At 38.9% G+C, this 144,179-nt stretch overlaps 1 protein-coding gene across 5 annotated transcripts; it reads left to right on the forward strand.

Moving 5' to 3' along the window:
• The first annotated feature begins 40,117 nt into the window (after positions 1-40,117).
• Positions 40,118-89,403, forward strand: RAB3IP (RAB3A interacting protein). 5 transcript variants are annotated; one of them, XM_047787186.1, is made up of 13 exons: positions 40,118-40,291; positions 40,993-41,130; positions 55,663-55,938; positions 56,630-56,888; positions 70,483-70,578; positions 76,752-76,829; positions 77,411-77,614; positions 77,768-77,824; positions 81,101-81,229; positions 82,461-82,573; positions 86,288-86,387; positions 86,473-86,542; positions 89,050-89,403. In XM_047787186.1, exons 2-13 carry the CDS (start codon positions 41,120-41,122, stop codon positions 89,130-89,132), a joined length of 1,476 nt encoding a protein of 491 aa, XP_047643142.1. In that variant the 5' UTR covers positions 40,118-40,291; positions 40,993-41,119; the 3' UTR covers positions 89,133-89,403. The 5 variants fall into 5 exon arrangements, with proteins under 5 accessions (XP_047643142.1, XP_047643146.1, XP_047643147.1 ...); XM_047787189.1 differs by lacking the exon at positions 40,118-40,291 and adding an exon at positions 40,368-40,389; XM_047787187.1 differs by lacking the exon at positions 40,118-40,291 and adding an exon at positions 40,375-40,395.
• The last annotated feature ends 54,776 nt before the right edge of the window (positions 89,404-144,179 follow it).

Consider the following 144,179-nt stretch of genomic DNA (forward strand, 5'->3'; position numbering starts at 1 on the left):
CTGAAGACAGTTTTAGTTTTAGTTTTTTATTTTAGGGCTGCACCTGTGGCATTTGGAGGTTCCCAGGCCAGGGGTCAAATAGGAGCTACAGCTGTCGGCCTACACCACAGCCACAGCAACTCCAGATCCGAGCCGTGTCTGCGACCTACACCACAGCTCACGGCAATGGCGGATTCTTAACCCACTGAGTGAGGCCAGAGATCGAACCCGCAACCTCATGGTTCCTAGTCAAATTCGCTTCCACTTCACCACGACAGGAACTCCAGTTTTAGTTTCTTAACACACACTAGCTCCTTAATAATATTACCTTTGGAGAGGGTAGTGGGTTTGGAGTAAGAGAGTGATGGAGAAACTCAGCTTTTGCTCCATATGATTTTGTATTTTTAGAACAGCAACCATATATTTCATATTTAATAGTATGCAATAGCATATCTTATGTGATGCCACTTCCAAATTTATACCTCCAGCCCACATCTTCCCGCAGCTCCAGACCTATCCCTGATGGTTTTCTAAACATCTCAAGCACAGCATGCCCCAAACTGAACTCCTGATCTTTTCCCTAAAACAATCTCCCTCTGCCACCTTGCGTCTCAGCTGATGAAAATTCCTTCCCTCCAAAAGGTCAAAAACCTCGGAGTTGTCCTTAGCTCCTCACTTGCACTCATACCAGAGTCCGGTCTTTCAGCAAAGCCTGCTGGCTCCACCTCCACATCTGCTCACGACCTGTCACTTCACTCTCTCATCTCACGTCCCTGTCTCCACTCCCCCCACCTCCTCAGAACCTCGGTCATCCTTTCCCCAGCTGATTCTAGCAGCTTCCAAGGCGGTCTCTAGACACAAAGGTGGAGTGGAAGGCAAGTCAGATGAGTCAGGTCTCTCCTCTGCTAAGACTCCTCCCTGGCTCCCTGCTTCGATCAGAGTAAAAGCCCAAGTTCTTAAATGGTCCAAAATCTGTCACAACTCGCTCCCATTTCCTCTCAGATCTCATCTCCTATCACTCCCGCCTCTCCTGTGGACTCTCTCCAGCCACACTTGTCTCCTCTTAAAGCCCTAGGAATGGCTAGTCTTCTGCCAGGTATCTGAGGGGCTGCCTCCCTCGCCTCTTTCAAGTCATTGCTCAAATATCTTCTCAACGAGTGGATCGTTTTCATATTCACCCTGCACACCCTCCGCCCCATGCACTCCCGATCCCCCTTCTTACCCTGCTCTGCTTTTGCTTTTTAACCACACCATTGATGTCCTCTGGGTATACCATATAATTCCCACGTTTATTGTGTTTATTGTCTGTATATCCCTACTAAACCGGAGGTTTTATGAGGGCATGAAACTGTCTGTTTTGTTCCTAATGGAGGCAAAGTGCTGCCAATAGTCCTAGTTCAATTAACATTTATTGAATGAGTACATTTTAAAGGAGGCTGGAGAGGATTCCACTTTTTCTCATAATTGTGAATATCATGAGGACAGTTTCCATGACTAATTAAATTTTTTTTTAACTTGAAGTATAGTGGATGTACAATGTTGTGTTAGTTTCTGGTGTATAGAAAAGAGATTCAGTTATACATGCATATGTATATGTATATCCCTTGTCATATTCCTTTCCATTATGGTTTATTACAAGATATTGAATCTATTTCCCTGTGTTATATAGTGGGACCTTGTTGTTTATCTATTATATATATATAGTAATGTGTATCTGCTAATCCCAAACTTCTAATGTATCTCTCCTCCACCCCCTTTCCCCTTTGGTAACCATAAATTTGTTTTCTATGTCTATGAGTCTCTTTATGTTTTGTAAATAAGTTCGTTTGTATTATACTTTAGATTTAGATATGTGATATTATATTGTATTTGTCTTTGTCTGACTTACTTTTCTTAGTATGATAATCTTTAGTTCCATCTACATTGCTGCAAATGGTATTATTTCATTCTTTTTTATGGCCGAGTAATATTCCATTATATATATGTACCACTCCTCTTTATCCATTCATCTGTCAGTGGACATTTAGATTGCGTCTATGTCTTGGCTGTTGCAAATAACACTGCTATAAACACAGAAGTGCATGTGTCTTTTTGAATTATAGTTTTGTCCTGATATATCACCAGGAATTGAATTTATAGATCATATGGGAACTCACTTTTTAGTTTTTTAAGGTATCTCCATCCTGTTCTTCATAGTGGTTGCACCAATGTACATTCCCACCAATAGCATAGGAGGGTTCCCTTTTCCCCATACCTTCTCCAGCATTTGCTATTTGTAGACTTTTTTTTTTTCTTTTTAGGGCCACACCCATGGCATATGGAGGTTCCCAGGCTAGGGGTCAAATCAAAGCTGCAGCTGCCAGCCTACACTGAAGCCACAGCAATGTGGGATCTGAGCCACGTCTGCTACCTACACCACAGTTCACAGATCCTTAACCCACTGAGAAAGGCCAGGGATCAAACCTGAGTTCTCATGGACACTAGTTGGGTTCATTACAGCTGAGCCGCAATGGGAACTCCTGTTATTTTTGATGATGGCCATTCTGACTAGTGTGAGGTGATACCTCATTGTAGTTTTGAGTTGCATTTCTCTAATGTTAAGCATCTTTTCATGTGCCTATTCATACGTCCTCTTTGGAGAAATATCTATTTATGTCTTCTGCCCGTTTTTGGGTTGGGTTGGTTTTTGTTGTTGTTATTGAGTTGTATGATATACATGTTTGTATATTTTGGAACGTAAGCCCTTGTCGGTTGCATTGTTTGCAAATATTTTCTCCCAGTCCGTAGGTTGCCATGATTATTTGGTTAATTGTTTTCTATCCAATGCCTAGAAAATTGTCTGGCATCTAGTAAGCACTCACTAACTATCTGCAAATGAATAAGTGAACATATATTTTTATTCAGATGTTTAGCCCATATTTTTCATATGCATTGTTTTCATAGAATTAAAAGAAGACCATATTTTTCCTTCAGAGCTATAGGTTTTAAATTACTCAACAGCTAAAGACAGATATCGTTGAGGGACCTCTGAGTGCTGACTTTGCATTCTCTCTGTACGGTGGAATGCTACCTCTGTACTCCATGTGGTCACCTCTCTTCTGAGTTTCCATATCCTTAGCTAACTCATCAGAACTTAGAGATGTGAGTAGCATCTTCCAGGCAACCCATCCGGAACACTGACTCTCACCTTTTTTTTTAAACTGACCTCAAGGAGATTCAGTTGCACATTATGTAACAGCAAGTATAGAGACAACAATACATTCATTCCTTCTACTTCCCGTTGATCACTTCAGAGCAGCATTTGGTCCCAGGCATGAAAAGAATGCTCACTTGGCTAGTGACAAATGCATTGAACACCCCTCAAGAGGAGAGTGTAAGGAAAGGATGAGTACAGTAAATATTCTTTGATGATGAGATAGGTGGTGGTGATATCATTCTTATGGCTCATAAGGTACCTTGGGTTCTTGACCTTGAATGCCCTTCTGGACTAGGAGATATGATTCTTGGTGATGATGAAATTATAGGAGTCCTTCAGTGGAACTTTAAGGACTAAATCTCAATGGCAGCGTTAGAGTGTATGAGACATGGGGATATTCAGCACCACGGTTAAAATGGTATCTCAGAGCACATTCAGATAAATTTCAATATTTCTATGACATGAAGAGTGAAGAAAACTGAGAATTAAGTATATTTTCTCTCTTCTCTCCTTACCACCCTCTAGATACCCTGATAGTTTGGGGATGAATCATAAGCCTTCTCATGCTGTTTTTCACACAGAGTCAAAATTAGATTAAATTAAAACAACAAAAATGAGTTGCATAAAAGCACCCTCAAGACTCAACTTCTACTAGTCTTCATGGAAGCCTATAAAAATATAAATCCTGCCTTTAGGAAAAGGAGGTATGTTTGTGTGCTGTCACAGTATAGCATTATCTTGTTATAAGAAGATTTTTAAAAAGATATCTTTTATGTGAGTTTCCTTTCCCTCAATCTAAAAAAAATAAGTGGTCGTTTCTTCCTCTTGGGCTTTAGCACTTTTAGAAAGAATTTAATATTTTTTTGTACTTATCATTGGACTATTTAAGAGAACCAACATTGTTCCTTGCTAGCTTCATTCATATCTAACAAAAATACCTATGAACTTACCTTTGACTTGGAAATCTCATTTCCATCTGAAGTATGCCCCCAATAATACAAAAATACATATGTACCCAGATATTAAATGCAGGATTATTTTTAATTGCAAAATGTTGGAGAGAACCTAAATGCCCATACTTAGGCAAGTGTGCAGGTGCAAAAAAAAAAAAAAAAATAGGAACAATCTTTATGAAGTGATATGGAGTGATTTCCAGGATGCATTGGGTGAAAAAAATAAAATGTAGAAGCATATCTATAGCAAATAAGCATGTGAAATGACACTCCATTAATAACTAGGAAAATGCAAATCAAAGCCACAATGAATTATCACTTTATACTCATTAGGATGGCTATAATTTAAAAAACAAACAAACAAACATGGAGTTCCTCTTGTGGCTCAGCAGGTTACAAACCGTACTAGTATCCATGAGGATGCGGGTTCAATCCCTGGCCTTGCTCAGTGGGTTAAGGATCTGGCATTGCCATGCACTGTGGTGTAGGTCGCAGACAAGGCTTGCATCCTGCATTGCTATAGCTGTGGCGTAAGCCAGCAGCCACAGCTTCCATTCGACTGCTAGCTTGGGAACATCCATATGCCACAGGTGCAGCCCTAAAAAAGAGAAACACATACACAAAACACAAAACAAACATGGACAATAACAAGTGCTGGTGAGGATGTGGAGAACTTGGAACTCTCACATATTATTGGTGGGAATGTAAATTGTTGCAGCTACTGTGGAGATTAGTTGGTAGTTCCTCAAAATCAAAAATACCATATGACTCAGCAACTCTACTCCTAAGTATACATCCCAACGTATTAAAACATATATTCAAACAAGCACTTGTACATGAATATTCACAGTGCACTATTCACAATAGCCTAAAGATTGAAACAACCCAAACATCTGCCAACTGATGGATAGGGGAACAAAATGTGATATAACCCACACGAAAGAATATTATTCAGCCATAAAAAGGAATAGAGTACTTATACATTCTACACTGTGGAAGAACCTCAAAAACATTATGTTAAATGAAAGAAGCCAAATACAAAAGGGTACACATTGTATGTCTCCAATTATATTAAATATTCAGAATAGGTAAATCCATAGAGACAGAAAGCAGATTAGTCATTACGGGGCTGTAGGGAGGAGGAAACTGGAAGTACCTTCTCAGTGGTATGGGGATGGTGGAAATATTGTGAAACTAGAGATGGTGGCTGTACAAGTGAATATATTAAATAGCAGCAAGTAAACATGATTTCTTTTATGTTATGAGAATTGTACCTCAGTAATAAAAAAACGAGTAGCTATAGGGTGCCTCCTCTCATGAAAGAAAAAAGAGGAGATAGCAGAACATACATGTATCTATTCATTTGTGCAAAAGAAACACAGGAAGGATTAAACCTAATGAGATTGGTTACCGAGGGATGGGGTGGGAGTGTGGTGGAAAGAGGGAGGAAGTGGGAATCGGGTAGTAAGGATTTCTTTTTGTGTGTGGCTCTCACTCTTAGAACCAAAATATCCCCACATAAATAATTAAAACCAACCAGGATGGGGGAGGGGGGAGCCCAAATTAGAATAGGAAGCATAGCAAATGGATACAATTGTATTACCAATGATGACACTAGAGAAGTTGGGGAAGAACCAACGAACTTTGGAAAACATTATTTTGACTGTGTAATATAAGGCTAAAGACAGAACTGTATGCAAATATTATACTCTAGTTAATCATTTTTTTCCCTCAGGGGTATGAGTCAGAAATTCTGAATCTATGTGAATATATGTGTCAGGATTCAGCAATTAAGTAATGGACTTCTTGCAGAAATGGTTAATTCCAAAGAAAATATGAGTCTGGAACATCTCCTGGTGTCAGAAGGTCAGGAAGTACTAAAAAAATTGTAGAGTAGGGGACTTCTCGTTGTGGCTCAGCAGAAACGAATCCCACTAGCATCCATGAAGATGTGGGTTCAAGCCCTGGCCTCAGTCAGTGGGTGGGGGATCTGGCATTGCTGTAGGTCACAGACTCGGCTTGGATCTCATGTTGCCATGGCTGTGGTGTAGCCCCACAACTGTAGCTCCTATTTGACCCTAGCCTGGGAACTTCCATATGCCATGGGTACAGCCCTAAATTGAAAATAAATAAATAAATAAACAATAAAAAAACTATAGGGTAGATAAAAATGATACAGGAGCCAATTTGAAGGGACTCCCAATAATAGGATTTATGGCCTTCAGGGGCAGGATACAAGCAACCCATGGCAACCAAGCTGGAGAGCCAGGTGAATGAGTGGCCTGATTTTACTCGCTTCTGCCTTCCAAGCTCATGCAAGGGCCTGCCATTGGCTGCAGCCAACCAGAAACCAGAGGTCCAGAAGGCATGGTGATGCAGTTTAAACATATCCATCTCTGGGCCCAGAGCAGAGTGGAGAAGTTTGGAGAGTGCAAGGAAAAAAGGAAAGGTATCTAGCTTTGAGATCTACTCATCTGTCCCTTTCATTTTGCAGATGAGAAATGTAAGCCTCAAAGAGGGAAAAATATTTATCTAGGGTCTCAGGACAGAGCAGTGTGGTAGAGCTGAAACCCCTTTGAAGACCTAGGTTCTAGCCTTGGTTTGGCTACCGCACTGAGCTTCAGTTTCCATATCTACGGATACATGAGGTGGACTAAAGCAATGGCCTTCAAACTGGGGTACACGTCTCTGCGTACACATGAGAGTTTCCAAGAGGTAAAGGGACATGGATGGTTTTAAGTGAATCATTTTTCTAGATTCACAGTTTCCTGATATATATTCTCTCCTAAAACTATCTGCTTTCCCTTTTGTAATTGTCCTCCTGCTTGACAAAAGAAAAGTATTCCTGTTACCCATCTCACATATTACTAGGGTATGTTACTCCAGGATGTAAAATTGGGGGGCACCAAACATAGGGACATTTTGGAAATGCATCGCTTCTGAGGCTATTCCTGTGATAGCAAACCCAAGAGTTTCAATGAAGAAATACTGAAGGGGCAGCCCTTACTCTTGGCAAATAGGCATCTGTACATAGTCTTTCTGAGAAGGGCTTGAAACTCACAAAGGAATGTTTCCCATTTTAAACATAAGGTTGAAACTGGGTCTTTGTCCATCAAAGAGGAAAGAAGATTCTAATCTGACTCAGATGTGAGTAATTTGAGCCCTTCCAGGAACTGGTCGTGCCACATACCAGGCTGACTGGCTCCACCACATGTGATAATATGCAATTACCTCTACCTCTTACACACATCATCTCATTCTTGCATGGAGCTCTTGTGTCTTCACAGAAAAAAAAGTTTACAGTGAGCTAGATGGAGCCAGGAGCTTCCAACACCAGTTGTCACTTCCTTTGAACACGCCTAAACTTGGACATAGGAGTTGCCACACTGGGTCCGTCTTAGGATCGTCTATCTCTGTTGCCTACTAGGAGAGCATCAGTGATCTCTTTGTACCAATTTTAGGGTCAAGAATCTCTGACTTTCTATTAGTTGACAGTGGTGATTCTGCCTTCCTTACACATCTCTAAATAACCCCTCCAATTCCTTAAAATACTATTATTGTTTTGTTGACAACATGCTCAGTATAAAAGTTCAAACGATTCAGAGTGTATAAAAAGGAAGGATAAGAACATCCCAAATTCCACTGATTAACAGTAATTATTAACATTTTGTCTCTCTAGGAGTTCCCGTCGTAACACAGCAGAAACGAATCCGACTAGGAACCATGAGGTTGTGGGTTCGATCCCTGGCTTCGCTCAGTGGGTTAAGGATCTGCCGTTGCCATGAGCTGTGGTGTAGGTCGCAGACACGGCTCAGATCTGGCGTTGCTGTGGCTCTGGTGTAGGCTGGCAGCTACAGCTCCCATTAGATCCCTAGCCTGGGAACCTCCATATGCCACAGGTGCAGCCCTAAAAAGACAAAAAGACAAAAAAATAAAATAAATTAACATTTTGTCTTTCCAGAAACATTCCATGTTTAAGATAAACATGCATATTATTTTTCGAAAGTAATGCCATAGTATATGCGCTGCATGGTAATCAGCTCTTTCACTGAACAACATACTGTGATATGTGTGTTGTCTATCACGTATGTGCTTGGCATTCCTTTATTGAAGGCAATTGAGATTGTGTCCATTTTTCACTTTCAAACCATGCTGTGATGAACATCCTTGTGCATATTTCTTTCCATGTTTCTACAAGTTGTCCTTTGTACTAGTGGACTGTATTATTTTTTGTTTTTTGTTTTGGTTTGGTTTGGCTTTGGTTTTCGGCCATACCCAAAGCTCGTGAAAGTTCCTGGGCCAGGGATCGAACTTGTGCCACAGGAGTGATCCATGCCACAGTGACAATTCCAGATCCTTAACCCACTGTGCCACAGGAAAACTCCTGGACTGTATTATTTTTGGATCAAAACACCTTTGAGAATCTAGTAAGAGCTATGCATCACCTCCCTTGCAAAATTCACATGTGCATATACCTCATTTTGACTGATTTTTTTGGTGTGGTTCATAGATACGCCCCCCTGAAGTTCATCCTTGGCCTCACTAAGGCTCCATGCATCCCAAATTAAGAATACCTGTTTTAGGGTTGATTCTGAGATGTGGATTTTTTTTTCTTGTCTTTCGTCTTTTTAGGGCTGCACCTGCAGCATATGGAGGTTCCCAGGCTAGGTCTAATCAGGGCTATAGCTGCTGACCTATGCCAGAGCCACAGCAACTCGGGATCCGAACTGTGTCTGCAACCTACACCACAGCTCACGGCAACACCGGATCCTTAACCCACTGAGCGAGGCCAGGGATCGAACCTGCAACCTCATGGTTCCAAGTCAGATTTGTTTCTGCTGCGCCACGATGGGAACTCCCAAGATGTGGATTTTTAATAGCCTTTAAACTTATTTATACTAATGTATTACTTGCTGTGCAAAGTACTCAGATGTCCCTCTGTCTCTTTTTATTGGACTCACTCACCAGCCTATGTCCAATTCTGGAGGCTTGATGATGTTGTAAATAATCAGATCACATACAACTCCAGTGACTGCCGTAAGGGCTGAGGAAATCTGGAGCACAAAACTGCATATTCCACCTTATTTTATAGACTTCAGGAAATTTTCATAAGTAAAAAACGTTTTATAGATAAAAAGGGGAAAATGTATCTGAGCATTTGATTCTTTTCAACAAATAGCTATTTAGTAGCAACCAAGCACCAAGCTCCGTGCTAGGAGCAAGAGATACAAAGATGAATATGACTCCTTCTTTGCCTTCAAGGAATTCAGTCTAGAGGGGGGAGACAGACATATAGACAAACTATTGTCAGGCAGGGAGAGATTACATTCTATATAAAGAAATTTATGAAATAGCACAGACTTTGGGGGTCTGTGTTCAGAGGGTCTCTGTCAGGAGAAAAGATCCATCCTCTCTGAAGTGTATTAGCAAACCTGCCCCTTTCCCACAGTCCATTCTCCATCCCTATCCCTCTGAATCTTCGCCCCTCCTCTCCGCACAATATTTATTTTACTTCTCAGGGAGACCCAATACTAACTTGAAACTCAGGGAGCTCTAGGATGGTGGAGATGAATCTAGAAGGCCAAATGGTACCAGAAATACTCAGGTCACATCCCGAATGTTTGATGACGGCCTTCACGTCTGCAAATTTGCAAATACAGATGTCCTAGCTATTAAATCACTCCAGCAGATGAAAAGCAGGGGGAAACCACAGGTCAGGTTTACATATATAGATAAATCAATGTCTGGCTGTCCAGTGGAGTGTGTACTTATTTTAAACACAAAGCAATAAGTTACCTAAGAAGCTTTTTTTTTTATTTTTGTTTTTAATTGTTTTAAATGATTTTTATTTTTCCATCATAGCTGGTTTATAGCTGTCAGTTTTCTACTGTACAGCAAGGTGACCCAGTCACACATACATATATACATTCTTTTTCTCACATTATCATGCTCCATCATAAGTGACTATATATAGTTTCCAGTGGTTTTTTGTGGTTTTTTTTTTTTTTGTATTTTTTGCTGTACTTTATACCTCTCAGCTCAGACATAATAGTTCAGTACCCTTAGAAACAAACTATTTCATTTGTCTCTACCACAGCCCGGGGATCTCGTCAGCCCCTAGATTTCCTTTTGAAATGGGTGAACTTATCCATCTGCTGGCTTTCAGGCCATGTTTCTCCACCTACAGCCAGTTCTCTCATTTCCCCATGTGTGTGACGCTGACCGTCTCCTCTTTTTTTTTTTTTAAATTTTATTTTATTTTTCGATTATAGATGGTTTACAATGTTCTGTCAATTTTCTACTGTACAGCAAGGTGACCCAGCCACACATACATATATACATTCTTTTTTCTCACATTATCATGCTCCATCTTAGGTGACTAGATATAGTCCCCAGTGCTATACAGCAGGATCTTATTGCTTATCCATTCCAAAGGCAATAGTTTGCATCTATTGACCCCAGATTCCCAGTCCATCCCACTCCCTCTCCCTCCCCCTTGGCAACCACAAGTCTATTCTCCAAGTCCATGATTTTCCTTTCTGTGGAAAGGTTCATTTGTGCCGTATGTTAGATTCCAGATATAAGTGATGTCATATGGTATTTTGCTTTCTCTTTCTGACTTACTTCACTTGGTATGAGAGTCTCTAGTTCCATCCATGTTGCTGCAAATGGCATTTTGTCGCTCTTTTTTATGGCTGAGTAGTATTCCATTGTGGATAAATACATGTTTTTAATCCATTCATCTGTCAATGGACATTTGGGTTGTTTCCATGTCTTGGCTATTGTGAATAGTGCTGCATGAACATGCGGGTGCATGTATCTTTTTCAAAGAAAGTTGTGTCTGGATATATGCCCAACAGTGGGGTTGCTGGGTCATATGGTAGCTCTATGTATAGTTTTCTAAGGTACCTTCATACTGTTCTCCACACTGTTTGTATCAGCTTACATTCTCACAAACAGTGCAGGAGGGTTCCCTTTTCTCCACAACCCCTCCAGCACCTGTTATTTATGGACTTATTAATGACGGCCATTCTTACTAGTGTGAGGTGGTACCTCATAGTAGTTTTGATTTGCATTTCTCTAATAATCAGTGATGTTGAGCATTTTTTCATGTGCTTGTTTGATCATCTCCTCTTCGTCTAGGCTTCTCATGTGTGGATTGCCACTCCCTGGCAAATTCTTCTAAGTCTCTGCATTTACAGGCCATCTCCAATCCCTGCTTATTGGGCTCCCTGAGTGGGGCTGGGGTTCCTAGGACCTGGCAGGGACCATCCCTCAGCTAAGGTCTCCCCTACATTTGGGAAAGAGGAGGAAGGAAGATGAGTGTGTCTGTTCCCCACCCCACATCTCCACATCGTATTTCTTAAGGACAGTGCTCACACAAATATTGAAGTTATATCAGCTTTCCCTAGGATTTTGATGTATTGTTGTTCCCAGGATAACGATTGATTATTTTAGAGAAGTGTTTGTGTGCGTGTGTGCTTTTCGTTCAAAATGAAAGTGTTATGTTGATGCACAAACTATGTGTTTCATACATTTATTATTTACAAGTATGAGTCACAGGCATCTGAAACCAAGCATTTGGGCCTATAAGAGTAGGGATAAGTGGTGATTAAATAGCACGAAGAAAAATGGCTGCAACCTCTGTCAGCAGCCCTGTTAATCCTCTAGGTTAGTAATAATCTTTTCCCCAAGACTTCCTGGTAAAAAGAAAACTATTTCAAAATCTCTGCATTTCGTGGAGTTCCCATTGTGGCTCAGCGGTAACAAACCCCACTAGTATCCATATGGACTTGGATTTGATCCCTGGCCCTGCTCAGTGTGTTAGGATCTGGCGTTGCTGTGAGCTGTGGTGTAGATCTCAGATATGACTCAGATCCTGGCAGCTGCAGCTCCAATTCGACCCCTATCCTGGGACCTTCCATATGCCATGGGTGCAGCCCTCAATAAATAAATAAATAAATACATAAATCTACATTTCTTGCCCATTCAATATTAATAAAAAACCTTTATATTAGTGTCTAATGTTACTTAATTGTGTTTGCAATGCAAAGAGTAACTTATTTCCTTCAACTTTTTGTACTTGACTGATGTGAAAATACCTTGTATTGTGTTTTTCAAATCTGGTTCACACCTACAGCCAGGGATCCTTTTTGCTTTGAACGTCATTTTATGCTTTCATCATTTGTTAATGTCTCTGTTTTCTGAGCAGTAAAAGGGAATCACCGTAGGATTGTCATGGGGTCATGAGTTTAAAAGAATTAATACCAATAATGACAGCAACAGCCATCATTACTTGACTATTTTCCACGTGCGAGGCGCTACTTTAAGTGCTTTTATTACCTCATTTATTTTCCCCACAACTGCGTGGTACGTACTGTCATCATCACCTCCTTGGTTTTTTGTTTTGTTTTGTTTTGTTTTGAAACACATGAGGAAACTGAAAGCACGGAGTATTTGAGTGATGTTCCCAGGCTACAAGGTGGCAAATGGCAAAGCTGGGATTAAAATGTAAGCAGATGGATTTCAAAGCCTGCACTTATTAAAAAAAAATTATTGCACTGTAGTTGATTTACAATGTTGTCTTACTTTCAGGTGTACAGCAAACTGAATCAGTTATACATATGCATATATCCATTCTTTTTTCCCATATGGATCATAACAGAACATTGAGTAGACTTCCCTGTGCTACACAGTAGGCCCTTGTTAGTTATCTATTTTATATATAGTAATGTGTATATATTAATCCCATCCCCTCAATTTATCCCTCTCCTCGTGGCTACCCCTTTGGTAACCATAAGTTTGTTCTCTTTTCTCTCTCTCTCTCTCTCTTTTTTTTTTTTTTGTCTTTTTCTAGGCATGTGGAGGTTCCCAGGCCAGGGGTCTAATTGGAGCTGTAGCTGCCGGCCTACACCAGAGACACAGCAATGCTGAATCCGAGCCGCATCTGTGACCTACACCACAGCTCATGGCAATGCCAGATCCTTAACCCACTGAGCAAGGCCAGGGATTGAACCCTGAAACCTTGTGATTCCTAGTCAATTCGTTAACCACTGAGCCACGGACGGGAACTCCTGTTTTCTACGTGTGTGAGTCTATTTCTTGTTTGTAAACAAGTTAATTTGTATCATTCTTTTAGATTCCATATATTATGATATATGTGATATCATATGATATTAGTCTTTCTCTGTCTGAGTTACTTCACTTAATATGATAATCTCTAGGTTCATCCATGTTGCTGCAAATAGCATATCATTCTTTTTTATGGCTGAGTAATAGCCTATTGTATGTAAGCACCACATCTTCTTTGTCCATTCCTCTGTTGATGGACATTTACATCGCTTCCATGTCTTGGCTATTGTAAACAGTGCTGCAGTGAACATTGGGGTACATGTATCTTTTTGAATTGGGTTTTCTCAGATATATGCTCAGGAGTGGGATTGCTGAATCATATTGTAACTCTATTTTTAGTTTATAAAGAACTTTTAAGGTATGCTGTACATATTTGTAATTTGTGATTTTAGTGAAAATTCTAGCGAGCAATTAATGTGAGTGAACAATTCATAGAACAGAGAATATACAATTAATTAGACAGTATATGGGAAAGAGCTAAGCCTCTCTAGAAATCAAAGAAATGCAAAACAAAACAAAACAAAACGTACCACATTCTACATATGACAATATTCTGTGCTGCTAGGGGTCATATTCATTGTTGATGGGTATATAATCTAGATAAAATCCCTATAGACAGCATTTTGTAGTATGTAACATGAATCAAATATATTTTAAGATAATTTCAGTTTCTGGAATCTAGTGTCAAGATAACATGAAGTACAGAAAAATCTTTTAGTATAAAGTGTTCAGGGAGTTCCCATTGTGGCATAGCAGAAACGAATCTGACTAGTATCCATGAGGATGCAGGTTCGATCCCTGGCCTCACTCAGTGGGTCGGGGATCTGGCGTTGCCGTGAGCTGTGGTATAGGTTGCAGACACAGCTCGGACCCTATGTTGCGTAGGTGGTGTAGGCTGGCTGCTGTAGCTCTGATTCTACCCCTAGCCTGGGAATAGCCAGCATAGCCATATGCTGCAGGTATGGCCCTAAAAAGCCAAAAAAAAAAAAAAAGTTCATTGTGACATTATTTGTAAGAAGAAGTTGGAAACAATCTAAATGCCCTCAAGCTGGGAATAGTTGACAAAACAAGGCACTTTCCACATAACAGATTACTGGGCAGTTACTTGAAGTTATGCTTGTAAGTAATATAGAAGATATGGAAAATACATGTCATATAATTTAAGAGAAAAACGAGACATGTTTTATATGTAGTATGACTGTGGCTAAAATAAATTGTATAGATATATATATATATTTGGAAATAAATATGCCAGACTGCTAATAATAGTTACTTCAGAGGTAGTACCGATGGGTGATTTGCTTTCCTGCTTTTAACTTTTCCATATTTTCAACTTTCTCACAATGGGTGTAAGTTGTTTTACACTATTTAAACACAGAGCACACCCTGTAGGAGTAAGGATGTTGTTGCTCAGGGGGGCAGCAGTATCTGATCCAGCTCCATTGCCTTGGCAAGGCAGAGTCTTGTCTGATGTTCTCCGCATTATGCTGCTTCACACGGTTTGTGTGGGATTTTAAATATTCTACTACACATAATAGGCCAGTATAGATTACTATCTAGTAAGAAAATGTTAGAGAAATTTTTATTTATTTATTTATTTTTGCTTTTTATGGCCACACCTTTGCCATATGGAAGTTCCCAGGCTAGGGGTTGAATTGGAGCTACAGCCTCTGGTCTGTGCCAGATCCCAGCCACATCTGCTACCTATACCACAGCTCAGCACAACGCCAGATCCTTAACCCATCGAGCAGGCCAGGGATCGAACCCGCTTCCTCATGGCTCCCAGTTGGGTTTGTTAACTGCTGAGCCCCGAAGGGAACGCATGTTAGAGAAAATTTAAATTTTACAATCTTACATAAGAAATGGGAAAGTGCACTGTGAGAGGATTTTTTTTTTCAACCTGTCTAAAGAATTCACAATTTCCTTCACTCTCTAGCTTTCCTATGCATTCTACAGCAGGCAGTTTCTCAAGACTATTTTCTTTGTGTGTGACATAAGGATACTTTTGTAGATACTGGCCCCTTTTTCAGAAGCAGGCCAGGAAGGAGAAACAAACTTAAATTCCATCAATTGCTTTTTTAAAAGATTTCATCGTTCTTGGTCGTGGTAAGCAGAGTCCTGGTTGACACCTGCTGTCCTGGCATAATTATTAATGCATAGTGCCCCTTTTCTCTCCAAATTGCTCAGGTTCAGATAAGAGGTTGTATGGTGGCCCTCCAATATCAGATGTGGGGAGCGGGGAGGAAAGAGTGGTAGTGTCTGAATGCTGACTCTGAGAGTGGAGGGCTGGGTGTGGGTGTGGGTGTGGGTGTGGGAGGCTGGGGGGCAACTGGCTCCCAACAGCCAGCATGAAGGAGAAGGGGCCAGAGGCAGTACTCAGAAAGTAGCCCAGTTGCCAATAAACACCAGTCCACCAGATGTATTAGTCTAATTAGTCACATATCTCTTACTTGATAGTGATTCTGTCAGCATTGGCTCTATCTAAAGATGGAAGAGAAAATCTATCCAGTTGGTTTGAGACAGCAAAGACACCTGCCTCAGGATTTTTTTTTTTTTTTTCCATCAGCTCACTCTGGTGCCTGGCATTTCCACCATTAGGGCTGTAATGAAATACTGTCAAAATAATTCAAATTTTTACCTGGAGAGAGGAGCACAAAAGACAGGGGCAGCGGCAGGGGTGAGAGGTTGGAAGGATTCCCACGCTGACTCTGCTCTTCCCAGCTGAAGGACCCGAGGCAAACAATGCAACTTTTCTGAGGTTTGGTCTCTTCAGAGTAAAAAGAGGGAACTAAAACCTGCCCTGCCTATCTCGCAGGTTAGTAGTCTGAACAAAATAGTTACTGTGTGTGAAACATGCCCCGTTAATACAAAAGCACTCTGCAAACATCAGAGACCCTTAGGATCATGAAGTTATGAAAATAAGGTAACCCATTGGTTTGAGCTAAGAGTACTACCTTGGAATGCAGTGAGAATATTTTAGGGGAAAAGACAAATTGGGTGATTTTTGATGGAGAAGGAGAGAAGGAACTGAAACAGGCTGGTGGATCATCTGAACCATCTGGAGAGCTTTTTAGCAACAAAACAGCAACGGATTAGCGGCCTGCATCTCAAGACCTTGAAATCCAGTTGACCAGACACACAGCCCCGTGTAAACAGTTTTTGGGTTGGAGTGGGGAAGCTGCAAAGCCTGGTGCACAGGGACCAGACAGAGCTAGAAAGAGAGTGATTTTTGTTTTTTTCAGAGCTAGCTTTGCTATGAAACTAAGGGCTAAAGTGAATATCTGAAATTTTGGGTTACTCTCCTTCCCAACCCACTCCCCTCAATTCTAGAACGTAAACTCCATGTGGGTGGCGTTTTTCATCCTTGTTGCTTCACTGCTGAATCTCAAGTACTTAGAACATTTCCTGGCACGTTGTACCAGGATAATAAAAAATGCATAAATGAATATCATTTGCCTGTCAACTGTTTTTCCCACTCATGCCTGTAATTTAAAGTTGGCTAAGTTTTGCTATTGCAGTTCTGGAGCTACTAAAGGGAAGTGTTGTCAGACCAGCTTTCGGATGAAGGCCTTGATCTAGGTCAGGAAATGACAGCTCTCACTCTAGGTACCTTAACTCTGTTGGTGACTCGTCAGGTTCTGTTGTCTGAAGATCTTATTTTTACTCTTCCTTTGAAGTACTGTGATGACCCTACCAAGAACAGAATTGTTTTATTCATTTTATTTGATGTTTTGGCTGTGCCCATGGCGTGCAGAAATTCTCAGGCCAGGGATCACACCCATGCCCCAGCAGTGACGATACTGAATTCTTAAGGGCTAGGTCAGCAGGGAACTCCCCAGAATTCTTTTAAAAGTTGTTTTTAATTGGTAACATCTAGAACCAATATGGAAACGAGCATCTGATCTTTTAATTCTCACTGCAGTTGGCTGCTATCCTTTGGACAGTGCAATATGATATGACTTAAACAGTGCAGTTTGGTGATTATTAGCTTAATCGATAGCCTTAAGCTTTTTGGAGGAGAAGTGATGTGGGTTTTATTTCGTGTACCTTACCTTCTCTGTTATTTTATAACCTCCCACTGGATGCATAATATGTCAATTACAGATTAAGATGAATGGAATTTATCTTATGTTTGTTGATCTACAATGTGTGGGTGCCAAATTAGGAGCTGAGGATATGAAAATACATAAGACAAATATTACCTCTTAGTCTCTAGTGATATATATGACACTATGTGTCTCACGGAAATGTATATATATGATATATTATTATATAATATAAAATCAGATAAATACACATATAGACATATACAAATAAATAGTCACCCCAGGATGCTTTGGAAGGCAACTAACAGAATTCCATATTTAAAGTGTCTTAGGAAGTTCCCTTCTTGGCTCACCAGTTAACGAACCCAACTAGGATCCATGAGGATGCAGGTTCGATCCCTGGCCTCACTCGGTGGGTTAAGGATCTGGTGTTGCCATGAGTTGTGGTGTAGGTCACAGGTGTGGCTCGGGATCCAGTGTTGCTGTGGCTGTGGTATAGGCCAGCAGCTGTAGCTCCAATTTGACCCCTACCTGGGAACTTCTGTATGCCACTGGTGTGGCCCAAAACAAACAAACAAACAAAAAATGTCTTAGACAGTGAGCACATTTATTATCTCACGAACCAAGAATTTTGGGGGTAGGAGTCTCTTTACTGTTGCCCAATACACAGCCTTAATGACATCATGACTCTGGTCTGCTTTTCTGGACTTTTTTGGCCTCATGCTCCCAAGGCAACAAGAAGAACAATTAGAAGGGGAAAAGACCAGAAATGGAGTCTGCCAGCAAGGAGGAAGTGTGTGTATTTGTGTGTCAGAGGTGGCTATGTGTGAATGTGCGAGTGGGGGTAGTGATCAATTGTCACACTCAGATTCAAAATTTTAAGAATATTATAGGCTGATTTTGCCTGAGGAATACAATGACTTATTGCTTGCAAAGGAGTAAAGCAGGGAAAAATACGATAGGCTTGTTAATACGGCATGACTTTATGATATTAACTTCCTATTAAAAGTGACACATCTTTATTAAAAAATGTAAACAGCAAGGGCCAACCACTGTTTAAGGTCTGAGATGTATCCTTCCTACATTTCTATGCATTTACAAAGGAAGGGTTAGGTCTACGCATGTGTAATACATCCACTACAAATTTATACATAGCTTCAATATCTAGTTTGCTCATGGTTTTGGCCTGGGTCCTCTAGACTGAAGAAGCAGAGGCAAGGATTAACATGTGGCCACTTTACTTGGCAAATGCAAGCTGAAGGTGGTGAGGGTGAGGCAACAATGGAAGTGAGGTAAGAAAGATGCAAACCAATGTGATGTGATGTGTCACCACTCTGGCCACATTTCACAACAGACCTGGCAAAGACATAGCAGGTGAGGGCACAACTCCCCTGGAAAGGCTGCAACAAGAAACAACACTTCAGACTCATCCACTGCAAGGAGGAAGGGGAGGGAATTTTTCTGCTCAAGTTCCTTCTGTCTCCCATTTCCCATTGACCAAGTTCCACCTCCTAGTGGGGTAACTCTCCATAGTTTCAGAACTTGGTAGCCATTCAGAAGGCAATTCCCATGCCTCACAGTGTGGCATTTCAAGAAATGACTTGATGTCAATAGGACTCGGTGTGTGGGACGCAAGGGCCATACAGGCTCAAGGTTCCAACTTGAACTCCAGCCATCTCAGAGAGCTCGGCAAAGGCAATAGTTGGGGTCAGGGTGCAGCAGGGGTCTTGGGGTTATCTTCAGAAAAAAGAAGCAGTAAAGGAAATCTGAGAAGGTGCACAAAGATTGCATCTAATACCCTTGTTTTGCAAGATGACACTGTTGCAAAAATGGAAAATTTGCAAAAATGGAATTGTGTACACAATGTTCTGATATTTGTTTTGTTAAAAGGAAAAGCCATTATTGCCTGCCAGGATTTTGAGATCAAATTCATTCTTTTTAACAAATGCCTAAGATTCCAGAGAATGGATATGGGGTCATTTCTTTGGCCATTTCCTTTTTGGCCATTTCCAACATTCAGGTTGGCCCCAGCTTTCCACATTATAGTAATTATCCTCTATACAATCTTTCTGGAGGACAAATCTAAAGTGCTAAAAATAATTTGAAAAGAAAGATCTTATAAGCAGTCTCCACACTTGTCTGGAGCTTTACTGATCTGATCCTTTCGGCTGCATTAATTATGTCTCATTGCATTTTTCACAGGGTCTGGCAGTTCTGGGTTTACGCCCCTAACTGGGGTCTGCTGGCTTTCCAAATGGAGGTTTGCAACGCTGATAAGGCATGCTGCCCTGCAGGAGGCTCCCAGCCCTGAGAGGAGATTACTTTCCATTTCTGCATATGTCTAAAGCTTTTCCATTTCGGTATCTTGTCAGTGACTAAGTGTCTTGAATAAATACAGAAATGAAATTCTATACATTCTGGCTGTGTCCAGCCTGGGTTTCCCTAGCTCTATTATTTAGGCAGATATAACTAGTCAGGCAATAGCCTAGGGGTGAGAACTTGAGGAGAACACTGTACATTTCCTGACATGAGGCTTGAAATGCCCTTTGATAAGGAAAACACTACCTCATGGGAAATTGTACACATCTCCTACATCAAAATACACTTTGGGTTTCACGTGTGTTTTAGAGGAAAACTCTTACCTTATGTTTTTTTTTTTAAATCTGGTTAATGCTCTGACATGTTGACGGTTTGAAGTTAATGACCCCTTAAGGGAAGCAACAGGAACTCCATCTGCTTTTTTCTTTTCTAGGGCAGCTCTTCCCCTCACTCTCCAGCAGACTGCTGCAGCCTCTGATCACCAAGGCACCCTTCCACCACATTCCCTAAAATGGCATTTCCGAAATCTGCAATTTTATTAACGTTAATAAACCCATCCCTTTAAGAGTCAACTAACCCCTTAAAGCAGTAGATTTTATTGTATTATAGAATGTGAAGTGTTCTTTATTCTTGAACCTTTTTGATTGCTTTCTCAGAGAAGCTTAATAACACAGACATGCTGTAAAATCAAAATCAGCATGAAACTGTGTAAAATATTGCTCAGACCAAATGAGAAAGACACAATTATTGTTATTCTTAAAGTATTTATTTACTTGATATATAGTTGATTTTACAATATTATATTAGTTTCAGGTATGCAGCACACCGATTCAGTATTTTTATAAATTATGCTCCATTAAAGGTTATTATAAAATAATGGCTATAATTCCCTGTGTTGTATATTATATCTTTGTTGCTTATCTATTTTATAAAGAGTAGTTTGTATCTCTTAATTCCATGCCTCCATATTACCCATAGACCCTTCTCTCCCCCAACTGGTAACCACTAGTTTGTTTTCTATGTCTGTGGGTCTGTTTCTGTCTTGCTATATACATTCATTTGCATTATTTTTTAGATTCCACATGCAAGTGATAGCATATGGTATTTGTCTTTCTCTGCCTGACTTATTTCACTAAGCATAATATTCTCTAGGTCCATCCACTTTGCTGCAAATGGCAAGATAATATCATTCTTCCTTATGGCTAAGTAATATTCCATCGTATATATAACCCGTCTTTATCCATTCATCTGTGGATGGAAACTCGGGTTGCTTCCATATTTTGACTATAATAAATAGTGCTGCTATGAACACTGAAGTGCTTACATCTTTCTGAATTAGTGTTTTCATTTTTTTTTTCTAGGTGTGTACTCCGGAGTGAAGTTGCTGGATCACATGGTTGTTCTGTTTTTAGTTTTTTGAGGAATATCCATCCTGTTTTCCATAGTGGCTGCACCAATTTCCATTCCTACCAACAGTGTACAAGGGTTACCTTTTCTTAACATCCTTGCCAATTTTTGTTGTTTGTAGACTTTTTTTTCTTTTTATGGCCACACCTGTGGCACATGGGAGTTCCCAGGCTAGACGTCGAATCAAAGCTGCAGCTCCTGTCCTTCACCACAGCCACAGCAATGTCAGATCCAAGCTGTGTTTGTGACCTACACCACAGCTCATGGCAATGTTGGATACTTAACCCACTGAGTGAGGCCAGGGATCAAACCCGCATCCTCATGGATACTAGTCAGATTCCTAACCCACTGAACCACAACAGGACCTCCCTATTTGTAGACTTTTTGATGATAGCCATTTTTACAGGTGTAAGATTACAGCTCATTGTTGTTTTAATTGATATTTCTCTAACAATTAGTGATGTTGAGCTTCTTTCCATGCGCCTACTGGCTATCTGTATGTCCTCTTTGGAAAAGTGTCTATTCAGGTCTTTTTCCCAGACCTGACTTTTTTGACTTTTGACTTTTGATATTGAGTTGTGTGAACTGTTTGTATATTTTGGGTATTAACCCCTTGCTGGTCAAATATTTGTAAATACTTTCTCTCATTCAGTAGGTTGTCTATGATTTCATTTTGATGATGGTTTCCTTTGCTGAGCAAAAGCTTTTAATTTTAATTAGACCCCATTTGTTGGAGTTCCCATTGTGGCTCAGTGGGTCATGAACCCAACTAGTATCCATGAGGATGTAGGTTTGATCCCTGGTCTTGCTCAGTGGGTTGAGGATCTGGCATTGCCGTGAGCTGTGGTGTAGTTTGCAGACATGGCTTGGTTCCAGCACTGCTGTGCCTGTGGCATAGGCCAGCAGCTGCAGCTCTGATTTGACCCCTAGCCTGGGAACTTCCATGTGCTCCAGGTTCAGCCCCATTTATGTCAAAGAGTATTCTGCCTATGTTTCCTTCTAGGAGTTTTATAGTTTGGGGTCTTACATTTAGGTCTTTAATCCATTTCTAGTTTATTTTTATTATGTGAGGAAATGTTCTAATCTCATTCTTCTACATGTAGCTGCCTAATTCTCCCAGCATCACTTACTGAAGAGACGGTCTTTTTCCCATCGTATATTCTCGCCTCCTTTGTAATAGATAATTGACTGTAGGTGTGTGGGTTTATTTCTGGACTCTCTATTCTGTTCCATTGATCTATGTGTCTGTTTTTGTGCCAGTACCACACCGTTAGGATTACTGTGGCCTTAGAGTGTATATAGTCTGGCGTCAGGAAGGGTGTCAGCGTTGTTCTTTTTTTTTTTTTTTTTTTTCCCCTCAAGATTTCTTTGGCAATTCAGGGTCTTTTGTGGTTCCATATAAACTTCCGGATCACTTGTTCTAGTTATGTGAATAATGACATGGTTATCTTGATAGGGATGCACTAAATCTGTAGATTACTTTGGGTAGCATGACTATTTTAATGATATTAATTTTTCCAAGAGCATGGGATAGTTTTCCATCTCTGCATGTTCTCTTTGGTTTCCTTCATCAATAATTTATAGTTTCCAGAGTATAGGTCTTACATCTCTTTTGTTGTTTATTCCTAGGCATTTTATTCTTTTTGATGCAATTTTAAATGGCATTCTGGGGGGGCTTTATCTTTCTGATAGTTCATTTTTAGTATATATGAAACCAACAGATTTCTGCATATTAATCTTATATCCTGAAATTTAATGAATTCATTTATTAATTCTAATAATTTTTTGGTGTAAACTTTAGGGTTTTCTTTATATTGTATTGTGTCATATGCAAATAGTGACAGTTTTCTTCTTCTCTTCCAATTTGGATATTTTTATTTCTTTTTCTTGTCTGATTGCTGTGGCAAGGACTTGCAGTGCTATGTTAAATATAAGTGGCAGGAGTGGGCATCCTTGTCTTGTTCCCAAATTTAGAGAAAGACTGTCAGCTTTTCACCACTGAGTATTAAATTGTAGGCTTGTCATCAATGGCCTTTATTTGTTTGTTTAGGGTTTTTTGGCCATTCCTGGAGTATGTGGAAGTTCCTGGACCAGGAATTGAACCAGTATCTTAGCAGTGACCTGAGCCACTGCAGTGACAATGCCAGATCCTTAACCTGCTGTGCCACAAGGGAATTCCATAAATGGTCTTTATGTTCTCTCTACAGCAACTTTGATGAGAGTTTTTATTGTGAATGGATGTTGAATTTTTTCAAATGCTTTTTCTGCATCTATTAAGGTGATCATGCAATCTTTCCTTTAGTTAATGTGGTGTGTCACATTGATTGACTTGTAATTACTGAACCATCCTTGTATCCCTGGAATAATTCCTACTTGATCTATGGTGTATGATCCTTTTCATACATAAATACATAAATTGGATTCAATTTGCTAATATTTTGTTGAGAATTTTTGCATCTATATTCATTAAAGATACTGGCATATAATTTTTTTTTCTAGTGTCTTTGTTTGATTTTGGTATCAGGTATTGGTGATCTCATAGAATGAATTTGGGAGTGTTCAATATTCTTCAAGTTTTTGAAGTAGTTTGAGAAGCATGGCTATTAGCTCTTTACATGTTTTGTAGAATTCCCCCATGAAATTATCTAGTCCTGGACTTTTGTCTGCTGGGAGTTTTTTTGTTTTTATTACAAATTCAATTTTACCATTAGCAATTGGTCTGTTAAAATTATGTATTTATTCTTGATTCAGTCTTGGCAGTTGTATGTTTCTAGAGGTTTGTCCATTTCTTCTAGGTTGCCCAGTTTTTAACTGTTCAAAGAGTTCTCATTATTTTTTTGTATCTCTGTGGTATTGGTTATTACTTCTCCTCTTTCATTTCTTATTCTGTTTATTTGGACCCTTTCTCTCTCTCTCTTTTTTTTTTTTTTTGATGAGCCTGGCTAAAAGTTTATCAGTTTTGTTTATCTCTTAAAAAAAACAACAACAAAAAATAGCTCTCATGGTCATTGATCTTTTCTGTTGTTTTTTGTCTCTATTTTATCTATCTCCTCAAAGTTCTTTATAATTTTCTTACTTCTGGAGACTTTGGGCTTTGCTCTTCTCTTTCTAATTCCTTTAGATGTTAGGTTGTTTATTCAAGATTTTTCTTGTTTTTTGAGGAAGACTTATCACTATAAACTTCCTTCTTAGAACTGATCTTGATGCATTCCATAGATTTTGGAAAATTGTGTTTCCATTTTCATTTGTCTCAGGGTATTTTCTGATTTCCTCTGATTTTTTTTAATTGATCCATTGAGTTTTAGTAGCATATTGTTTAGTTTTCATGTGTTTGTGCTTTCCTCATTTTTATTTCTGTAACTGATTTAGTTTCATACTTTTGTGGTTTGTAAAAAATGCTTGCTGTAATTTCTATCCTCTTAAATTTACTGAGACTTGTTTTGTGGCCTAGCATGTGATCTATCCTGGGGAATGTTCTATGGGCATCTGAAAATAAAGTGTATTCTTTTGGTTTTAGATGCAGTGTCCTTTAGCTATATCTTCTAAGTTTAACTGGTCTGTTGTGTCATTTAAGACTGCTGTTGGGAGTTCCCGTCGTGGCGCAGTGGTTAACGAATCTGACTAGGAACCATGAGGTTGCGGGTTCGGTCCCTGCCCTTGCTCAGTGGGTTGATGATCCGGCATTGCCGTGAGCTGTGGTGTAGGTTGCAGACGTGGCTTGGATCCCACGTTGCTGTGGCTCTGGTGTAGGCTGGTGGCTACAGCTCCAATTCGACCCCTAGCCTGGGAACCTCCATATGCCGTGGGAGTGGCCCAAGAAATAGCTAAAAAAAAAAAACTGCTGTTGCTTTATTGATTTTCTGTATGGATGATCTATTCATTGATGAAAGTGGGGTGTTAAAGTATCCTACTTTATTGCATTACTGTCAGTTTATCCCTTATGTCTGTTAATATTTGCTTTATATTAGTAGATGCATATTGCATGTGTATATGTTAATGAGTATAATATCCTTTTCTTGTATTGATGTCTTTATCATTTATATAATGCCCTTCTTTGTCTTTTGTTAGAGCCTTTGTTTTAAAGTCCATTTTATCTAATATGAGTATTGCTACCCCCACTTTCTTGTTGTACCCATTTCCATGAAATATCTTTTTCCATTCTCTCAGTCAACTTATGTCTTTAGCTCTGAATTGAGTGTCTTGTTGGCAGCATACAGATGGGTCTTTTTAAATTTTTTTTTTATTTTTTAATTTAGTTAGCCATCCTATTTTTTTTGATTGGAGCATTTAGTCCATTGACATTTAAAGTAATCATTGATGGTTATGTATTTATTGCCATTTCACTACTTGTTTTCCAGTTGTTTTTGTAGTTCTTCTCTGATCATTTCTTCTTTTTTGTTTCTTCTTTTGTGGATTGATAATTTTCTTTTGTAACATGCTTGACTAATTTTCTTTTTGGTTTTTGCATATCTATTGTAGGTTCTCTCTAATTCTTTAGAATAGTGATGTTCACATTTTATGGATAATCAGGAATTCATATGAGTGTGGCCATCTTTCCTGATGATATTCAAAATTATGGATTTTTTTAAGGATAATATAAAAACCCTTCAAAATTATTTAGTCAACTATTGATAAAATGCACATATACCTTACTAAAACCAGGGATGACTCAGAATACCTGGCTAGGCTTTACTCAAAGCCTCATAATTATAATATGCTGGAAACTTCAAGACTCCAAGAGATGAACTAATTAAGAGTTTGTACCATTAACTTACTCTTTATAAAATATCATGCTAAGCAATATATAGATATTTTCCACACTGTTTCCACTTCTTTGCCTCAAGGTCAGATTCTACAATTATTTGAATCATCTGGGCCTTGAGCTGGCATTGCTGGCATTGAATTGGGGACAGATGCCCATTCCTTGCAGCCAAAAGTGTCTGCCTGTCTGGCAAAATTTATCTCACATGGGGATGATGTCAGCCTATTTCTGGTCCTGAAAGATATTTACCTAAAGCAAAAACTCATTGATTAATTTTGATTATGTCAGTGACAATACTGTTATGTATGCAACTGAACAATTCCTTTTTTTTTTTTTTTAATCTTTTTGCCATTTCTTGGGCCACCCCTGCGGCATATGGAGGTTCCTGGGCTAGGGATGGAATCAGAGCTGTAGTTGCCAGCCTACACCACAGCCACAGCAATGCAGGATCCGAGCCGTGTCTGTGACCTATACCACAGCTCATGGCAATGCTGGAACCTTGACCCACTGAGCGAGGGCGGGGATCGAACCCGCAACCTCATGGTTCCTAGTCAGATTCATTAACTACTGTGCCACGACGGGAACTCCTCCCTGAACAATTCTTGAGATATCTGAACTGTGTTCAAGCAGCATATCCTGAATTTCTACTCCAAATTTGTGTTACTGATAGTTGCTATCAGCCTAGATTTCAGCAGTTTCATGAAAGCGAGCCTTGTAGACAGAAATTTAGGACAACTTTGTGATTTATATGCCACTTCTCAAATTCTAATTGTGTCTCTTTTGATAGCACAGTTTCCTTTTGGGTCTGTGAAATTAAATTCATTTTATAATCAAGCTGTACAGATAGGAGAGATACTTGGTAATTCAAACACATCTTGAGGTTTGTATACCAAAAGCAGCTGCAGAAATGTAAAGTATGGTTCATAGTCCTCAAAATATGTGTCTTCTGAAATTTGGACTTTATTTCTACTAAAATAGTACAACTCCTCAAAATCTCTAACTTCACTAAGCTCAGAGAAGATGCCATGAGCTCAATTCACATGGCTGTTTTGAGCCTGAGATCGTTACTTCCTGAAACAAAAGCCCCTCATTTCCCCTGTGGCTTCAAGCTCAGTATATTCAGTTGTTTCATCAGACCAGCAAGAAAGCACAGTCTCTTGGGCCCCTGCATGTTGAGCAAGCTGGGCCCTTTCAAATCCCCAAAGTCCTTGACCTCAAAACATCTCTTTAACAAGTTCCCATAACCTATCCTTCTGACTTCATTAAAATAAACCCAACAGCACACATTGCTTTGTCTTTATCCAGTCTGGTGATGGTTAAGAGCACTGGTACAAAAACATGTTGAGAACAATAACTTCTGTTCTTACACTAAGACTCTTCTTATATAGCTCAGGTCACAAATTTGCCTGATGAATAATGCAAAGAGCATCAGACTTCTCCTTTGTCTTGAATTAGTACTGAAGCATCCCTAGCCCTCTTTCATTACAGGTTTCCCACCTATAGTAAACATGTTTGTACATAACTTCTCAAACTCCCTACTGGCAGAGACGGCCTTTGAAAAGGTCTGTTTTCTAGCTAATCAGGGTCAGCTAGGCCACTTGTTTATAGCATTCCAGTCCATACCTTTGGCATATGGACTGCACATTTTAAATTTAAAATAAAATAAATATTTTTACATTGTTGTTTAAGTATGTGTCTGTCACAGTGGTTTTCTTTTGCTTTCTTTCTTTCTTTCTTTCTTTCTTTTTTTTTTTTTTTTACATTTGGTAGTTCAATATATAAAGAAAATAAAAGAGAAAAAGAGAAGCCAGCTGTACCAAAAGGGAGATGATGCACAAAATCCCTAGGTCTGTTTGAAGCCCATTTTGATGTAGTTAATTTCTGTGGCTAGTCCATGGGTATATGAAGAAAAGATATAGTCTTATTTTCATATATAATTACATAAGCTTATAAATATAAATGCATGTATATAACTTACCTTATTAGTTATGTTTTAGGTCTTCTCTAAGCTTACTTATTTTTGTTATTTTTTATGACATGATTAGTCATGGTTGTGTTGATTTTTTCTTGAATTTCTTGTGGTTCATTGCCTTTTGAATTTGAATGCTCTTATTGGTGTATGGATGTTCATAAGTGTAAAATCTTAATTTTTCAGTTCATGCTTTATTGTTATAAATAAATAATCTTTGTCTTTGTCTCATATAGTGCTTTTTCCCTGGATTAAGCTTTGTTTGAGATATCATTTTGATCTTGGCTTCATTTGCTTGGTAAGCCTTCTTCTATTTTATTTTTGCTTTAAATCTCTTTTTTTTCTATAACATATTGTTGGAGCTTGATTTGATATTCCATCTGAGAAATGTTTTCAAGTAATTGGTAAGTTTAATCTTTTTCCATTTATTGAAATAAAAATTGTTTTATGTTAGTATACCTGTCATTTTTTGTTATGCTTTTAGTTTATATAAATCATTTAATTTTGTTGTCACTATACAGCTTATATATTCTTTGTGTATGCATGTTTTTTGAACTTGAAAGGCATGCATTTTTGTTCCAGTAGATAGCTTAATAACTTTATAACCATAAGTATTTTTAGATATTATTCAAAGCAGTGAGCAATATATTTCCTATTCTTACCATCCTCATTGTTATTTTGTTGTTGTTGTTGTAATTCTTATTTATTTTCTCTTTCAACTTCTGTTAGTTGTTTTATTACTATATTTTCAGGATTTTAAAAATGTACTCTGTTCTATGAACATAATTCTCACATTTGTTTTAGACTTAATTCTACAGATAAATGGAATCAAGGATTATACCAGCTTTTTTTTTTCTTTCTTTCTATATTCTTGGGTGGCTAAGATTTATCCTCTACTAATGCCATATAAAAGGGCTCATGAAAACCATATTGCTTTCATTTTAAAAAATGATGTCTATTACTTTTTACATTTGAATAAGTTTCTCTGGTATCAAATTCTTGGGTATGTTCAGATTTTGATTTATTTCCCTTATAGATATCTTGATCATTTTTATCTAGCTATCCAAAAGATTTTCATTAGCTTTGAAATCCACTACTTTACTAGATTAAGTCTTAGTTTGAATATTTTGTGCCATTTTTTTTTCCTTTGGGATATTATATGCCCCTTCTATCATTGATTTAGGTCTTGTATTTCTGGAAAGTCTTTCAAAATATTTATCTAATTTTTTTTCTGTCTCAACTTCTAGATTATTTTCTTGGTTTTCTTAATTATGCTTTTAATGAATTTCTTTGGTGTCTAGAATTTATACATATTTTCTCTCTAATCCTTTTAAAATAATTCATTTATTTCCATTTCATTTTATTTGCTTTTCTCAACCTGGTATTCCATTACTCATTAAAAATATTTTTTGTGTCCTTAATAAATGTTTATTCTTCTTTGTGCCTTCATTTTTGATATAGTTTAATTTTGTTTCCTTCCACTTTTCAATTCATATTTGAGCTCCTTTTGTGGTTTTGCTTTATTTTTTTAAATTTCAAGTGAAGAGAATTAAGAAAGTTGAGTTGATCATACTTGTCATTGCATGCCATATTAACATAGTTGATGCATGCAAGGCCAGTCTTATCTATTTCTTCCTTTTTATTCCAATTTCTATCCCCCATAGGCAACCATTTGCATGTGTTAATGTGTATCTTTTGATGTGTTTTTTTTAAATGTGTACTGTTTTTATGTATAGACTTTTTTTTTTTTTTGGTCTTTTTGTCTTTTTGCCATTTCTTGGGCCACTCCCGCGGCATGTGGAGGTTCCCAGGCTAGGGGTCTAATCGGAGCTGTAGCTGCCAGCCTACGCCACAGCCATAGCAACACAGGATCCGAGCCGCGTCTGTGACCTACACCACAGCTCACGGCAACGCTGGATCCTTAACCCACTGAGCAAGGCCAGGGATCGAACCCGCAACCTCATGGTTCCTAGTCGGATTCGTTAACCACTGCGCCACGATGGGAACTCCTGTATATACTTTTTAATGAACATACATGGTAATGGTCATATATCTTTTTTTTTTTTTTTTCACTTACCATGTTTTTAAGATCCACTCATGTTGCTTTGTGGCCCTCACATCAGCTGCTTTTCATGTGGCATAAATCTCCACAATGTGCATGTACTACTTTTTATTTATTCACTCTCCTGATGATAGAGTGCTTCCAACTTACAGGCACCACAAAACCCCGTTCTCTTAGCCCATTCAGGTTGCTGTGACAAAACACCACAGACTGGGTAGCTTATAAAACACAGAAATTCATTTCAAAGACCCTCTTCCAAGTTGCACCCTTAACTTTTAAAAATTTATGGCTATACATTTTAAAATTTTCTTTTGCTTAATCACAACATTTTTTAAATCAGAGTTTTAATTTGCCATTTTTTCCTATTCCTTTTTTTTTTTTTTTTCTTATGGTATCTTTCCATGCTGGTTTCTTTTTGATTGACTACTCATCTTTGAAGGAAAAGTTAGTTTTCCAGGATATGCAGCTCACACAAGGTTTGTGCTGAGGAGGACCCTGGGCCACACTCCAGCCCAATACGAATTCTCCTCGTGACACAAAGGTTATGTGGATGAATTCCTTTAACTTCTAAGAGAAACTGGTGGTTGCAGGGCTGCTCACATTTCAGAGACCATCTTTTCCATCGTGCCTCACCAACAGAATGCTTCCTGTATATATGGCATGTCTGAATGATCCCTCTTCCAGCTGTGCCTTACTTCCTTCTCTTTCATAATAAATCAGGCTGAGGGGAAGCACTGCTGTCAATACATATAGTTGATTGCCTAGTTTCAAATGAAGGATTCTTGGTTTTGCCCCTAAGTTAATTGTTGAAATGCATTTTGTTGATGTTTCCTGAGAGCTGTAGCCATTGGCATATTCTGGACGTGTCTCCATAGTGCATTTTATTTATTTATTTATTTTATTTTATTTTTATTTATTCCCACTGTACAGCATGGGGATCAAGTTACTCTTACATGTATGCATTTTTCCCCCACCCTTTGTTCTGTTGCAATATGAGTATCCAGACATAGTTCTCAATGCTACTCAGCAGGATTTCCTTGTAAATATATTCTAAGTTGTATCTAATAACCCCAAGCTTCCGATCCCTCCCACTCCATAGAGCATTTTTAAAAATCATTCTTTTGGAGTTCCTGTTGTGACTCAGCAGGTTAAGGACTCGACTTAGTGAGGATGCAGATTCAATCTCTGGCCTCACTCAGTGGGTTGAGAATCTGTTATTGCCATGAGCTGTGGTGTAGGTCACAGTAGGTCACAGGTGTGGCTTGGATCCAGTGTTGCTATGGCTGTGGTGTAGGCCTACAGCTACAGCTCTGATTCAACCCCTAGCCTGGGAACTTCCATGTGCCGCAGGTGCAGCCACCAAAAAAAAAAAAAAAAAAAAACTCACTGTTTTGTGTGTATATTACATTATCTCAACTAGACTGTAGCTTGGTGACCCTTTTTGTATCATTTTACTTTTCTCATATCCTTCACTGTTGATTCTTAAAGTTGAATGTTATAAGAACTGCTTCCAATGTTTGTTAAAAATGTCAGTAGTTAAGCCCAGTTCTCAAAGGTTTTTTTTGTTTGTTTGTTTGTTTGTTTGCCTTTTTTTTTGTCTTTTTGTTGTTGTTGTTGTTGTTGTTGTTGCTATTTCTTGGGCCGCTCCCGCGGCATATGGAGGTTCCCAGGCTAGGGGTTGAATCAGAGCTGTAGCCACCGGCCTACGCCAGAGCCACAGCAACGCGGGATCCAAGCCACGTCTGCAACCTACACCACAGCTCACGACAATGCCGGATCGTTAACCCACTGAGCAAGGGCAGAGACCGAACCTGCAACCTCATGGTTCCTAGTCGGATTCATTAACCACTGCGCCACGACGGGAACTCCTGTTTTTTGTTTTCTTTTTTAAGGCCCACACCTGCCTTAAAATGGGAGTTCCCACTCGGCTGGGGTCGAATCAGAGCTACGGCTACAGCTGCTGGCCTACTGCCACAGCCATAGTAATGTACGATCCGAGCCATGTCTGTGACCTACCACAGCTCACTGCAATGTCAGATCCTTAACCCACTGAGTGAGGCCAGGGATAGAAGCCACATCCTCAGATACTAGTCAGGTTCATAACCCACTGAGCCACAATGAGAACTCCCAATCCTCAAAGATTCTGATTCATAGGACTTGGGCTAAACATACTCCTCAGGTGATTCTGATGCTTGTGGTTCACCGACCGCACCTTGGAGGTAGCTACTCAGTAGTTTTAATTGACTGATTTACAAGGGCATGGGCATTTGTGTGAGAACTCTTGGCATATGTAATAGAAAAGACACTGCTTTACTAAATAAGACTGACTGAGATAACATATGTAGCAATAGAGAAGGTACTGAGGCAGGGATGTTTTCCTTGGAGAATGCAGAAACATTTTTTTTCCCTACCTCAAAATATTCTGTGATCTGTTCAATTGAGTGCATTTAGCGACTAAGGATATGCAATAATATTGATAAATGGAAACATCAAAGTAGGGCAATTTTCCATAAAAATATCTCAGACTCTCCCCAAATGACCCAAGAAATACAAGTTATCCATAGTTTATGTGACCAACCAGGCAAGTACTCCCTTAGGGTCAACTTAACCACATTGTGGATCATTTGTTTATCTGTGCACATGATAGATACAGTGCATGTTAATTTCTCCCTTCTTTCTTCCCCTAGACTATCCTTTGTGGCATAGTTTTCTATTTTTCTTGGGCAGAAGATTTTCAATGGAAAGACTACATTTCCCAGCCGCCCTTATAACCATGTTTGGCCGTGTGACCAAGTTCTTATGAAGTAATGAATCCTACTTTATTTTTCTTCATAGCATGCCGGATTACTTTATGTGTCATTATATATATATGTTCCTGTATTGACTGTCTCCTCTACTAGAATGTAAGAGCCATAAAGGCCAGGAAATTGTCTTATCCTCTCTCATACTTCCAGCCTGTAAATCAGTATTTGGCATGTAAGGGACACTCAGTAAAGAAGGGAATGAATGCATAAAAGTTACCCAAATATATAGGGCTTATTAGATACTATAGGACATGTGGGTTCCCAGTATTCTTACAATAAGGATGACTAATAGGCTTCATAATGGATAGTTTATCCTGATTGGAGTTATAAGTTGAGCTTGAATAATCCCTTTCCCTGTGTATACTTATTTTCAAATTCATATTTGTAAAGAGAAGGGAAGTGACTGGGTTTATTTCATTCGACGGAATGAAGGATCACTGCTGTAGATCTTTGTTGTTGAAGGCTGACCTTCCTCATATCCAGTCCAACCACACAGGGTCGCTTTTGGCTCAGGTGGCTCTAGAGGTCCAGTTAATAATGGTCAACATGGCATGGTTGGTTTTTCTTAGTTGTATAATGGCATGAGTCACAGCAACCTTGTGCAGAAAGACCATCCCTCCTCACATGAATGTGGTGAATATTGCTAGCACGCCCATGCTTTCAAAGTGAATACTGTCCTTTCAAAATAGTTGCTTCATTGGAAGTTGTATTATATTACATGGGTATCAAATGTGTTTGAAAACATTTTTCAGATGTTCTGTTTTGAAGTAACACAATGAAAATATACAGACTAATATTCCAAAGACCTAGGTTTAGGACCAGCATACATTAGCTCTGTGATTTTTGATAAACCACCTCATCTTTTTTATCTCAGTTTCCCCATTTGGGAAAACAGGTGAGGAGGTGAGATGCTTTAAAGGTGTCCTCCGCCTCCAATATTTTATGATTCTATAATTACTTTCAGAGCTTTCATAGCATAATTGTTAACATTCCCAATTATATCAAACACCCTCTCTTTGAATGTAGATTTGATTTTTTTTTTTTTTGGAAGAGACATAACATTTATCAGAGCCAAGTCTTTTAATACTATGTATGGCAAAGGTAGATGGTACTGTTTTTAAGGCTTGGAATTATCATGCTTGCTGTTATTTCTATATACTCATTTGCAAGTGGCAGAAAACACAACACAAATTGGTTTAAACAAAGAGAAAATTACTCGCTTGTGTAAGTAAAAAGTTCAGGGTCTCCAGCTTCAGTCACGGCTTGATCCAGGAAGTGAAATAATGTCATCAGGACCCATACTTGGTTTTCTTATCTCTCAGATCTGCCTTCTCCCTGTTGGCTGCTTTCTCAGACATGTTCTCCATTGGGTGGCAAGATCACTGCCAGCAGTCTCAGGCTTACATGTGCTCTTCTCAGCAATCCTCACAGAAAGAGATTTACTTTTCCCAACAATTTTCCCAAAGTCCCAGACTTGATTTTTATTGGTCCTGCTGGAGTCATTTGCTTATTATGAACCAATCACAGGGACCAGGAGGATTCTCTGACTGGTTAAGCCTGAGTCACATGCTCACACCTGAAGTGGGGGGAATTCAGTTCTAACTGAGTCACATGGACTGAATGTGGTGGAAGGGTACCTCCCCAAATCATTGTGTGGATCTCAAAAAGGTATAATGGATGCTGAACATTAGAGAGGGAGGGAGGGAAGGAGGGAAGAAGAGAGAGAGGGAGAGAAACTAGTAGTCAGTTGATGCAGTTAACAAATTCATCCTTGGAAATGTTGCCTTTCCTGTTTTGTTGCAGTATAGGCACTCACCATGTCATAGGCGCTTCCCATCTAATTTCCTTGCCTTTAGTCATCCCCCCTCTCCCCGCCCTAGTACATTCTAGGAATTGTCACATTACTCTTTCTAAAGCATTGCTTTGAGCATTTCACTCTCCAGCTCAAAATTTTTCAGGAAATCTCTTCTGACTACCAAATTCCATATTCTTCAGGCTGGCATTTAAGATCTGCCACCATCTGGCTCCCACATGTATTTCCAGGCTTAATCTGCACTTGTCCCAGGTTCACTCTTCACCATGGTGTTTTCCCTACAAGGCCTTTACTCTATTTGTATATTCTATCCCATCATCGATTCTTTTATCCCAAGTCTGATATCAGATGTTGAGCCAGAGGTTGCCAGTTGTCTCCAATATCTGTTCTCTCTTTCTTCTTTAGGATTAGAACCACTGATATCTAGCCGGGCATATGGCCACTCAGTAGAGATTACATGTTTCAACATCACTTATAGTTAAGTTCTGACTAAGAAGGTATACGTGCAGTGATGCATACAACTTCTGCAAGTGCTTTGAAATAGAGGGGTGCTCTTTTCTGCCTCTTTTGCCGTTCTGCTCCTGGGAATAAGGATATGATAGCTGGAGCTTGAGCAGCCACCTGATGGTAGAAACTGTGTCTTCAGGATGGGGAAGCCACATGATAGAAGGAGCCTATGAGGAGTTCCCATCGTGGCACAGTGGTTAATGAATCCGACTAGGAACCATGAGGTTGCAGGTTCGATCCCTGGCCTTGCTCAATGGGTTAAAGATCTGGCGTTGCCATGAGCTGTGGTGTAGGTCGCAGACTCGGCTTGGATCCCATGTTGCTGTGGCTCTGGGGTAGGCTAGCGGCTTCAGCTCCGATTCGACCCCTAGCCTGGGAACCTCCACATGCTGTGGGAGCAGCCCTAGAAAAGGCAAAAAAGACAAAACAAAACAAAACAAGAAGGAGCCAGTGTCCAAGTTGACCAGGGAGCCACCACATCAACCCTGAACTGCTGACACTTACATCAGAGAAGTATATTTTGTTAAAGGTACTGTTATTTTGAGGGTTTTTTTTTGTCTTTTGTCTTTTTTGTTGTTGCCGTTGTTGCTATTTCTTGGGCCGCTCCCGCGGCATATGGAGGTTCCCAGGCTAGGGGTTGAATCGGAGCTGTAGCCACCGGCCTACGCCAGAGCCACAGCAATGCGGGATCCGAGCCGCGTCTGCAACCTACACCACAGCTCAGGGCAACGCCGGATCGTTAACCCACTGAGCAAGGGCAGGGACCGAACCCGCAACCTCATGGTTCCTAGTTGGATTCGTTAACCACTGTGCCACGACGGGAACTCCCTATTTTGAGTTTTTAACTACAGCAGAAACCAATCTTTCCATGAAAATATGTTATTTAGGAAAATTTACTGGTGGCCAATAACAGGAATCTATTCAACATCTAAACAAAATGGGAGAGTTATGTTAAGGACACAAGCATTTCTCCTAGAACCTAAGGGCAGGCAGGGTTGAAGGAAGTTTAGGGAATAGACTAGAGCCCGGGACTGAAACATTGTGGAAAAGCTGCAAGGCCATCTCATTGTCTCATCGCTCCTTCTCTTCCTTCTAACTGCAAATTATTTATGTATCTGGAGAGAGAAGCAATAAATAAATACTTGTTTCATGGATGGCAGTTCATGTGTCTGTGAAATACACTGAATCCAAAGCCAATTCTCAAAACATTTCCTTAGAAGTATGCAGCTAGATAAAGTGACTCTTTTGTAGGGGGTCATACATTTTAGAGTCTAAGTCCTTCTGCCAACCCTTTCTCTCAGCCCTCTGATTTCTCAGTTGCCTATTCCAACATCAGGAAAAGGGCGTGAAATACAGAGCTATCCATAATTGATCTCATGAAATATTTTAGAGAGAGCTCTGCATTTGGAGAGGAATTGCAAAAGCAAGCTTTCATGTGACACAAGCACTGGCCCACAGGGAAGTATTTTGTCAGACAAGCAAATTATAGATCATTTTTCATACAAATTTCCATAATGAGATTTTTGTTTATTTGTTTCATTTTGCACTGTTATTATTTACAATCTGGGTTCTTGCTTTTACCTCGTGCTTGTCTTTGAGGGTTTCTTATGTTCTTGTCAGCCTACTGATATGTTTGAGAAGATGTTTTATGTATTTAATCTAGTACTTTGGGTTGCTTTTGGTGGGAGAATCAGCCAATCCCTAGTCTGCCATACTGCTGGACACAAAGTCCAGTATGCTTTTTATTTATTTATTTTTGTCTTTTTTTGCCATTTCTTGGGCCACTCCCGTGGCATATGGAGGTTCCAAGGCTAGGGGTCTAATCAGAGCTGTAGCTGCCAGCCTACGCCACAGCCACAGCAACGCAGGATCCGAGCCGCGTCTGCGACCTACACCACAGCTCACGGCAACGCCGGATCCTTAACCCACTGAGCAAGGTCAGGGATCGAACCCACAACCTCATGGTTCCTAGTCGGATTCTTTAACCACTGCGCCATGATGGGAACTCCTATTTTTGTCTTTTTAGGGCTGCACCTCAGCATATGGAAGTTCCCGGGCTAGGGGTTCAATCAGTGCTGCAGCTGCTGGCCTACACCACAGCCTCAGGGTTTCAGGATCCGATCCATGTGTGTGACCTACTCCATAGCTCAAGGCAACACCAAATCCTTAACCCACTGAGCAAGGCCAGGGATTGAACCTGTATCCTCATGTATATTAGTTGGGTTCTTAACCTGATGAGCCACAATGGGAACTCCCAGTATGCTTTTTAAAAGAATTTTAACATCATTTATTTGTAAGATATTACCCTGTATTCTGAATACCAGGCCCCAAACTCTGGTGGTCCAAAGTTCACCATCTGTAAAGATGAAGAACTACCTTCTCTCCTCCATCAAACTGTCCAAATAAAGGGCTCATGAGATAATCTGAAGTCAGTTTGACACTGGAAGGTACCATGTAAATATACAACATTTTCTGAACTTTGAAAATAAAGCAGAGGCAAATGAGTGATAAAAGTTGTAAGTAAGGATAACATCCTTAGAATGATTTGTTCAATTTTAAATTTTTAGATGTTTGCGCTCATCTCCTTTGTTTTCTGGCCCCAGGTATGGATGGCAAAGTCTAAAGGTTTAAAAAAAAAAAACTATTATTTTACGTGCTGTATTTGACATTAAATTGTATAATTTATTTTTTAGTGAGAGAGAAAGAAGGCAAACTTGAGCACACTATAAAATCCATCGCCATGTTTTTAAAGTTTGTGAAGCATCTGTCCTTTTAGCATACATGTGAGCAATCTAACTTAGGATGCTCACAACACTTTATGTACTTTGCAGGCTGAGATTCTGAGTGTCTAACATTCTGTAGTGTTATCTTGGTCTCTGCACTGCAAGGACACTGATGTCCTGTTATAAGTAACTATGCAAATAGCTCTTCTCATTCTCAAACTGTGCTAGCAGGTCATATATCAAGTATATGATAGAAAACACCTCTAAGTCCATTCCAAAGAGCCTTGTGGATGACAGGTGATTTGCAAATAGCCCGACTTTGACTCAGGCATATGGCTATAGCTTAGTCTTTCCTGTAGATGCAGGACACCTTAGATCCTATGTAGAACACAGGATACGGATGGTCCTCTAGACATTTATATACCATGACGGTGTATCTGCATGCATGTCATTCACGAATTCTGTATTTTCTGAGCTAGTCCTTCTACATGTCAGGCCTTGTGCCTGTTCTCAAAAAGTTCATAGGGAAACGGGCAAAACTACAATTACCATTCTATGGGATATCTGCTAGAAAGAGCACAGTGAAGGGCACCTAGCCCACACTTGGGTGGGATGGGGCTGGATGGCAAGGAACGGGAAGGATTCATAATGGAATTGATTCCTGGGCAGAATAATGAAGGATAAGCAAGGATTAGCTAGGTAAGGAAAAGGTGGAGGGTCAGGGCATAACAAGAAAAAGGAACAGCATATATAAAGACAGCTTGTATGATGGAGTATGGCAAGACTGGAGAGCGCAAATAGTTTGCTGCATGTGCAGTTTATTCATTTTGCTTGGTTGTTATCAACATATTTGTCTTCTTGATTATGTTTACGTGCTTGGATGATGGAGATTGTGTGTAATGGTTTCTCTGTCCCCACATCTAGCAGTAGGCACACAGATCTAGCACGATAAATATTTGATGAATGAATGACCTAGCAGCATAAGGGAGAATAGTTAGGAGTCCATTAATGAGGAAGGTCATGTCTAGTTGCAGTAAGAGATGGGAGAGATTTAAGAATTATTTGGGGGAATTCCCGTCGTGGCGCAGTGGTTAACAAATCCGACTAGGAACCATGAGGTTGCGGGTACGATCCCTGCCCTTGCTCGGTGGGTTAACGATCCGGCGTTGCCGTGAGCTGTGGTGTAGGTTGCAGATGCGGCTCCATTCCCAAGTTGCTGTGGCTCTGGCATAGGCCGGTGGCTACAGCTCTGATTGGACCCCTAGCCTGGGAACCTCCATATGCCGCGGGAGCGGCCCAAGAAATAGCAACAACAACAACAACAAAAGACAAAAAAAAAAAAAAGAATTATTTGGGAATTAGAATGGTTAAGACTTGATATACTGGAGACGTCGTATAAAAGAGTAAATAATGACTTTCTGGGTTTCTGTTTGTATCATAGGTGGATCACAATAATGATGTTAATAACAGCTAATCTTCACTAGGCACCCTGTGTCATGAAGTACACAAAGTATTTTGCATATATTAAGCCATTTGATTTCTTAACGACTTAGGTAGGTAGTTTTATTATCCCCACTTATTGGGGCTATTAGATAAACTAGCCCAAGATCACCGATACAGCTTCTAGGTGCCAACCTCAAACACAGCAATTCTGATTTCTATAGCCATACACATACTCTTCTTTACTAACTCCAATAGACGTGATCAATATAAAAAAAAAAGTGTGTGTCCTACTGCACACATATATCATGTATATGTGTGTATCTCTTTTACCAAACATAGAAACGCGTACTGTGATGTGACTGCTTCTTTTTGATTAGATTTTCGGGATCCTGGTTTGTATTTTCACTTTTCCTCTCTGGAGAACCTAAAGTGAGGTGGAAGTTTGATAAAAGAGTTGACATAAAAGGACGAGAGAGGGCAGGTACAGAAACATTCTCGAATGCTCTAACAGCTGCTGGAATGCTGGGATCTAGGTTCTATCAGACTCCTCCCACCCATCCCCCGAGAGACAGACACACGCACGCAAGCACCGGCGCGCGCACACACAGACACACACACACACACACACACACACACACACCAACTCACATGCACATTGTAAGGTACAAATGCACGCCAAGTCTCACGTTGGTTCTAGCGGTTCTCAACTCACATCGAAGGTTCATTTTCCGACACTTGGAGAGCTCAACACGCTTCAAGTGAATCCGAGACCGCCTGTTGAACCCAAGGGAAACGGGGCTCAGAGCGGGTTCGCCCTGGTTCCCAGGGAAACCGCCCGCGGAGGCACCTGGGGCGGCAGCCCCACACCTGCGAAGAGCCCCGCCTGGCGCCAGGGGGCGCGGCAGCGCGTCGGCCTCTCTGGCCCCGCGCTCATCCGCCCCGCCCCCTCCCCGCCCCTATCCCCGCCTTCCTCCGCGGGGGCCCGACCGCTCCCGGCTCCTGGCCAGGCTCCAGGCGCAGGCGCAGTCCCGCACTCCCTCGGCCGTGCACCCGCCGCGGTGGAGTGTAGCGGCGTCGGCCGGCAGTCCTCCTCTCCCTCAGACTGCTTCGAGGCGCGCTCTTTGAGGCTCTACGAGCGCCCCTGAGCGCGGGCCGCGGCAGCGGTGAGTTTGCCAGGTGAGTGCGGCAGCGGGAGGGAGAGGCCCGGGACGCGGAGCACCGCCCCCCTCAGCGCCCGCCTCCCGCGAGCCGGCCTGGAGGGGCGGCCGCGGCAGGTGCAAGTGAGGGCGCGGCGCGCGGGGACCCTGTCCTGGCCCGACGAGCGCGCTCCCCGGTTTGGGCTCGCGGGCTTCGGGACCTCAGGGGCGGCGGCGGGGGCTTGGCGCGTCGGGGCATCAGGGCGCCCCCTGGGGCCGCGGTGGGCGGCGGGCGGCGGCGGCTCCTCCTCTGTCCCCCGGGCCCAGGCGCGTTACTCATTAACTGCGCAGTCCCGAGTGCCCAAGGCGGGAGCCCGACGCCCGGGGCGGGGAGCGAGACGCCGGGTTACCTGTCGGCCGGGCGCGCGCGCAGCCAGGAGCTGGGGGCCTGGGATCTTGGGGGAGTGTAAAGAGAGTTCCCGAACAAGTCTGGAGCCTAGCGCGGCGCGGAAGCTGCACCTGGCGAGGCAGTAGGCGTGGACCGGGGGGTCCTGGGGACCGAGAGCCCGGGCACCGCGCCGAGGCGTAGAGGTCACTCTCGCCAGGTTTCGGCGAAACCTGGTGGGCAAGAGCCGGTGCCCGGAGTCTCGCCTTAGAAGGCAGCTCAGTGCAGCCTTACTTTTGTTTCGGGGAGTTGAGAGGAGCTGCACAGACATAATTGTAATTGCACTGCCCTTCCAGCGTGGACAACTCGCTCCGACCGCCCCGGGAAAAGCGAGCTTAATGGACTCTGGAAGTGGTGATGTTAGATGGAATCTGCGGCACGTGAAGAGTTGCCAGTTGTTATGGGATTAAAACAAAACCTGTAATGGCTAAAGGGTAAGGTCTTGAAAATTAAGAGCGCTCAGTTAATACCGATTACGAAGAAGCTAACAGTTTAGTTTCGTGGAAATGTATTATATTCCGAGGCTACCTGTTTCCCACTCCTGTTTCCCCTTCCAACTCCTCATTTCAGAGTAGGGAAAGAGCTGTGTAATTTTTTGCCGTGGAATGATTACATAATTTGAGGAGAGGCCGATAAGAGGATTAAAACAAAACTGTTCTATTGTAAATCTGTTGAAAGGCCCAGTTTCTGTTCATTATCCTCAATCTTATTTTGTGCATGCCATTTTAAAGAAAAAAAAATGGTGAATGACATATCAAGGAGAAAAGAGGCAGGATGGAGAAAAGGGCCAGAATAGATTTGTAGACCAATCATAGTAAATATTTGATACTGTTAAATATTCCACCAGTTTTATGGGGCTTTGTTCTGTTAACATTTGTTATTTATTTGCTAGTACCATGCATTTTGATAGGACGTTTCATGTTTGGACAGATACTGTATCCCAAATATGGTTTCTGTGATCTAATCCTAAAGCCCTTGTAGAATTTATAGAAATACACTTGCAGCTATATAGTTTTACTACAGTAGCATATTTCTTACTATTAGAAGAAGAGCCTTTTCATTTTTTCTTTTTCCACTGTGGTAACGTTATATATTTATGCTTACCTTTGTGAACCCAAGTGGGACCGTTTAATGTAACTTTTCCTTAAATGTTCGGCAAACAACTCATCTGTGGTATTGAATGCCTCTAACTTTTCACCAGGATGGATACGTGATGTTCACCTGCTTTGTGAATTCTCTGACTAGTGGGGTTTCTAATTAGATCCAGTTGTAGCTTTTGAATTAGTATAGCTGTGTATATGCTCTCTTTCATTTTATTTTCCTCCAATTTTCACTAAACTCTCAACTCCTGCAACACACACTCTGAGTGCAGTAGACACTCTACAAATAATTTTTAAAATTGAGTCTTAGAAGTCTTTGTCATCACCTCGTTTTTTGATATGGTAGAACAAAAACTTGTAGATTACAGCAATTTTACATGTATTACTGTAGTTAGTATACCTTTTCCTCCTCCTTTTCTGAGCAGAACTCACTGGATCAGTTTTAATGAAAAATTACTTCCCTGTTTTTTAGCATTTTTAGCATTTTAGCTGCTATGCATATGACTTTGAGTAAATCATTTAACTTCTGAGCTTATTTTTTTCCATTTATAAATGGCTATAGTAGTAGGTTGAACCATATGAATTTGCCAGTATTCTGCTGTTGTAGCTATGGCTCAACCTAGAATGAACTTCCTAATAGTGGCATGAGAATTAAATGGGATACTCCATGTGGGAGGTGGGGGAGAGGAACAGATAGCTGGAGAGTGGGCCATGCTTGTTGCTTCAGGTACCTTGACTCCTTTAGTCCTCAGAACATTCCTGGCATATAAGTGGTGTTACTGCTTTTTACAGATCAGGAAATTGAGGCTCAGAGAGGTGAAATAACTTGCCTCTGGTTATTTAGTTGTCAGTGGTCCTGTAGCTGACTAATGGCAGAGCCAGGATTAAATGCCCAGTGTGACTGTCCAAAATGGAACTCCTAACAGGCTTGCTCCTTCCATTCCTGGACCACACCTTCTGTGAAAGAGCTTTGTGACTACAAGAAGACATGCAGATGAAAGATGTTGTTATTATTTGTATTTCTTGTTAAACATCCAGGTTTACTGATGATGGTGATATCTGCACATCTCCTCCTGTGGGGTCTAGCGCTTGTGGTGTATCAGGTTCTGGTCTAAACATTATGCCAACTCAAAACAGACTCTGACAGTGACCTAAGAGTTAGGTAATACTTTATTACGTTTTATAGTTGAGAAGATTGAGGCACTGAGAGGTTATGGAGCTTGCTCCAGGTCACACAGCTAATTAAGTGAGAGAAATAGATTAGAAGGCAGGCAGTTTGTTTTTGATGTCCATGCTTTTAACCACTACACTCTACTCCTTCATGTGTTAGGTTATCCTGCTGAAGAATTGGTTTTAATTAGCTTTTATGAGATACTTAATATTGGTGTAATAAGTAATTCTTAATGTGTCACCAGAGATTTTTAAATCGGATATTCATTGAGCTTCTACCCTGCAAGTCACAGTGGGGGTTAAAGGAAAGACTTTATAAGGTGTCTGGAAGGTAAACCATATAATCATTCCCATGTCTTTTATAAGTTCCTCAAAATTTAGAAGGCACCTTCACATACCTATGTTGTTACTGTAACTTTAATGAGTGCCAAATAAGACAAAGTGCTGGAGTAGTTGGAGAGCGGGGAGGATGGAAGGATGAGTGATTGGTGGAGCTATTTGTGTGTTGAGGGAAAGCTTTGAGGATATTCTGAGGGAATACACTTTTTCAAACTAAACCTTTGTGCTATACATAATTCTATTTAAGATGTAGTTCAACAAAGGGTAAGAAATTGGTTACTAAATTACTTCCTTAAATACACTTCATATCCTAAAAAGAAACTACTGAGCTTTTGAAAACTCCTTTCTAGCTATTTTCTCTTTTTGCTGTACTGCTGTCCTTACCTTTGCCAGGTAGTACTTTGTTTTTCTTTTATGCTTCAAAGTACTGAGTACTTGCCTCTATTTTGGTGTTTTAATCTTTTTTTTTTTTTTTTTGTCTTTCTAGGGCCACACCTGCAGCATATGGAGGTTCCCAGGCTAGAGGTCCAATCAGAGCTGTAACCGCCAGCCTACACCACAGCTCACGGCATCCTTAACCCACTGATCGAGGCCAGGGACCAAATCTGCGTCCTCATAGATGCCAGTCGGGTTCACTAACCACTGAGCCACGAGGGGAACTCCAATTTTGGTATTTACTCTTGACATTTACATTGTATTTGTAAAAGTTTGTTGACAGTGTGGTCTCTTCCTCTAGTGTACCTAAGCTCTGAGGACATTATTCCATTTTATAGCTTGAGCATTGGGACTGGAATGTAGTAGATATGCTGCTGTGTTTGGTGACGGATGGTCAGTGGAAGAATGTTAGCTTCTATTGAAATCAGTCTAGCAGTGAAATGGAAGTGAGTGTCAGAATGAGAATTGAGGGGACTAAGGGAAGGAAGAGAAGGATTCCTACAGGGGGTGGCATTAACTTGCCCTCTCTGTTTCCCTTCCACTTTCCCTTTCAACTTAAAACTAAATGAGATAGTGTCTTTTCTTCCTTCTTTCCTTTTTGAGATCGTTTCTTAAGCTTCAATTGTATACAGAAAAAGAAATGGAAAAGTAATCTTGATTTACAGTAGGATGTCAGCAACATAAAATTAAATAGTTATAGCATTAGGCTAAGATTATTTAGATCGGAGGAAAAAGAAAGAAAATTATCAAAACAATTCAAGTTTGAAAGATTTGTTGCTTGTAGTTAATAGGGATGTAAATATAAGCATAATGGCAGTTGGTGAAATTCTACATAAACATATATGAATTGACAATCTAGTAGAAAGAAACTCTGTGCAAGAATGGGCGAGTACCTTAGAAGCATAAAGGAGCATACTGATGACAGCTTCGAACCAACCAAATTACTATCATTTGATGTATCCAGATGATATTGAGTATTTGTTTGTGGGTATCCGGTTGACAGATCAGTATAAAAGAGCAACCAGAGTAAGTGTGAAAAACAGTAAATGTGCATTCCTTTCCTGTTATGAAGAGAATTGCATTTGAACTCTGTACCTCTGAGAGACTTGTTTTCCCCTTTCTTTCCCTTTATCTCAAATAAGGACCCCTTCTAGTTTGTAAGACAGACCCCTTCGTATGCCGTTGTATCCCCCATCATTTATTTTTTTAGATATTTATAGGTATCATACATTTGTGTTGTGCTTTACAATCCTTGGAACCTTTTTCTGTTGACAGTTAAGCCATTTGATTTTCTCAAGTGTAGGTAGGGGAGATAATATCATCACCATTATTTTCAACAGTCAAATGTCGAAAGTGAAGCTCAGAGAAATTCAGTGACTTGCCCGAGTTCATACAGCCAGTTAATTACAGCACTTGAACTAGAAAGAAGGTTTTCTGAAGCTAGTTTGATCAAATGCTCAGGTTTCCCCATACTTTAAAAACTCAGTTTTTTCAGTCTTGCTGCTCTCTCAGAGTACTTACTGTTTTATCTCTATTTTTAAAACAAAAGTAGCCTAGAGTCGCTATCTCTACTCTCCACTTGTTCTGCTGTTTATTCCCTCTCTAAAGCCTCTTCTTGTTTATTTATTTATCCAATCAATATATACTTCAGTGCCTATTGAATGTTTAGTTGACCTGTATTCTTAACATATATAAAATAAAGAGGCTTCCACTTCTAAGAGAATGTTTGTTTCTTGTATATTTTTGTTCTAAGAATTTGTAGTTAAATGTAATATTAGTAACCCAGTAAGTTCTAAGAATTTTTCTGAAAACCCATAATTTAAGAATCTGCAGGAAGTTCCCTTGTGGTGCAGTGGGTTAAGGATCTGGCATTGCCACAGTGGCGTGGGTTCCATCCCTGGCCCAGGAACTTCCACATGCCACAAGTGCAGCCAAAAAAAAAAAAAAAAATCTGCAGTAACTAACATCTCTCAGTATGTCAGGTTGTACATTTAAATCCTGTGGAATTAGTAAGTGGAAATTAATTTGTGGACTCTTTTAATAAAACTGGGATGGTTGTATAGCTTGATTGGCTATCTAGTTTTTCCCTTGAGTTATTAACTAAATTCACACTTATAAACATAGGCTGCTTCTTAAAATATGAACGTGAATTTTATTTTGTTACAAGCAAAATGTTAGTTTGGAAACCAGCTTTAGTGAAAGTTAATGAGAAAGTGATTTTTTATGTATACATCTTTTTTTCCCCTTTACTTATATAGTATATGAATAAATCTTAGAACTTTCTAGTTATGGAGAATTTAAAATGAAATAAATAGATGCAAAAGTACAATGAACCTCAAATTTCCCATCATTTACCCCGTCAACAATGGTCAATCCTGCCCCATCTACTTTCTGAATTATTTTAAGCACATTCCAGGCATTGTAGCCTTTCATCCATAAGTATTTCAGTATGTATTTCTAAAAGATAAGGACAGTTAGCTACAGTACTATTACACACTTTTAAAAATTAACACTAATTCCTTGGTATCAAATATCCACAGTTTGTAAAAAATACACCATAAGGCCAGTCTGGTAAAATCAGGCTCTTGGTTTTTATTTATGTGCTGTCCCACCTCCCCTAAGAATTAGAAGGGGCTGAATAAGTATTTTAAATCCCAGCATACAGCAAAATAGATAAGGAAATGCTGATAGCAAAGAAAATATAGGGGAAAAAATGGAACACAAGGTAATAGCATATGCTTATTTTAGTAGCAGTACTTTAGAGAAACTTTAGTTTTTTCTTTCTCAGAGTAAAACAAGCTATCAGAGATTAAATATGATTCTTCTGTTTGGATTGTTCACTTCTTATGGTTGGTTGAGTAAGACTGCCTTAGATATCCTGTGTCTTTTTAAAATTTTTTTTATTTTGTTATGGCTGCTTCCATGGCAAATGGATGTTCCCAGGCCAGGGATTGAATCTGAGCCATAGCTGTGACTTACGCCACAACCGAAGAGCCTGTGTCTTGATCAAACCTTTATCCGAGTCTTATTGCTAGCCCCCCCCTTTTAAAAAAATCATTTATATATATATATTTTTTTTTCTACTGTACAGCATGGTGACCCAGTTACACTTACATGTATACATTCTTTTTCTCACATTATCATGTTCCATCATAAGTGACTAGACAGAGTTCCCAGTGCTACACAGCAGGATCCCATGGCTAATCCATCCCGAAGGCAACATTCTGCATCTATTCACCCCAAGCTCCGAGTTCTTCCCACTCCCTCCCCTTCCCCCTTGGCAACCACAAGTCTGTTCTCCAAGTCCATGATTTTCTTTTCTGTGGAAAGGGTCCTTTGTGCCATCTATTAGATTGAAGATATAAGTGATATCATATGATACTTGTCTTTCTCTTTCTGACTTACCTCACTCAGTATGAGAGTCTCTGGTTCCATCCATGTTGCTGCAAATAGCACTATTTTGTTCTTTTTTATGGCTGAGTAGTATTACATTGTGTATATATACACCACATCTTCCTGATCCAATCATCTATCAATGGACATTTGGGTTGATTCCATGTCTTGGCTATTGTGAATAGTGTTGCAATGAACACATGGGTGCATGTGTCTTTTTTAAGGAGAGTTTTGTCCGGATATATGCCCAAGAGTGGGATTGTTGGGTCATATCGTAGTTCTATGTATAGTTTTCTAAGATACCTCCATACTATTCTCCATAGTGGTTGTACCAGCTTACATTCCCACCAGCACTGCAGTACATATTTTCTCCACACCCCCTCCAGCACTTGTTATTTGTGGACTTATTAATGATGGCCATTCTGACTGGTGTGAGATGGTATCTCCTGGTAGTTTTGATTTGCATTTCTCTAATAATCAGGGATGTTGAGCATTGTTTCACATGCTTGTTGGCCATCTGTATATCTTCCTTGAAGAACAGTCTATTCAGGTCCTTTGCCCGTTTTTCAATTGGGTAACGCCCTTTTAAGTGATTGTTGGATGGACTGGAGTCAGGTTTTGGAGTCACATACACCAGAGTTTGAATCCTTGGTCTGTTATTTATAGATTGTTTGATCTTGACAAAAATTAATCTCTCATCCTCAGTTTCTGTATCTGTAAAATAGATAATAAGAATTACTTCAAAGGGAAAGCTGTGAGGAATAACTAGAATAATGTATATAATGTATATGTCACACATACAGAATGTAATAATGTAATACATGTGTGTATATGTCGAAATGTGAAGAAGCTATTGTTCTGAATGTTTTTCACGTATAGATCTATATGCCTCCATCCTCTCATTCACAGTGCATTACCTTGGCATCAGATCAGACCGTCATAATCTCTTGCCTAGCCTGTTGCAGCAACCTCTTAACTAACTGCCTCTAGTCTCTCTCTAATTAAAGTCCTTGTTGCCATGGGAGTCATTTTTCTAATGACGTCATGGTACATCTGTACTTCTTAAAATGTAGATCTGAGCATCTCTTCAGGATAATCTCCAAGCATCTTTTTCCATGTTAAACGATGCTTTTAATTATCTGTCACATAGCTGCCTCTCTAGCCTGAATTTCTGTCATGCTTTTTGGGTGATTAGTTTCATTAGTGCCAAACAAACCCATATTCCCTGACTGCCTTGTCTTATTTCCCTGCCTCGCCCATCCACTGGACTCTCACTCAGCATTTAAAATCTGGCTTATATTTTACTTCTCCTTGAAACTTTCTCTTCCTCCTTCTCTCCCCACAACCCTTAGGGTAATCATTTAGGCCCTGTGCCTTCTCTTTTGTCCATTTTAGAACTTAGTTCCAGGATTTGCCCTGAGGAGTTGAAGCTGATGATTATCCTTCCACTCAAACTATGATAAATATAATTGATAAAAATTATTAAGTACACTTATTTATACTTTAATGTATTTATAAAATATGTTTAATAAGTGTATACATTATTAAGTTTTTTAGGCATTCATTAAATTAGTTAATGCACATGAAATTCTTAGCCCCATATGGTTGACTGACACATAGTTAACTTTCAGTAAAATGTTGGCTGCTGTTTTGCTGACCTGGAAAGAAGAAATAACATAAAATGCATACTAGGAATCAGAAGCAAATTGTTTCCAACAACTTTTTTAAAAAATTGAGAATCAGCTTTGTTACTTAAAACTGAGTGGTAATAAAGCCAGCCAAGCTGTGATGGTAATTTCCCCAAGAGTTTTTAATGCTGTCATCCTTTTCACTCATTTGTAGTGATGCTTGACAAGTTTAGTTTATGAGTTGGGATAACCTCCACTTGAAATTCATTTTTTAAATTACTCATTACTTAATGCAAAGAGTACTACTGCTTGAAAATAGCAGTTAATTTTATTCATATAAGAACTTTGAATACAAAATAAATCTTAAGTCCTCCATGTACTATTTGAAAGAGCAGAAGATTTTCAGATAAGTGTGACCAGCAGCTCATTACCAGCTAAATTAAAACATTGTATAGCACAGGGAACTCTACCCAATATTCTGTGATAATCTATATGGGAAAAGAATCTGAAAAAGAGTGGACGAGTGTATGTATAACTGAATCACTTTCTTGTACAGCAGAAATTATCACAACCTTGTAAATCAACTATAATTCAATAAAACTTTAAAACATGGAAAAAATTTATGGAAATTTTACATGCTTGAAAAGGGACTACATTTAATCTTAAAATAATCTCATTTTCAGGAGTGACTGGAATTTAAATAATGGTTAAATATATGTCCCGGAATAGGGGAGTTCCTGTTGTAGTGCAGCAGAAACGAATCTGATTAGCATCCATGAGGACACAGGTTCGATCCCTGGCCTCGCTCAGTGGGTTAAGGATCTGGCATTGCTGTGGCTGTGGCATAGGCCAGTGGCCACAGCTCTGATTCGACCCTTAGCCTGGGAACCTCCATATGCTGTGAGTTAGAAAACCAAGCTACGGGAGTTCCCGTCGTGGCGCAGTGGTTAACGAATCCGACTGGGAACCATGAGGTTGCGGGTTCGTTCCCTGCCCTTGCTCAGTGGGTTAGCGATCTGGCATTGCCGTGAGCTGTGGTGTGGGTCACAGACGCGGCTCGGATCCCACGTTGCTGTGGCTCTGGCGTAGGCTGGCAGCTCAGCTCCGATTAGACCCCTAGCCTGGGAACCTACATATGCCGAGGGAGCGGCCCAAGAAATGGCAAAAAGTAAAAAAAAAAAGAAACCAAGCTACGTATTTCCAAATGAGAGAACTGAGATACACATTGCCCAGTAATCTGATAGCAGAATTCAAACCTGCCTCTTTTTGAGCTTTGCATCTTATGTTCCTAGTAAAAATATTTGTATTTTCCATAAATGCTTTGCTCTCATACTTTAGACATGCCTAAATTCTTCCAAGGGCACCTGTGATTGTGATGTGGCAGCACTAGCTCCTTAACCTGCTGTTAAGGAATCTAAGCTGCACCTGTGATGTGGCAGCACTAGATCCTTAAACTGTTGTGCCACAGTGGGAACTCCATCCCAGGGATGGACTGATGGATTTTAATTCAATTTAAGGAGAAACATTTTTACTCAAAAATGATCTAATGGTGGAACAGCAAAACAATTCTAGTGGTGGTAGTGTGGTGCGGTGGTTAAAAGCCTAGGACTCTGGAGTCTGACAGACATAGGTTTTAATCCCAGCTACCCTAAACTGTAATTTCCTCAACTGTACATGTACTGGAACTATACTTGATATTAAGTGCTCAGCTTTAGTAAATGACAGCTTAGCTCTTATTATGGGAGAAATAGCACTGTAATCCCATGAGACTGGGACTGGTAGTTGGATGGCCCCGCAACACATTCCCTCCTTCTCCCCCTGGATTATTTTGAAGCAAATCCAGGTAATTTTGAAGCAAATCCAGGTAATTTTATTTCATCTATAAACACGTCAGGGTGTATCTCTAAAGGATAAGAATTTTTTTTTACATAATCGTAATACCATTATTACCCCTAAAAACGGACCATGATTCATAATATCAGTAATATCCATTGTTCAAGTTCCCTTGATTGTCTCATTATGTTTTTATATTTGGTTAATTCATTTTTATTTATTTTATTTATTTTTTGTCTTTTTGCCATTTCTTGGGCCGCTCCTGCGGCATATATAGGTTCCCAGGCTAGGGGTCTAATCGTAGCTGTAGCCACTGGCCTATGCCAGAGCCACAGCAACGCAGGATCCGAGCCGCGTCTGCGACCTACACCACAGCTCACGGCAATGCCGGATTGTTAACCCACTGAGCAAGGGCAGGGATCGTACCCGCAACCTCATGGTTCCCAGTCGGATTCGTTAACCACTGCACCACGATGGGAACTCCTGGTTAATTCAAATAAGAATTCAGACAAGGTCCACACATCATATTTCATTGTATTTCTTAAGTGTCCTTATAAATTCCCTTTTTCCATTTTTATTTATTGAGAAAACCAGGTGGTTTATCCGGTAGAGTTTCCCAAAGTCTAGATTTGGCTGTTTTTGCCCATATGGTGTTATTTTTAATATGTTCCTCTAACCTCTGTATTTCCTATAAACTGATGAACATCTAGAGGGTTGACTGCATTGGGGTTGTTTTTGTTTTGTTTTGTTTTTTTTATTAGTGCAGAATGCTTCAAGGATGATGGTAGTTTCATTTCCTGTTTTGCCACATAATTTTTATTATGTCTGATTTTCTCCCTTTTTGTGATAATTTGTCATTTGTGAGTTCAGGTACTGTCATTCTGATCTATTAATTATAAAGTCCCCTAGATTTTACCTTAGAGTTTTAATAGTTATTGATAATCATTGCCTAGACTCATTTTATTAGGGTTGCAGAGTTTTGTTTATTAAGTGGGATTCTTTCAAAAGAAGGACTTTTTTTCCCATAAACTATTTAGTTCTCTGATGTATGGGGAAGCCAGGATAAATACTTAATTCTTTATTTTGTCAATTTTCGAAATAGTGAATTGGTTCCATAGCACTGATCAAAAAGGACTAGTGAAATTTTTTTTTGTTTTATTTTCAGTACAGTCATGAACTCATGGGTTGAAAACTATTTTTTTGTTTGTCCTTTACAGATGTTATTCTTTTTGATATTCACATTGTCCATCTTAGATCAGTAGAATCCTTTCGATACCACTCCAGTAGTCTTTGATAGCTTTCTTGCTTCCTAGTGTAACAAGATGTGCCAGGGTCCTTTTGTACATTACTGCCCAGGGCCTGGAATCAGACATTTCTCTGGGGAGCCCTTGTTCTTTTTTTGCAGGAAATGTTATTACTCTAGGCACAAGGGGTACTCATTGCTCCTCAGTTGGTTATTGTTATTATACCTTTTCAGTGGATAAAGGTAAGCATTTTTTTAAATAGAAAAATTTTTCCTGATATTTCTGATTCACATTTAAAACTTAAGAGTTTTAAATTTCTTGATATTATATCTATCTTTATCTTATGCTAAAAATCTTAATTCTGAATGACATTAATCTTTTTTTTTTTTGTCTTTTTTGTCTTTTTAGGGCTGCACCCGTGACATATGGAGGTTTCTAGGCTAGGGGTCTAATAGGAGATGTAGCCGCCGGCCACGTCTGCGACCTACACCACAGCTCACGGCAACGCTGGATCCTTAACCCGCTGAGCAAGGCCAGGGATTGAACCCTCAACCTCCTGGTTCCTAGTCAGATTCATTAACCACTGAGCCACGACGGGAACTCCTCAATAATCTTATATAATAGTTTCAGTATAGCAATATCAGCATTACTGCTAATACAATTACTGAAAATAGTGTACTCTTTTTTAAACTTCCTTTTGTCTTTAAAATATATTCTGCTATGGATATACAGTTTTATTACTATATTTTAAAATCATTTGAAATAGTTCTTTTTGATGGTTAAACTACCATGTCAATATATAGCTAGCTTCATTTGTTTTATTTTTAGAGGTTCTTTTTTAAAATCTAAATTTGTTTTATCATTTATATGGTTCCAAGTTCAAATTCATGTCTGCAAAGCAGGGTACATTTGGAAAAATCTAGATTTTGTGCCTGCGTCCTCTTCCTGTTCTCGCCCTTTTCCTAAAGGTAACTTTTTAAAAAATTAGGTTTTGGTTTATCCTTCTATTTCTAAAATGTAAGTACTTTTAAATATATGTATATATTATATACACATGCAAATAAATTTATATTAAGGTAGCTTTCTATACGTAGTTTCTTGTTTTTTAACTTGTCAACATATCCTCAAGGTCACTTCATAGCAGTATGTAGATATTATTCATTTATTTTTATAGCTATATGGTGCTTCATTATGAGGAGGTACATTGAGTCTTTTGCTGATGCTCTTGGCCATGTGCATACATCTTGTTTATTTTGCCTATTTATCTTTGGGATAAAGTTCACTAAGTGAACAATGTTAGGTCATAGGTTCAATGAATGTGACATTTTGCTAGATATTGTCCAATTTTTCTCCATAGGATTTGTGCCATTTTATGTTTCCAGAAATGAAAATGATTTCACACTGCAAAATTCAGTGAACCTCTTAGGTATTGAGAAATGATTTAGAAGTATAAAGCTAGAAGAATGGAAATATTATAGTTCCTGATAAAATGTCAAAGTTTAATGAAAATCTCATTTCTACCATAAAGTGAATTGATTAGTAAACTCTATTCAAGTGAAAATGAAAAATTCAGGGTGAGATGTTTGCTTTGGTACTATGTGTGTATTATGAATAATGAATGAAAAATATTGTTTTGGAAAATGATAAATTATAATTGAGTTTTAAGTACTTTAAATTCCTTGATAATATGAATATTTCAGGTAAAAAAGCAAGGATTAGTTTCATCTTAAGTACTGAAATTACTGTTTGCTACAGTAAAGAAAACATTCATTGGATTTGAAATTTGGCATTTGTGGATTTAATAGTTACAGTTTTGTCTGTTCATATACAGTTGATTTTCAGTATCCACAAGGCATTGGTTCCAGGACTCATCCCCTCCTCAGTACCAAAACCCCCAGATACTGAAGTCCTTTATATAAAATGACATAGGATTGGCATGTAACCTGTGCACATCCTCCTATATACTTTAAGTGATCTCTTATAATCTTATAATAGCTAATACAGTATAAATTCTGTGTAAGTAGTTGCCAGTGTGTAGCAAATTCAAGGATTTGTTTTTGGAATGTCCAGAAATTTTTTTTCTGAATATTTTCTTTCTGAGGATGTGGAACCCTTGGATATGGAGAACTGACTATACATCCTCGAAGGTCTGAGACATGCAGTAATCTGTAATTTTGAAAAAATATGTAAATATTTTCTCAACGCTCTTCCTTCCCAACTTTATTGCAGTCTTTGTTGTTCCCTACTTGTCTTATTTTTAACACTTCTTTTGTTAAGAGTATGAGGGAGTAAATTTTTTACTCAGTTTAATGAATGAAGAGTTTAAAAATGAAATTAGGAGCTATATTGGTGCTTGCGTTTGGGAATTTTTGGAAGTTCTGGGAAGGCATTAGTCATGATTATCGAAGTAGGAAAGAAAAAACTGGGACGAGTGATTGGCTTCAGATTATAGAGGACCTTGATTTTCAGGATAACAAGTTTGGAATTTATTCTGTAGACAGTGGGAAATCCATAGAGGTATAAAACTGTATATTTTTCAAGTGAAAAACTTGAGTGGTATACTTTTTAGTTTTCGTGTAAACTTTGTGATATAACTGTGTAGTTATATGACATTTTTTTATTTATGGGAAACTGAAGCATACGTGTTCTTATTAATAACAATTTTTTTTTCTTTTTTAGGGCCACACCTGTGGCATATGGAAGTTCCCAGGCTAGGGGCTGAATCAGAGCTGTAGCTGCCAGCCTACACCACAACTGCAGCAGCACCAGATCTGAGCCACGTCTGCCACCTACACCACAGCTCATGGCAATGGTGGATCCTTAACCCACTGAGCAAGGCCACGTATAAAAAACTTACATCTTACTGATACAAGTCTGGTTTGCTACCACTGAGCCACAGGGAGAACTCTCAACAAATGTTTATTGAGGCTGTGCTCTGTGCCAGCTACACAGTATGCTGCTAAATGCTTTATGTGGATCGTTTCCCTTAATCCTCACAGCAGTCTGGAGAAGGGAGGAGTTATTATATTCCTATTCTCATTCCATTAGAGGAGAAATTTAAGGCTTAGAGAAATGTAATACATTATCCTGGATTGGATCCTGGACCTATATAGAACATTAATAAGATAATCAGGAAAATTTGATGGGGTTCTGTCATTTAGATGGTGATAGTGAGTGGTGTCAACTTCCTGATTTTGGTGATGGTGTTGTGATTAGATAGGAGATGTCCTTGTACTTAGGATAATACACTGAGATATTAAGGGGTAAGGGGCATCATGCCTGAAACATATTCTCACATGGTTTAATAGTTTCATAATCTGGCTGAAATATATGCAAGAGCTGTGCAACTCTTATGTAAATTTGAAATTATTTCAAATAAAAGAAGGAGCAAAAAAACAGTGACTCATCCAAAATCATATAACCAGTGTGTGGCAGAACAGAACCATTAGTTGAACTTAGGCCTGTCTCATTTCCAACCGTATGTGTGTCTATGTCTGCTGCCACTTCTACTTATTCTAACCAAAGTCAGGTATAATAGTAAATTTAAAAATATCAAGCAAATTTGTATTCAGTCCTCATCGTTACTTATTAATTACTCCTAACACTTTCAAGTTTATTCCAAGTCAGTCTGCCTTTCATAGTATTATATTCTGAGGTGACTTAGTAAAAAATGATTGTAATTTTTTTCCCTTTGCTATCTCTTTTTTTTTTTGCAAGTTTATACTTTATAATGGACTGTTAAACACATTCTATTAGTATACATTGTAATTTAATTTTAAATGTCACGATCTCAAAGGAACCACCTGCTTTTTGTTTTAACATAGGTTATCCTATGATGAAGCTTTTGCTATGGCTAATGACCCCTTGGAAGGCTTCCATGAAGTAAACCTTGCGTCACCTACTTCTCCGGACCTTCTTGGTGTGTATGAACCAGGGACTCAAGAGCAGACTACCTCACCAAGTGTCATCTACCGGCCACATCCTTCAGCTTTATGCTCCGCCCCTATCCAGGCTAATGCCTTAGATGTTTCTGACCTTCCTACACAACCTGTGTATTCATCCCCCAGACGTTTAAACTGCGCAGAATTGTCTAGTGTCAGGTAGGAGATCACCAGAATGCTTATTTTAGAGCATGGTATTAAATGATGTTTGCTTGGTTAACAAGTTTTATTATTTTGGAAAATTTGAGTATTGGAAGGTTTGTCTGTGAAGAGAAATATACATTAATGATCAAGAGCAGAGGTGGCAGACTTTATATGTAAAGGGCCAAATAGAAACTACATTAGGCTTTGTGGGCCACACAGTCTCTGTTGCAACTGTTGGACTCTGCTGTTAAAGTGTGAAAGCAATATAGACAAGTTGTAACTGAGTAAGCTCCAGTAAAACTATATATGGATACTGGATTTTGAATGTCATGTAACTTTCTTGTGCCACTAAATATTATTGATTTTTTTGAATGATTTGAAAATGTAAAAATCATCCTTGGCTTATGGGCTTTAAAAAGCAGGCGGCAGGCTGAATTTGCTCTGTGTTTTGTTGACAGGCCCATGTTCTAGAATAGCACTATCCAATAGAACTTTCTGGGATGATGAGAATATTCTTTTTCTTTGCTGTTTAATATGATAGTCATTAGCCACATGTGACTATAAAAGACTTGAAATATGGTTGCTTTGGCTCAGGACATGCTATTTTATATATAGTGGTGAACAAATTGGATAATGCAGTTATAGATGTGTGTTTATGCTGGTTATATTTGAGCATATGCTTATGTTTTTCAACTCTCCTTTACAGCATACATGTTACAGACTCAGCACCTTGTTCTACCTCTGGAGTCACGGCTGGGTTAACTAAATTAACTACAAGAAAGGACAACTGTAATGCAGAGAGAGAGTTTTTACAGGGTGCTACTGTAACGGAGGCTTGTGATAGCAGTGAAGATATTTTTGGGTTGAGTACTGATAGTCTGTCCCGTTTACGAAGCCCATCTGTTTTGGAAGTCAGAGAAAAGGGCTATGAAAGACTAAAAGAGGAACTTGCAAAAGCTCAGAGGGTAAGCAAAAAGATATTTTATTCCTCCATATGTTATATCAGAATTAATATTTTTACATGTGGTGGTGACTCAAATGAAATCATTGCATTTCTGCACTTACCTTTGTGTATGCACAGTGTCAGCTTCTGTTGGGCAGCATTTGGGAGTCTGTGAAATTGGCTGGGTAGTAAAGAAGCTCTTCTAAGAGTACTAACTGGAAAAAAGAGATTCTGAAATTCGTTTTTTTGCCCCCCTTCATTGCCTAGTCCCTTTCTTGCATTGTCTATAATGCAGATTTGGTGAGTTACGGTCCATGTGTGGGATGGACCTCTGTATATGTGGCTGAATTTGTGGTTATTTCCTTGAAGCCATTTAGTCCAAATTAGTATATTTTGAGGAATTATTTTAGTAGTAGTGCCTTGCCAGTCAGCTGGGTTTGAATATTTTTTGTACCTTGCCTTGGAGAATCTTCTTTTCCTAGTAATTTGTTCTTTTTCCTACTGGGTCATCTTTTAATTTCTGCTGTTTAGTCTTAAATTTGTGGCTATATCTGATTCTTTTTCTGAGTCTGTAATTAAATTTCAAAGGAAAATCTGTAGCATTTAGAAAAAAGGAAAGTTTCAAATCAATAATCTAGTCTTCCACTTTAAAAACTAGAAAAAAGAAGAGCAAAATGAAATCAAGAGCAAACAGAAGGAAGGAAATAAATAAGAGCAAGAATCAGTGAAATTGAAAACAGAAAAACTAGAGAAAATGAATGAAACATTATTCATTCTTTAAAAAGTTCAATATAATTGAAAAACCTCTAATAAGACTGACAAAAAAGGACAGAAGATGCATGTTATCAAGAGCAGGAATAAAAAAGGGGAAATCACTACAGACCCTGCAGCCATCAAAAATATAATAAAACAACAGCACCAATTCTACATACATAAATTTCAAAACTTAGGTGATATGGGCCAATTCACATTTAGAAAATTGAGACGACGGGGAAAACATTCGATAGCATAATTTCCAGCGCACATGACATTTTAGAAACATATATTCCCATCCTTTCCCCACCAGACTTATCTCTCAAGAGCATGACACTGATTTTTGAATCCCCAGTGCCTAGCATAATACAGTTTGATGCCTGGTGTATATGTCTCTATAAGTGCTTCAACGAATGGCTAATGGTTAAACAGTCATGTAGACATTTTAAACATTTTTGGTTGAACATATATTAGAAAGAAAAATCAGTAGCCTTTTTAATCTTTTCCCAAAGGTAGGGGGTGTGGTGAGATATGGTTATATTTGACTTCTGTCATCTGGCTCAGACTCGTGTCTTAATACAGAGTATTATGTGAAATCACAGTTTACACACACACACACACACACACACACATTGAACATATATATCCATCTTTGAGAAAACATTGTGGCTACTTATTGATCAGACTGGCTTGCTAATTTCTTAACTCAAGTTGGGAATTTCTTTTGTGGGATTTAGAAGTACTATTGAGGTAATTGAAATGATAATGGTTGTGAAAACATACATATGTGAATTTTATTATGAAGCATACAAGATAGTATTAATACTTAGAGCTCAAGGCTTGAAAAGGACTCTTGAATATGAAAATATATCCTGAGTTATGGCAATTCTTTAATCAAATTATGTCAATAGTCATTCCCTTTATTCTGGCTATTTTAAGAGCAGCCAGAAAGCTACTATTTTTCCATCCTTTTACTTTTAAATTATTTTTGTCTCCTTATTTAAGTGGGTTTTCTTAAAGGAAGCATATCATTAGATTTTGATTTTTTATCTTTTCTTATAATCTCTGCTTTTTATTTGGTATGTTTATGTTAGACTTTTTACATTTAATGTGATATGATTTCATTTAAATATGTCTTACTATTTGTCTTGTGTTTGTCTCTTCTGTTTCTTTCCCTTTTTTTTCCCTCCCTTTATGCCTTCTTTTGGATTAATTACATGCATTTTTATGATTTCATCTTACCTCCTTTGGCTTATTGGCTGTAGATCTTTGTTTTGCTGATTTAGTGATTGTTTTAGGGTTTGTAGTATATATCTTTAACTTATAGTATATATCTTTAACCCTGGTGATTAAATTAAAGATATATACCATAACGTTGTATAAAAAATTTACAAGAGTATACCATTGACCCTTGGAAATGTGGGGTTAAGCTCACTGACCCCCATGCAGATGAAAATCTGCATATAACTTTACTGCCAGCCCTTTGTATGTGTGGTTCTGCATCCATGGATTCAACCAACTATAGATTGTGTGATACTGTAGCATGTATTTTTTTTTGTCTTTTGTCTATTTTAGGGCTGTACCCATGGCATATGGAGGTTCCCAGGCTAGGGGTCTAATCAGAGCTGCAGCTGCCAGCCTATGCCACAACCATAGCAACACGGGATCTGAGCCACGTTTGTGACCTACGTCACAGCTCATAGCAATGCCAGATCCTTAACCTGCTGAGTGAGGCCAGGGATTGAACCTTTGTCTTCGTGGATGCTAGTCAGATTCGTTTCTGCTGAGCCACAATGGGAACTCCCTGCAGTATGTATTTACTGAAAAAAAAATCCATATAATGGACCATGTAGTTCAAACCCATGTTATTTAGGGGTCAACCATACTTCTTTTTTCCTCTGCTGATAAATTCTTTTTAGCTGTTGTATATCTTAAAAGGTCTTTTTTTTACCTTTGTTTTTGAAAGATATTTTCACTGGTAAAGAATTTTAGGTTGATAGTTTTTTTCTTTTAGTACTTTAAAGATGTTGCTCTAATGTCTTCTGGCTTGCACTGTTTCTTGCAAGAAGTCAGCTGTTATCCTTGCATTTGTTTCTCTGCATGTGATATGATATACCTCTTTATCATGAGCTGTAAGTGATTTGATTATGTTGTGCTTTAGTATAGTTTTCTTCAGGTGTCTTGATCTTGAAATTTGTTGAGTTTCTTGAATTTGTAGGTTGTTTATTTTCGTAGAAATTGGGAAAGTTTGGCCATTATTATTATTTTTTTGTCTTTTTGCCTTTTCTAGGGTGCTCCTGCGGCATATGGAGGTTCCCAGGTTAGGGGTCTAATCGGAGCTACAGCTGCCAGCCTACGCCAGAGCCACAGCAACTCGGAATCCGAGCCACATCTGCAACCTACACCACAGCTCACGGCAACGCCAGATCCTTAACCCACTGAAAAAGGCCAGGGATCAAAGCCACAACCTCATGGTTCATAGTCGGATTTGTTAACCACTGAGCCATGATGGGAACTCCTGGCCATTAATTTTTTTTTTGTCTTTTTGCCTTTTCTAGGGCTGCACCTGTAGCATATGGAGGTTCCCAGGCTAGGGGTCTAATCAGAGCTGTAGCCACCAGCCTATGCCAGAGCCACAGCAACATGGGATCTGAGCCACGTCTGCAACCCACACCACAGCTCACAGCAATGCCGGATCCTTAACCCACTGAGCGAGGCCAGGGATCGAACCTGCAACTTCATGGTTCCTAGTCAGATTCGTTTACCACTGAGCCACGATGGGAACTCCAATTTTTAAAAAACATTTACATACCTCCTCTGTCTCTCCTCTCCTTTGGGACGCCTATTACATGTACATTGGACTTCTTAAAGTTGCCCTGTAACTCCCTGGTACTCTACTCATTTATTTTTTAAATCTGTTTTCCCTCAGTGTTTCATTGTGGATAATTTCTATTATTGTGTCTTCAATGTCACTACTGGTTTTTTTCCTGCAGTATCTAATATATTAATATTATACAGTGTATTTTTATTACAAACATGGTTGTCTTTGGAGTTCCTGTCTTGGCGCAGGGGAAATGAATCCAACCAGGAACCATGGGGTTGTGGGTTTGATCCCTGGCCTCGCTCAGTGGGTCAGGGATCCGGTGTGGTCGTGAGTGGTGGTGTAGCTTGCGTCCAGCTTGGTGCAGCTTGGGTCTGGCATTGCTGTGGCTCTGGCGTAGGCCGGCAGCAACAACTCCGATTGGACCCCTACCCTGGGAACCTCCATGTGCTGTTTTGGGTCTTTTAAATATGTCACTTGTTTTCTTCAACACAACTGTTCTGTCTTATAGCTTCTTGAACATATGAAATACAGTTTAATAACATTTAATCCTTCTCTAATAACACTCTCATCTCTTCAGTTGATAAGCAGGAACAAATCATAGGCCGCACCTTATTTCCCTTTCTGGAGGATCACTGTCTTTTTTGCCTGATGCCCAGTGTCTTAAAAATCATTTCATATATTTTTTTCCAGTTTTTAAATTATGTCAGGCAGGGTGGTAAATATGATCCCTATTACTCTATCTTAATTGAGAGTGAAAGTTTTGTTTCTTTATTTGTATTGTTTGTTTGCTCTGTCCCATTCCAGTTAACCCCAGCACAGAAGTCTACACTTAACACACACACTTCACTAATTTTGAGCTTCATGAGGATTAGGATTACATGTGTTTTTGCTCATGTATATATCTCTAGCACATAATGGGTTCTTAATACATTTTGTTGATTAAATTAATTTATACATGTGTATGCAGTTACACTGTTTTGTAAATAGACACACTTGCATAATATATAATATGCTGGCTGCTTGTCAGGCACCCCTGTGTTTTAGTGACAACTTAATAGAAGCTCATTTTTATTTATTTAACACGTTAAAGTAGATGTTCCTAATTCACTGGCAGTTCTTTGTGAAATAATTTGGGGATCTGTGTTTCTTCTCTCATGGATCTTTGTAATCTTTTGGAGTTTTATTATCTGTATCTAACCAACGAGATGAAGGGAAAAGAAAAGTTGGAGAAAGCACACCTACTTGACTCAGAAGTGATACACATAATATTTACTCGCATTCCATTGGTGTGAACCCGTTTTGTGCTGTTACTTAGATGTGTGCTATGCTAGGAAATATAGTCCTTGGTGGGGCAGCCACTTACCAGCAACAAATCCATCCTGTGGGTATGTGTAGGGGGAGCGACCCTGTGATTATTGATTTTCAGGTGCAGAGATGCCAAAGATGGTGATGTAGTGATTCTTCACTTGTTTGGCCTTCCACAGGACATTGATGGACAGCTTTTGGTGGACTCTTAAGGCAGAAGCTGAGTTTTAGTACATGTTTTTAAAAAATGTAGATTCCTGGAGTCTACTTCAGATTTTTTTGAAATAAAATTATTGTATTGAGGCTTGAGGATATGTATTTTCCACAAAACTGCCCTGTTCTTTCTTTTTCTTTTTAAATTGAAGTATAGTCGATTTACAACGTTACGTTAGGTTTTGGTGTACAGCACCCTACTGATTCTTATTTTCACTAAAGTATAAGGTGTTACTTTCAACTTTTAATTATTCTTCCTTAAAAGGAAACGAAATGACTTAGAAAATAAAAATCCAGTGGAATAGCTTACAGCCAGAGAAGGTCATTCGAAAACACGTACTTGTAGCAAATCCATGTTTGGCATGGTCCTGCTACTCTTGAGGTGTTTACTAATTGGGGGGAAAAGACACGCATGCATGGCAATGTTTCATTGATTCTGAATTGTACATTTTCCGTCATTTTAACATCTCTGAAATCAGTTTGAGTTTTGAAATTGCTCTCAGCTGGGCAGCAGTCATGACAGTTGTCATTTTCTGCTTGTCCTTGAACTTGCTTATGTAGCTATTCATGTTATTATTAACTCAGTTGAATCATGTGAATTGGGTGCTGTATTTGTTGCTCTTATTTATTAGGTGAAATATCTTCCAAAGGATCTCACTGTGATGTGACATCACAACAAAATGCAAGGTTGAAAAGAGTGACATATGATAAAAATCTGTGTCTCCATCAGTTTAAAAGAGTTCTTCCTATGAAGTAAAAAATGAAAATTCTAAGTTAAAAAAAAAGCCATTGGATCATAGTTTCATTGCCAGTATTTTTCTTTCTTGATGTATAAAGTGTTTATCTTAAAAATAATGTCTTATGTTTGATGAAATATACTTGGTCATAGAGTCCTGATATTCTGTTTTAAATATCTCTCAAATGTCTTTTCTCTGGTACTGTTACTATTAAGTCTGTATTGCTTGCCTAAAATGTTGCAATACTCAACTGTTTTCCCTGTGTCCAGTGTTTTTGTTTTTACCTAGCCACACTGTTCCAATTATTGTTTAGCAATGCAGATCTGATTATCACTATCCTCTTTAAAAATCCTTCAGTGACTTCCTTGTTGCCTTTGAGATGATTTCCCCTTTTCTTTCAAGTAAGTCCTACTTTCTTAGCCAAGGCTTTTCAGGACTGGCATAAACCAGACTTTCTGGCATTATCTAACTGTATGGCATCTATCTCTCTTCCATCTTTAGCTACTGTAGAACACACTGTTTTAATTTTTCCTTTACATTTGGCAAACTCCTACTTTTTCTAGTATGTACACATCACTAGTATAGCCATTATCAATTTTTTTTGTGGATCTGTTTAAAGATTTGCTACCCTCATTAAGCAATAGCTTTGTAAAAAGCATGGATTGGGCCTCATTCCTTTTCTGTTTCTGGCACCTAGATGCATTCACATGAAATCAATGTTTGTTGAAGGAGTGACTTTGAATTTTTTTGGGGGGGGTGGGGTGCACACCCGTGACACATGGAAGCTCTCAGGCTGAGAGTGGAATCGGAGCCACAACTGCAGGCTTACGCCACAGCCACAGGGACACCAGATCCGAGCTGCATCCACGACCTACCCCACAGCTCACAGCAATGCCAGATCCCTGACTCACTGAACGAGGCCAGGGATTGAATCCTCATCCTCATGGATACTAGTCAGATTCCTTTCTACTGCGCCACAAAGGGAACTCCAGGAGTGAATTTTAAATAGCTGCTGTATTACAGCATAAGGTACTGATAATGGAAAGCACAAGTGACATTCTAAAAAATATTCACGGGAAATACAAATTTGACTTCATGTAAATGTATTGAATTGAACCTAGAAGCATTAAGATAAACTAGTCGGACATTTATGGTCAGTCCAGGCAGATGAGATCAGATTGGGAACTGAAACAAGAATGAATCAGACCATTTTAACTCTAGTTTTTCAGTATGGATGAAGGGCAGTAACTCTGAAAAGGGAAACTGAGCACATGTTGTAGAGGATCTTTAGTGTCAAGATGACATATATGACACTTGGTGTCGTAAATGATGATAGGGAGCTAATGTATATGTATTGCTCTAAGGGTTGGAAGCTTCTCAAGGGGACAGTATCTTATTTGGTTTTGTGTCCTGAGGTTTTGTTACTATAGTACCTAGCTAGCAGGAAATGTTGAATGGATTGACTTAGTTTTCATATATACTTAAAAAATTGTAAAATTTTAGAGTTTAGAAGAACCTAGTATTAAATTTTTGCATTTGTGGATTTATAACTTAATTCAGAGAGGATTGGTATCTTTATGATGACTTCTAGCAGAGAATATAAGGAAAAAAATTTCCTTTTTTGTTTTGGTCTACTTTTGTATTTTGTGTTTAAGAATATTTTAAAGTTTCATTTTGTGTTGTTGTCGTTAACACTGTGAGGTTTCCTTTATCTTTAATACTTTTGTTCTGCATTAGGCCTAGTCTGATATCATGATTGAGATCTTTATTTTGTTTTTATTTGTATTTTAGTACACTTCTGCCTATCCTTTTTTTAAAAAAAAAATCTGAATCACTTCATTTTAGGTATGTCTATTGCATACAGTGTAGAGATGGGTTTTACTTTTTTTGCCAATCTAAAAATCATTTTCTTTAATAAGTGAGTCACACACATTTATATTTCTTGGTAAGTATGCTGCATTTAGGCTTGTTTCTGTCACATAGTTTTCAAATGTCTACTCAGTGTATACAAATCTTTTACTATGTGTCTGTTTTCTTTGTGCCCTCTTCCTTTTTTCCCTTTTTTGGTATTTGAGGTTTGGTTTCCATTTTAGTTGTTACCTTGAATAAAAGAATTTCCCTTAGCCCTTTGAAGATACTGACTTTGTTCCTTACCATAAGCAATGCTATAAAATATCTAGTAACTATTTCCTTCTTCTTTATCATTTAATTTAGTTATGAGTATTAATGTTAATCTCCAGGGTGTTAAATATGTTTAGGTTTACACTAATTGATTTGTGAACCTCAAGTTCTCTTTATTCCCAATTAATATTTAAGGAATGAGTGAATTTAATTTCATCTTTCTCCTATGTTTGTTTGCTTGTTGCATGTTATCTTTACATTTCTAAAGCTTATAACATTTATGTAACTGTTTTGTCAGCTTTATTCCTATTTTTAAAAATAGACTTTTTAGAAGAGCAGTTTGAGGTTCACAGCAGAATTGAGAGACCCTGGAGTTCCCGTCATGGCGCAGTGGTTAACGAATCCGACTAGGAACCATGAGGTTGAGGGTTCAATCCCTGCCCTTGCTCAGTGGGTTAAGGATCCGGTGTTGCCGTGAGCTGTGGTGTAGGTCGCAGATGCAGCTCGGATCCCGCGTTGCTGTGGCTGTGGTGTAGGCCAGTGGCTACAGCTCCCATTAGACCCCTAGCCTGGGAACCTACATATGCCGCAGGAGCAGCCCAAGAAATGGCAAAAAGACAAAAAAAAAAAAAAAAGAATTGAGAGACCCCTGTTCCCCACATCTGCACAGCCTTTCCCACTGTGAACATCTCACCCCAGAATGGTACATTTGCTACATGTGGTGAACCTACATTGACATGTCATTATCCCCCATTTACTATTATTAGAGGTCATCCTTGGTGTTGTACTTTCTATGGGTTTTGAGAAAAATCTAATATGTATCTATCATTGTAGTATCATATGGAATAGTTTCATTGTCCTAAAAATCCTCCATGCTCTACCTATTCATCCCTCCTGTCCCCCAGTCCCTGGCAGTCCGTGATCTTTTTTACTGTTTCCGTAATTTTCCCTTTTTTAGATTGTCATGTAGTTGGATTCATACAGTATGTAGCCTTTTCAGACTGGATTCTTTTATCTAGTCATGGATTTATTTTCCTTGATGTCTTTTCATGGCTTGATAGTTCATTTCCTCTTAGCACAAAGTAATAGTTTGTTGTTTGGATGTACCAGTTTATTCATTCACGTACTGAAGGATATTTGGCTGCTTCCAAATTTTGGCAGTTTTGAATGTATAAACATCTGTGTACAAGCTTTTGTGTGGATGTAAATTTTTAGCACCTTTTGGTAAATACCAAGGAGTATGATTGCTGGGTCTTGTGGTAAGAGTATGTTTGGTTTTGTAAAAAGCTGCTGAACTGTCTTCCAAAGTGGGCTCTGTGGTTTTGTATTCCCACCAGCAATGCATGAGAATTCCTGTTGCTTCCTGTCCTTGTCAGCATTTATTTTTGTCAGTGTTCTGGATTTTGGCCATTGTTTTAGTTTGCATTTCTCTGATGACATATTGTATGGAACATCTTTTTACATGCTAATTTTCCATTTGCATATCTTTGGTGAGGTGTCTGTTTAGATCTTTTGTACATTTTTTAAACAGATTGTTTTCTTAGTGTTGAGTTTTAAGAGTTCTTTGTATACTTTGGTTAATAGTCCATTATCAGATGTCTTCTGCATATATTTTCTCCCAGTCTGTGACTTGTCTTTTCATTCTTATGATATCTCCATCTTTTAGTTGTAGTTCTACAGTTAAATATATTTGCTTCTCATGACCAGCCCTTAATGTTAAAGCTTCTTCAAGATTTTTTTTCTTGCTGTGGTGCGGCCCTATTTTTAGGGCCGATTTTTTTTTTTTCTTGATTGTCTGAAACTTACTCACTACATGGTTACTCAGGCAGGCTCATGGGGATGTATTTTCTAAAATTTTACAGGTTTATAACTTTTCTTTTTAGGGCCACACCCATGACATATGGAGGTTCATGCTAGGGGTTGAATCGGAGCTACAGCTGCCAGCCTACACCACAGCCACAGCAATTCCACATCTGAGCCACGTCTGCAACCTATACCACAGTTCACAGCAACACCGGATCCTTAACCCATTGAGCAAGGCCAGGGATCAAACCTGCAACCTCATGGTTCCTATTTGGATTCATTTCGGACTGTGCCACAATGGGAACTCCTACAGGTTTATAACTCTTTGTCTCTGGTCTTACACTTGAAGATAGTTTGGTCAGATTTAAAATCCTCAGCTCACAATACTTTTTCCCTTGAGTATCTTAAAAATGTGAATGAATCCTTTGTTTTCTAGCATAAAATGCTACTGAAATTTGATACCTGATTTTCTTTCCCTTGTAGTTGACTTGGCTTGCCTTTGTGTTCAACTTTTTTATTACAGTAACTTCGCATATGTTGTGTTTGTTTTTCATGTTTAAATGAGTTAGATTTCCCAGGGTTATTAGGATGAGGTTCCTGTGAAAGAGTAGGATAAACCAGGAGAGCTCTTCAAGTTTTACACTCCCTGGCTTTCCCTTCTGTTGTTGGTGGTGTAGCCACTTCTTCCTCTCAGAAGTAAGCCTTGTTCCAGGTTTTCTTGAGTGGTTCAAGATGGTGGTGTCAGGAGATCCTGAACCCACCTCCTCCCGTGGACACTGCAAACCTACAGGTACATGTGGAACAGTTCCCTCAGAGAAAAGACCTGAACACTAGTTGAACAGCTCCTCCACACAAAAGATAATGGGGCCACACTGAGATGGGTAGGAGAGGCAGAGGTGCAGTCTCACTAGAAGTACCACCCCTGGGGTGGCTGACCCACAGTCAGTAGGGATCTCACAGTCACAGAGCTTCTCCCTGAGGAGCAAGGGGTTTGTGCCCCACATCAGGCACCTCAGCCCTTGGGACCTGCCCTGGAGAGACGAGCCCCCAAAATGTCTGGCTTTGAAACCAGTGGGGCTCACATCCAGGAGACCCACACTGCTGTTGGGCTTGGTCTCAGAGTAAGTGAGTCTGTGTGGGAGCCTTTAGGAGTAGAATCTCAGTTCCCTAAGTAGGTCTCACCAAACCCAGGAGCAGGATGGATGAGTTGAGATCATAGTGAGAACTTCAACGAAGAGATAGAAAATATAAGACAGTATCAAACATTAAGTCACAGAGCCAAAGAATATAATAATAGAACTGAAAAATACTCTAGAGGGATTCAGCAAGAGGGTCGATGAAGAATGGATCAGTCATCTGGAAGACAGCACAGTTCAACCCAAATAGAGCAGCAAAAAAGAAAAAAGAGTGAAAAGTGAAGATAGCTTAAGGGATCTGTGGAACACTATTAAGGGGGAACAACATTCACATTACAGGGGTCCCAGAAGGAGAAGGGAGAGGGAGGTGGCGGAGAATACTTTGAAGAAATAATGGCAGAAAACTTTCCCAACCTGGGGAAGGAAACTCAGTTCCAAAAATGATGGACTCAGAGAGACACACACCAAGGCACATTATAATCAAAATGTCAAAGTTAAGGAGAATATTAAAATCAGCATGTGAAAAACAACTTGCTACATACAAGGGAACCCCTGAAAGACTATGGCTCTCAGCAGATCTTTCCACAGAAACTCTGCAGGCCAGAAGGGACTGGCATGATGTATTCAAAATGCTGAAAGGAAACCAAGAATATTCTACCCAGGAAGTTCCCTTGTGACAGTCGGTTAAGGATCTGGCATTGCTGCAGCTGTGGTGCACATTGCAAGTGTGGCTTATTTTCACTTCCTGACCTGAGAACTTCCACATGCCATGGGCATAGCCAAAACAAACAAACAAACAAAAAACCAGCAAGATTATCATTCAGAACTGAAGGAAAGAGAGTGCTGAGGAAACCACCTAAATGTCGACAGGTCAGCAGATGAATGGTTTAAGAAGATGAGGTACATATATACAGTGGAATACTACTTAACCATGAAAAAGAACGAAATATGCCATTCACAGCAACATGGATGCAAGTAGAGATTATCAAAATAAGTGAAGTAAGTCACAAAGAGAAGGACAAATACGATATGATATCACTGATATGTGGAATAGACTGTGGTTGCCAAGGGAGTGGGGGGAAGAAGTGGGATAGACTGGGAGTTTGGGGTTAATGTATGCAAACTATTACATTTAGAGTGGATAGACAGTCAGGTCCTACTGTATCGCCTAGGGAGCTATATCAAATCTCCTGGGATAGACCATGATGGAAGGTAATATATATAAAAAAGTGTGTAGGTGGGTGGGTGCGCGCGCACCTCACTCAGTGTGTATAGTCACTTTGCTATATGGCAGAAATTGGCATCATTATAAATCAACTCTAATACAAAAAAATTGAGGGAGAGATAAAGAGTGTTCCAAACAAGTAAAAACTAAACGAGTTCATCACCACTCTACAAGCCTTACAAGAAATGTTAAGGGACTTCTTTAAGCTGAAAAGAAAGGGTACTAATTAGTAACAACAACAACAACAAAAACCCTATGAAAGTAAAAGAAGGTTTCCTGCATTATCCCAGTGTCTCTGTGAGCTTTATAAACGTAGCATTACATTATTTTTTTTTTGTGGTGATCTGTTTCCTTTGGAACCTTGGCACTTCTTCCTCTTTTAATACCTGAACCTTCTCTCTCTCTCTACCTCCGTTATTCCTCTCCTGTAATTTGATTTTATATTCCAGGAGTTTTCCCTTTACAGTGGGGCTCTGTCCTTCTGGAAAGGTTTCTCTGCTGGATATTTTGCAGCAGAGAGTTTAGAGCTTCACTGTACTGTTTGCTGTGTCTGTGCCTGCATAAGATTTTCACACCCAACTGCAACTTAGAGCCTGTGAAAACCTTTCCCTTTTCTCCATTTGTTCTCAGATTTTTTTTTCTCTCACTTTTTAACCAAAGGTAGAAACCTCTTCTTGTGGGACATTTGTGATGATTTGGGGGTTCCAAGGCTTTATAGAGTCTTTCTGTTGTCCCTTTCAGTTCCTGCTGCTCCCTTCCACACAACTGCTGATCTGTGGTCTGGGCACCCTAGCCACATTTTCTCATAGTCTAAGATGTGTGGGCATTCTCTTTTACCTCATTTTGTTGAACATGTGGTCATTGGGTTCTTCTGATATCCCAGGTGGTATATTTGGTTTTCAGCAGTTGTTGGGGTTTCAAAAACTATGCTGCCAGCACACAATTAACAGCACAACTAACCCTTATTTTATTAGTGTATTTGTGGCCAATATATAGGGAGCTTGGATTTTTTTTTTTAATCTACAAGTTTAAAAGGTTAGAGAAATAAAAAATTTCGTATTTTAACATCTTAAGGAATGTTTAGCATCTGTTATGACCTATTGAGAAGTTATCTATAAATACAGGATTTTTGTCATTAATATTATTCTTGATTTTAAATGCAAATACACATCATTTGCCTCTGGTTACAGTGTTAAATGGATATAGTTTCCTAATGGAAATTTTGGACTAGTAGCAGTATGGTACATGAAGTTATTTATGTACTAACACGGTTATTTTATGAAAGAAACATAAGAATTTAACATGTGAGTTAGAATTATTTATAATTTTGGATTTGCCTGATCATTTCCACATAGCAAGGGCTGAGTAAACACTTTCCGTGTAAATGTGGTAGAAGGGGCTGGTATTAATGTTTGGTAACTTTTATTAGTAAAGATTATATAGTCTGAATCTAACTTCAAATTTTGGAAATCAAAAATAAAATAATCAATTTCTCATAGGAACTGAAGTTAAAAGATGAAGAGTGTGAGAGGCTTTCTAAAGTACGAGATCAACTTGGACAGGAATTGGAGGAACTCACAGCTAGTCTGTTTGAGGTTGGTCTGTTTACATCTTGGCCAAGAACAACGTCTTGATTTTTATATATTGATAAACTTGTTTTTTGAGGGACTCTTAAAACAGATATGCTTCGCTTCGTGCATATTTATAAATCCTCTAAAAAAAATAAAAGCTTTAAGAAATGTAGAGTCTACAACTTAAAATGATGTGAAAAGAAAAAAAAATACCACGGGCTACTGGATTTTAAAATACATATGTGGAAAGAAGGAAGGTACATTTTAATTTTGCTTTTACCAACTATTTAGGGGCTGCTTTAGAGTAACTTGATATAATTTCATCACAAAGATGGCGAATTCTTGATAGAGGAGGATTTGAGGAAGGTGAGAAGGCACACACCTTTTTCTCCAGCCTGCCACAGGATCATGTCTACCCAGTTTGAGCAATGTTTCTCAAGAGGGATGCCAACTGACATTGTACGACATTTAGCATTCTTGGAGTATTAGGGTTTTCCAAGAAACAGAACCAGTAGGATGTGTGTATGTATGTATGTATATATAATACATTTATATTTACTTTATAAACACACACACAAACACACACACACAGACTTATGTAAGGAATTGACTTAAACAATTACGGAGCTTGACAAGTCCCAGGATGTGGAGGGTAAGTTGGTAGGCTGGAGACCCAGGAAGGGCTGATGTTTCAATCTGAGTCTGAAGGCAGAAAGAATTCTTTCTTACTCTTCAGAGATGAGCCTTTTGGTTCTACATAGGCCTTCAGCTGCTTAGATGAGCCCCATCAACATTATGGAGGGTATTCTGTTTTACTCCATTTGCCAAGTCATGTGTTAGTCTCCTCCAGAAACATCTTCACAGAAACATCTAGCATGTTTGACCAGAATATCTGGGCACCTGTGTCCCTGTCAAGTCGACACACAAAATTAACCATCACACTTGAATTAGCCCCCCAAATTCTAGTAATACTCCCTCATCATATTGACAATTTTTAAATATCCCTGAGGGATGGAGAGAGAATGTGATTTCCTTGGTAAGAACCACTGCTGTAGGGTGCCTCCTTTAGGTTATAAGACCTTTAGCCTTCAGAAGTTCCTTATCAAAAACATTGATGTGATACTAGGGTTACTAGTGTCATTAACACTTTACCAATATTTTCTTTTTTTCCCTAAAATTTTGTTCATAAAATCTTTAGTAAAATATTTTAGGGGAAATATTACTTTTTGTTATTTTTATATACACAGCATCTTTTTCAGTTTTAGGTATGGGTATTTGCATAGCTGTAATCCTAATATATTTTGTAATTTTTTTTAAATAACGTCTTTTCATGCTACTACATAGTCAGTATAATGATAATCATAAGTATATTCCACAGTTTTTTATCATTACAGGCAATATTGAGGTGGATATCTACAGACATATGGGCTTTTTCCATGCCCCTTCTGCTCAACACCCTTTTGCCCTCTCCTCTGTCTTTTTTGGAGTCATTTTCTTCCATGAACATTTAAAAATTATCTTTTTGGGAGTTCCCGTCGTGGCGCAGTGGTTAACGAATCCGACTAGGAACCATGAGGTTTCGGGTTCGTTCCCTGCCCTTGCTCAGTGGGTTCAGGATCCGGCGTTGCCCTGAGCTGTGGTGTAGGTTGCAGACGCGGCTCAGATCCCGCGTTGCTGTGGCTCTGGCGTAGGCCGGTGGCTACAGCTCTGATTCAACCCCTAGCCTGGGAACCTCCGTATGCCGCGGGAGCGGCCCAAGAAATAGCAACAACAACAACAACAAACAAACAAACAAAAAGACCAAAAAAAAAATTATCTTTTTGTTGTTGTTGTTTAGTTAGCTAGTTATCAGAGGTGAGAGAAAGATAAATTTAAGCATGGAAATGGTGGGAAGTTAAAGATATGGAAAAGGAGCTGTGTAATTTGTAATGTTTTTATATGTGGAAGGGGTACACAGGAACATAAGATTTTTCTTCCAGTAATGTCTGCCCGGAAGAAAATTTTATAATGATATATGGATACTAGATAAGAAAGCAAATGTATTATGCTACTTATGCTAATTTTGATTGCCTACCTGCCTCCTGACTGCCCTTCATTTCTTAGCCCTGCTTAGTTCTGCCTGTCTGCATTTAGACATGCATTTTGTTAGATAAAGTGGGAGAACAAAGAAACTTTTCCCTCTCTGTCTATAGCAGGATGTGAAGTACCTGAAATGCAGTTTGTGCAGTGAATGAAAAAGTTATCAAAAAATATAACTTTGGGGCCCTAACTTATCTCTGACCTTACAATGGCTAATAGCCTTAACTGTGTAACTATGTATACTTTTGGGGAAAGAAACTACATTGATGAAAAATGATTTCAGTGATGAAGAAAGTTATACTCAAAGCAGTTAATTAAGAATTTAGGAAAAAAGTATGGAAAGTTTTCCAATGGTCTCAATTGTGCCTTCATGATCTCAGTTTACCATTGTCTTATGAGAAGATGTGTTTGCTTGCATTTAATGTATACATGTATAGTTTTTTTTAAAGATTTAAAGATTATTCTGAATAAACTCAATTTGTGCCATTTTGGTAAACTTAACATGTAAACTCACTTTTTATTATGTATGATGAATAATCTTGAATATAATTATACTTTGTGTTTAGCAAAGTTGAGCCTTAAAAGTATCAAATACTTACAACTCTAAAGTTATGTATGTGTATATATATTTTTTCCTTCTAATATTTTAGATTTTGAGATAATATAAAGTGAAGTCAGTCAAAAAATGCTTTACCAGTTTGCATTCAACATGGAAATAAAAAATATGTAGTCTTAAAATCTTTTTAATGTTTTTCAGCCACTTTTAGTAAATGTCTGTGATATGCTTAGTTTTTCCTCAGCAATGCTATAAGGCACATGTAATACAAATTATTTTATCTGTGAAGAAAATAAGAAATAGAATAAGGAGCAATGCTGGGATTCCAACTCATGACCTTGATCTTGCTTTAAGTACTATGAAAGTCATAAATGGCACTCCCATTTGTCTCAAGTCACAGAGATACATTTGAGCTTGGACCTTAATTATGATTAAGATACCTAATACTTATTGAGAGTTCTCTATGTACTGGGCATTGTTCTGAGAGCATATATACTTACTTCCTTACATACATTAACACACATAATAATGAGTTGCATTATAAAACACAAATTTTAAGAAGAGTGAAATAAGAAAATGCTTAAATTTTTAATAGTACAAAAATAATGTCACTAAAACATACCACATGCGTGTATGTGTATTTTTTTAGGGGAGTGTGATTGAATATGTTATCTCACTTTTGAAATCTTGTTTTAAATTTATGATCCAGATGAAAGTCTGATCTAAATTCCATTTTTAAAATTAGGTGTAATGCTGCTGCTAACTCACAGATATACTGGTCCGAAAGGAACAAATTTTTCTTTTCCTGTGATAAGTCATTATACTGAATTTTTAGTCTCATTGCCAATTTTGTGAAGTTTTTTCCATAATATTCTCTAGTGAATTTTTGTCTCCTCTAATACCAGCAAATTGTTTTGCAAATTAATTAGAAGATGTTGAATAAACATTATTTTTTAAAAGGAGGGTTCATTTGGAGTTCCCATAGTGGCGCAGTGGTTAATGAATCAGACTAGGAACCATGAGGTTGTGGGTTTGATCCCTGACCTTACTCAGTGGGTTGAGGATCCAGTGTTGCTGTGAGCTGCGGTGTAGGTTGCAGACGCAGCTCGGATCCCGCGTTGCTCTGGCGTAGGCCGGTGGCTACAGCTCCGATTAGACCCCTAGCCTGGGAACCTCCATGTGCCGCGGGAGCGGTCCTAGAAAAGGCAAAAAAGAAAAAAAAGAAAAAAAAAGGATTCATTTGAATCACTGCTAGCCAGATAGGAAAAAATATTCTGTTTTCAAAGTGTAAATGTATCAATATGAATGTATAGATCAGGGTCTGCAAACTACAGCCTATAGGGCAAAATTGGCCTGTATCTACCTTTGTACAACCTGATGCACCAAGATTGGTTTTTACATTTTCAGATGGTAAGAGGATTAAAAAAAAAAAATCCAAAGAGGAATGTTTTGTGACATGAAAACTATATGAAATTCATATTTTAGTGCCTATGAATTTTTACTGGAATGGCTACACACATTGGTTTATTATTGTCTGTGGCTGCTTTCATACTGCAGCAACAAAGTTGAGTAGTTGCAAGAGAGACCCTATGGCTTACAAAGCCCAAATTGCTTATTGTCTGGCCTTTTTAGTAAGTTTGCTGATTTCTGGTATAGGTGATATGTATATTTTTTTTATTTTAGGAATGACAGAGTGATATAAGGTTTCAGACTTTTTTTGAATATGCACTTTGATGTTTCTTGTCAATTTGCAAAATCCTATGAGTTATTTTAAATACTGCTTCTAACTCATTCTTGCTCTTTTTTCTTTCCTTTTGGGGCTCCAGTATGTTATACTTTTTCACTGTATGGGTTACATCTTTAGGGGGAAAAGTCACCTCAAATCCTAGCTCACTTACCCGGGTGTACCTCTTCTCCTGGATCTTGGTCCCCTGATTCTTCACTATTTTGTTATCTCTCTAATGCCTTTACATACATTTTAAAAAATGTGTTCACGTTTAAAAAATTACTTTCCATGGGAAGTTTGTTCCAAGTTGTATAGTTCACATTAATGAAAGCCGAGTCTACTTCAAAACATTTAAACAAATATTCTCTTCATAGCACAAGCTACTTCTGCATTTATAGTTAAAATGTCATTTATCTTGAAAGGTCAGATTATTATTATCATTAAATAATAATAATATATTTATTATTTTTAAAGTATCTGTCAAGCAGTGGTTTTTTTTTTTTTTTGGTCTTTTTGGGGCTGCACCCACGGCTTGTGGAGGTTCCGAATCAGAGAGGTCGAATCAGAGCTATAGCTGCTGGCCCATGCCGCAGCCACAGCAATGCTGGATCGCAGCCACATCTGTGACCTATACCACAGCTAATGACAATGCCAGATCCTTAACCCACTGAGAAACCCACTGAGAAAGGCTGGGGATCAAACCTTCGGGGGATCAAACCTTCGTCCTCATGGATGCTAGTCAGATCCATTTCTGCTAATCCACCATGGGAACTCCTGTTCTAGTCCATTCTTATAGGGACTGTTCCATACAGCCAAGTAATCTTTCTAAAATACAGATAAGATTATGTCACTCTTTTCCTTAAAAACCGAAAGGCTTTGTATTGGATTTAGAATAAAATCCAGAATTTTTACTCAGGTATTTTATTTGATTATTAGAATGTAGGAATTCCTGCTGTGGTGCGGCAGCTTAAGGATCTGGCGTTGTCTCTCTAGTGGCATGGTTTTGATCCCTGGCCTGGCAAAGTAGATTAAGGATCTGGTATTGCCAGAACTGCAGCTCAGATTCAATCCTTGACCTGGGAACTTCCTTATGCCTTGGGTGCAGCTGGAAAAGACAAAAAAGAAAAGGAAATCGGGATGTAAGCTCCTTTTCCCAGTGTATCACCAGCACCTGGAATAGTACCATCACGAAGAGGTACTGAATTAATGTTTGGTGACGTCAGTCATGAATTAATGAATTAATGTTTGATGAATAGAGGAGAATACCCAGAGTTTCATATTTGTGATACTTAAAAATTCAGGTCTTATTAAAAGGTAAACTCTGATTTGCTTTTTTAGATTGCACAGAATTGTCGCTTAATATTATTTTGTGAATATTGGCAGCTGTAAGGCTTCTTAACTGTCCTAACACTGCAGCATTATTGATGTGTTAACATTTTTACTTGTCCCTTCTGTATATCTTTGCTATAAGTAATAACATGAATACATATGTGGTGAACAAATTATAAAAACCTAAGTGCAAAGTTGAGTTTGACATGAGGGTCCTGTGTTGTCTTTCATCACATATGTGGTTTGTACCCGAGCATCGATCATGATGATAATACTCAACCTGGCTGCCTCTGTGGTAATAGGTACTAAAAGAAGGTACCTATTCCTCATTCCTAATAGTTGGTTTGTCTGATGACAACTGCTATTTCAGTAGTTGACAATGAATACTTAATTTTAGGCAGAATTTTGTTAATATATCTTTGCCTCAATCATAGATACCTGTTTAAGAGTTTTGAAAACAAATGCTAAATACTTTGTTTCCAAAATTTGAGATGTTAACTTTTTCAGGAAGCTCATAAGATGGTGAGAGAAGCAAATGTCAAGCAGGCAACAGCAGAAAAACAGCTGAAAGAAGCACAAGGAAAAGTAAGTTTTTGCTGCCGTTAGTAGTATAAAATGTAAAGATACTAGTGGTTATTGCTTTAAAAATACTTAACTTTTATTGAATTTGTGCTGATTATGAAAGTGGTGCTTGTTTTAGAAGATTTTTTTAACTATAGGAAACTATAAAGAAGAAAATAGCCACTACTAGATGTAATTAATAGTGAACATTGAGTGTCCATTTATATTAGAGGCAAATATTCAAATGATTTTGAATCACATGTATTATCAAAAGGGTTATATAATCATGTTTTGAAATTAATGTTTATTTTTAACTCACTAAAAAAAGCCATCAAAATGTTGTTAGGTTTTACTAACACGTTAAGTGCAATGTTAGACATTTTGATAATTTTAAAAATTTCACTTGACATGTGAGTAGCAGCTAAATCCAAACCATATGGAAACATCAAAAAAGTTGGTTTTACTTTCATTACTCCACAGGAAGTACAAATTAAACTTATATTTTATCTTTGAAAGGGAAGTGTTTTGACCAAATTACTAACATTTAGCTGCATCTATCATAAACGTATTTAGCGGATGTGATTATGTTGATTTTTTTTCCCAAGATTGATGTACTTCAAGCTGAAGTGGCTGCATTGAAGACACTTGTATTGTCCAGTTCTCCGACATCACCTACACAAGAGCCTCTGCCAGGTGGAAAGACACATTTTAAAAAGGGTCATACACGAAATAAAAGTACAAGCAGTGCTATGAGTGGCAGTCATCAGGACCTCAGTGTGATACAGCCAATTGTAAAAGACTGCAAAGAGGTAACTCGTCCAGGACTGTCCCCTCTGACTCTGTTGATACTTATTAATTCTCATCACTGAGATGTCGGTTATAATTTCTGTCAGCAAAATATGTAGTACAAAATATTCAATATTAAGATGGGGGAGGCTTTATCTAGAGCTGGCTGCTTTCAGGGATTCTTCAGTTCCCTTCTCTACCTGGCTGGCCATGGAGTACCTGCTGGAAACTTGGTAAGTTTCTTAATCTCGATATTTCTTTTAGGGAGCAAACTGTTGTGTGTTGAATGAAGGAGAGTGGGTGGCTTTCATGGTCTGGCTAGACAAAATTTATTGTTAGAGTGCTCTAGCAAAGTATGAATATAAGAAATGTGTGAAAATATTTAGGTGATTTTCTTAAAGAACAGCACATTCCAGAGGCAGAATTTTATATTGGTAAGGTAGTCCTAGAGTTAATTCAGATAATGAAGAACAAACAATAGAATTAATGATAGCCTTATCCTTTTAGCGGTATGTTATAAAGATAACTGAGATAAGAAATATTTTTAGCTCTTTTGAGTAATAATTGTTAAAACTGTGTAATATTTTTTACTTAAATACAATGAAAAAGTATTTCCAAGGAAATTGATCAGTAATTTATGGAGCAGCTCTCTCCCATTTTTTTCTTAAAAACTGTATTTTACATTGTTGAGTTCAAGGTCATCATTAATCTCTATGAAGCTGTGTGTGTTCAGATTTTTTTTGCATGAAAGCAAGGAGTTTATTAAACTGAATAACTAAGGTTAGGTTACCTATTTTAGCTGAATTGTATTTTGTTTAGTTATTAACGGAAGAGATGATAGTGAGGGAGCAGTTCAATATTTGGTCAAAGATGAATGTGACAAAATCTGAAATTCACAGTGGTCTCTTTTAAATATTAAAGAACGCTTTTAGTCATAACTTTTAATTCTGATTTCTTTCAATTTAAGTAGCATTTTTAACTGCTTGATAAAGCTTACATTTTTGCTGTGGTTTCTCAGTGTAATCATGTACCTTTCCCCCCTATTGTTTATGCTAAGAAAATTTAAGTGTTTTCTCATGCTACATTTCAAAGTTTTGTTTTTAGTTTATGAAATTTCCTTAAAATATGAATAGGCAGCATATAATTTTTTTGCTTTCGAGATATGTCCTGTAGTCTAATATTTTGTGAAAAACTTGTCAAAAGGTTTCCTTAGAGAAAGGAAACACTTAAATTTGTGTAAGTCTTAGAAAAAGACTTACACAATTGGAAAGAAAACGAAACAGGTCCATGTTTCTACAGAAAATGTGCTAGGGGCATTCAGTCAGTGCATTTGCAGCTTATCTTCTGAAAGCATTTAAAACACACGTGTGCATGCACAGACACACAAGTAGGCAAGGCTTTGAGGTTAAGTCACTCAGATGTGAACTTTTACTGGTTTCTTGCTCTGTAACCTTGGTCAAGTTATTTTCTCTCTAAACCCTCGTTTCCTTATCTATAAATGGGGACTATAATATTTATCTTGCTCAACTTTGAGGATTAATGTTTGTTAAGTGCTTGCCATAGTCCCTGACACAGAGTCAGCTCTTAATAAATAGTTTAAATTACTGCCTTTTAACTAGAATCATTTCTTGGAACACTTTGGGCCTTATATCCATCAAAGGGTAGACTTTACAAAGAATGACTTTGAAAATGTAAGTATTACTTATCTGCTAATATTTTTATCCTTCTGCCTTTAGCTTTGATTCAAGGAATTTATGGATTGGGATGAAAAAATTCACATTGAGATTGCCGTTGTACACCTTAGAGGAAGGTCTGTAGGAAAGCTGGGATACAGTCAGGCTTTTGTTACTTTCACGTAGACTACGTGCACATCCGATTGAGCTGTCCTAGAGGCCATGGCTGCAGTCAGTGCTCCACTAATAGTGTATCCAGTGCTTGTGGACAACAGTGGCTTAGAGCTGCCAGAGGGTGAGGGACGCTACTCTGTGTTTGGGAGGCTGGGGGTGGGTGTAGTTTCATATGTAGACAGGTAGTACTGAGCTGAGCTGAGGGAATCTGTGGAGAAGTTTACTTGGGGAAATTTATTAAGTTGGGTGAGAAGAGAAGGGACAACTGGAAGAGTGAATAGAAAGGCGGGTGCCAGCCTCGATTATTGTTGACAGTCAGATGGTAGGTACTGGAGGATGAAATGCCAAAAAATGTCTGAATAAATGTTATATTTTTAGATAGTCAATCTAGAAGGCTGTATGTGTGCTACTTTTAGTCTTGCTGCTTATACAGTAAACATTTTGGAAAATTCTTTTGGAAATGCCTTCAGGTAATAGTAGAACAATTGGTGTCACTTTTGATCCCAAACTAGCTTTCACAATTTAGTGAATCTCCATTTATTCAAACACTTTTATTAACTTGGCTTCCAAATTACTTTTTGATTATTTTCAAAGAGACTTAATCTTATGCATATATTTAGAACAGTGTGCACTTGTGTCTTAAGAGCAGCTCCAACATTATTATTATATTTTTTGGTGGTGTGGATAATGGTAGTATCTTGGACACCATAGTGGATACATTGAAAAGGGACAGCTAGACATTTGGGAGTTTGGATCGTTTTGTTTTTTTTTTTGTCTTTTTGTCTTTTTGCCATTTCTTGGGCCGCTCCCATGGCATATGGAGGTTCCCAGGCTAGGGGTCAAATCGGAGCTGTAGCCACTAGCCTACACCAGAGCCACAGCAACGCGGAATCCGAGCCGCATCTGCGACCTACACCACAGCTCACTGCAACGCCAGATCGTTAACCCACTGAGCAAGGGCAGGGATTGAACTGGCAACCTCATGGTTCCTAGTTGGATCCGTTAACCACTGCGCCACGACAGGAACTCCTGGATCGTTTTTTAAAAAGAAAAATCACTGCAATGGAATATTTCTCAGCCTTAAAAAAGAATGAAGTATTGTCATTTGTAGCAGCATGAATGGACCTAGAGATTATCATATTAAGAGAAGACAAAGACAAATACTATATATCACTTACATGTGAAATCAGTAATGCAAATGACTTTACTTACAAAGCAGAAACAGACTCATGGACATAGAAGACAAATTTCTGGCTACCAAAGGGGGAGAGGCCAGGGAGGGATAATGTAGGAGTATGGGCTTAACAGACAACCTCTACTATGCATAAAGTAAACAAAAGGACCCTCTGTACAGCACAGGGAACTTGTGCTAAGAATTCAGTATCTTGTAATAACTTATAATGGAAAAGAATAGGAAAATGTACATTGTAACTGAACCACTTTGCTGTACACCTGAAATTAACGCAATATTTTAAATCAACTATACTTCAATTAAAGAAAAAAAATTGCTACCATGTGTTATAACTAATCGACAATGGTTCAATAATTATTTTAAAGAGTATATCTTTTTCGGTAATATTTAAATTAAGTTTTGGTTTTATAAAGTGGTTTTATGTTTGTACTTTGAAAAAAGTTATTTTGTGTTTTCTTTTGGTTTGTTAGGCTGACTTATCTCTGTATAATGAATTCAGATCTTGGAAGGATGAGCCCACAATGGACAGAACATGTCCTTTCTTAGATAAAATCTATCAAGAAGATATCTTTCCATGTTTAACCTTCTCAAAAAGTGAGGTAATTTAAAAAAAATTAATAGAAATGCATTAGAGTTGTATTTATACCTTTTACTAAGTCATCACATATTTTAATATCTCTTACATAAATAACTTAGAAAATGTCACATTTTATCATTTTCTCCATTCTCCATTAGGATTGTAGTAATTTCTTGGCATTCACTTACTGAACCTGTTCCTTATTTCAGCAGAGGATCATTCACACTGCAGTGTGTATTGCATTGGAGTCAAGTATTAAATATGTATGGGAATAGGGCTTATTTCTTAATTTTTAGTCTAACGTTCAGTGTAAGGGAAGTTCTGTACACTCTAAGGTTGGGTTTATCTGTATGTGATTAAAAAATCGTATTTAGTTCCTTCATCTTTAAAACAGGAAAAAAAAAATGCCTGCCTTGTCTATGTCATGGGGTTGTCAAGAAGGTAAAATGAATTAAGTAGATACAAGAACTTTTAAAAAATACCACAAGGCACTATACAGACATGTAAGGTCATTAATTTGTTCTTATATATGGAAGGTTTGTATACACATATCCTGTCAATCAATATTTAAGGTTAATCTGAAGGTTGTCTTCAGAGGATTTAATTATAACATTGCTTGTAAGGAGAAGTTATAATGAACAGTAAAATGCTTTTGGTATGTAGATATGTAATAGTCATTGTGGCCCTGGGCCTGGTTTTATGTGGGCTGTGCAGTATGAGGGGTCTTACCAGAATGAGATAGTTTGCCCATTTCATCAATTGTTTATCAATTATTACCATCTCCACTGGGTATTTAATATTTGATAACTCAGTTGTTTCTTTTGTAGATGCTTGTGTACATAAATACAAGATCATAAAATATATAGCTGTAATTAGCATATATTGCTGTGTTATGAATGACCAGTATTAAGAAATAATGCATAAATTTAGCAAAATAAAGCATTAGGATATTCATTTTGAAATGGCATACATAGTAGATATGGATTGTGGGTAAGGGGTGGTCTGGGAATTAATGTCTTTAATCTCCTTATAGATAATGGGAAAAGTTATTTAGCTATAACTGAATTGCCTTTCATAACAATGTTTGAATTCTAAAAGAATTCAAGCCAAGATTATGTGGTTTCTTTCTTTTTTGCTCGCTAAGGCAAATCTAGTGGAACTTGGGGAAAAAATAATTTTTAAAATCAGTTTACTATAGAATTTCGTATTTTTTCTGCCAGCATAGCATCTAATACTTTTTTGTTTTTTGAAAGTTGGCTTCAGCTGTTCTGGAGGCTGTGGAAAACAATACGCTAAGCATTGAACCTGTGGGATTGCAACCTATTCGATTTGTGAAAGCGTCTGCAGTCGAATGTGGAGGACCAAAGTATGTTTTTAAAACCATGTCTTATGGAAGATACTGAGTTTTTAAAATGTTATGTGTTGTAGTTATTTAATTTTTTTCTAGTTTTAAATGTGGTTAAATCTCGTCACTTTTCTATTTAGAATCTGTTTAGCCCAAAGACCAATCTCTAGGCAGCGTGGGGATTTCAAATCTAGCATCAGTGGAGAGCTACAAACATATATGTGTGTATTAGAAACTTTTTTCTTTTTATGGTTACACCTGTGGCACATGGAAATTCTCAGGCCAGGGTTTGAATCGGAGTTGCAGCTAAGGCCATGGCAACATCAGATCCAAACCACATCTGGTCTCCACTGCAGCTTATGGCAATGTCTGGGCCTTAACCCACCGAGCCACAGCAGGAACTCCTAGAAACTTTTTTAAAAATTTTATTTATTTATTGGCTGCACCATGGCTTGCAGAAGTTCCCAGGCCAGGTATCAAACTCAAGCCACAGCAGTAACCTGAGCCACAGCAGTGACAATGCTGAATCCTCAATCACTAGGCCGTCAGAGAACTCCAGAAACTTTTTTTTTAAAACCATATATTTTAATCTATTAGTTGATTATGAAATCTCTATTGGGTAAGCAGAATGTTTGTTCATTACATGCATAGTTATGTTTTCTGGGCTTTTGTGTAAACTATTTCTTCTTGGAGGTGGCCATCAAAAATAGCTTGAGAAGACAGTGAATTAGATCAAGTCTTATTAAGCATGAAAACAAGGGACCAAAAGACTTGGTTGGTCTGCTCCTTTAATACTCTCATTATAAAGCTTTCTCACTTTGTTAAATAAACAGTTCTGTCTTCCAGATGAGACATAGTTGGCAGTTGTGTTCCTTCAGAAGGCGACTCCCACATTTCATAGCAGGACAGGCTTTTTTCTACCCAGTCCTGGGAGGAGGAAAGATGGAAACCCACAGTACATCAAACCTTTGGCACCGCTGTTTAAAAAGTGATTTAGGAAAGATTTCGAGGAAGCTGCTTAGTTGGTGGATCAATGTAGGGGACTGAAGAGCCCAGGAGAGCTCGTAGCAAACAATGATTGAATCCCTTCAGGGCCATTTTGAAGGCAAAAGAGGAAACAATTGGTTGAGATGAACTGACAGGTCTGTTAAAGCCGGTTGTAGTTGTGTGGTTCTTCCTGTTCCGTTATGCCTATTACACTCTTAGCAGGATCATGCAGTGTTGGTATTTGGGTAACTCAGTCCTGCATCTGCTCTGTGAGCCACACATCCGCCTGCATCACCTGAGCCTCACATCCACATCTGTCCTGTTTTATGCTCCCCTGTGCCTCACCTGTAGTATGGTGGTCTCTGAACTTTGGGGAAGAGATTTACATTCCTAAATTCTATCCTTCCACAAACACCAGGGTATTTTTATTCTGGTCGTTAGTGCTAGCAGTTTGTGTGCTTTTTTCTGTGTTACACCTTATTTTAAATATAGCCATTTTTATTGTAGGATTTTGAATATGTGCTTGCATTATATATTACACATATTGAACATGTGCAGATATCACCAAAAGATAACAAACAAGGATCTCAAAGTAGATTTTTATAGTATTTTAGTAAAATAATTATACAGACTAGGTTTAGTGAACATTTTAGTTAAGGATATTGTGCTTGAGGGCATGGGGCCAGAAGCAAAGATGTTTGTTTGCAGTGCATATTGTGTGGAGGAAACTAAGGGAAGACATTGTCCTTTTTTATCAAATGTGAAGTATGGCCCTGGCCAGGGCTCTTGAGGAGGAGGTTATCAAAATAATCACTAAATGTGTGGCACAGTGCTCTGAACATTGCAGAAGATAAGGTCATTCCACTGGTGGTAATCGGAGGCTATTCTTGGAGAGGATTTGATTTGACCTGGGCTTTCGAAGCATGGGTGGAATTGAGGATATAAAGAACAGTACGTGTGTGTGACTGAAGAAAGGAACAAGAAAACAGTGTTCAGAGGGTGGTGAGTGTCTGAAGAGGAAAGATGTGGGGGGAAAAAAGTGTCAGAGGTGACAAATCGGGAGAATAATGTAAAATTTGGGAAATTAATAGGAAAGGGCTCTGGACTTGGGAAAGATGTTAGGTCTAGATTTAAACATGTTGACATCCCTAAGTGAAAATGGGAGGCAAGGATTTAAAATCTTGATAGAGCTGTTAAGAGACATGGAGGTAGTCTAGCATGTTAAAAAAACAAACAAACAACAAACAAACAAAAAAAACCCACTGGAATTAGAGGTCAGAAGACTTAGCATTGAATTCTAGCTCAAAGAAAAATATATTGGTTTTAGAAATGAGATAACTTAAACACTTTTTTATTATTTTAAAAGTTGATACCGAAACCCACTTTACCTGAGTACTTTTAAAATTAGGAAAATAGTAGACAAACAGGAGTATGTGTGCTTCCAAAAGAGTAGTGTAAAAGTGATTTTTATCAGTTTGATGCTACTTTTTTCTCTCATGTAAATTATACTTAATGTGGTATATAGTTCCAAGGACTTTTTAACACTTGTGCCTTAAATTTCTTGATCATCTACCCTCCCCAAGCTAGTGGTTAGTGCTTTTAAATATTGTTATAGATCATGAAAGGAATTTTCTAATAAAGGAACAATGAGGCAGCATCTCTTTGAAAAGGTAAGAAATCTTTTGTGATTTAAATAGCCCCTTCCAAAATTATTCTCTTTTAAATACACATTCTCTGTGTTGCTTAATATGGAGGTACATTTGTATCACATTTCTGGTAAATTGTAGCTTAAAATTAATGTTCATTTAATATATTTCTCTTTATTATGTAATTTATAATGTCAAAGTGCTTTTGGCCCTTTATTTTACTTAGAGCTACACTGATTTTGCCTTGACAGGGAGTGGTAGTTACATTTAGTCAAGCTTCTAATTTAGAAGGGGGGCCACTGGGCTGCTGTGAGTAGACAGCACTTGATAGACAGGTCAGCTTCACCCCCATTGAGCAGTAGAGTGGAAGGTGGTCCGTCACTTAACCAAGAGTCACCAAATGTCTGCTGTGTGCCAGGCACATGCTTGGTGCCAAGCATTTAAAGATGAATAAAGTGCATCCTCTGTTCTCAAGAAGCTTTCAGCCTAATCCCAGCCAAAAGGCCCTCATACCAAGTTTTGCATGTTATAATATGCAGAGAGAAAAGTTGGTATGTCTAAATGTAGTGTATACCCTTTGTGTAATTGTTAAGGTGCTATGTTTGTAAGGTAGTTTATGCCTTTGTAGTTCTTGGGCCCAGGAGCCACATTAAATGCACCTACACTACCACAGCACACCAAAAAGTATCCCATATGGAAGCTCTCATCCTGCAAGCTGTCAGTAACATGCTTTGAGACTTGAACAGTCATTTTGAAGTTTCTTCCAACTGAAAGAGGAGTTGAAGTGCTGATGGGAAGCCGAGCACTGCCCTGCAGCTGATTGCTCATTTGTAAATTTACTCCTGGACAGGACATATATTAAAACATTTAGCTTCCATTTCTAGCTTCTATTTCTAGAACGAAGCTATGCCATTAAGCTTATACTGGAGTTGTAAGCCCCAGAGGGCAGGAATTTTGTCTTTGTCACCAGCACCACAAGGGCCTGCTACATGGTAGGTTCTCAAATATTTGTTGTCTTAGTGAATATACAACTTGTACAGCAGAAGGTAGGGACAAAATGCTTTTAATTAAAAAAAAACTAAAATTCATCCTTATTTTACAGAAAATGTGCTCTCACAGGTCAGAGTAAGTCCTGTAAACACAGAATTAAATTAGGAGACTCAAGCAACTATTATTATATTTCTCCATTTTGCAGATACAGGGTGAGTAATATAACCACGAATTTCAGTACAGCTCACTTTGATATGAGACATTTGACTATTTAACATTCTTTTCTTTTTGGCCTAGATCACTTCTGTGTGTAACTTTTTCACATACATTCGATATATTCAGCAGGGACTCGTGAAACAGCAGGATGGTGAGTGTTCTTAATTCATCATAAAACATTTGCATGAAAGTTCACTAAAAAGTTTTTAACAGGGTAGTAATTCTCAAACTTTTTTATGGGTGCATTTATATTGAATCCCTTTTATAGATCTAATAAAATATGTGAAGAATTTGGGAACAAATGCCTCTTTTAAAACATGTTGCATTTAACCCTTCTATTTGCATCATTTTACGTTAATTTTGAGTTTTAAGCAGGATCAGTTTTAACTTATAAGGAGTATATGGTAAAGCAGATGGTTAATGTGAGAGGAATATCTAGCCCGTTGAATTTACTCCCTAAGAAATAAAAATGACCACCAAGCTCTGGACATAGTCAGCTTTATTTTAATTAGTGAAACTCATAAGGTGCTAACAAATTTTTTTCTGTATTTTCTACTTTCATGTGTGAATTAATAAAGTAGTCACGAGGATCATTCTGAATGGAATAAAGATTACTGTTATTTATTTATTTATTTATTTATTTATTGTTGTCTTTTTAGGGCGGCACCCAGGGCATATGGAATTTCCCAGGCTAGGGGTCTAATCGGAGCTACAGCTGCCGGCCTACGCCAGAGCCACAGCAATGCAGGATCTGAGCTGCATCTGCGACGTACACCACAGCTCACAGCAACACCGGATCCTTACCCCACCTGGTGGGGCCAGGGATTGAGCCCTCATCCTCATGGATGCTAGTTGGGTTCATTAACCACTGAGCCACGACGGAAACTCCAAAATTACTCTATTTTAAATCAGCAGAAACATGGAGATGATGTATCCAGGAGAGCCAAGCCAGTGCAAGTGCTGTGGTATTTTTAATGTAGTCTTTCATGATTACCTGTTTTTTATAGCCGAATGTCTTAAGTCCAGGCATAAGAACTGATATGTCCTGAGAGATCCAAAGCAGTGGGTGTTTTTTTTTTTTTTTTTAAATACATGTGATTGTTTTAAAACAGAAATAGCAAACTAGGGACAAGTCCATGCCAGTTTTATATTTGAAGTTGTGGGAAATTTTCCTGTTTATATTATTTTAGACGCTGAAAATCTTCTTAAAAATTAGTAGAATTGTACTGTCTTTCAGTCTTGTAAACAGTGAGTCTTAATTCTTTGGAAAAATTAGTTGTGTTGATAAAAATTCCATTTAGCATTTTCAAGCTCTGGTATGTTGAAAACAGTCACATTTATTTATAATCCCATATAATTAGGTTCTAATGCTTAAAAGGGTGAAACCTGTATCTAATTAATGTTGAATTTCAGAGGACTGCATAGCATAAAAGCAGCCTTTAAACTGTACAGTACTTTTCATGACTTTAATAAAATCTTTTTGAATAACTATTGGATAATATGATTTACTGGAGAACAGATGATTTGTGTTGTCAAGCATAGTTTTTTTTTTTTCCTTTTAAAAAAAGAAATTTTATAGGGAAGGATGAAACTAGGAAGAAAGTGTCATGAGTGATGGTGGGGGTGATGGGTGATAAAAGTGGTATCTCCTCTGGTTTCTCTTGCTCTTTTACTTCACAGTATTTGGTATACATTGTATCCTGCCAAGGTTTGTGATAAATTATTATTAATTTTAAAATCTGTTTATAATCTGTGCCTTGTGCTAAAAAGGTTTCAGGGCGTCTAAATCTAAAGCAGGGCTTCTCATCCTTGGTACTATTATTAACATTTTAAGGTGGCTAATTCTTTGTTGTGGGAGGCCTATCTTGTGTGTTGTAGGAAGTTTAACAGTGTCACTAGATGCTAGTAATGAAAAATGTATCCAGACATTGCCACATGCACACCTGGAGACATAGTCTCCCTGGATGGGAACTACTGATCTAAATCAGTCTAATCTGACCATGTGTCAGAGGAAGACCTTTTGTTGTCTGCAACATAGATCCAATTTTTTCTCACTTATAGAGGAGACTTAGAAAAACAGAGATAATTGAATTTACGGCTTATCCTTTGCATTTATTTTAATTTCTCATTGAGCCACACACAAAATCTTTCCCTGTTTTTACTCACAAAGAATGTTACTAAGTTCTCTGAACTGTCTCTTGTTTTCTTTTTTCCCTGTTTACTCTGTTAGTTTTAATGAAGAGTGAAGTGGCCAAAATGTGATAAGCTAGACCAAGAAGATTCTTAAGTTCAACAATAACTCTTATGCAATTGAGTGATGAGTGTCGTTACTCAAGAAGGTAGAAGCATTACCATTTACTCAGGACACTGAAATGTCTGCCTTCTTTTGGGCTAAAATGGTGGGCATTGATGTCTCTAACAAATCAATGTGGCAAAATTGGTAAATATTGCTCATTTATTGATAAAACTGGGATGCTCACAAGTACATGGAAAAGTTAGTGTGAAAGGGTGATAGAATGTTTAACCGTTAGGTACATCATTAGGAATTGCCCCGTGAGGGCATCTTAAATCTTAATCTTAAAATTTCAGTGAAACAGATTAAAAATAATTTAAGATGGTATTTTATGATTTATGTGTTTCTCTTTTCTGTTTTCATAGTTGATCAGATGTTTTGGGAAGTTATGCAGTTGAGAAAAGAGATGTCATTGGCAAAGCTGGGATATTTCAAAGAGGAACTCTGAAGCTCTGCCTGGGACCATGCATGAACCTCCCTGAATACCTGGAAAATGGCTGAATATTTTTATGGTTACTTGATATTTATTTCCAAGGAGTGGGTCCAAGACTTTTTCCTTCTTTTGCAAATTATACTAAGAAGTACTGTGATTTCGTTTAAACTGACCTATGCTGTGTTTGCTTTTTCTTTAGTTGAACATTCTATAAAGAATGACAGGTGTACTAGTGATTGTAATTTATAGTTGCAAAAAAAGCTAAATAAATAAATGTTAGATTGAGTGTGTTTTTGCTTTCTCTACTAGTTCTGATGTGCCATGTAGGGTCAGCTGAATATATTGAATTGTAGTTGTCAAACTACACAGCACAAAGAAGAAGGCTAAGTGGACAGGGTCAGCTTCAGTCTCTCCATTAGAATGGCTCTGTTTTATATGTTAGGATTACAGAAGAAAAAAAGACTTCCTCTGAAAAGAAAGTTACTCTTTTAATCATTCTGCTCTCATTTAAAGAATCTCTTTATTATGGTGATTAATTAAACACAATGGAAAGAGGACGTCACATTTTATCCCAGAGATGCATTCGTCAACATCTTTTTTTTTTTTTTTACATTCTTCAACATCTCGATGTAATATATGGGTACTTTATATACTTTGAGCACTGTAACAGTCATTGAAAGAATGTAAAGATAAATTAGGTTGGTGTGTGCTCAGGGGAGTTTGAAGGGTTGAAAGAGTGATACATGTCATGGATATGCTGGTCATTGGAACCAGTTGATCTGTAAGTTTCAAGTTGTAAAACAGAAATCATGTGGAGAAGCTATTGATTAATGTTATTAAAAAAGTAAATAGTTTCATGGTAGAAATATAGTGTACAGAAAAGCAAAAAGAAGAAATGAGAAATGAGGAGTCTTTCTAGTTAGTAGAGAAAGCTACTCAGTATTTTCGAAGAATAGGCTTTCGGCTTTCATGTATTTTCTACGTATATATGTATATTTCTGAAACAAAAAGGACTCTGTTTTTCTTTTTAGGGCTGCACCTGCAACACATGGAAGTTCCTTGGCTAGGGGTCAAATTAGAGCTGTAGCTGCCAGCCTACACTACAGCCACAGAAACGCCACCTCTGAGATGCATCTGTAACCTATGCACTGCAGCTTGTGGCAGTGCCAGATCCTAACCCACTGAGTGAGGCCAGGGATCAAACCTGTATCCTCATGGATGCTGGTTGAGTTCTTAATTCTCTGAGCCACAACAGGAACTTCAAGACTTTCTTTTTTTACTTAAATATTTTGCAAATATTAATCACTATAAGGTTTTGATTATAGAATGTTACTTTAACATAATTTAACTGTGGAGATTCTGAATTTTTTTTTCATGTCATAATGCTGTGATGAGGATTCTTGTGTATATTTCTTTGAACATTGTTGGGTTCTTTCCTTCATATAGGCGCCTAGAAGTAAAATTGTTGGGTCAAGCACATATATATATTTTAAAGTATTTGATCTGCATTGCCAAATTGCCCCCTAGAAAAGTTGAATCTGTTTATATTCACAGCAGACGTGTATGAGACAACAGATTTACTGTCAATAACTACTTTCAATCCTGTCTCAAAGTTTTGCTTAACCTTGTCACCGGGATGAATGGGAGCCTGCAGACAAAAGGATATTTGAGAATGATATGGTAGAAAAAACATCATTACTATGCCCAGCTCAAGAATATGAAATTGAACATAAAAAGAACTTCGAAACTAAGTTTTTATGTCTTGATAGTTATTCCAATGTGAGGACATAATAAGCTTGCTCTCAGATGCAAAGCTTCCAAAGATTTTCCACATAAAGATGCAGATTAAAAACATTTTTGGAGAAAATACTAAAAAAGAGAAACAAATCCAGGAGAGATCCTTTAAGAAAGTTATCAGATACTTAGTGAAAGTTCGTTGATAATTTTAAAAGAATAAATTTAAAAAGTTTAAAGAAAATTTTAAAATTCAGAGTATATCCGTAATAGTCTAGAAGTAAAATTCTTTACAGTATCTGGAGTTCTCCTGTGGTGCAGCGGGTTAAGGATCTGGTGGTGGTACTGCAGAGGCTTGGGTCGCTGCTGTGGTGTGGATTCAACCCCTGGCCCAGGAACTTTGGCATGCCATGGGCACAGCCAAAAAAATAGAGAAAATAATTTACAATATCAACACAGTGGGAATGGGAAGAGAGCAGAGAGCATGAGACTATATTAAAGTTCTTAACTTGTTAGATGGAAGATGGAGAGCTATCAATTAAAAGTGAAAGACAAGGGAGTTCCTGTTGTGGTGTAGCAGAAATGAATCCAACTAATATCCATGAGGATTCGGTTTTGATCCCTGGCCTCTCTCAGTGAGTTAAGGATCCAGCATTGCTGTGGGCTGTGGTAGGTCACAGATGTGGCTTGGATCCTGCTTTGCTGTGGCTGTGGTGTAGGCTGGCAGCTATAGTTCCTATTCGCCCCCTAGGCTGGGAGTTTTGACATGCTGAGGGTGCAGCCCTAAAAAGCAAACAAAGTGGAGGACAAAAAAAAAAAAAAAAAAGGCCAAGAAGAGAAACAAATTATATGATATGGAAATAAAAGGTAAAATGATGAGATAAACTTACCAGTAAAAAGATAGTCAAATTGGATTAAAATAATATCATGCTAAACAAAGCATAAGGAAATGGAAAGTTTGGAATAAAAGAATAGAAAAACATACCAGGGAAATACCAAAAGAAAGCTAGGGTGGTTATACAATTATCAGACAGACATTAGGGCAAAAAGCATTATTAGCATCCCATTAAGGATAGAAGTGGGTTCTGTATAATCCTAAAAAATTCGTGCACCAAGAAGACTTAATGAGAAAATATAAATAGCAGAAACAAAGAACTGTTAAAATACCAAGAGCTAACTAATAATGAATAAAAGGATGCAGAAAAAGTAATACTTTATGGAAAAGTTTATAGTTTTAAATCCTTGTATTTTTTAAATAAGCTAAGTGTCTAAATGAAGAAGTTATAAAAGAACACGATGAAGGAAATAGCAGAAATGGAAGAGAATGCAATAGAGGATCATCAAAGCTATTGAATCTTTGAAAAGATGAACAGAATAGACAAATATTTCTGGCAAGATTACCCTGGAGAAAAAGAGAAAATGCACAAATAACACATACTGGGAATGAAAAGGGTACTTCACTGCAGATACTAACATGGATATTGGGAACAATATGTCAATGAGTTTCGAGTTTTTATGCAAAAGGGAAAATCCCTGGAAAATGTGCTGTATTTTAAGAGGAAATAAAAGCCTTCTTAGTACTGTTACTATTAAAGGAAATTAAGCAGTTAAATCTTCCCACAAAGAAAATTCTGGGCATAGATAGTTTTACAAACTTTCAAGAATGGGCATTCTAATCTTGCATAAGTTTTTATAGAGAATGGAATGTCTCTTACATTAAAAAAAAAAATGTAAACTTGATAGCAAAACCAGATAGGGCCCTACAGGAAAGGAAGAGTATAGGCCTATTTTGTTATGGATATGTATGCAAAGGCAAACAATGTAATATACTGAGCAAGTGGCATTTTTTTCCAGGAATGCTAAGACAGTATATTTGAAAACTCATAAATATTTGCTGCATTTACAGAACAAAAGTGAGGAACCATATAATCAACAGAAAAGCATTTGATAAGAGTGCCGTGTAGCACAGGGAACTATATCCAATCACTTGTGGTGAAACATGATGGAAAATATTATGAGAAAAAGAGTGTATATATATGTATAATTGGGTCACTTTGCTGTACAGCAGAAATTGATAGAACATTGTAAACCAACTATAATAGAATATTTTTTTAATGCTTAGTAATACCTTTTGGTAATCTGTAGATGGAAGGGTACTTTTCATCTTGGTAAAAGATATCTTAAAAATCCTATGAAAAGCACCATCATCCTAAGAGGGGAGACACTAGAATCATTCTCTTTGAAATGAATAATAGAAAAAAGACGACCACCGTCCTCACTTTTATTCAAAATTGTAACAAATGTGAGCCAGTGCAGCACAGTATGAAAAATAAAGATATAATGATTAGAAAGGAGAAAATAAAACTATCATTATTTGTAGATGATGTGATTATCTACATAGGAAATAAGTCTTCATCAAATTAGTAAGGTGGCTAAATAAAGGCTCAGTACCTAATTGTGAATTAAATACACCAACTTCAAACAATTAGAAAATAGAATTTTTAAGGAGATTAAACAATTGTAAACATAATTCTAAAGTGCTTGGTAAATCGAACCAAAATTGCTACATATAGAAAGTTTAAAACCTTTGCTAAAGACATTAAAGGGGAGTAGATTGACCCTGTGTTCATGGGTAGTTAGACAATATAAAAATTGTTAATTCTCTCCAAATTGATGTTAAAAGTTTAGTGCATCTCCAAACTAAATCCTAATATTTCTCCTTAAATTGACAAAATGATTGAATTTATGTGACACAGTAAAGGAGGAAGACTGACCAAGGCACTTCTGAAGAAAAAGAGAGGAGGGGTAATTTATCCTATTAGGACTTTTTAAGATGCTGAAGCAGAGCATGACATTAGTGCAGAAATAGACAAAATGGAGAGGAGTAGAGAGCCGTAAAGCAGACCCATGCATAGGTGTAGATTTCACGTTGACAGGAAAGGCGTGGTGGATCAGTGATAGAAAGGACCATTAAGTAGAACCAACAGAAAATGAAGAAAATATAAAACTGGTTATCTTCCTCACACCATACACAAAACTCTGTCTTTAAGTGTCCTGAAGCTTTAGAACCTGTGATGTAGAAAATATAAAATTATATGTGAAATATACTTTGAAAATATAGGTGTATATCTTCCTGATCCTGCTTTAAGAGAACTTAATCTGGAAGCAAGACACCATAAAAGATAAATAACCTTAGAAGAAAATGATTGTGCTTTGTTATCAATGATTAATTTTGACATATTAAAGCCATACTACAAACTATAAGAAGAAATTTGCAAAACTCATAACCAATAATAGATTGGTGTTAAGAATATATGCAGAAATTTACAACAGGGAAAAAACTAACAAAAATGTGCAAAAGGCTGAAATCAGTCCTCCACAGAACTGGAAGTGCATATGGTCCAATAAACATTAAGAGGTTTTCATTTCTGTTGACTAGAGAAACTAAATCAAAATTTCAGTGACATATTTAGTCCAACTGGCAAAAATTAAAAAGTCCAACAGTCAAGTGTTAAAGAGAATTTCAGTCAACGGGAGTACTCATATGTTACTGATGGAAATGGCAACATGTATCTACCGAAAAAACCATTCATTTGAAAAGTTGAACATTTGTTACCCAGAGCCCAGCAATTCCACTTTTTGGCATATATTTAAGAGAACTCCTTGCACAAAGTTCCCCAGAATACATTTGCAGAGAAGAAAAAACCCAAATGTCCATCTACAGAAGGCTGCTTACATGGAACATAGCAATGTAAGTTGCAAAAGTAAGACTCTTAGAAAACTACATATGGTGTAATGATTTTCTCATAAAGTTCAAAACTAAAACAATTGTTTAAGCATACATGTTTAGGAGACAAAACCATTAATAAAAAAACTCACAAGGTAGTGATAAAGCTCAGGATAGGGTTACCTCTGGGTGAGGGGAAGGTGAGAGAAATGGGAGCAGCAAATATGTGAGTAAATCATTGTTCCACTGCCTGGATGGTTGGATGATGGGTTCATTTGTCTTTAAATACATGAAGAAAATGGACCAGTAGACTCCTGCACAGACCCTTGGTTGCGTGTTGTGAATGAGGGATTATGATTAGACCGGTTACATAAACCTGCATTACAAAACCAAAAAGAATAGGGCCTGTTGAGTTGGAATTGAAAGAGGGGAAATGAGAGAAATCAGTTCCAAATCCTAGGCTTTTGGCTTTAGCTATTGTTGCAATTTACTGAGACAGGGAAATCTGGGATGGGACAAATTACATTGGTGGAACAGAGACAAGAATTTAGTGTTTGACCCAGAGTTTGAGATGCCCAGTAAGCATCAAAGTGGAAAAGATAAATAGATACATACATATCTACGTTCAAGGTAGATATCTACGTTCAAGTTCAGGCCAGGAGATAAGAGCTTTATGGATACTCGAGTCATCGAACTATGGCACTGAGCCCTGAGTTACTATGACAGGGAGAAGGAAGACCCTGTGAAGAGGGCAGGTATGGATGAGCTTGTTCGAATGACAAGGCATAGGAGAAGGAAGAGTTAGGGTACTGATTAATAATTGATGTTCATGAGAGTATTTTGAGACAAAATTTAATTGCCCAGATTACCAATTCTGATAAAAGAGGGAAAGACTTTATTTCTGTAAATAGATTTAGAGCTGTGTAGAGAACCTGGCTCAGTGGAGAGAACTCTGGGTTGAGAGTTGGTCAGGAGACCTACATTCTGGTCCAGGCTTGGGTGCCCCAAAACTAGGAGGTTAGGCAGGTGGCCACTCCTCTCTGGCCTCCTGCACAAAGCCTATTCAGGCCTTCCCCATGGTCTTTTCCAGCTCTGATAACCCACTGCCTTTGACTAGACATCTATACTGGAAGAACAAAGATTTGTTCAGTCCTTAAAAAACTTGCAACCACCTACCACCCACTTCAACCACTACCATGTGAATCCTATATGTTTTTGCTTTGTGCACCCAGAATCTAAAACAGGTCTGCTTCTATTTAGAAGCTTTTGTTTTCAAAGCTTTTCTTCATCGTGTTTTTCCCTATGTAGATTTTTTTCTATAAGCAAAATGTTTAAAGCAAAGAGAGTCCAAAGCAGTATGAATTTGTATTTAATATGCTAGAAAATAGTTTTTCACTTTCCTCATGGAATGCAGTACAATCTTAATAGCTAAGTTTCTTATATTTGGTATGTGGACAAATAAAGGTCCAGTGGTAGCTATGATTTGTGTGTAGAACTTCCAGCAAAAGAGAATTCCTCCACACTAAATCCTTTCATTCATTCATCCATACATATTTGAGAGTCTTGTGTGTGTCAGGAGCTGTTGTAGGTGTTGGAGGTATAGCAGTGAGCAAGGTGAGGCGAGGTCCCATTCTCAAGGAGTTCTCAGTGCAGTGAGAAATGGACAAAAGATGGGACATGCCCTCTCTATGTAATTAAAATGGGGTAATCGCTGAAGGTAATGAATGAATACTTCAGACTGGGTGGTGAAGAAAGGCCACATTTAGGATGTGACATTTAAGTGGGGATCTGAGGTGACCCAGTCTTGAGAAGGGAGGAAAGCAGGGGAGATCGTTTTGAAGCTCGTGTAAGCCCCTTGAGGAAGAAATGAAAAAACTGCAAGGAGACCTGGTGTGCAGCTGGGGGTCGAAGAGTAGTAAGAGAAAATTGGAGAGTAGCCAGGGTTTTTGTCTTTGTAGATTTATAAGTCAAGTTTGGAAATTTGGAATTTTCTGTGACAACTCTGGTCAAGCTCTAGCTGGCTTTCAGCTCAGCTTTTAAATACTAGCATCCCCAGATTTTTGCCCCGGGCCTCTTTCTCTTTAAATATTCTTTAGATCATCTCATTTAGGCACATGGCTTTAAAAATTTTATAGCACCCTTGTTCCTAACTCCGCCTCTCCAACTCTGACAATACCCCTTCCCTAACTCTAGACTCTTATGTCCATTTGCCTACTCAGCCCTTCCACTTGGATTTCAAATGGGCATCTCAAATCGTACATGGCTGAACACTTGTGCAGTTGCTTAAGCAACAATCTAGGGTTTATTCTTTTTTTTTTTTTTTTAACATGTTATTGAAGTATAGTTGATTTACAATGCAGTGATAATTTCTGCTGTACAACAAAGTGATTCAGTTATACATGTACACACATCCATTTCTTTTCAGATTCTTTTCCCATATAGACTATTACTGAATATTGGGTAGAGTTTTCTGTACTATACAACAGGTTCCCATTGGCCAACCATTCCATATACCACAGTGTGCATGTGCCAACCCCAAACCCCCAATCCATCTATCCCACCTACACCTATCCCCTTTGGTAACCACACATTGGTTTTCAAAGTCTGTGAGTCTGTTTCTGTTCTGCAAATAAGTTCATTTGTATCCTTTTTTTTGGATTCCGTGTATAAGTGATATCATATGATGTTTGTCTTTCACTGTGACTAATTTCACTTAATATGATAACCTCTTAGTCCATTGGTATTGCTATAAATGGCATTATTTCATTCTTTTCGTGGCTGAGTAGTATTCAATTGTATATATGTATCACATCTTCTTCATCCATTCCTCTATTGATGAACATTTAGGTTGCTTCCATGTCTTGCCTATTGTAAATAGTGCTGCAATGACCATTGGGGGTGCATGTATTTTTTTGAATTATGATTTTCTCCAGATAGATGCCCAGGAGTGGAATTGCTGGATCATATGGTAGTTCTATTTTTAGGGTTTTTTTTTTTCTTTCTGTTTAGAGCCACATCCACAGCATATGGAAGTTCCCAGTCTAGATATTGAATTGGAACTACAGCTGCTGGCCTATACCACAGCCACAGCAACACTGGATACGAGCCGTGTCTATGATCTACCCCCCATCTCATGGCAATGCCAGATCCCTGGCCCACTGAGCGAGGCCAGGGATCAAACCTGCATGGACCCCAGTCAGATTTATTTCCGCTCTGTCACAGCGGGAATCCTATTTTTAGGTTTTTGAGGAGCCTCCATAGTGGTTGTAGGATTTATTCTTGATTTCTCCATTTCTGTCACCACCACCCTTATCCAATCCATCAAAGCCTATCAAGTCTCCAAAACATCTTGGATTCATTTACTCCTCTCCAAGTCCACTACTTCCACTCAGTTGAAGCCATCGTCATCTTTCATCTGGATTCCTGCAACAATCTGTTGCTTGGTGTTCTTGCTTCCACACCTGCCCTTCCACAGTCACTGGCAGCAGCCAACAAAATCCTTTTAAAACAAAAATCAGAATGTCACTTCCCTGGTTAACATTCTCTCATGGCTTCTTAGAAAAATAAGTCTAAACTCAACTGGAAATCATCAAGTTTGCATAGTGGTTATTGTTAACAGAGAAATAACAATAAAAATCAGCTTGGAAAACAATTCGTGAATCTCTTTGAAACAAACAAAAAAAGCAGAGGAACAAGCTTGCCGAAGTATAGAGAAGAATAGAAATCCTTGCCAAAGGCCACTGTCAAGGAAGTACAAGTCCACAAACAGTGACTTCAAGAGGAAGTTCTGCGGTTTTAATAGGAGAATTCTGGAGTTACAGGTCTCAGGGACAGTCTTCAGAGAGACAAGGTTCCCTTCGTTACGTTCCCAGGTTTAACCACAGCAGCTCAGCTTTGATCTGTTTATCTCCTGGTGTGCTTAGGAAACGTCAATACCAAAACAAATCCAAATGACAGCTACATTAGGCTGCTATCCAAGAGAGTAAATCTTGACTGAATTTGTACAAAATGGGATGCCCCATAGAATGGGAAAATGTTAGAGATGTAAGACCATAATCAAGGAAATACAGATAATAGTTGTTATTCACCATGAGGGAGAAACTTCCAAAGAAATCCCAGTGGCCACCAGTGGCCACCAGCTGGACTCATTAATTAATACCGCTATATCTTCAAGCCCCTCCAACATCTTTTTTCTGAATTCTCTCTGCTTTCCTCAAACCCTGTTGGTTGTTATAATGTAGTCTCCAACCCAGATGTTGCAACCCAAAGGCTGAATTGTGCTTTCACAGGTGTGCTATTTGTCCTTGACCATGTTTTAGTTTATTGGGTTTTTGGTTTTGTTTTGTTTTTAAACATATTGGTTGCAACATTTTAAAATGAGATTTAAAATTAAAATCTGCACTTCTGGCTTCTCTTTGAAAGTTGACCCTTTCAACAACATCAGGCCCACCTTGTGGAATGGCAGCACACAGAGGAAGCTGAGTGACTCCTGCACTCTGGTTTGCTCCAAGCCCCACCACTCCTGATTGTTTTCCTGACATCATGGCTAAGGGTGAGTTATCAATTATCAATATGCTTGCATGGTTGGTTTTTTGCTTATTTTGACCCATTTTACTCACTTATCTGCCTGGTCCTATAATTATTTGAGCTTAGGACTCCAATTCTAACCTTTGTCTCTCAGCTTATTAAATGCAATCTAATTCCTTTCTTTCTTATCACTCATTACTCCACTGCTGACGGTGTGAAGTCTCTGGGTGAACTGTTGGATAGGATCCAGAATCATCATTTGGCAGTGGACCTAGTGTGGTGACTTAATTCCCAACAGCCTCCAGAAAACTTGGCTGAGAGCTTCCTTTGGAGTCTAGATGTAGCCGTAGGCTATATGTTTTAGACATCTTAATTCATGCTGCACCTAAAGGCATAGAAATCCTTTTAAAAATCATGTTTGATTTCTTCCTTGCTCTGTATATCCAGTCAGTAGCCAACTCTTCTTTTTTTTATTATTACTCAATGAATTTATTACATTTATAATTGTGCAATGATGAACACAATCCAGTTTTATAGGATGTCCAACCCACAACCCCAGTGCATCCCCCCACCCCCCAAACTGTCTCCTTTGGAAACCATACATTTTTCAAAGTCTGTGAATCACTATCTGTTCTGCAAAGAAGTTCATTGTGTCCTTTTTTCAGATTCCCCATGTCAGTGAAAGCATTTGATGTTGGTGTCTCACTGTCTGACTGACCTCACTTAGCGTGATAATGTCTACATCCATCCATGTTGCTAAAAATGCCAGTATTTCGTTCTTTTTAATGGCTGAGTCATATTCCATTGTGTATGTGTACCACCTCTTCTTGATCCACTCCTCTGAGGATGGACGGTTAGGTTGTTTCCATGTCTTGGCTATTGAAAATAGTGCTGCAATGAACATTGGAGAACATGTGTCTTTTTGAGTCATGGTTTTTCTCTGGATAGATGCCCAGGAGTGGGATTGCTGGATCAAATGGTAGTTCTATTTTTCATTTTCTGAGGCATCTCCATCCTGTTTTCCACAGTGGTTGCACCAATTTACAATCCCACCAACAGTGTCCTAGGGTTCCTTTTTCTCCACACCCTCTCCAGCACTTATTGTTTGTAGACTTTTTGATGATGGCCACTCTGGCTGGTGTAAGGTGGTGCCTCATAGTGGTTTGGATTTGCTTTTCTCTAATAATGAGTGATGTTGAACATCTTTTCATGTGTTTTTAGTAGCCAACTCTTGGCTCTATAGCATCTTCAGGCTTTGTTACTGCCTGTGTGCTGCAGTAGCTTCACAGCTGATGTAACTTTTGTTACTGCCCAACAAGCAAACTATTACACAGCTCTTTCTGAGTTAGGTTTGGTTATATCATGCACTACAACTACCCAAATAGAAATATTAATAGACATACTTAGAATGAATGTGCCTTTAATCAAATTCAGATTTAGCCTAACATTCAAAAAGCTACCAAAATCTTTCTTCGGCCTATTTCCCATCTTATCTTTTTCCCCCTCACTCTACTGTGCATACACCCGTCTCTGCACCTGTGCCCTCTCCCCTCCAAGCCATTTTTATGTTTTTAAAGACATGTGCATTTTTTAAGTCTTTTCAAATCCCTGTTCTTTGTGACATCTTTCCAAATCCTCTCAGATGAAAGTAATCTTTCCTTCCTCTGTTCTCTCTGGATGTTTTCCCCGGCTCTTACCAGAGTCTGCCCTGAGTTATAGTTACTTGTGTTTTCCTCATACCCTACATTTGAGCCTATAGAGGAAGGGACCATAATTGACACCTCTTTTTATTTCCTGCACCCAGCAGAGAGTTTAGCATAAATTAAATTGAAATAAATAGAAAGTTCTTTTCTTAAAGCAACTTGATGATTTGTCCTTAAAGATCTGGGGTGTAGAGTGACCTTCAAAATAGGAATCTAAGCCTCTTTTTGTCCCAGGACAAAACTAATGTTTATATTGGAACAGTTTATATGTGTGAAGTTTTAAAATACTTATTAGGAAACATACCACATGACCTATACTACTCTAACAGGAATGAAACAATCAGGGAAATTCAGAATGTAGACTTTATTTATTCTATAAGACAATGGTCCAGGACTGTTAAACAAGCATCACATTGTTGTAAAAAAAACCAACCAAATGACAAGAAAAGTGTTGTATCTTTTCAGAAAGACATAACCAAAGGCGATGCATGAACATTCATTGGATCCTTGATAAGAGGGGGAAAAAAATCATAAAAGATTTTTTTTTTACAGTGGTGGAAATTACATTTAAGTTATTAGTATTAATTACATTTCTTGGATATAATAATCATACTGTGATTTATGTGGGAAAATGTCCTTATTGGGATTCTTACACAGAGTTATTTCTGAATGAAATGTCAAGATGTCAGCAACTTATTTTCAAATGACTTAGCCAAAAAAGTATTTTATATCAGGAAACAAAAATCAAAAGTGGGAAAATATTAGCAATTAGTAAGTCCAGATGAAGACTATGTGGGTGTTTCATGGTAGTATTCTTTCTGTAGGTTTAGTTTTTCTGTAGGTTAAAAATGTTTTCAAAATAAAAAGTTAGAGAAAAGGGGAAAAGCAAGGAGCCAATAGGACTGGTTTAATTTCCTAACTGTATTCTTTGTAGGCTATTATTAAATAAGTTAATGGCTAAGCAGCAAAAACAGGGCATTTATTTGATTATGACTTTAGGAGTGAAACCAGCTAGGAATGAACTGTATAATTGGTTGTATGACTTACTAAATCAAGAGTTCACTTGTGGTGCAATGGGTTAGGGATCCTGCATTGTCACTGCTATGGCACGGGTTCCATCCCTGGCCCAAGAACTTTCACATGTCACAGGCATGGCCAAAACAAAAAGAATTAATAAATCAGAAATTCTGTTTTCTTGCTTGTTAGAGAGACTTCTCCTACTTTATGGTTTATACACTGTTTTGTTTTGTTTTTCAGCTGCACCCATGGCATATGGGAGTTCCCAGGCCAGGGGGCGAAACTGAGCCACAGCTGCAACCTATGCCACAGCCGCAGCAATGCCAGATCCTTAACCTGCTGCGCTGTAGCAGGAACTCCTTTGGTTTATACTTGCAAAGAAAATAAACTCTGGAGTAAGTGGACTAAGTGTGTATCAAGGAATGTAAGTTTTTTAGTCTAGATTTAGAAATATTTAACAAATCCCAACTTTTCATTATGACAAGCCTGTTAAAATTATCTGCTGTTCTAGGCATCTATGAAAGTGATTATATTGATTTGCCCCTTTTCTCTAGGTGAAAAAAAAAAAAAACCCTATATCTTTGGTTGGTTGTAGCTAAAGCGATCTGGTTGATAGAGGCAGAGATATAAATATATTGGTGTAGAAGGACAACTAGGAGATAAGACCATGTATTTATTGCCCATTTATGTAATTACATGTGTCACTAAGGACAAAGGTCCTTAAACAAAGACGAAAAGCAGAGTAGAAACAGTTCCCTATAGTAAGATAGATGGATTGGCCGCCACTTCCCTCTTCGTGAATTCTCCTTCTGCACAGTTTTACAATCACATTTGAACACTTAACCATCTTTCTGGGCACAATTCAATGGCTGAAGCTATGCTTCACTCCAATGGAAAGAAAAAGAAGATATTTCAAGAGTATTCATAGGCTTCGAGTTGAGAGGACAGCACCCACTTCCTGAGGACTGACAAGCCTTGTTCTGAGGAAGCGTCACTGAGACCCCAGCACCATGGAGGTAGTAGGTGAAAACGAGGCCCTGCAACAGTTCTTCGAAGGTAAGATGTTTCCAAAATCTGAGAAATGGCATTGCTTATGATCACTGTCTCAACGTTTTTGAAATTCACTTAAACTTGGCCTTGAAAGCAATGCTGTTATACTAACTGCCTTGAAAGTCAGAAGTCCAGGTTTATTTGCTGTGTTTGTAGCAAATATCAACAGTATAACCAGTGATTTTTAAAAACTCAAGATTTCCATCTTACTGCTTGGTTGTTAAAAGACTCAAAGGATCAACATATCTCTGTTACTAGTTTTTATCCCTGTCCTATGCTAGATTCTTTTTTCTAATCCTCTGTGTTTCATAAAATTAGATTTTTCTTCACTCTTAAATTGTTGACTATAGCACAACAAAAATGTAAGAGCTCACTTAAGACAGTTTCTCTCTTAATATAATTAAATACAAACCGGCTTGACAAGAAAGGAACCCTCCTTCCCTCACTCCCATCTATATTTTTCTCAATACTTTAATAATGTGTAACTATTGAATAATGGTTTATTTTTGAGGTTAAATATCTTTTCCTCCAAGCAGAAGCTTGCTATAGCACGTGATTACACAGATGGTTCTTTTTTCTAAAGCCTAAAATGGCAGATCTGCTTCTCATTTTCAGTGGGCCAATATTTTTAAGGAGAGTGTGTTGAAAATGTCAGCAAGGGCTTGCCTTCTTGTGATGCCTTTTAGGAGCCACTGGGAGACTCCACGTCAGTGCAGCTGCAGGTCTTTATCAGTTAGCCGTGCTCAGACTTCCACAGGAAGGGAAATGTGGTGAGCTTTTGCGCATTTCAAGGTATTTCCCAGGAAAGACTATGAGAAGCATTGAGGGCAGACCTGCTCACTCATAGGCTACAGAGGGCTATTAGAAGCATACTGAGAAAGTGCTTTTGGCCTTTCTTGTGATTAGTAAAGTGACAAATACTACATACTTAAAAGTTGAATGGAATTGACCCAACACTGAACAGTGCCAAACACTAAAGAATGTATATACCAAAAAAACAGTGAGATTTCAGGTCACTGCCAGAAAGAATTGGCACAAGACAATAAGTTCTGTGGCTTGGATTTTGCCAGATAGGGCAAGAAGGACTATAACACCAGAGAATTAATTTGATCCATCCCATTGTGTTCTGTTTCTGACAGTGCCCAAGTCAGTGTGTCCCCTTGGATCACACAGTAGGCACACTGATGTCACTTGATGGTGGTGGCCTGATTTTACACCTTGTGTAAACTGTCATTGGACTAGTAGGTAGCAAGCTCCAAGCTCCAGTTACAGCTGCTTTATTTTAGAGAAACCACCAACTCCTTTTATAAATGCATACAGTGCACCTGTTTTTTTTCCAAAGCTGGAGAAGCCTTGAAAAGTTCACCTGGTCTACCTTCTGTTTTGGGGAAGTGCTATCATCCCTGTAGGGTCACTATGCTGTCCTTGCTTATGCTATTTTCAGAAGTCTTTGGGGGGATAGTTTCCATAAGTCTTCTCTATAGCTTGTTACAAAATATGACGATGATGATGATGACGATGACGATGACGATGACGATGACGATGACGATGACGATGATGATGATGATACTATCTTTCTTGGCCCAAACTAAATTGTGTGGCTCCTTTTAAAGCCTTTTTAACTAGGGGGGGACTAATTTCTCCATGGAAAGAGAATGAAGTGGGCAGTGGTTTTCTTGCACTATCTTTGAATGAATGGATGGGAAAAGTGGTTAACTCTGGAAATAAATCACTAACTTAAGTGATCGCCCCTCCTCCTGAAAATCACACAGCTGGTTGTCAATTTTTTATTACCTATTCAGCAAATATCGATCGCTGACTGTGTGCCAAGTCCAACAACCACCTCTTTTAAAAGCCTGTAGGGTTTTGAAGTGTTTCCCTTAGATTATGATTTCCTTTCTCAAATATTCATTAGAGTGAGGACAGCAAAACTAGATATGATCGTCTCATGAGGAGGGCCAGTTGTCGTATGCCATGCACCTTTGATGTGTCAGCTTCTAATTAATACAATCTCATTAAAAAAATCAAGGTCTGAAAAGCAAGAAAAGTTTTTGTAATTTGTTACCCACCTGAAAGTGACTTTTCCTTTGTTTCCTCAGACCCTGCATTCTAAGAAACTGAATCCTATATATTTTGTATTAAGAAGTATCTGGATTGATAGTATCATCATGATTTTCATGGCTTTGAATGTCAAAGCTAAATCTGATCATGCTAAAGTTTCATGGTGTATCTCAGGAGAATGAAAAGAACAAAAGATGGTTCCAGGTAGCTGGCAATCCTCATTCTGTTCAAATCCCCTGCCTGCCACTGACGCAATAGGTAGACCATTAGCTAAAGGAGAAGAGGTGGATAATGTTCCCTAGGGATCCTAACATCCAGTGGAAACAGACATCATGTGAAGTGTTTGTTTTTTTTTTTTTGGCAAAGTTGATACACCTGCAAGAGAAGGGTGATCAGAAGAGAGGCATTTATTTTATTTATAATAACTAAAAATTGGTTACAACTTAAATTTCTAATAGAGGTGGATTAAATAGATTATGGTTCTTCCATATGATGGAATATTTTGCAGCTATTAAAAATGATATGCAGGGAGTTCCCGTCGTGGCACAGCAGAAGTGAATCCGACTAGGAAGCATAAGGATGTGGGTTCCATCCCTGGCCTCGCTCAGTGGGTTAAGGATCCGGCATTGCTGGGAGCTGTGGTGTAGGTTGCAGACGCAGCTCTGATCTGGCATTGCTGTGGCTGTGTCATTGGCTGGCAGCTAGAGCTCTGATTCTACCCTTAGCCCAGGAACCTCCATTTGCTGAGGGTGCGGCCCTAAAAAGACAAAAAAAAAAAAAAAGTGATGAGGAGGAGTTCCCATATGACTCAGCTGGTTAAGGATCCAGAATTTTTACTGCCGTGGCTCTGGTCGCTGCTGTGGTGCAGGTTCAGTCTCTGGCCTGGGAACTTCTACATGCTGCAGGCACAGCCAAAAAAAAAAAAAATGACAATGAGGAGGAAAAATGTTCATTATATAAATGGGGAAAGTGGTTTATAGATTGGTATGTATGATATAATTGAATATATGTTTTTTTAGAACAAAATTTATTAAAACTGATCTGAAAACAGTTACTGTATGTACATGCATGCAACATATACATAGAAACAACTGGATGAATACACTGTAAGTACTAAGTAGTTACCTCTTAATAGTATGAATATGAGCACTTTTGTTTTCTTCTTTATACTTCATTATGTAAGTGCTTCAAAACTGGAATGTGTTATATCATAATCAGGTTATCTTAAATGAGGGAGACTGAGTTTAATTCAGAAAAACTCTCCTGTTTAAGAGTTGCTTTTCTGAGTTCCCATCAGGGTGCAGTGGTTAATAAATCTGACTAGGAAGCATGAGGTTGCAGTTTCGATCTCTGGCCTTGCTCAGTGGGTTAAGGATCTGGTGTTGCTGTGAGCTGTGGTGTAGGTCACAGACATGGCTCGGATCCCCCATTGCTGTGGCTCTGGCGTAGGCCAGCAGCTGTAGCTCTGACTGGACCCCTAGCCTGGGAATCTCCATATGCCGTGGGTGTGGCCCTAAAAAGACAAAAAGCCAAAACAAACAAACGAACAAAAAAAGAGTTGCTTTACTGTGTAAAGAACAATTGTAAAAGACATTGACATGAAAAAAAAAAAAAAAAAAAGATTACTCTGTGTCTTCCATAGAAAAACCATGTCTGGATCATATCCTCTGGGGTATCAGATTCTATGGGGTTTTCACCTTTCATTGTCATAGAACTATTTTTTTTTCTGACTGAAATTAATGTAATTTTAACAAATTTTTAAATTTTGAAACAATTATAGATTCATATGTATTATATCAAATAATACAGAGAGATCCCTCATATACTTTGGCCAGGTTCTTCCAACTGTAACATCTCGCAAAAGTATAGTATAATACCACAACTAGAATATGACAATATAGTGTCAAGATAAAAAACATTTCCATCACTACAAAGATCCCTCTTGTTGGCCTTTTATAACCACACCCATTTCCTTCCCCCATCACCCCACTTCCTTAACCTGTGGCAACCACCAATCTGTCCTGCATTTCTATAATTCTGTTATTTCCAGAATGTTATATAAGTGAAATTACACAGTATTTAACATTTTGGGTTTACTTTTTCACTGAGCGTAATTCTCCTGACATTTATCCAAATTCTTTCTTTTTTATTGCCGGGTAGTATTCCATGATGTGGACATACTGTTTAATGATTTATCCATTAGATACTCAAGTTGTTTCCAGTCCGGAGTTATCACAGCTATGAATAAAGCCACTGTGAACATTCTTGTACAAGTTTTGGTGTGAACATAAGCCTCTGTTTCTCTGGGATAAATACCCAGAAATGTATTTGCTGTATCATTTGTTACATGATAATTGCATGTTTAGTTTTTTAAGAAACGGCCAAATTGTCTTCTAGACTGGATCTACCATTGAACATTTCCACCAGCAATGTGTGTGTGAATGATCTAGTTTTTCCACATCTTGTCAGCATTTGCTGTTGTCATTATTTTTTTATTTTAGCCATTCTGATATTTTACTGTTTTTTCTTTTTTTAATAATGATTTTTATTTTTTCCATTATAGCTGTGTTCTGTCAATTTTCTACTGCACGTGAGGTAATCCAATCACACATACATGTATACATTCTTTTTTATCACATTATCATGCTCCATTACAAGTGACCAGACATAGTTCCCAGTGCTATACAGCAGGATCCCATGGCTAATCCATTCCAAAGGCAATAGTTTGCATCTATTAACCACCAATTCCCAGTCCCTCCTGCTCCCTCCCCCTCCCTCTTGGCAACCACCAATTTGTTCTCCAAGTCCATGATTTTCTTTTCTGTGGAAAGGTTCATTTGTGCCATATATTAGATTCCAGATGTAAGTGAAATTATATGGTATTTGTCTTTCTCTTTCTGACTTACTTCACTCAGTATGAGAGTCTCTAGTTCCATCCATGTTGCTGCAAATGGCATTATTTTGTTCTTTTTTATGGATGAGTAGTATCCCATTGTGTACATATACCACAGTGTCTTAATCCATTCATCTGTCGATGGACATTTGGGTTGTTTCCATGTCTTGGCTATTGTGAATAGTGCTGCAATGAACATGCGGGTGCATGTATCTTTTTCAAGGAAAGTTTTGTCTGGGTTTATGCCAAAGAGTGGGATTGCTGGGTCATATGGTAGTCCTATGTATAGTTTTCTAAGATTCCTCCATACCGTTCTCCATAGTGGTTGTACCAGCTTACATTCCCACCAGCAGTGCAGAAGGATTCCCTTTTCTCCACGCTCTCTCCAGGATTTGTTATTTGTGGACTTATTAATGATGCTCTTTCTGGGAGTTCCTATTGTGGTGCAGTGGTTAATGAATCCAACTAGGAACCATGAGGTTGCGGGTTCAATCCCTGGCCTTGCTCAGTGGGTTAAGGATCCAGCATTGCTGTGAGCTGTGGTGTAGGTTGCAGACGCAGCTCAGATCCCATGTTGCTGTGGCTCTGGCGTAGGCCGGTGGCCACAGCTCCGATTAGACTCCTAGCCTGGGAACCTCCATATACTGTAGGAGTGGCCCTAGAAAAGGCAAAAAAAAAAAGACAAAAACAATAATAATAATAATAATATGCTCATTCTGACTGGTGTGAGGTGGTACCTCATAGTAGTTTTGATTTGCATTTCTCCAATAATCAGTGATGTTGAGCATTTTTTCATGTGCTTGTTGGCCATCTGGATGTCTTCTTTGGAGAAATGTCTATTCAGGTCTTTTGCCCATGTATCTGGGTTGTTGGCTTTTTTGCTATTGAGTTATATAAGTTGTTTGTATATTTTAGAGATTAAGCGCTTGTCAGTTGCATCATTTGAAAAAATTTTCTCCCATTCTGTAAGTTGTCTTTTTGTTTTATTTAATGCTTTCCTTTGCTGTGCAAAAACTTCCCAATTTGATTAGGTCCCATTGGTTTATTTTTGCTTTTATTTCTGTTGCTTTGGGAGACTGACCTGAGAAAATATTTGTAAGGTTGATGTCAGAGAATATTTGTTCTCTTCTAAGAGTTTGATGGTGTCTTATCCTACGTTTAAGTCATTTTGAGTTTATTTTTGTGCATGGTGTGAGGGTGTGTTCCAGTTTCATTGATTTACATGTGGCTGTCCAGTTTTCCCAGTACCGCTTACTGAAAAGACTGTCTTTTTCCCATTTTATATTCTTGCCTCCTTTGTCGAAGATTAATTGACCATAGGTGTCTGGGTTTATTTCTGGGTTCTCCATTCTGTTCCATTGGTCCATATGTGTGTTTTGGTACCAGTACTACACTGTCTTGGTGACTGTGGCTCTGTAATATTGCCTGAAGTCTGGGAGAGTTATGCCTCCTGCTTGGTTTTTGTTCCTCAGGATAGCTTTGGCAATTCTGGGTCTTTTGTGGTTCCATATAAATTTTTGGATTGCTTGTTCTAGTTCTGTGAAAAATGTCATGGGTAATTTGATAGAGATTTCATTAAATCTGTAGATTTCTTTGGGTTGTATGGCCATTTTTACAATATTAATTTTGCCAACCCAGGCACATGGAATATCTTTCCATTTCTTTGCATCCTCTTTAATTTCCTTGATTGATGTTTTATAGTTCTCAGCATGTAAGTCTTTCACCTCCTTGGTCAGGTGTATTCCCAGGTATTTGATTTTTTGGGGTGCAATTTTAAAAGGTATTGTATTTTTGTATTCCTTTTCTAGTATTTCATTGTTAGTATACAGAGATGTGACTGATTTCTGAATGTTAATCTTCTATCTTGCTATTTTGCTGAATTTGTTGATCAGTTAGAGTAGTTTTTGGGTTGAGTCCTTAGGGTTTTCAATATATAGTATCATGTCATCTGCATACAGTGACAATTTTACCTCTTCTCTTCCAATTTGGATACCTTTTATTTCTTTTGTTTGTCTGATTGCTGTAGCTAGGACTTCCAATACTATTTCTTAGAACTATTTTGAAACTCTGTAAATTAGAGATAACTGATACCAATGGAAATTATTTTGGTCTAGAGATACATTAATGAATTATGTCCAGTTTTCCATTTATTTGTGAATTCATTCTATGGCATATCCAGGATATCTATCTGCTTATCTATCTATAGCTATATACTCACATCTATCTATCTATCTATCCATCTATCTGTATCTGTTTATCAATCTATTATATACCTAGATCTAGGTATAGATCTGCTGTTTGAATTCTCCTTGAACCAGCTGTAACATCTTCCTGCTTCCTTCATTAAGTAAATCTTTGACATGTGTTCATCTTATATTTGTATGAATCATAATTTTATCTTTGAAACATATGTCCTTTCACACTTGCCAAGTTTTAAGTTAGTTAACTTGGACTTTGTTTTACCTTAAGTTTGAACCAGATTAAAAACATTTACCATGCATTTACTGTGTATCAAGCACTATTCCACACATTTTACATTCATTACCCCCATTTAATTCTTACAAAAACCCCTTGGATAAAAAAGGAATAGGAAATCAAGTACAATAAATCTCATTCCTGGAGTTCCCTTTGTGGCTCAGTGGGTTTAGAACCCAGCATAGCTTCCGTGAGGATGTGTGCTTGATCCTTGGCCTTGCTCAGTGGGTTAAGGATCTGGCATTGCTGTGAGCTGTGGTGTAGGTCGAAAATGTGGCTCAGACCTTGCATTGCTGTGGCTGTGGGGTAGGCTGGCAGCTGCAGCTCCAGTTCGACCCCTAGCCCAGGAATTTCCATATGGTGAAGGTGTGGCCATAAAAAGAAAAAAAAAAGCAAAATAAAGTAAACAAACAAACAAACAAAATTCCATTCCTCAATTTACTTTACTTTTTTTCTTTTTCTTTTCTTTTCTTTTTTTTGGCGGGGGGGGGGGGGGGGGCCTGCACCCACAGCATATGGAAGTTCCCAAGATAGGGGTCAAATCGGAACTGTAACTGCCACCCTACACCGCAACCACAGCAACACCAGATCCGAGCCATGTCTGCAAACTACACTACAGCTTACAGCAATGCTGGGTTCTTAACCCACTGAACAAGGCCAGAGATCAAATCCGCATCCTCAAGAATACTAGTCGGATTCATTGCCAATGAGCTATGACAGGAACTCCTACTTTACTTGTTTTTGATTGCTATCACCTTACATTCTTAATTTGTCTCCTAATGGGTATTTCTTTTGGATTACTATGATATCAGAGGAATCATCTTTTATTTTCCAGCATTCTAGAACAGTTATTAAAACTGATTTGAGAAGAATATTTTATTGTTCATTATATTTCACCTTTAAGAGGAATTTTTCTAAATTGGTGAGAAGCTGTTTGGTGTATCTTCTTTATAACATCCTGAAGCAGGTTCTTAAGTGTTGTTGGCGTATCACGATAGCAAATGAGGAGATTCCTGCCTGATTGAACAGAGTGGGGGAAACTATGCACGGTTGTCCCTTAATATCCAGGGGAGATTGGTTCCAGGACCTCCTCTGATACCAAAACCCACACATTCTCAAGTCTCTTATATAAAGTATTATTTGCATATTAACTTATGTATATCCCCAGTATACTTCAAATCATCTCAGGATTACTTATAATACTTAATACAATGTAAATGATATGTGAATAGTTGCCAGCATGTGGCAAAATTAAGTTTTGCTTTTTGGAACTTTCTGGAATCTTTTTCCCCCATTTTCCATCCTCAGTTGATTGAAATCTGCAGATGTGAAACCTGCAGACACGGAGGGCTGACTCTACTGATTAGATCATATGAAAAAGCACAAGAGGGAGTTCCTGTCGTGGTGCAGTGGAAATGAATCCTACTGGAAACCATGAGGTTGCGGGTTTGATCCCTGCCCTCGCTCAGTGGGTTAAGGATCCAGCATTGCCATGAGCTGTGGTGCAGGTTGCAAACTCAGCTCAGATCTGGCTTTGCTGTGGCTGTGGCACAGGCCGGCAACTGTAGCTCTGATTCGACCCCTAGCCTGGGAACCTCCCTATGCCGTGGGTGTGGCCCTAAAAAGCAAAAAAGAAAAAAGAAAAAGCACAAGAGGGAAACTAGCTGAAGAAGTTCCCACTCACCCATTGAAGTTTGGGGAGTCAGGGGCTGCCCCCTAGAACCAGAAGCTGTGGATGTGCAGGAACCACTGGACAGCTCCTGAGATTAAGAGGAAGAACAGCTCCTTCAGGAAGCTGCTATCAAACTTCAAAATATTTTCTACCCTCCTCTCTTTGGACCAGACTTAAATTTCTAGTTGACTCTTATTAAAGTATGGTTGTAGGGGGAATTCCCGTTGTAGGGGGAATTCCTGTTGTGGCACAGCGGAAACGAATCCGACTAGGAACCATGAGGTTGCAGGTTCGATCCCTGGCCTCACTCAGTGGGTTAAGGATCTGGTGTTGCCTTGAGCAGTGCTGTAGGTTGCAAACGTGGCTTGGATCCCGAGTTGCTGTGGCTATGGTGTAGGCTGGCAGTTTGTAGTTCAGATTAGACTCCTACCCTGGGAATCTCCGTATGCCACAGGTATGGCCCTAAAAAGCAAATAAATAAATAAATAAAAATTTTTAAAAATGCTGGTAGGGATGCAAGGTAGGCAAATGTATCTGCTGTCCATGCACTGTACAGGAATATCATGGAATGCCAAGTTTTCAGGAAAATGAAGAAAATGCTGAAAGCTCTAGAGCAGAAAAGCAGTGACTCAAGGGATCAGCTCAGATGGAATAGCTCTAGAAAGGCTTCACGGGAGGGTTGGTAGAATTGTTAAGTACAAGAGAGATGTAGCTTGAAAAATCGCCTATATTGTGTTGGCATATGGCAGACGCTCTGTAGCATTTATGGAATAAATGAATGAATGAAGAGTGCACAGCTATTCTGGTCAGCAAACAGTTTGAACTCTCAGTTTGGAGCATCCAGCAAGTTCAGATATGGGAAGAAGAAAAACTTGCCCAGCAGCAGAAAAGTTGGGGGAATAAAAGAAACAGAAGCAGCTGAGACAATGTGCTGCGAGTAGGTGGAAAGCCTCTATTCCATCATCATCAGAGGTGAAGTCATAACTGTCTTAAGTGGTTCCTGCATATAACTTCCCCAAAAGTGAAACAAACTCTGACTGGTTGATGTTTCTGAATCCCATGATTGGAGTCAGAATCTCTGAGCAGCTGAATGCAGTGTAGACGGCTGGCCCTGGACGAGACTGTTTTGCAGGGAAAGGGTATCTTGGCTTCCCGCTCGCTAGTTTCTGGATCCTTGTCTTTCTTTCACTTTAGGACCACCACTTTCACACACTGTCACACGACCAGCATCCTTATGCCCCCTTCCTTCTCTCCCAATAAAACCTGAGCTTGAACAGACAGTACAAATGGCAGAAGATCTGATGGCACCTTACACCTCTATAGAAGTTTGTATTCAGTGTACTTTCATAGAACACAAAGTTGTTTTGATCAAATGTGTCCAAAAGATTACCCTCTGTAAGGCTCTAGGTTTGGTTGGTCTCTGATGCTGGAATTTTAGATCCTATGTTGCATCCTAGCATCTCTGAAACTGACGCACAGAGGCTGGTGATGAGGCCACCTCTGTTTCTGTTTGGAGACAGTCTGGACTTTCCAAGAGACTGGGAATAATAAAATGTCAAGGAATGGAAAAAAACCACCCAGATCGTGCAAGCAGCTTATAATTATCTGAACACTTCTATCTGATATCGGCAGGTGTTTAGATGCTCTTGCCTTGTCATGAAGCACCCAGAGCAAAGAGGTGTGGGCTTGGTACCACTAAGAAAAAAATTCCGGAGTTCCCATCATGGCGCAGTGGTTAACGAATCCGACCAGGAACCATGAGGTTGCGGGTTCAGTCCCTGCCCTTGCTCAGTGGGTTAACGATCCGGCGTTGCCGTGAGCTGTGGTGTAGGTTGCAGGCGAGGCTCGGATCCCGCGTTGCTGTGGCTCTGGCGTAGGCCGGTGGCTACAGCTCCGATTCGAACCCTAGCCTGGGAACCTCCATATGCCGCGGGAGCGGCCCAAGAAATAGCAACAACAACAACAACAAAAAAAGACAAAAGACAAAAAAAAATTCCCTTTCTTCTTTCATGCTGGGATCCCCAAGGTGAAGGCGATTTCATTAGAATTTAAAATGTGCTGTAACTAGGTCAGAGCTAACTTCTGCTACCTTCACACACCCTGCATTTGAGACCTGCTAGTGTTATGGGGAATCCTGGAACAAATCGAAGCTGTAGCTTCAATTCAACCCCTAGCCTGGGAATCTCTATATGCCGCAGGTGTGGCCCTAAAAAGCAAAAAAGAAAAAAAATATCACGGGATCTGAGGCAGTCATCCTGGGTGTGAATCCTGGCTTTGGCATCCACTATCTCTGGGATGATGGATAAGTGAACAGTTTTAAGGGTGGATATAGAAAGCCAGAGCAGTTGACCTAACAAAGAAAAGTGATTATTTCCTTTGCACTGGACTTCCTTCTGTCCCTGGAGCTACCTCAGTGGCACTTGAAAAGATGCTTTCAGGAGTTCCCGTCGTGGCGCAGTGGCTAACAAATCCGACTAGGAACCATGAGTTTGCGGGTTCGATCCCTGCCCTTGCTCAGTGGGTTAAGGATCCGGCATTGCCATGAGCTGTGGTGTAGGTCGCAGACGCGGCTTGGATCCTGCGTTGCTGTGGCTCTGGCGTAAGCCTGGGGCTACAGCTCCAATTAGACCCCTAGCCTGGGAACCTACGTATGCCGAGGGAGCAGCCCAAAAAGTGGCAAAAAGACAAAAAAAAAATGCTTTCAGTGGTCCATCTGGTGCCTAGTTTGATAGGAGGAAGCCTCTGGCAGTAGATCCACATTTGTTAGTTATTTGTAACTAGCCTGTTTCTAAAAAGATTCTGAAAAGAGTTTACATTAAAGATTTGACATTGATGTATACAAGGAAAAGGAGTGAGTAATAGTACTTCATTGGGGAACAATAGTGAAATTAAGTTATCAGTGGGTTAGCTAGAGATTCGAAACTCTTTCCTTGACTTTACCTCTCCTTCCAAACATTCATTGATCTTTCTCTTCCCTTTTATCACCAAACCCTGAAAAGAACCCACTCTCTCTGGTCCTCGCATCCCATTCACTTTTCAGCCCAGTCTTCTCTGGTTTCTGCTCTGACTGACCCTTCTGAAATTTCTCCTCATTGCTAGGTTGTGTTAAAGATCCTCAGCCCTCATCCTCCTGGTGACCTCTTGTCGTCCATGTTTACTCATGGAAATACGCTCCCACTTGATCCCAGGGCATCCTCACCTCCGAGTCTCCTCCAGCCTCTCTTTTTCCTCTCAGGAGCACTAGTTGACCCTTCTTCTCTGCCTTAGGGTCTTGTTTTGGAAAGTTTATTTGAGCATCAAAAACTCACCCTGAATGTTTTATTTACTCACATGAATCAGCAAATCCCAAACCCTATTGCCACGTTCCAGACCTATAGCTACAGATGTTTCATGTACATTCACATGTGTTTGAGTGTCCCTCAGTTTCCCCCAAATCAGTACCTTCAAATTGGAGCTCATTATCCTCCCCCCACCCTGAGTCCAGTCTTCACTGCTTTCTGTACTCCCTTCACTCTTCATCAAACCTCCCAAACTAGAAACTGGGGTGTCACTCACCCTTACCAACTCCTCCCACACTTTGTAGCTAGTACTTTACCAGACTGTTGCTAAATGCCTTTCATCTGCAGCCTCCTCTTCATTTGGATGTTCCTCTCTTGCAAGAGCCTCCTAACTTGTCTCCCTATGTTGACCACCTCCCACTTTGCTGTTGGCTTACACGAAAGCTGTTACTTAAACATTTCGGTTGAATTTTCCATTGCCTGAGCTTAGCATATGGTCCCAAGGTAACATTCCAGCATCCTTATCTCTGAGATGCCCCCATCCTTACAACTGTGAGAGGCAGTTTGGTATAGCAGGTAAGAGCATGTTCCGGGGCCAGAGTTCTAATCTTGACTCTGCTCCTTTCTAGCTGTGTGATCTGGGGCAAGTTACTTAATCTCTGTGCCTCAGTTCTCTATAAAATTGGATATTACTGGTACCTATGTAATGAGGTTATTGGGAAGGTTAAATAATCAAATATGCATGAGGTTGAAACAGTACCTCAATGACTATGTTTGTCACCACCACCATCATCATATCAATATTGTTATTATTGTTTATGCAAAGATGATGAGACATATAGTTAAGTCCTCACCTGGAGCTACCTGGCACAAAGGACCAATGTTATTTTAAAAAACACAACAACATGTTTTTAAGAAACCACGCAAAGCTCCGTGTAGGGATGCGAATTAAATAAGGTGGTGCACATGACGTACTTTGAATAGTGCCTGACATACAGTCATTGCCCAATGAAATAGTATTATCAATATGCTGTAATTAGGAAAATTGTTTATTCTTTTATTTTTAAAATGATTTTTATTTTTTCCATTATAGCTAGTTTACAGTATTCTGTCAATTTTCTATAGTATGATAAAAGAGACCCAATCACACAGACATATACATACATTGTTTTTCTCACTTTATCCCCCATCACGCTCCGTCATAAGTGACTAGATATAGTGCCCAGTGGTATATGAAAATTATTTATTCTTCTAAAGGAGCTCCTGGAAGTCGTCTGTGATCAGTAAGAAAACCTCCCCCATTGAATGAACATTCGACTTTAGCTAGATATACAGCCTTTAGCTGTATTAATTCTTAATTCGTACAACAAAATGAACAGACAGATAATGTTATCAACACTTTAGAGATGAGGAAATAGAGATTCAGAGAAGATTTGTACCTTGCTCAAGGTAACACAGGTACTATGTGTCAGAGCTTAGAGGAGAACAAAAGTCTGTCTTCAAAGGCTTGTGCTCTGGCCACTGTGCAGCATCCTTCAAATAGGTTGTATGGGAGCCTCTGTAGAGTTAGCTGTGGAACTTATGGTTCCTGTTAAAATAACCAGAGCTTGTGTGTGTGTGTGTGTGTGTGTGTGTGTGTGTGTGTGACAATTTGCATGTAATTCCCTTCTACAGATGAAATTATTCTGGAATGTGAGCAGTTGAAACTTTAGTGCCATCTGGCATTTTTGGCAAAGCCCAACTCTGGCCCCATAAATGAAGTGCTAGGGACGAAAAGGCAACGGTTTATATTCATGGAGAAGGCAGCTACAGAAACTCAAAAGATAAGGCTGCTAAGAAGAATACAGAAGCTCCCGTTCTAACGCAGCAGGTTAAGGACCTGACTGTGAGGATGAGTCCCTGTCCTCACTCACTGGGTTAAGGATTCAGCGTTGCCACAAGCTGTCATGTAGGTAACAGATATGGCTCAGATCCCACGTGGCTGTGGCTGTGGTGTCGGCCTCAGCTGCAGCTCCAATTCAACCTCTAGCCTAGGAAATTCCATATGCCACGGGGTATATACACTGGAAAAGAAAGAATGCAAAGATATAAGAATATCAACAGTCACCTGTAATACTGCTTGATGCAAAATGAGAATCCATAGAGGGAATTTAGGAAGCTAGGTTTGCTCAGAAGTAGTAGAAAATATTAACTCTCATTATTACCCTTTTTGGTGCCCATACTCAGGTCAAAAAGTCCAGTAAGACGGTATCCCGATATTTGATACTCTGGTATTATCAATAATAAGAAACGATTGTCGTGTAACACAACAGGAAGTGATGTGTTCTAAGGATAACATCATATGACTTGATAATTGGAAATAGTATATAGTATCACTCCCATGGGACTAAAGTGATCAATATCCTCAAGCATTAGAAGCCAAAAAATGCTTCCTAGGAACCTCTAATGGTATGTGATTGATGGCATAAGCCTTAATTGAGGCAGACCTGTGTTCAAATCCTGATTCCTCTTCTTCTTGGTTCTGTGACCTTGGGTCAGTAACTTAACATTTTAAAGTTTCAGTTTTCTCCATCTGTAAAATTAGATAATAACACTTACCTCTTGGGGTTGTGAGGATTAATGATAAAATGTTGACGTGATGAAATAAATGATCACTATTGATTTTTATTATAACATTTGCAAGTATGAAGGAACAAAATTGCTTGCTCTATTTATTTTGAAACAAGAATGCATACGACCTACACATCTAGAGCCATACATTTCTTTTTCAAAAAAAGACTCCTGTCCCCAGGGAGTTATTACCACTTTTACATGTTCATATTAATTCCAGAGCCTTTATAATCATAAAATCCATTTATAGCCTTTAGTTGCCAAGCAACAAAGGACAAAGTACTCAGTATTTCCTTTTATTGCCAAAGGTTCAGCTTTCCCATATTGGTCTTGAAATCAACACTTTTTGAAAAAAAAAAACAGAACAGTGAACTTAAAACCATATTTCCAAGGTTTAGTGGGCATTCCTTGTTTGGCAATAGAATCAAAGCTGAAAGGAATAAATGGTTATCATTGTTCTTGAATTGTCTAAAGCATTTGTGCTGATTTTATAATAAATGTGTAAGAAATTCTGAAGTTGGGACACTGCAAATTCAGGTTAAGGAGAGAACGTGTTTCATTTTACCTCTGGTCTGTGACGCTCTTCCTGTAAGAGAACTAGTTCTTTGACCTGTCAGTTGTCTTTCGGGAAAGGCTGAGGTGGTGTGAAATACATATAAACATGTTATCTGCTGACCTTAGTAACTGCTGACCTCAAACAAGTGAGTCAGCTATGGATTGGCAAGGACGGAGAAGCTGGCTTTGAGGTGCATAACTAAACTAAATGCTCTATTTCTCTGAAAGGTATCAAAACTTTTAATGACTTCTGTTATTTTGTCTTTGGATAATCAATAAGTTCCGAAATCTAAAAAGAATCAAATAAATACATTACTATTTAACATCCTGTAAAGTACCCTAATACAACTTGTATTTTTATTTTTATTTATTTTTTGTCCTTTTGCCTTTTCTAGGGCCGCTCCCGCGGCATATGGAGGTTCCCAGGCTAGGGGTCTAATCGGAGCCATAGCCACTGGCCTATGCCAGAGCCACAGCAACTCGGAATCCGAGCCGCATCTGCGACCAACACCACAGCTCACAACAACGTCGGATCCTTAACCCACTGAGCAAGGCCAGGGATCGAACCCGCAACCTCATGGTTTCTAGTTGGATTCATTAACCACTGCGCCACGACGGGAACTCCAACTTGTATTTTTAAAAGCTTATAAAAGCATGTATGGAAAAAGTTGGGGTTTTTTTAAATTCTGTGCTGCACTTTTTAAAAAAAACTATTGTTATTATTCTTTTATTTTATTTTCATATACAAAGAGATAAAATGAAATAGTTCTCGATATTTCCTCCTTTTCTGTTGGAGTGTGGCTGCTGCTTTTTTTTTTAATTTCTCAATGAATTTATTACATTTATAGTTGTGCAATGATGAACACAATCCAATTTTATAGGATGTCCAACCCACAACCCCAGTGCATCCCCCCACCCCCCAAACTGTCTCCTTTGGAAACCATACATTTTTCAAAGTCTGTGAATCACTATCTGTTCTGCAAAGAAGTTCATTGTGTCCTTTTTTCAGATTCCACATGTCAGTGAAAGCATTTGATGTTGGTGTCTCACTGTCTGACTGACCTCACTTAGCGTGATAATGTCTACATCCATCCATGTTGCTAAAAATGCCAGTATTTCGTTCCTTTTAATGGCTGAGTCATATTCCATTGTGTATGTGTACCACCTCTTCTTGATCCACTCCTCTGAGGATGGACGTTTAGGTTGTTTCCATGTCTTGGCTATTGAAAATAGTGCTGCAATGAACATTGGAGAACATGTGTCTTTTTGAGTCATGGTTTTTCTCTGGATAGATGCCCAGGAGTGGGATTGCTGGATCAAGTGGTAGTTCTATTTTTCATTTTCTGAGGCATCTCCATCCTGTTTTCCACAGTGGTTGCACCAATTTACAATCCCACCAACAGTGTCCTAGGGTTCCTTTTTCTCCACACCCTCTCCAGCACTTATTGTTTGTAGACTTTTTGATGCTGGCCACTCTGGCTGGTGTAAGGTGGTGCCTCATAGTGGTTTGGATTTGCTTTTCTCTAATAATGAGTGATGTTGAACATCTTTTCATGTGCTTTTTGGCCATCCATATGTCTTCTTTGGAGAATCATCTGTTTAGACCTCCTGCCCATTTTTTGATGGGGTTGTTTATTTTTTTGGTATTGAGTGGTGGGAGGTGTTTATAAATTTTAGAGATTAATCCCTTGTGAGTTGATTCATTTGCAAAGATGTTCTCCCATTCCGTGGGTTGTCTTTTTGTTTTGTTTAGGATTTCCTTTGCTGTGCAGAAACTTTTACGTTTAATTAAGTCCCATTTTTTTATTTTTGTTTTTACTGTCATTACTCTAAGAGGTGGATCTGAGAAGATGTTGCTATCATTTATGTCGGAGAGTGTTTGGCCTATGTTGGCTGCTTCTTCACACGTGGGAAAAAACCTACATTTGCATTGGTTTGTTTGGCGACCCAGTGCAGAGTTCAAGCAACAAAACCTAACTTAGCGGAACTAATTTCAAACTTGACACTCATTTCTAAAATTACTATAGTAAAAAGGAACAAAGATCCACTGCAAATGAATGAACTATAATGCAATGTTCTTTCCCAAATGTCTTTGTTCTGCAAGTGTAATTGCACGGAATTTCAGCCATTTTAGATGTGTGTGGGTATATTATATATGTGTGTGTGTGTAAATCAGCACACTTTTCAGATCTAGACAGGGTAAGAGCAACAAGCTTAACTCTGTGTGTGTGCATTTGTGTCTATATACATCATATTGGAATATACTTGACCTAGAAAGTTGTGTTAGTGTCAGGTGTACAGCAAAGTAAATCAGTTATGTACATAATCTGTTCCCTTTCAGATTCTTTTCCCATATAGGTCTTTACACAATATTGAGTAGATTACCCTGAGCTATACACAGGGTATAGGGGTGTGTTACCTAACTATTTTATATATAGCAGTGTGTATGTGTCAATCCTAATCCCCTAATCTATCCTCCCCCACCATGCTGGAAACAGTTTTTTAAATTTGTGTGACTATTTCTCTATTCATGGTTATTAAAACAATGCAGAGGCACTGGAATTTTACTCCTCTTTTTCCACATGCATTGTCTGTGTGCAGTGGGATTCTACATATGCAAAGTGTGGAGCCAATGACCCTCCCTTTTTCTTCCCTTGTGGGTTAGGGAAGCTTTTTGCTATGAAACAAATCTATTAAGTCATATAAGATGTTTTATATGCAGGAAGAGGCAGAAATGACTCCTACAAATGATTTCTTATAAATGCTATGAGACAACAACTAGTTAAGGCTCTTCTGCTGAGAGTAATGTCCTTTGGGATGATTTCTGTGCCTGAATGTAAAAGAGTAAGAGCCAGCTGTTAGCTCAACTAAGCTAATTCCAAGTGATCAGAAGAGGGACACTTTAACATCTATTATCCATGCATCTCAGGGAGTGTTGTTCCTTAAGAAACCTTTGGAGAACTACTGTTTCTTTTTTTATCTGCATGGGGATGTGATAACAACACACATCTCTCTCCTGCCCTGGGAGAAGCAGGCTTCTGTGTGAAGATCTGAATGGACCTTTCGTGGTGGTGAAAGCAGTAAGCCATGCTCAGGACTTGGTCCTCCCTTTGCTGGCTATTTGTGGAAATGTTGGGAAAAAGCCAAAACTCCATACACAGGCCACCAGTTTCCACAGTTCCTTATTTTCCAGTTCTTTCCTAACCCATCTTCAAAGTTTCCTTCTCACTCCTCCATTTGGATTATGCTGGCTTGTGGGAGTTTGATATTTTACAAACCCTTTCGCTTCCATCAACTCATTGCCCCCCCCCCCACGCAAAACTGAGAGGAAGGCATTTTTTGATGAAAGAAATGGATCCTTAAAGAAGTTGACAGGGGTTCCCAGGTAGCTCAGCAGATTAAGGATCTGGCATTGTCACTGCTGTGGCTCGGATTGCTGCTATGGTTCAGGTTTGTTCTCTGGCCCCGAGAACGTTCTCTGGCCTGGGAACTTCCACATGCCGTGGACATGGCCAAAAAAAAAAAAAAAAAAAAAGTACTTGACAGATGTGTCTAGAATCACAGGACTGGTGGCAAAACCTTTGTCTTCTCCTTCCAAGTCCAACGCTCTTTGCATCTGCATACCTTTTTGCCTTCCCAAAGGAAAAAGTAGGTAAAAATATATATTGGCTTACTAGCTTCCATATTCTAGGGCTCAATGACAGAAAAATACTTAGGTGAACATGGTGGATCTTTGGGAAATACTCCTTCCTGTTATCCTCCTCTCCCTCACTTGGTTACTACATAATCTCCCACAAACAGGCTGATGGCCACCCGACCCCTCTGCAGAACAGAACCAGCAAGTTCCTATCTCATAGCCCTTCCCCTACTGCCTACTTTAAACTGATCTTCCTTGAGTTTAGCAACTGGTTTACTAAACCCTGTATTTGAGTGCGGGGATGAGGAACAGAGTAGGGAGAGGAAGGGGATGAGCATTGATGATGTGCCAAGCACTAGTAGTATTAAAAAAAAATTCAGTGACACTTGTTAAAGCATGATGAGAAGGGCTCTATTCAAGGGAGCGGCTGTCCTAGTAGGTAATGGCCCGTGTGATGGATTATTTTGTAGTAGGGGAGAGAGCTTGGTCACAACTCTGAATACAGGGTGGGCAAGTGGGAATTTATAGCCAAGGAGAGGGTCAGGAGGAGATTCTTTATAAAATGACCTAACGGAATTCTTGCTGAAAGTAGGCTAAGTGATCCGATACCACTGGGGTATGGTGGAGAGTGAAGGACTCAGTTGATATCAAGGGTGATCAGATATGGAGGATGGGGGATTCTGGTTAAACTGATTTATTGGGATTCTTGCTAAAATTGGAAAATAAAGAGAGAAACATGGAAACAGACCTCATTGAAAAATCAGGGGTATCCGAATACAGTTTGGTCAAGGAAAAATTCTGTTAGTAGTGGGATTATATGTTATCACTGTTAGTCTGCAAGCTTTTTGTTTGTTTGTTTGTTTGTTTGTTCCAGATAAGGAAACAGGCCAGAGAGGTTCAGTAGAACTAATTTTTGTTTGGTGGGTTTGGTTTGGTTTTTAGGGCTGCACCCACAGCATATGGAGGTTCCCAGGCTAGGGGTTGAATCGGAGCTACAGCTGCCAGCCTACGCCACAGCCACAGCAACACAGGATCTGAGCCGTGTCTACAACCTACACCACAGCTCACGGCAACGCCAGATCCTTAACCCACTGAACGAGGCCAGGAATCGAACCCGCAACCTCACAGTTACTAGTCAGATTTGTTTCCACTGCCCCACAACGGGTACTCCCAGTAGAACTAATTTAGTCCAGGTCTGCCTGACTTGTGATTTCCCAAATCTCACGCTTTGCTTGCCTCCAGGTTACATGGGGCTCCCTCCTTATGGAACCCCCTCCCTACCTTTGTTCATTTGGCTAACCCCCCTTCACCCTTAGGGTCTCTGCATTGGCCTCCCCCTCTGGGGGCTCCCATGTATTCCACAGAACTTTCCACTCCACCCTTCAAAGCATGTACTGCCCTTTTCTGTGTCTGTCTCCTGTGGACAACTGGGGGGAAGGAACTGTGTCTCAGTCCTGTAGCCTTAGCATCTAGGCACTGGCACATAGTGGGCACTCACCCCTCTTTGTTGAATCAATAAATTAAAAACTCAAGCCTGGTCTCTTTTCTTTTCTGGATTTCCCTTCTTGCATCTAAGAGGTCCCTAGTCTGTCCTACACCTGACTAAATATTCAGACTTCAGCCAATGCTCTGCTGGGCCATCACCTCGCTCTCTGGGTTGGAAGGAAGGAAGGCATTGCTGAGACAGAAAGGAGCCCCAAAAGCCAGAGTGAGCAGCTTTCTTGTCACATTTTCCTGAATCTGTCCATGAGGCATTGATTTAATGTTCAGCACTGTCCATTGCAGATGAGCCACCCCCTCCCCTGTAAAGCCTGGGGGCAGTGTCCCTGCTTTAGCTCTCCTTCCTCTTCATCATTCTCCTTCTTCCTTCTGCTTCCTCTTCCTCCTTCTTTTTGCCCCCAGCAAAATGAGACTTTCTAATAGAACAAACCACAACAATAATTCTTCCAACTTTGGATGTAAATGAGATTTTAAAAAATATACACCGTTTAAAAGAAATACTGTCGGTTTCTGTTTCCCAAATTTGTTTTCCAAGGTCCCCATCAGGGACCTGCCTAACAGTGGGAAATTCACCCTCTTTCCTTCTAACAGAAGCTTAATCCTTTTCCAAGGTTAAAAATGAACATTGGTTAACATGCAGATGATTGTTTTATTTCTCTTCTGTTGTTTTATTTTCTCAGTTATTCCATTAGTATGTGCTATTGAATGGACAAAGCATAAAAGATTAGTCGAAGGGCTAGGAAGAGGCTTAGCTGTAAGGTTCCAAAAAATGGGACTAGAAAAATAGATCCTCCAGCCCCCAGAAAGGCCAGAGAGTCTTGCCTGATTTATATGTTAAATCATTATTTTAAAAGGAAGAGTGTGAACTTGATAGCCAGCTAGTGAAGACACCCAATACTTTCATGAAAATTGAGGTGCGTGATGACTATTTCCCTCTCCTACTTTAAATCCTGTGAATTGTTAGATAATTCATCCAGAAGCTGTGCTGTAAGGGCAGATCTCCAAAGATACTGAGCCAATCAGCGATCATTTACTATTTACACTGAGAGACGCAGTCACATGGAATTGTAATAACGTTAATGATGTAAGATCTTAGATCTATCTTTGTAAGTTATAAATGGCAGACCCCATCAGGGACCTGCCTAACAGTGGGAAATTCACCCTCTTTCCTTCTAACAGAAGCTTAATCTGTTCAGATAGAGGAGGAGAGTCCTTGAGCCCAGGAAGGGTAGGTTCTAATGTAATGGATTTAAACTCATTATCATCATCTTGTTGCCTTCTCTCTCTTCCCTTGCCTTCATGAATCAGCAGCCATAGATTTTCCTTCCAAGAATTTTTTTTTTTGTCTTTTTTCTTTTTAGGGCCGCACCCGAGGCATATGGAGATTCTCAGGCTAGGGGTCGAATTGGTGCTGTAGCCACCAGCCTATACCACAGCCACAGCAATGAGGGATTCGAGCTACATCTGTGACCTACACTACAGCTCACGGCAATGCCGGATCCTTAACCCACGGAACAAGGCCAGGGATCGAACCCACAACCTCAAGGTTCCTAGTCAGATTCGTTAACCACTGAGCCATGACAGGAACTCCTCAACAATTTTTCATAAAGGATAAATTTCTATATTTTCTGATTTACTTAACAGTATCATTTATAATTTTAACTCTCTTTTACATTTTTTTAGGAATATTATTGTTTTGGAGTTCCCGTTGTGGCTTAGTGGTTAACAAACCTGACTAGTATCCATGAGGACGCAGGTTCGATCCCTTGCCTCACTCAGTGGGTTAAGGATCCGGCATTGCCATGAGCTGTACTGTAGGTCGAAGACATGGCTCGGATCCCGAGTTGCTGTGGCTGTTGGGTAGGCCGGCAGCTACAGCTCCAATTCGACCCCTAGCCTGGGAACCTCCATATGCCATGGGAGTGGCCCTAAAAAGACAAAAAAAAAAAAAAAAAAAAAGGAATATTGTTGTTTTTATTAGCTTTTGAGTGGTTTGTTCCCACCCAGCTTTCTTTTATTATTTTGCATGATTTTGCAGAAAGCAAGGTTGTTCAGAAACATGTATGTCATGTTACAGTAAACACTTGGGCTCCTGAAATAGCAACTGTTATTGCAACTGGAGCAAGTTACTAAAGCTTGCTGAGACTCTGCTCTTCTGAAAAAATGGGAATAATACTAGTACAATCTGATAGGATAACATTATTGTTCAGCTTCAATGAGAAAGTAAATGTAAAATTCTTAGCACATTATTGGCATATAAAATGTACTTGACAAATTTATGAAGTATTCTTATTATTATTCTCCATTGACTGTCTCTTATGTGGCTTGACTTGTGATTCTTTCACACTCGGTTGGATCTCCTCCAGACAACCTGCTCAAATCAACATTTATCCTAAGGCATGGGGCCCAGGTCATCAAGATTGGACCTGTGCCTAGAGGAACAAGGGACTTCACCCTCCCAGTTCTGAACTCAATGACTTCATTATTATAACCCTACATTCGTTTCTTTGTCTTCCCAGTACTTCCTGATGATGACAAAACTAAACCGAGCTCTGTATCACCTATTTACTCAAAAGCCACATTTCCCCATCTTATAGTTACATATTTGAAAAAGTCAGTAGAGAGTTGACTGCTTAACCTACTACATTTCATCTTGTCAGAGTAAGCCATCAATCCAGTTGCCGAGATTTGAGCTGACTCTTTCATACTCTGCTTGCATCTAGCTCACTTCCTTTAAGCCATCTGCATACCAGGTACATACAGGGTGGGCTGCCTTTTCTATATGTACCCAAATTTACAACTAACATTATTGAAAAGGAAGAAAACAGAGTCGCTTTATAGTGAATTTTAGAATTTTCTCCAGATTAGCATGTTGGGGTTCAGTTGTTCTCCCAGATATAAATTCACCTAATCTAACGGAATTTCCTCTGCCTTTCTTCATCTTAGCTACATGTATAGCCATCCTTGACTGCCCCCTTCCCCAAGTTGGAATGAATGGTCTGGTGTCTCACACTGTGTTAGTCCTGCGTTTTTACTGTCCCTGCTCCCCTCTCCTGGCTCGAGGGTAAGACTGAGTCTTGCTCACTGTTGCATCCCCAGTGCTTAGCACTTCATTAGGTATTTATTATTGGATGAGTAAATTGACAGTTTTGTTAAATGTCTAGCTGAAGTCATGATATACATATCCATGCACAGGCTCCTAATCTGCAAGTCAGGCAGCTGGACAGGAAAGGCAACGAAGTCCATCCACAGGCCTAGTTCCTGATGGGCACATGCAGGTTCCTGTATGTCTTCTGTTGTCCCCAGAGGCCAGCAGCCAAGTGTTCAACCATCCTTTCTCAAATTTTGCCTCTCTGACAGTTTTTGAAATGCTGTGTATGTGTAGCCATCCTGTTACACAATCTGCTTGAATCATTTATATAGTCAAGTTGAATAAACGTTAATTGTCATTTTTTCTCTTGATTATCAGGCACATAGATTTCAGGTGATTCATATCACGTTAAAGTCCACAGACACATTCGCTCGCTATTTTCAACAATAGGTCATGATAACTCTTCATGAAAGAACTGATTAGCTTCTTCCTGGATCACTGCAGGACTAATTATACAAGAGAGACAGGGGAGACGGGATTCTGGGTCATTAGGTGGAGGGTTTCTTGGGGGCAGTGCCCTGCAGCTCACTTCTGTCTCCCAGAATGCACACCCAGGATTGACATGACGTGACCTGGAGCAGAAGAACCTCCTCCAGCTCCTTCCAAGGCTCCTCACTCTACTCTCTCATATTTCCTACCTCAAGGCACCAACACTACCTCCTACCTGGCCACCAAAACAGAGGGGAGAGAATCTGATCAGTAACAAAGTCCAGTGGGATTCTCCTTCAGATACTACTCCCATCTGGGGTGTGCTTGCAAATGTTTAACAACCAAATCTTTGGGGGGGAACTATTCTCAGTTTGTAATGTTTGTTGGTTTCCATGGTATACATCTTCCCACTATTGCCAATTTCATGCTACTAACAGGAAGAGTCTAAATACGAGATGGGAAGAGATGTGTGCAAGCATGTACAAGCGGGCTCCAGCACACCACAGCACACTATTCCACCTTCCTGACCCTGTCTCCACTGCTCCAGGTCAGAGCTTCAAGGCATTCGAGGCCCCAGAATCTGCCCCTGCTGACAGGTCCAACCTCATGGACCTCTGTTTCTGGAATCTTTTCCTGGTACCTTTTTACTCCTGTTAAGTCATTTTCAGGACCTGCAATACCCTGTGTACACTGAGTTGTCACATGGAGCTCCTATGGTATGTTTTTATGTCAGTCTTTCTCACTGGTTTATGAACTTCTTGAGCACAGAAACTGATGGTTATGACAAAGGGTAGTGTTTATTGAGCTGGGAACTCTGCTAAGCCCCTTATATACATTATCTAATTTAATCCTCACAACTCTGTAAGGTAAATGCTCTTGTTATCCTTACTCTATAGATAAGGAAACTGAAGCACAGAGGGGCGGGGTAAGGTGCTTATGGCTGCACGTCTGGGAAGTGACTCAGCCAGATGTGATCTCAGGCCTGATTACGGAAGCAGGACCCTTAATTACTAAGGCATCTTTGTCTGTGTCTCTAGCACTTGGCACTGTGACTGGTCCATATGGGTGCCCTTTGATTATATGTTGGGTAATTTAGGGAGGGATGCTTAATATGGGCAGTGTCCTTGACTAGTCTCTTTGCCCTGGTATCACCCATCTTCACTCCCAAAATCAGGCAGAAAGACCTTCCAAAAATACAAACATGATCATGTCATTCCTCTGATGAAAAGTTTTCAAAGTCTTCATAACCTTTAAGACAAATTCCTTACCTTGATACCTGTGAACCTTCATGATCAGGTGTCTGCCAGTTTCTCTAGATACACCTTTCACCATTCGTAATCACATTTATCCATTCAAATTTTATTACTCATCTGAGAAATTCAATATTTATTGAATAACTATCACATTCCAGGACTTGTCCTGAGAGTATAGGATCTGTACAAAAAGAGACAAATTCTGGAGTTCCCATCATGGTGCAGTGGTTAACGAATCCAACTAGGAACCATGAGGTTGCAGGTTCGATCCCTGGCCTTGCCCAGCGGGTGGGGGATCCGGCATTGCCATGAGCTGTGGTGTAGGTTGCAGACGCAGCTCGGATCCTGAGTTGCTGTGGCTCTGGCGTAGGCCGGTGGCTGCGGTCTGATTGGACCCCTAGCCTGGGAACGTCCATATGCGGCAGGAGCGGTCCTAGAAAAGGCAAAAAGACAAAAAAAAAAAAAAGAGAGAGAGAGACAAATTCTACCCTAGAGGGGCTTCGGGTTGAGTGGAGAGAGAAATAGACGCACAAACAGGTAATTGCCAAGGTGGTTGAAATAAAAGTACAGACAGCTTGCTGTGGGGACCATGAATGTGGACATAGAATGTGTCTCTGCCGTGTTCTTCACCTCGCGCCCTGCTCTGGCCAGACCACCGGCACATTTCCACAGAAGCCCTGCTGCTGCTGATGTGAATTCATTCACACAAACAATTTCAGTTCCTAGAATGTTTTTTCAAGTTACCTTTTCCTTATCCTTAAAATTTCCTCTCAAGTGTTACCTGCAGGAAGTCCTTGGTCCCACCTGGCCAGCCTCACTGAAAGGCTTCTGCAGAAAATCTTGCCCACCTCCAGCCTCGTCCTTATCATCCTGTGCCTCTCGCTGGACTGTGAGCTCATCCCCAGGTTTATTCCTGGACATATGGTGGATGCCCAGTCAGTGTTGAATAAATGAGCGAAATCATTAGTCCCCTAATGATTGGAAATGCTTCTGAGAAAATGTCATCCTGACTCATTAACTGAACTGTCTGTGGCTCTCCGCATTAGATTTTAAGTCCACTTTCTATTTTCAGTGGATTTTCAAGATTAGCACATGACTGTCTGGTTTCTCCTCCTCTCCTCTGTCTCTCCATCTTCTCCTCCCCACCACCCCCCTTCTTTGGAATATCCAAGAACATTTCTTCTCCACCTCCTCATGAACACTAGCACATCAGAGGAAATCTCTTTAACTCCAAAGGGAAATCACGGGGTGGAGGGGGAGACCGTGTTGCTTTTTAGAATCTTTTAAAAACCTAAAGTTGTCATAACAGACAAATTTTGCCATCTTGCCTGTTGTCTGAACACTCCATGCAGCACGTCTGTGGGATAAAGGCAAAAGAGTAGATAAAGAGGGAACGGGGGCATCTGGGTTTGGGGAAGTGATGGGAGAAGGAAGTCCATCAGGTGGAGACAAGAAGGGTCTTCCCACAGGACTGGTGGGTGCTGGCTGGGGAGGTGCGTAGAAGCAGAAAGGGAGGTCCTTGCTGTGCGTCCCCTATTCATAACTTTTTTTTGTCCTTTTTTTTTTGTCTTTTTGCCTTTTCCAGGGCTGCTCCTGCGGCATATGTAGGTTCCCAGGCTAGGGGTCTAATAGGAACTTTATCCGCCAGCCTACATCACAGTCACAGCAATATGGGATCCGAGCCGTGTATGCAACCTACACCTCAGCTCACGGCAACGCCGGATCCCTAACCCACTGGGCAGGGCCAGGGATCGAACCCGCAACCCCATGGTTCCTAGTCGGATTCGTTAACCACTGCACCACGATGGGAACTCCCGGTATTCATAACTTTGAGGAAGCCCTGTTTCCCCAAATGCATGTGGATGTCTATTAGTGGGTCTTGTGGATGCAACTCAGATCTGTCTGTGGTATCCTTGCTTTTTTGTTGTCTGCCTAAGGCCAAGGGCAGCAGGACAGGTGACCATCCTGCAGCTGTCACTGTGCCTGGAAGAAGAGGCAGGGAACCAGGGTGAAGAAGGGCATTGCTTTCCAGGAGCAAGGAAGGGGATGGATCTCTGGCACTCCCTGGAAGCCTGGGAAGCTGCTACTTTTGTGAGCAGGACTGCAACAGCTCTTCCTGGCCACAGAGAGAAACGCAGAGAAGGGAGAATCAGGATATGAAACGGAGCCTCTCCAAAAGGGGTTGTGATGCCCAAGGATGCACTCTTTGCCAGTTTGGGTCTTATCAACCAGTGTTGAAGACATTTAGAGCAACGTGATTATTTTTAAAAGCATGCGATTTATTTTGAGAGCCATTTGAGAATTGCCCTGTGTGGGCAAAGCCTCCTGAAAACAATTTTATCTGACACCATGGCTTCATCTTATTGAGTAATTTCCTGCGGTTCTGGAAAGCACAGCTGTGATTTTGGCATCCTAGAGAAAGCCAGCTACTGCTCTGGGGCTCATCTCTCTTTGTTCATTAAGGGGTTTAGAAAAGCCACACGGGCAGGTCCTGGGGGCTGTGGACCATCTCTTTTTCTCCCTGGGATGGGGACCGGGGAGGGTGAGGGATGTAAAGCAAGTGGCTCATGGGTCAGGTCTGAGACTCTAGAGGTCACCTCCTACTTCTGTGTGGGGAATTTTGTGGGTGTAGAGGGTGATGCTCTATAGAGCAGATGGGACACCAGCAGGGGCTTTAGTGGGAAGCTAAACAGATCTTTTCCTCCATCTGCTTCTCTTAGCAATTGGCTTGACCAAAGCCTAGTGAAGTAGTAGAAGCAAGTTGCTTTTCTGCAGTTGGCCGGCATCGTGGAGGGAGCAAGAGGCACACAGGGTGGGAGTGAGAATACCCCCAGGAATCAGGGCAGGCCTCGAGGGCCTCGCCGAAGGTCGCTTACTAGCTATGTGATCCCGTGTCATCCCTTGGTCTTCTCTGTACACTGGGAACGATATGAATGCCCACCCCCTTGGGCTCGGAGGAGGACCGATGAGGCTAAGCAAAGCGCTCCTCCTTCTGCTTGGCCCCGAGGAAGAAGCCCAAGGTGCCCTGACTGTCCCTGGACCACTGCAACAGTGTTCGAATTGATCTCCTCCTTCTGCTCTTGTCCCTTACAGCACTTTCCAGCAAAGCAACCACAGTGACCTCTTATACATGTAAAGCATAAGATTTCACTTTCCAAAGGCTTCTCATGGCTCTGGTCAACTCTCCTACCCCCCTTCTCTGTGCCCCTGTGCTCTGGCCACACTGGAATGGTTTTTTTCTCAACCATGCTAGTGCAGTCGAGCCCTGGAGTCTTGCGGCACTGTTCCCTCTGCCTGGCATGCTCTGCCTTCCATCTCTGCGTCGCTGGCTCCTTCCTGAGAAAGACCTCCACAATGAAAGAAGCTCTTTCTCCCACCATCTATCATGCTGCTATGTTTTATTTTCATCACCCCTCTGAAAAGATCCTGTTTTCAGCTTCTCGTGTGTCATATATATCTTTCCTACTCTTGCTACCTTCCCCTCCATTTGGAATTCAAGCCTCCAGAGAGGATCTTAATTTTTTTCATAGCCGTGTCCTCAGACCTTGTATAATGCTTAATAATTATTGGTTGAATCAGTGAAAGAATGAGTGAGTCTCGTCCTGCTCATCTCCATCCTACCCTTTCTTCAAAGTCTAGCTCAAGATGAAATTCCATGATGAGGTCGTTTCTGACCAGCTCGACCCTCAGGAATATCTTCCATTCATTTCTCTGAGAGTTCAAGTCACTGAATGGAGTTGACGATTGCTCTCCTCTTCCCTTTCCTTTCTCTTTTTTCCTCCCTCCCCTTCCACTTGTCTTTGGCACCCATCAATGTTTCCATTTGGAGGTGCTCAAGATTTTTAAAATTTTATTTCTTTTTTTTTTGAGAGTTTATAGCAACTTTATTTATAATGGCCTAAAAATGGAAACATCTCATTTGTCTATCAATTAATGAATGGATAAACAAACTGGTGTATTCATACAATGAAGTACAAAAATAAAAAGGAATGAATATTAATTTACCTAAAAACAATGCAGGTGATACTTAAATCCATTTTACTAAGTGAAAGAAGCCAGATCAAAAAGGTCTGCATATTGCATGATTCCATTCATATGACTTTCTGTAAAAGGCAAAAACCATAGGGATAGGTAACAAACAGGTGGTTTCCAGGGACTGAAGATGGGGAAAGGGATTTACAACAAAAAGTGCAATCAAGAGAAATTACTAGAGATGAAACAGTTCTGAATGGTACTGGAATGGAAGAACACATGACTATACTTGTCAAACTATAGACCTATATACCATAAGAGTGTGTGTAAATTAGAAATAATCTCTAAAACAAATGGATATTTGCCTATCAAATGATCAGAGATTTATTAAAGGAAAGAGCATGTTTTGATGAATGTGTGGAGAAATAGGCACATTCATGCACCACTGATGGGAATGTAATTTGTGCAACTATATTCAGGATAATTTAACAATACCTTTCAGGTGCCCTAATAATGCTCTCATCATTCAAACTCAGTAATTCCAATTCTAGGAATTTGTTCTAAAGAAATAGAGATGCACATAAAGATGAATATACGATGATGTTCATTAGAATTTTATAAGCAAAACTGGTAACATCCAAAATGTCTGCATCATGAGATGATCTAAATAAATTTTGTTAGACTCATATGAAATATGACACAATATTATATTTTTAAATAATGTTAATGACATGGAAGGATGCTTATTTTCAAATGAGAAAAGTTAGAAAATGGCATACAATGTCAATTTTATTTTTAAACTGTGTTATATATACTTTTTTAGAGTAAAAGGAAGCACATTATTCTTTACTTTTTGATTTATACTTTTCACTTTATTTTTAAACAATGATCATCTGTTACTTTTATCATCAAAAAGAAAACTTTTTTATTTTGAAAAAACAAACAAGCCCAGCCCAGTGTAGCCAATCTCATGATCTTTTCAGCTGCTTTCTCAACTCAGAAGGCTACATTATTGTCCCCTTGGATGCCTGTTTTTCTCTTGCTCCTCCAGGTACTGGACTCATTGCAGGTGAATACCTGCCAAAGTGAGAGAATGGCAGCATGTCTCTTGGAACATGAAACCACTTAGGTAAACTGGCCTAGTCAGCCACAGGCTGATACTGGTATCAATCTCTATGACCCATGCAGGCAACAGATGTCTTTAAAAGTTATAATGCCCATCTTATGTAATTGGAGGTTTCCCCTCTTTATCTTTCTTCTATGAATTACAATCTTTTAAAACCCTTCTCCAAAGCAGCTCTTCCTTTTAATTTAAGATATTCCATCACAAACACTAGGTCCAAGGATTGACCTTTTCCTTGTGCTGTTTCCTTATGCCATATCTGGTGTTTGGGGTTGCCTGAAGTCATTCTGCCCACTGTCTCTGGCCCATTCATCCGAGGCTTCATTCACAATAAGGCTCCTCCCAATTAGAGCCTGTAAGAGACTGATGGCCTGTGGTCTGGAGAGTATTCAGGAGAGGGATCCCTCTGTTGAGTCATGCTCTGCAAAGCTGAGATGAAGGAGGCTGTAGTCACCCTCTGACTTTTTCCTTTTCTTCTCTCCTTCATTAAGTCTTCTACCAGCTCCTCCTCCATTGTAGAACATCCCATACTGGTATAATTATCTGTGTACAAGTCGAACTCTCTCACCAGACTGAGAACTCCTTGAGGCAGAAATTGTGTCTAATTCATCTCCATGTCCCCATCACCCAGCACACAGCAGCTCGAAAGGCAGCAGAGAAGCACATGCATGTCTAAGAAGATTATAAAGACGATAGCTCTCCAAAAATTACTCTATAATCCAGTGCCACTCCAATTGTAACTCCAATGGTATTTGTGGTGAAAACTCGACAAGTTGTTTCTAAGGGTCTCCATGTCGAAGCAGGTCTCTGTCTGGGCAGTGAGCACTAATAGCCCCAACCATGGCCAGAAAAGCATCTTTGAAGAATAGACAGTGGTCAATTCTTCCTCTGTGGACAGCCGTTTTCTTTTCCTGACTTAACTCCACTATCCTCAGTGGACGAGATGGAAAGTCAAAGGGAGGCTGAAGACATTGTCGATAAGCCAGAGAGGAGCCAAGATTCTGGGTTAATATAGGGTGGACCTGGCTGCAGCCTAGGACAACTCCAACTCTAGCTGATCCCACTCACCCAACTAAAAAAGAAGTAAAATTTTATTTCAATGCCCTTGGACTCATCTCATAGCGAGCCCAAAGCTAAAGATAAAATGGCCCTACTATGCCTCCTGTAATGCGGGCAGTGATCTAGTGTGAAGGTACCTTGCAGGTGGGGAGAATTTAGGGAGTGGATTACCTGAGCAGTGCAGTTGTGGGTGTGGGGGACAGTCAGCTGAAGTATTGTGTATTTAACTTACACCTGGGAAAAATCACACCAAGCTCAATAAAGATCTCATTAAATTATCAATAATCTATGCTAGATTTCATTATAATGAAAGAAAAAACTTTTGGCCTACCATTGTTGGCAAAAGCTGACCCCCGCCCCCAACCACCACCAAAAACCAAAATACAAGTTGTGCCAGATTTTATAGATGGGAGTATTGTGATCTGCTAGAAAAGCAAAGCATTTTGTACATGAAAGTGCATCACACAGGATGGAGATGAGAATTTGCCTCGGATAATACCCCCACCGTGCAGTGTCCTTCAAACTTTCTAAATGATGGGTTTGAGTGCCTTTGTTTCTCCATGGTGGCTTAGAGAGCAGTTGACTCCTGCAAAACCAATGCCCCCTGCATTGAGCGCAAATAAACTGCATGCCTTAGTTTAACCCTTGGACATTGGCTTCCAGATGGCAATTACTGAAGCTAGCAGTGACCAGGAGCTACAATGAAGCTGTCACTGGGGTGGTAGGTTTTCATGCCACTCAGACTGATGGGATAAGACAAAGGCTTACTCCTGGAGCCTGGTCTCTGAAGGAAGCTTAGCTATAGATTTCAAGCCCCTTTGTTGCTGGGGTGCTATTGTATTCTCCCAGGAATTCAGAGAAAATAAAGGGCAGTACACAAAATAGAGAGCATGCCTCATTTATGTCACCTCTTTGCTCAAGGATTCTCCATCTAGTCTTTCCTAGTGAGGACATCCATTCCTTCAACAAGTAAAATTGGACAATATATAAGTTAGGAAAAGGCCTAGGTGATAAGTGTACAGCAATGAGTGAGACAACTGTGATTCTTATCCCTCATGAATCTTATTTCTAGAGCAGGATACAGGCAATCATTAAGAGGTTTTGATTAGGGAATTATTAACCCACAACTTTAGAGGTAGCACTTGCTTTCAGTCTTGGGTTTAGTAGTTTAAAAAATTCAGATTTTATGAGGCTTAATTTGTAGACTTTTTCTGCATACTCTTTGGTATCCCCATCATGGTTAGACAGCATCTTCTTCCAAAATATACAAACATGTCTTGTTTTCTTCTAGTGATATTATGGTATTTTAAAATCTTCAAATGTCTAGAAATTCATCTTCATGTGGAAGTGAGAGTTTATACTCTGCATTTTTCATTGATATGAAACAATACATTTACTGTAAACTAAATTCTCATAAATATATTGGATTCATTTCTCAACTTGATGCTGTTCACAAGATTGGTCTATCACTGCAATGAGACATTTATTTTCTTTTGTACATATGGTTGCTAAACATCCTTTATTTACTCTTATGTTTTTTATTTTCCTGGACATTTTTACATTATTATTGTTCGAAATACATTTAGAATCATTTTGTTATTAGTATTATTGTTTTTACTTTTTTAAGGGCTGCACCCATGGCATATGGAGGCTCCCAGGCTAGGGGTCAAATCAGAGCTACAGCTGCAGGCCTACACCACAGCCACAGCAATTCACAAGCTGAGTCTCCTCTGCAATCTACACCACAGCCACAGCAACGCAGGATCCAAGCTGAGTCTGCAACCTACACCACAACTCATGGCACATCAGATCCTTAACCCACTGAGTGAGGCCAGGGATCAAACCAGCAACCTCATGGTCACTAGTTGGATTCATTTCCACTGAGCCATGACGGGATCTCCCATTTTGTTATTTTAAGACTTCTTTATTGTGCATGTTTTAAATTTATAGATTAATTTAGAGGCATTGGCACTGTTATTGTATAATAGCAAGGTAATCAAAATATGTATTTCTAATATTACTAGAAATAGTTCTAATTTTTTAATCATTGAACATGATGCTATTATTTAAGGTAGGTTTTATATCACATATATGTATATGTATGTTTATATAAATATAATCTTGAGCGTGTGTTACTTTGAATCAATATTATATGTTAAATGCCTTTTTGGCATCCATTGAGAAGGTCAAATACTATTTTACCATTGATATATTAATTCCAGTATTGAATTATCCTTTTGTTTTTTGATGAATCTTTCTCTTAATAGAAATTTTTCTCTTAAATTCTATTTGATAGCATTTTATTTAGAATTTGGGTATAATATTCACAGGTGATATTAGTCTGTAGTTTTCTTTATGCATCTCATCTCTTTCAGCTTTTGTCATCAGCTTTATGCTGGCTTCATAAAAAGAATTTGGGTGGGTTTCTTCTTTCTCTGTGTTCCAGAATTGTAAAAATAGCAGAGGAATTACCACGTTAAAATTTTAGAAGCATGACCCATGATGCCATTGAGACTTTTAACTTATATGCAAGGGTAGGGTGATGCTTATGAGTGGGAATTTTCTCTCCTTACTCCAGGGCTTTAGGTCAGTTTAGACTTTCTCTTCAGTTTTTGTCTATTTTAGCAATTTGATTTCTTACTTGTTTCAGAAAATCGTCTTATTCAAAACTGTACAAAGTTGTGCAAAATAATTTTCCAAAGTGTATAATAAGAATTTTTTTTAAAAGATGATAAATCAGTCTTGGAGTTCCTGTCGTGACTCAGTGGTTAACGAATCCGACTAGGAACCATGAGGTTGCCGGTTCGATCCCTGGCCTTGCTCAAGTGGGTTAAGGATCTGGCATTGCCGTGAGCTGTGGTGTAGGTTGCAGATTCGGCTCGGATCCCACGTTGCTGTGGCTCTGGCGTAGGCCAGCGGCTACAGCTCTGATTCGACCCCTAGCCTGCGAACCTCCATATGCCGCGGGAGCGGCCCTAGAAAAGGCAAAAAGACAAAAAAAAAAAAGATGATAAATCACTCTAAATCCTACCATCTAACTAGTGTCAATAGTGGCGGAATATTATTTCATCATCTCCTTGTGAATATCTACTGATAAAAGATGGATTAATTAGATGGCAGAAATAATTTTGTAAGAAATGCATCTCACATGCACTATTAAAATAAAATATTAAGTATAATATAAAATATTAATTTTAGTTGAATTTAATAGGATAAAAAATTGAAGGGAAACTGAAAGAATTATAGAATTTAAATAATTATTTCTTTACTGTTGGAGATATTAGTTATAAAGGTTCTTTCAAGATAAGAAAGGGGTGGGAGTTCCCTTTGTGGCTCAGCGGTCAACGAACCCCACTAGGATCCATGAGGATGTGGGCTCGATTGCAAGCTTTACTCAGTGGGTTAAGGATCTGGCATTGCCATAAGCTGTGGTGTAGGTTACAGGCGTGACTCAGGTCCCGCGTTGCTGTGGCTGTGTCTGTGGCTGGCAGCCTTAGCTCCAATTTGACCCCTAGCCTGGGAATTTCCATACGCTGCAGGTACGGCCCTAAAAAGCAATAAATAAATAAATAAGGGGATTTAAAAGTCACTACAAAGTTGGAATAATTATTATTTTACTAAATTGTTCACATGTAGGGTAGTGAAAATGGACTCTCAGATATGAATAATAAGGTGATTAAAATCACATTTCATCCCATTTTTCCTTGCCCTACCTTATAATTTTTGTTGCTGATATTTTTTCCTTTTTTTTTAGTGTTATTACTTTTACATTTTGACCTGCAAGCCACAAGTCCCTCAGATATTCAGTTTAAATCCAATATTTATGTGAAGTAGCTGCTTTCATTGTTTTCCCCCTTCACTTTCTATATTTCTGAGTTTTTTCTTTCTTTTTTTTTTTTTTCTGCTGGACTGAATTTCACTGTCAAAGAATTATTTTCCAGAGGGAGTCATGGGGCTTTATTCTCTGAAGTTTTAAATTTTGGAATTATCTGTTGCCTTTTTATTTGAAAACAAATTGAGTGGGTATAAGATTTTGTGACCCATTTTCTCTTAAAATGTTGCATTTTAATTATTAAATCGCTTCATAGTATTTATTAAACGAGTGTCAAGGCATGGTCATTTATTCTCAATTTTCTGTTATTATGGTAAGTGTATTAGCATAAGCAGATTAAGTGGAATTCCTGGATCAAAGTGTATATGCACATTAAGTTTTTGTTTGGAAACATGCTAAACTTTTCAGAGAGATTATTTAATATATACTCCTATCAAGAATGCATGAGGGTCATCTTATTTCCATCATCATAAACAATGGATTTTATTAATTCCTTGACTATATGCCAATTTGTTTGACAAAAAGATATTTTCCTCATATTTTAAATTCTGTTTCTTAGTAAAGTTTAACCTAATTTTGTGCATTTATTAGCCAATTTGGGATAATCAATTTCTTATGAACTGCCTTTTAAAGACCTTTACTATTTTCCGTTGAGATTTGAAAGAACATTTTGGTTTTTTGTTTTTATGGCCACATCCAAGGCATATGGAAGTTCCCAGGCCAGGGATTGAATCCAAAGTGTAGCTGTGACCTATGCTGAGGTGTGGCAACACCGAATCCTTTAACCTACTCTATCACTCTACCAGGTCGGGGAGCAAGCTCAGGTGTCTGTAGAGACCCGAGCTGCTGCAGTCAGGATCTTAACCCACTGTGCCACAGTGGGAACTCCTGAAAGAACATTTTAGACATTATGGATATTTGCTCTTTTCATATACGTTAAAACTATTCCTTAGTTTGTCCTTAAATTTTTTCATGTGTTAAAGTGCTTAAGATCATCCATAGATGCTAAAAATATTAGATAAAATTTAATGAATATTAAATTTAATGATATTTAATAAAATATTGGCACAATCTTAAAGTATCTTGCCACAAATTACAAAAAGAATAGTAGTAACTTTATAGTGGAGAAAGTTGACAGTACCTTAAGCAAGGTATGAACATTAACATTGATAATAATGAAATGTTATGATTCTCCTGAAACAGGGCACTAAGAGGAAAATAATATTTATGTGATATTCTTGCCAAACATACAAAACTTGAATTTAACAGTAAGAAAATATGCTGAAGACCAAAATTAAGGGGCATTCTATTAAAAAATTAGCCTATATCCTTCAAAATAATCTAAAGAGGGATGGCAACTAAATGTGTTATGTTATACTGGATTAAAATTTGGACCAGAAAAAAAGGCTATAAATGACATTATTGGGACAACTGGCAAAATCTGAATATAGAATGTAGATTGTATAACAAAACTGTATCCATGTTTAGTTTCTTAATCTTGATAATTGATATGTTTGTGAAGATAATGTTTTTGTACCTAGGAATATATACTGAAGTATTCAGAGATAAAGGCAACTCATTCTCAAATGGTTCAGAATGGTATGTATAGGTGGATGTGTATATATGTGCTGTGTATGTGTGTGTGGTGAAGAAGAGAGACAGAGAGGAAGAAAGAGAGAGAGAGAGAGAGAGAGAGAGAGAGACAGAGACAGAAAGAATAATAATGCAAATGTAGCACAATGTTAATAATTGATGAATATGAGTGAAGGATATATGTAAGTTCCTTTGTATTCTTTTTGTGTGTGTGTGTCTTTTTAGGGCCACACTTACAGCATATGGAAGTTCCCAGGCTAGGCGTCAAGTCAGAGCTGCAGCTACCAGCCTTCACCACAGCCAGAGCAACAAGGGAGCCAAGACACATCTGTGACCTGTGCCACAGCTCGCCACAGTGCCAGATCCTTAACCCACTAAGCAAGGCCAGGGATTAAACCCATATCCTCGTGGATACTAGCCAGGTTCACAACCTGCTGAGCCACAGTGGGAACTCCTCCTTTGTATTCTTGTAGGTTAGAAATTATTTCAAAATAAAATGCTATTCTTTCCACACCAAAAAATGTATAAAGTGAAATTGTACCAATCATTTTCTTTGTAGTTTTTTTGTTTCATGCCATGCTTGGAAAAACCTTTATCTGAAAATCATAAGAACAGTCACTGATTGTTTTCTTTTTATGGTTTCATTTATTTATGTTGAAATCTTTGGTCTATCTGGAATTTTGGTATGAAAGCAGGAAAATAACCCAGATTTTTTTTCTCCCAAATGTATAACCAATTTTCCCCACAGCATTTATTGAATAATTAATCTTTCCTCACTGATGTCAAAGGATATGCTTATCATGTATATATCATATGTGTATATATATTACATAAGGTAAATATTATATATCTTACGTATATATTCCGTATATGTGATATCTCTTGATACAGCCTGTACTCATTTGTGTCCCTTCAATGTGTTCATTTGTGTGTTTCTCTGTATTTATTTACCCCTCCTCCATAATTTTTCTGTATTTATTCTTCCAGAAGAATTTCAGAACACTTTACTTGGGGAATATTTGATTTCAGATTTCATATAACCAATTCAAGAGGGTTAACTGAGTGTATACAAGCCTTTTCATGCAATTGGAGTAAAAGAGGAACAGCCAGCCTCAGTAAGAGTGAATAAGCAAGAAGGACCTAGGGAAAACACTTGGCAGAAATATTTTGACTGTCACACTAGCCCTCTGCCACAGCTATTACAAGATTTACTCTCACTACCAGCTTTAAAGTCTATCAGCTCTTGGGAGAAATAATTGAACTGGTTACTGGTCAATCAATGAATTTTTTTCTCCTTGATTCAGGTACCTGTAAACGTTGCTGGTGACCATTTCTTTGAGGGGAAATTTCTCAGAAAACGCCTACATGAGTTTGGCAGACATCCTAAATAATGCCTAGTAAAAACTTTGCAATCATGAATCTTTCAATCTACGAACAATGAAGTTCTTTCCATTTATTCAAATATCTTCTTGTGATCTTTCACAGAGTTTTTTAGCTTTTTCTTTTTTTATTACTCAATGAATTTATTACATTTGTAGTTGTGCAATGATCATCCCAATCCAATTTTATAGGATTTCCATCCCACAACCTCAGCGCATCCCCACACCCCCGAGTTTTTTACCTATTTAAAAAAATATATTGTCCCTAAAATAATATGTATTCAGGAAAGTAATTGTTTTTTATGTTTAATTTTAAACATCTACTTTATTGAATTTTCTGATCATTTCTAATTGTCAGTTATTTCTCTTGAGTTTATTAGGCATAGGATTGTGTTATCTGCAAAGAAAGATCATTTTGTTTATTTATATTTTTATATTTTATACTCTTTTAGAGTTCTAACATCTCTATTATGATAAGAAAGAAACTAAGAAGCTTATTTTCATTTTGCTAGCCAAGAAAAGGACAGACTAATTACGTTACATTTTGGCACATCTAACAAAAACATGAAGCAATATAATTAAATTTCTTAATGAACTTAATTGGAAATGATATACTCAACCAACAAACCAATCATCAGTTCATCCAGCCGTCCATCCATCCAGTCATTTCAGCCTACCAGCCAGCTAGTGAGGCAATGAATGTTGTTAACTGATTCCTTTTTTTATACCATGGATCCTTGTGAATAAAATGAGAAAGACACAGTCCCTGCCTTCAAAGACTTTAGACAGAAAAACAAACACAAAAGCAAGCAATTATAGGAGTTCCTTGGTGGCTCAGCAGGTTAAGGATCCAGCATGGTCACTGCTCTGGTGACGATGTGATACCTGGCCCAGGAACTTTGGCCAGGCCAAAAATTAAAATGGATGCATAATTAAGCTAAAAGCAAGCAATTATAGTAATGTATAAGGCAGAGCACATGGTGTTAACAGAAGAACATAAAAAGGGGACACCTAAACCAGCCTCGGATAGTCAAGCAAGGCTGCTGGAGGTGGGTGACATCTGAAAAGATTTCTGAAGGAGATGTTTGAATGGAAGAAGGGTCACAGTTCAATAAATGCCTTATGCCATTGAGTTGCTTTGAAATTCTTAGGTGCAAACAAGTCAGTGTTTTTAGTCATTACCCATTCTGAAATTTTCATGAGTCTCAAGATTTTCAATTTTCCTTTGCAGCTCAAGGGGCCAGTGGCACTCTGGGGAACCCAACTCTGGATACAAGTCTACTTGAGGAGTTCTTGGGTAATGACTTCGATTTGGGGGCCTTGTAAGTAATGAGAGCACTGCTCTCCACTTGGTATTTTAAAAACTGTAAAATAATTAAATGAACTGGGCGGTACTTCCTCCTTTTCTATTTTCCGGGAGGACTTAACTACAATTGGTATTTTTTTCTTCTACAAATCTTTGGCAGATTTCACCATTGAAGCCAGTGAAAGACCTGGACATTTTTTTCTTACTATTACAAAAAGTAAGAAACTTTTCAATTCAATATCTTTTCAATTCAATATCTTTTTTTTCCCTTTTCAGAATCTCAATGCTTATCTACTCCAAATGCAATAGTTCGTATCTACTAACCCCAAATTCCCAGTCCATCCCACTCCATCCTCTTCCCTCTTTGCAACCACAAATCTGTTCTCCAGGTCCGTGAATTTGTTTCTTTTCTGTAGGTTCATTTGTGCCATTTACTAGATTCCAGATATATGTGATATCATATGGTATTTGTCTTCTCTTTCTGACTTTTCTTAGTTATGAGAGTCTCTATTTCCATCCATGTTGCTGCAAATGGCATTATTTTGTTCTTTTTTTATGGCCAAGTAGTATTCCATTATATATAAATACCACATCCTAATCCATTCATCTGTCAATGGACATTTAAGTTGTTTCCATGTCTTGGCTATTGTGAATAGTGCTCAATGAACATAGGGTGCATGTATCTTTTCAGTAAAAGTTCTGTCTGGATAGATGCCCAGGAGTGGGATTGCTGAGTTATATTTAATTTTCTGAGGTATCTCCATACTGTTTTCCATGGTGGTCACACCAATCTACATTCCCACCAACAGTGAAAGAGGATACCCTTTTTGACACACCCTTTCCAACATTTGTCATCTGTGGACTTGTTAATAATGATCATTCTAACTGGTGTGAGATGGTACTTTATTGTTGTTTTGATTTGCATTTCTCTAATAATTAGTGGTGTTGAGCATTTTTTCATGTGCCTGTTGGCCATCTGTATATCTTCTTTGGAGAAATGTCTATTCAGGTCTTCTGCCCATTTTTCAGTTGGGTTGTTGGGTTTTTTTTTTGCTGTTGAGTTGTATAAGTTGTTTGTATATTTTAGAGATTAAGTTGCATCATTTGAAACTATTTTCTACCATTCCATAGGTTGTCTTTTTTTTTTTAATGGTTTCCTTTGCTGTGCAAAAGCTTGTCAGTTTGATTAGGTCCCATTGGCTTATTGTTGTTTTTATATTTGTTGCTTTGGGAGATTGACCTAAGAAAACCTTTGTATGGTTGATTTCAGATAATGTTTTGCCTATGTTCTCTTTAATAGATATGGGGTTATTCAGGTTATCAGTTAGTAGTTATCAGCTTAGAAAGTTTATATCTTTCAATGAATTAATCCATTTCATCTTAGTTGTGGAATTTACTGGCATCAAATTGTTCCTCATATTTTCTTATTATATTTTAATGTCTGTAGAATCTATAGTGAGGATCCTTTTGTCATTCTTGATATCAGTAATTCATGGTCTTTTTTTTTTTTCCTCGATCAATCTGCA

The sequence above is a fragment of the Phacochoerus africanus genome, chromosome 7 (genome assembly GCF_016906955.1).
Source record: "Phacochoerus africanus isolate WHEZ1 chromosome 7, ROS_Pafr_v1, whole genome shotgun sequence".
Taxonomy (NCBI): Eukaryota; Metazoa; Chordata; class Mammalia; order Artiodactyla; family Suidae; genus Phacochoerus; species Phacochoerus africanus.

Bases quoted from the DNA above. Each gene is read 5' to 3' on its own strand.
- RAB3IP (XM_047787186.1), top strand. The intron at 55,939-56,629 runs GTAGGAGATCAC...TCTCCTTTACAG, and splicing joins GCAGAATTGTCTAGTGTCAG to CATACATGTTACAGACTCAG. The intron at 86,388-86,472 runs GTGAGTAATATA...TTTTTGGCCTAG, and splicing joins CTCCATTTTGCAGATACAGG to ATCACTTCTGTGTGTAACTT.